We start from the raw sequence: 144179 nt of genomic DNA, 5'->3' as shown, positions 1-144179 counted from the left end.
AGGACGAAACGGGGGACAAGGTGGTTGCTGCATGGAGTTGGAGGCTGAAGTGTAGAAGCTCTGAGGGGTTGAGGTGGCATTAGCATTATAAAAACTTTGAGTCGGGAAAGTACTTGACATACCTTGGACAGCAGGGGTATTGAGCAAAGGTGGCATATAGTTGGGATGGCCGTAGTGGGAAACCATGTTGGATGCTGGTGCTAACCCTTGTTGGAGAGTAGGACCAAGACTTTGCTGTATTTTGTGCAATCCCTTTACATAGTAGCAATCCTTATCTTCATGACCCGATTTTTCGCAGAAGTGACAATAAGAGCGAAGGGGACAGTCCTGTGGAGGGTGTCCTGGAGAGCGGCATGAACTACACCATACCATAGCCTTAGTCTCCTGCTGATACCTGAGCTGTTCTAACTCTCTTTTAAGTTGATCATAAGCCTCTTGATGTGGAGGCTTCTCCTGTCTGAGAGAGAAGGATCTCTCTTCTTGAAGGGCCCGCTGTAACTTTAGGGCTTCCAGTTCCCTTCGTAAAGAAGTCAAGGGGTCTGATGGACTGTCCACGAGTACAGGGGCAGTATCTAGCTGAGGAGAGTCAGTGAACTGCCTTCTTGCTCCCTCTATTCTAGTAGCAGTAGCAACAAAGTCCTCCAGACTGGCTTCAGGACGGAGACTTTCTCTAAGCTTTTGTTGAGAAGTCTTAGGCAGAGCCTTCTCTACCCACTTCTTCACCATGAATTCCCCTGGTTGCTGAGGCACTGGTTGCTGAGGCAGCTTAGCGACCAGGGACTTTGTTCTGGTCATGAGCTCTGCAAATGTCTCCTTGGGCTGGAGCAACAGGTTGGCCAACTCATCTAGAATCTTCTCTTGATAATCCCCTGGTCGGAAAGATTCACAGAATTACTGTCTTAACATGGTCCAAGTAGTAAAGTGGTTTTCAGCAAACTGACTGTACCATTTATCTGCAAGACCATCCAAGGTGGATGGAAAGAGCACCAGGTATGCGTCTTCTCTGTTGACTAACTGTAACTGTGTCCTGTGAAAGTGACAGTGTAGCCTGCTACAAGAGTTAGTTCAGTTGGTCATAGTTAGTCAGGAGTTCACAGTGTCACTGGTGCAAGACAGAGAGTTAGTTCAGTTGGTGACAGTTAGTCAGGAGTTCACATTGGACGAACTATCGCCTGGGTAGTGACACGTGGCAAGTGTTACGTGTGGTGGTCCAGTGGACACCGTGGGCAGATCATTACCACCTCAGTTAGGAGATAGGCTTAGCTGGATTGGGATATCTGCTAGCTGTTGGTGGTTCTTTAGGAGATACATATGAGTGTTGGTTCCAGTCATGGTATGCATTATCATCCACTCTGTATGGTTTAGCGTCAAGTCTCGAGGTTTGAGTCGGGAGCCGAGAGTTCTGCTTGCCACTTGCACTCTCCCTGCACACTGGAGCCTCGACAACCCCTTTGTACCTTGAGTCCTAATCTTGGAGCTGTGTGCTTTGCCAGCCAAAGTTGTATGGTTCTTTGAGCTTGTCGAGTTCCATTGAGTTGAGTCAACAGTTGTGTTTTGAGTCGTATTTCACTTTTGTGTTTGAGTCATGTTCCTATGTGACGTTTCTTTTGTTGGAGTGAGGTTTCATGCATACTGCACTGAGGAGCACCCACTCTAGAGAGCACGACACCTTTTCCTCGCTACAAGTGCTCTCATTTTTGGCACGCCCAGTGGGACCTCAATGGAAATCTCACTCCGTGTAGAGAGCAGAGTCAAGTCGAGGAGCTGCTGGGTTTAGCTCTCTACCTGTCTTGCTCTATTGGGTTCGACTGAGTCAGCTTAGTCTTAGTTCTAGACCTGCTAGTCTAGTCTCTCGTCTTGGTCTAATCTCTCTGGTCCAGGTCCAGCCAAGTGGTCCAGTCACTCGCCCTTGGTCTAGTCTCTCTCGTCCAAGTCCAGCCAAGTGGTCCAGTCTCCCTCGCCTTGGTCTAGTGGCGATTGGACCAATTTTCAGCAAGTTAAAGGTCTTCGTGTCCAACGCTTGGGTGGGATTTTGGTTACTGCATGACACATACAAGGCAGTCAAAAAGAGCGACAAAGCCCATTATTAAGTCCTCTGAAGTATTACTGTAGGACGCGTCAACCTTCGTGCCAAGTAGAATTCCACCAGCACCATTACCCCTACCTTCCCCTGTAGCTACCTCCGGTCCTTCAACCAGTTCTACACCTCCCCAATCACCCCCATCAATAAACCCTTCGTGCCAAGTAGAAGTCCACCGGCGCCATTACCCCTACCTTCCCTTGCAGCTACCTCCGGTCCTTCAACCAGTTCTACACCTCCCCAGTCACCCCCATCAATAAACTTCTCATCCCCTGTGTTACAACAAGCTCCATTGCAAACAGTTCCTGGACATACAACCATGGCGGAGCTCACAAGCATTCTAGGTAAGGTGAATATTAAGTTTCCGACTTTCAAGGGTCTCTCTGCAGAGGATGCTGATGACCATGCTAGGAGTTTTGTTTCTCTCTGCAGAGGTCATGGCCTCAACAAAGAAGATGCCTACTTATTACTCTTTCCATCTACCTTGGATGGCTTAGCAGACAAGTGGTACAGTCAGTTTGCAGAGAACCACTTTGCAACTTGGGCCACTTCACGACAACAGTTTTGTGAAGCTTTCAGACCAAGGGACTTCCAGGAGAAGGTCCTGGATGAGTTGGCAAACCTGATGCTCCAGCCAAATGAGACTTTTGCAGAGCTCATGACCAGAACAAAGTCTCTGGTGGCCAAGCTTACTCAGCAACCGAGTGAATTTATGGTCAAGAAGTGGGTGGAGAAGGTTCTTCCCAAAACATCCCAGCAAAAACTCCGAGAGAGTCTCCGACGTGACACCACTCTGGAGGAGTTTGTCGCGGCTGCTACTAGGATAGAGGGAGCTAGGAAGCTGTTGACCAACTCCTCTCAGGTAGAGACTCCCTCAGTGTTTTTGGAAAGTCCTTTTGATCCGTTAACTTCTTTTCGCAGGGAACTGGAAGCCCTAAATTTATAGCGATCTCTTCAAGAGGAGAGGTCCTTCTCTCTTAGACAGGAGAAGCCTCCACATCACGAGGCATTGGAACAAATCAAGCGCGAGCTAGAAGAGCTCAAGTCTCAGCAAGAGACTAAGGCTATAGTTTGGTGTAGCTCATGCCGCTCTCCAGGGCACCCTCCACATGAATGCCCCCTTCGGGTTTACTGCCACTACTGTGAAAAGTCTGGACATGAGGACAAGGAGTGCTACTACCTCAAGGGATTGCGACAAATACAGTAAATTCTTGGTCCTACTCTTCAACAAGGGACAACACCTGCATCCAACATGGTTTCTCCCTATGGCCATCCGCACCACATGCCACCTTTATTGACAGCCCCTCCTATGCAAGGTATGCAAAGTACTTTTCCCTCTCAAATCTTTTATCATGCGCATGCTCCCTCATCCCTTCAAAGCTTCTATGCCTCTACCTCCAACTCCATGCACCAGGAGCAAGGACCACCTCGCCCTTCGACTCGCCCATTGAATCGGCCTATTTTGTGCTACGGATGCGGGGAATATGGTCATTACGAAAGCAAATGCCCCCTGCCATAAGGGTCCCCTCCTTGCCGTCATTGCCCTGAAATGAAGGATCACTACAGTAAGGATTGCCCTAAACTTTGTGCATCCATGGCTTTGAACCCAAGTCAAGGCCAGAATGAGTTTACCTTTCCCAAGCTAAATTTGATTGCAGTTAGCACCATTCCTCAACCGTCCCCTTCTGCCCATGTGGTTACCCCTCAAGAGAAGCTGCAGTTGGTAGAAGAGCCAGTGGGCGTCCTCACTTAGGCCCAAAGAGCCGCTCTTGGTCTTAGCATTCCAACACGTTCAACTCCCGCACACATTCTCACAACAGTGGATACCTTGCCTTCAGCTGTTGACAAACCATCACCCAGTGACAAGCAAGAATCCAAGTCCTTGCTCTCCGATATTGATGAAGCCTTCTTGGAAGCAGTTTCAGATCTACAGAAGATCAAGGTACCAGAGAAACCACTGGTAGAACAAGAAAAGCTTAAAGCACAGACAGTCTTGAAGAAAACCTTCCTACAAGTGTCCCTCTATGACATGCTGTGGCTAGATGCGAGTTTCAGAAGTGACACCCTTGCAGTTATTCAATCCCTTTACCCCGGAGCAGGTCCTAGTGGCGGGCACCTCCCTGTGCAACCATCAGAGTCCTATATGATATCCCATTCCACTTCTCCCCTCACTGATTATAGAAGCCCTCGTCTCACCGTGTCCGTCTTGGGGCGACACTTCTCAGGAGTGATAGTGGATGATGGATCTGGCATCAACCTGATGCCCGAGTTCACTATAGGTCTACAGCCTACTCGCCCTGCTCCCTTCACAGTTACATTGGCCGACCAGCGGACAGTCTACCCAGTGGGCATACTGGACAATGTGCCTCTGCAGGTACAAGACTTTACTTTTAACTTAGATTTTGTTGTGGTTCGTCTTCCCCAAGTTGAGGGCGGATTTCCCTTGCTCATCGGTAGACCATGACTGCGACACACTAAAGCACTTCATGATTGGGGAAACGATGCCATGTGGATACATACTCCTGGCTCCCCGGTGCAATCCATTCGCCTAGAAGGAGGCATGGATCCCGTCGTGCAATATAGTTCTTTGTCCCTAGAAACCAGCCTTGAATTGGAACAGCCTACTCCACTTGACAGGTCAGACGAGGATCTGTTGGAGTGGTTGGACGCTACCAATTCTATGCCTTGTTATGGAGTCTCAATTCACTCTTTGCCTGAAGGCACACCCTCTTCCAATGATTCCACAGTAATTAAACCTAATGAGCCACCTAAGCCAGCTCAAAGGTTGAAGGTCACAGAGGCTACTCCCCGTGCGCCCTTGGTGGAAGCCTTTGGATTTGGTGAGCCTATGAAGAATCATAGAAGCGGAAAGAAATCTCCTCTACAGGAGTTCAACCCCCCCCAACATCAGCGCCATTGGTGTCTGTTTCTCAGACCAGAACAAAGCTCTCCTCTGTGTCTAGAAACTCCCCTTCACAGAGCTTCCTCAAGACGGCATACAACAAAAAAAATGTGTTGATTCCAAGCTTATGAATTCCCTGCTCATGATATCTCTCTGCTCCTTGATAATACTTTGGAGTGCCATCTCCTGCTACACCCCTCTACCCTCGCTCCCCTCACCCCTCACTACCCCCCTCTCTCCCTCCTCGTCCCTACCATCCCCTCCCCCTCTCCTCGCCCCTCACTACCCCCTACTCGCCCCTCACTACCCCTCCCTCTCTCCTCGCCCCTACCCACCCCCTACCTCCTTCCTCGCCCCTACCCACCCCTAACTCTACCCTCGCCCCTACCCAGGCCCCTTCTCCCCTACCCACCCCCTCAACTCTCCCTCGCCCCTACCCACCCCTAACTCTATCCCCCCCCCTACCCACCCCCTCAACTCTCCCTTGCCCCTAACCACCCCCTACCCTCCCCCCTACACATCCCCTCCCTCCCTCCTCGTCCCTCTCCACCCCTAGTGCTCTCGCCCCTACCTAGTGCCCTAGCCCCTACCCAAACCCCCTCGCCCCTACCCATCCCCTCGTCCATACCTACCCTTCCCCTACCACCCCTTCTCTCTCCCCTCACCCTATTCACACTATCCACCCCCTCAACCCTTCCCTCAACCATCCATGTTCGAAGCAGCTGCTACAAGCGGATTCAAGTCGATTACTCGCTCTACGGTTACACTAGCGTCGTGACTTGGTTCATCTTGGTCAGTCTTCAGTTTCTAACTTTTGGACAACTTACCACATTGAGGTGATGTTATTGCTTCTTCAGCATATCTTGCAAATATCTACATTGCTTCATTGATACCTTCCTTTTAGGAAATCAAAATCTTCTCCAAACATCACCTTCTTCAGTCAAAGTGTTCTGCGTGTTTTCTACTTGTTTCACTGTTCTCTCTAGTTTCAATGTTATCTCTCACCGGGATGGTGAGTGGTCTTGTGGCGGGCAACCTGTAGCAGGGCTACAGTGTCACTAGTGCAGAATAGAGAGTTAGTTCAGTTGGTCACAGTTAGTCAGGAGTTCACAGTGTCACTAGTGCAGGACAGAGAGTTAGTTCAGTTGGTGACAGTTAGTCAGGAGTTCACAATGGACGGACTCTCGCCTGGGTAGTGACACGTGGCAAGTGTTACGGGTGGTGGTCCAGTGGACACCGTTGGCAGATCATTACTATCTCAGTTAGGAGATAGGCTTAGCTGGATTGGGATATCTGCTAGCTGTTGGTGGCTCTTTAGGAGATACATATGAGTGGTTGGTTCCAGTCGTGGTACTCACCATCATCCACTTTGTATGGTTTAGCGTCCAGTCTCGAGTCCTGAGTCGGGAGTTGAGAGTTCTGCACGCCACTTGCACTCTCCCTGCACATTGGAGCCTCGGCAACCCCTTTGTACCTTGAGTCCTATGCTTGAGCTGTGTGTGCTGCCAGCTAGAGTTGTATGGATCTTTGAGCTTGTCGAGTTCCATTGAGTTGAGTCAACAGTTGTGTTTTGAGTCATATTTCACTTTTGTGTTTGAGTCATGTTCCTTTGTGATGTTTCTTCTATTGGAGTGATCAGGCATACTGCACTGAGGAGCATCCACTCTAGAGAGCACGACACCTTTTCCTCGCTACATACTGAGATGTGGAATAGACGCTCTCCCCGCTCTGCAGCCTCGGCTGGATTAAAGCCATGCTGCCAATGATTGAAGAACGCGCGAGCCCCTCGAATGTCTAGGGGCCTCATCGCAATGACCTGGACCGCGCTCTAGGCTGTATTGAACTCAATCTGATAGTGGCCGCGGCCCAGGAGCTGTATGTCCAGGATCTTGCCCACATCGGCAAGAAGGCGGACCTGAAGAAGATCTCTGAGGTTCCCTCTATTGGGATGGGTGCCGACAATCCGGAAGATGGTGGAGTGCACCTGAAGGTGCTCGACCTCTGCAATGAGGCTCGCTTCCTCTTCCAGTGAGAGAGAAAGCCTGATTGGGGGGTCCTCGGGAGTGGGCAACGGGGCTGCAAGTGAGTCCCTCTGGCGGGGTGGGAGGAACCCCCATCAGAGTCTGAAGCTGCAATAGAGGGGGGCGGGGCGGACGTCGTCAAGTGCGAGGCCAATGCTGGTGAAGAAGGCCGAGAGTGGTAGAAGGGAGGGGCGAGTCGGTGAAGCGTGAAAAATCTCCGAAGGGCGGGCGGGCGAGGGTGAGGGAGAAGGGGCGAAGTGAAGAGGAGGAGGGAGGAGGGGCTGACGCGGGGGCGGGGGGGGGTGTGGGGGGACTGGCGCGAGGATGATAGGGGAGATGGCGAGGGCGAAGTACACAGGTGCAGGCAGCTTCAGCGAGCGCGTCCCTAATCCCCCTTTTTGATAGTGAAATCCATACAATGCTTGTTAGCCTGTTGAGGATAAGATTTCTGAGCCTTACGAAGCCGAAGCTTAACACTCTCAGTCACCTCGTCCAAGGTTCGACTCTCAGCATTGGCATTAGGCAGTTGGTTGACCGATTGAGTCAAGAGTGTGTCACAAACTTGGAGTCGTGCTGTCTTTATTTACACACCACAAGTGAAATATACTGAAATAAAGAGAGAGTGAGTGAGAGAAATAGAGTCGACGTAGCAGTGGGTCTGGAAGATGGGCCAGTCCCCCCTTTTCAAAGTATCTTTATTCAGGGAATTCTACACAAGCACACAAATGTAGACAAGGTATCAACACTTCTCGTCTACTCCTGTATCTCAGATCAATTCTCTACAAAGAGAACATCAACGATCTGTGTTCTCTCTCTCCTGTATAACAGACCAATGACACTCTTTGTCCCTCTGAATTCCAATAAGACTTCAATTTGCTCAGAACACTTCACGCACAATGGCTAACTCTCCGTTTCCCTGTAACTTCTGCACAACACTTTCTTTGCCTTGACCTCCAGGATGTGAATTTGTAGTTCTCTCACTGTCTTTGTCTTCTTGTACCTATTCAATCTCTTCTGCTAGGGAGTTGTGTCAGCGCAATATTCTTTGTTGGATGTTCTGTCCACATACTTTTTAACTTTAAGTTTTAGGGTTTTGCTTTTAAAACAACTCATATAAGCTTTCTGATGGTGAAAAGCTAGAAAGAGGTTGTACTCTTGCTTTTGGATCTAGAGAGAGAATAATCATCATTTTCCAGTTCTAGAGAGTGTGTTCATGACACTTTTCTAGAGAGAGACTGTAACCACCCCACATTTGGGTATCAGATGGAAGTTCTCTGCATAAGGGTTCCAAATCCATGTCAATCATTGGATCCTGATGTACAGGTAGAGAGATCATTGTTCATCTTTCCTAAGACCTCTCAACACACCAAGTGTTGGTTTCAACCTGCAAACAACATACAATTCAGCATGCTCACTAACAGACATGTCCAGGCGTCCCCAGATGCATTCACAAACAAAAATACAGATAATCATGCAATGCATGTTCTCCTTGAGACACATCAGTCTCTCAAGGTCTTGGAGCCATCTTCCTTTGTGTGCTTGCACTTCTATCTTTACTTTGCATAAGAAAAGTGGGTTACAGAAGAAACCCTAATTTTACAACATCCCCCCGACTTATAAACAATTGACCTCAACTATTATAAACAGAGTTATATCGTTCTGGAAACTTGCAGTCATTCCCAGTTGATATGCAGTAATCACTAAAACTTGCAGTCATCTTTAGTTGTGCAAATCGACACCGCGCACAGTGAGAAAGAGAAGTTAGAAGTCAATACATAGCACGCACGTGGAGAAAGAGAAGGTAGAGAGCAGAAGTCATTTAGAGAAGCACACCACGCACGGTGAGAGATGAAAATTCCTTAGAGAAGCACACCACGCACGATGAGAGAGAGAAAAGAAGAAGAGAAGTCAGAGATTAGAATATAGCACGCAAGTTGAGAGAGAGAAGGGAGAGAGCATGATTCCTTAAAGAAAAAGAGTGTGAGATAACATTGGGTTGCATGATAAAAGTTGCAAGAATGTTGTTTCTGAGCAAGAAGATTCATTCGGTTATATTCCCTACATGGTTACAAAGAGAAGTTAGAAATCAAAATTTTATTAGAGAAAAGAAATGTGATGGATAACAATTGAGTTGCAAGATAACAACTGGAAAAATAATGTTGAAGGAGTGGTTAAGACGCTGAGAAAGAATCATCTTTTAGCTTAGCATCCAAGGTAAGTTTCTTTCCACGATGAGATAAAGAAATCCTTTCGTTTTGTGCATCCAAAAAATAGCTCTAGTTGTGTAAAACCAAGGCATGCCAAGTAGAAAATCAGAAGCCGGTAACTTGATGATGAGGAAGTTTATTGATCCAGAAAATCCTTGAATCTGAAGAGGTAAAGCACCAAGGCTTCATCAAGCGGCTTTGGAATAGGGGAAGTTTTTTCTTGGCATGCAGCCAAACAAAGAAACATATGATCAGGTGCACAAGGGGGATGAATAAGCGGAGTATCGGTCAATGTAACATGTTCCGGAGTAACAAGTGTCGGCACCCTTGCTTCAATTACATTGTTAGAAATTAAATGAAATGAAATGTTATATTAATGTCTTCAAGAGGAAAAATAACGTATGAGACTGAAAATTACAATCATTTAAGATAAATCACAAAAGGAAACATCCTAGATCCTAAGATTATTCTGAAAAGGAAAGGTAGTGAAGCTGGTAGGTAAATATGATACAAACTCACATTACAAATTGTAGAATGGAGGTATGGTAATGAGGAGGACACACTAATATGTGGACAAAAGTGACGAGTCATCCATAAAATCTCGCATAGGCTATTTCAGCATAGCATCAATCTCCTCCATGGTGCAAAACCAGGGAGACCCGGTCTTGAGCGATCATACCCTATATCCTTAGCTGTGCGCACCACCTATACATAGATCTTCAGGGCTTTGGGTGTGTCTCAAACGACGAAGCTGGACTGCTCGATCAAGCAATATACCCTATTGAGGGGGTTATATGGTACTTATTGAGTGGTGCTAGTGAAGAAATCCCTAAGCTCTCTCTGGGCTAGCGCTTTGTGTGTCAACTTTCTACACCTCAAGATTGTCTTTTTGAATTGGCGTATCTCTAGAAGAAAGAGCCCCAAGAATCTCTGGATTATGTAGTCCATGATGTGAGAAAGTGGTCCAAACCCCTCTTTACAGAGAATAGAATTGTCCTTGGATCTTTAATAAGTAGTGCAATAGGATATGTATTGCTCTCCTATCTGACCAAGCATAGTTGACAAGTACAAAAAGTACAATATGAGACAATACGATAAAATACCGTAGTAAATAGTATTTTGGCTTTTCTCAAAGTACAATACGTTAAAGTACGTCTTTTTGTCTTTAACAAAAACTTTGTGGGTTTTAACACTTGTGTAAGTGTGATGAGGAAAGAGAGAGAGAGAGAGGAAGAAGAGTATTTTAATGTCGTAGGAAACTACCCAAGAGACCTTAAAGATCTATCCGACGAGGAGAGTTGAACTCAAGACCTGTTATTAAGAGGGAAATGAAATGAAATGAAATGTTATATTAAACGTCTTCAAAAGGCCAAAATGACCTATGAGACCAAACTGATACAATCCTTGTGGACCTAGTCCAATGTCTAGGTACAAAAATAAAATGAAATGAAGTAAAGTGAAAGACTAAAACTAAAAGACTAAAAAATCAAACTGAAAATCATCATCTCATCATCTTCCACGCGCGAGGATGCCCGACATCGGGCGTTGTCCGAGAAAGTATTACATCGGTCGCTGAAGAGCTTCGTCAATGTCCGCCTCTATAAATAGTCATACTGCGCGTCTCCCATGTCGTGCTAGAATAGTCCTGATTCTCTGGTGGAGCCTTTATCGATGTCTTGGTCGCCCCCGTAGACGTGGGCGCCTAGCTCTCCCAAGCTTAGTGGCTCTGTCCGCTAATATACCTCTGGTAGTAGTGGGCTCTGAAGTCTGTTTTGAAGCATGCTCATCCAGCTGTTGAGTCCCTGCTCTAAAGAAGTCAGTGATCTCTCTCTGTGAATGTATCCCACTACCTGGTCTCCTCAAGAGACTCTCCTTGTGTCTACGCAGCTCTAGCAAAAAAACAACCCGAGACATCTTTGATCTTGATATCTCCTAATTCTAGCCAATGGTCTAAAGCCCTCTTTGAATAGACAGTGAAAGCGGCGTCATATTCATAGTATACTGGACAATTACAAATGTGATGTAACTCTTATCTTTAGTTCTATATGACACAAGTGGCACATCCTAGCTTCTCCTAGTACTCTGCCTGTCTCAATCTCTAGCTGATGCAATGATGTGCGCATCTGACCAATAGCACATCGAATCCCATAGGATAAATGAGTGTCCATATAGGCCGGTCTGATCACATATCCATCCTCTGTTAGTTGGAGGAGATTCTCTCTATAGAAATCCATCTTCGTGTCCAACTCTTGTACCGACTGTATCCATGTGCTTCTGGTATCTATTTGAATCAAATCCTGACGTGTAAGTCTAGTGGTCTCTGTCCGTGTGAGAGAAAGGGAGGGTGCATCCAAGGAGTACTGGAATGGAGGCAGTCTATTCATGCTGAAGCTATGTGACTGAAACCACGAAGTCATCTACATGTTGTTTTCCCTTGTAGCTCCAGCTGTAGGGATGACTCAAGGGCTAGCTGAGCATATCTGTCTCTAGGAAGGTCCCCTAGATTATGCCTGAAAGAAACTGATCTAGTAAGGGCCTCAACTACGAGAGGGGGGGCAGCTAGCTCTGCTCGAATAATCTCATGTGGCACTGAGGCCTTAGCCCAAATCATCTGAGAAATCATAGAGACCAGAGGCCTCTCCATACATCTCCATCTCTTGCAGTCTACGCATCAATCTAGCTCTAGGCACTGTATCGAAGGCTTTGCCTCACTTCTCATAGCATCTGGACGCAGAGTCTGAGAGTGAGCACCCGCGGGAGTTGTACTTTGCTCAAAGATTAATATAAAAAGAAATACCAAAAGCGACGCCAATCTTTGGGGCCAATCTCTCTTGGCACGGAACTATGCTGAGCCGTGTTGACTCAGTAATTGTGATTATTTTAAGTGAATCTCTATTGTGTATGTCACAAAATGATGACGTGGTAGAACTGCCTGGACATGCACATATCAGATGGTGACGTGGCAAAACAGTATGGACTGCCTACAAAGTGTGCTGACAAGATGATGACGTGGTAGATTCCGTAAAAAAACGTTAATTGTACGGACACTCGTAAATTGCCTATTGGCGTGGCAAATTGTACGGAATTCCGTAATTTGCGCTGATAATTTTTAGAGGTAGATTTTTTACTACATTGTTTTTGAGTTAGAAGCTTTTAAAACTCATTGCTTTTGAGTTTACTGCTTTTGGGGCTCTACTTTTGGCATCTCTTCGTAAGAATTAAAAGAGCCCAAGGGCCTCACTTCTCCGAGCATCCGGACGCAGAGTCTGAGAGCAAAGGACTCGCAGGAAGTTGTAACTTTGATCAGGTATTAATATAAAAATAAATACCGAAAGGGGCCCCAATCTTTTGGGCCAATACCTCTGGGCATGGAACTACGCCAGACCGTGTCAACTCAATTGTGAAATTGAGATAAACTTTTGAAGTATTTGAAGTGATTCTTTCATGTGTCGTGCCAGATTTCTGACTTGGGGTGCCCAAGTTTGTGACAGTGGTATCAGAGCATGGCCGATTTCTCTTCTACCGGGAAATCCGATCCTTCTTCTCGCGACATACATGGATTCAGGCAAGAATCAGACACCTCCCCCTGCCACCTCGAAAACGGGAGGCGGTACAAAAAATTCAAGTGGATTAGCAGACAACGAGTACGGGCCACCTCGGCCTACGTAGTATCAACTCATGGAGATGCAACGTCAACAACAGGTTGATGAGTGCGCAAAGCAAATACTCCAGTTTGCCAAGGATCCACAGTATGCCAAATTTTTTATCCGGCACCCGATGGATGAAGTGCATACTCATTGGCAAAAACCCATTGAATCACCAATAAAACCGGCAATCAAGAAACCTCCTACTCCAAATGATGTTTACTGAAGATGAAGTCGAGGACATTGTCGAAAAACAAGTCAACCAACTATTTGGGTCAAATGAGAAGCAACTGAAGAAACGTAACAAGGAAATTGACTTCACTGGTTACTTGGGCCAAAAAACCTCTTTTGAGAAAGCAAGAAAACAGAAGAAGCGTGTACGCTTCGAAGCATTGTCTAGTTCGTCCTCATCTTCTTGTGACAGCTCGGATAGTTCATCCTTTTCTGACTCGAGTGATGAGGGCAGAAAGGGCTAGAAACGACGAGCGGACTATATGTTTTATTTAAAAAAAGAAAGCACTTTTACAGAGCCAATCAATATGATTTTCTTGACGACAAGGGCAAGAAGGCTAAGGAATTCAAAGAGCGTGGACATGCAGTAAAGTTTGAAACCTTTTCACGTTTTCGAGATGCTCCTAAGGCTTTAGCCTTTATCCAACAGTTTGATATAGCATTTTCTGGAGGCCCCTATACAAAGCACTCAAAGATTATCCTTTTTGAAAGGCAATGCTCGGACATGGCGGTCCAACCTTTTTTATTAAGAAAAGAAGCACCGACAGAGTGACTAAAATTCAAGAAAATTTTTATTTCTTTATGGCTCACTCAAGAAGTACGAACGAGATGTGAGAATCAATTGGAACCACCTTCGGATGATGAGGGGTGATACTTTGGATGATTACTGTGAAAGATTTTTGGATACTTTCTTTCCGACCTCTTCTTTCAAGAAGATCAGTTTTAAGGAGTAGATTGAGCGGTTTTGTTGTGGACTTCCCAAAGAAACTCGAGACTACTGTCTTGAGAAGAAGTCAAAGTCCATTCAACAATTGATGGGACATGCTAAGCGGAGATTCGCTATGCATTCGGGTAACTTGACCTACCCACCATATGTACCTTCGACAAGTCAGAACAGAAACAGACGGCAGACAGATATACGAGCTCGATTGACAGAAGAGCGAAGAGATACACGATTTTGACTGACAGAAGACCAGAAAGATGAATATTTCAAAGCAAGAAAGTGTTTTGAATGTGAACAACAAGGGCATATCCTTGCACAGTGCCCCAACAAGGCACAAGAATAAGGATGACTGACAGAATAGGAATACAGCGTGACGAGGAGATACTCGTTCCAGAACAGATTTTAGATAGAACATTATGGATGAATTAGCATTATTTTGTTGTATGAATTTATGAAATAAGACTTTTTGGAAGAAGATTTTGAATGAAACCAATGTTGTATGGAAGAACCTGTTATTTGTAATCATATAACACGATTATGAATGAGATGATGATGGCTTTGGAGCAGTGCTATCTCCCGGATGAACCTAAAATGAAAGAGAGCGAGAGGATACTCTTTCCGGAACAGATATTGGCTTTCCAAGATAGGAAAGAGAAAGGTAAAGTGAACGGTGGTTCTTAGTTAAGAACCATCCGGCATTGAATGCAAAATGGATGGAGGAGGAGGACCGAGTAGATAGTCCTTAGATTTGGAACTTTACCTCGACGCTTTTGGTGTAGCTGTGGCTATTCCAAGAGTTTACACAGATCAACGGGTTGAATCGGGTGCAGGAGGGACTACACAAGAGGGGAGTTACTCCGCTCCTTTGTCACAGATTACCTAGATGGAATAGAGTCACTGATTTCCCTTTGGGTTTCAGGGGTACTGATGTGCTGACAGTATTCTACTGAATGACTTTATGAGAGAAGTACTTTGATATGGGATCCCCGGAAATGATTACTCGCACACGCCGGTGCTTGAGTGGAATGATTGACCAAATGACTACAGCATTTCGGTCTCAGAATCTATGGACATGATCGCGATATGGGATTAGTTAAATCGACATCCGTGAGATCCAGTGCGGATCTAGATGCAATTGAATACGTCGCTAGGAATCACAGTCCTAGATTCTATGTGATGTGAATGTGAATGTGATGTGACTGTCGTCTTTGTACAAGTACTCGATGTGTGTTTTCTAGTGCGTCGGTACTTAGAGTCAGTGTCTATTGAATTGGTTTATGGCCTCTGTCTGTTTTGCAGGCGTAATCGAGGGCGATTACAATTCTTTCAAGAGGGGGGTATGTCACAAAATGATGACGTGGCAGAACTGCCCGGACACGCACATAACAAATGATGACGTGGCAAAACAGTACGGACTGTCCGCAAAGTGCGTTGACAAGCTGATGACATGGCAGATTCCATAAAAAGTGTTGATTGTACGGACGCTCGTAAATTGCGTTGCTGGCGTGACAGATTGTACGGAATTTTGTAATTTGCGTTGATCCTTTTTAGAGGCAGCTTTCTGACCTGTTTCTTTTGGGATTACATTGTTTTTGAGTTAGAAGCTTTTGGAACTCATTGCTTTTGAGTTTACTTCTTTTGGGGCTTTGCTTTTGGCATCCCTTTATAAGAATAAAAAGAACCCAAGGGCCTCACTTCTCAGAGCATGTGGACGCAGAGTTTGAGAGACCTTTCGGTATTTCTTTATTTTATTAAATCTTGAGCAAAGTACAACTTCCGTGGGTCCTCATCTCTCAGACTCTGCGTCCACATGCTCTATAGTCAATGCACATTCTCCAAGATCCGTCTTTCTTTAGTACCAATAAAACCAGAGAACAATAAGGTGAAGTACTAGGCTGAATGAGACTCTTTTCAAGAAGGTCTTTCACTCGGTTCATCATTTCTTCATTCTGGGCTCGGCTAACACGATAAGGTGTCCGGTCCGTCTGTCTCTAGTACCAATAAAACCAGAGAACAGTAAGGTGAAGTACTATGCTGAATGAGACTCTTTTCAAGAAGGTCTCTCACTCGAAGTACCTCCCTCTGAAGTCGGGCTCTGGTCTCTTTGCATTCCTCATCATACCAGCTATTTTGGGGTGTGCTCCCAGAATTTCATCGCTGCCCAGGCTCAGTGTGTGGGTATGCCTTTGCTGTTGCATCCTGTAGTGTCTCTGTCAATATATAAGTGAGCTCTCCTAGAGGTCTCCCCAGATCCTCTGGGCATAAGCCTCTATAGATACCATCTATATAGAGAGAATTGGTCTCCGAAGTAAGAGTGTATCGGGTATGTGTAGATGTCTATGTCAGTCTAGCTGTGCTGAACTGGAATGAGACGGTAAACGTGAGGAGAGCATGATCTATTGCTACCGCAATAGGCCTGGGCCCGACTGTAAAGTCCTATATAGAGGGTATGAAACTGGGCTGACCCAAAACATAATCCACTGTGCTAGCCCCATGTCTATGAGGAAAACAAGTGAACCCACTTAACGCTGGAAATTTTGGAGGCCATTCAAGATGGCCAGTCCATGTGCAGTCCCCAAATTTGTCAGATATCCCCCATATCTAGTGTGCTCTTTATCCTGCGAAGTGCGAACATGTCACAAACTGTTGAAGTGTCAAAGCCCTGAAGAATGGAGCCAACTTATAGATGTCGGCCGAGGGGCATAAACCCTAAGAAGAACAAGTAATAGAAGAAGAAGTCCTACCAACTTATGGGGACCCCGTCCTATGGGGCCCCAAGTGACATAAAGGATTAAAATAAAGCAGGGCCTGCAGCTGATGATGTGGCAGTTCCGAAAATCACACTGACAGTGCTGACGTGGTAGGCCGTACGGATTTTTGCATTTTGCGTTGGCAGTTGTACGGAATTCTGTGATTTATGTTGGCAGCTTTTTGGCATTGCTTTTGGACCAAAAGCTTTTGAGTTTGAAGGCTTTTCATGATGTAAACTGCTTTTCCTAGGCCAAGGGCCTTTAAATATGTGCTAAGGGATCATTCTCTGGCATGCTTCCTGGAGAAGGTGTAGAGCGAGGAGTTCCGACTTGTACTATGTTGATGCAATATAAAGAAATACCGAAAGGTGCGCCAAGGTTTGGGGTCAATACTCTCTGGGGTGGAATTCCGCCACTCCGTGTCGCGTGTCGTCTCTCTCTCTCTTAGTTGAGTTGTTATTGAAGTGCTAAAAGTATGTTCAATCTGTTCTTTTCTATTGGCACGTGGTACCCTTCTTGTGATAGTGGTGTCAGAGCATCAAGCATGTGCTTTTCTGAAAGCATACGGTCCTACAAAAGAGTGGAGTTTATTTGAGGTATTTTCGGTCTCTGACCCCGGACTTATTAGCCACTCTCACCCTTACTCCATCGCGCATCGAGCGCGCTCCCGTCTTCATCGCTCTATCTCACAGGGCATAAGCCATACAAAACCCAAGACATGGATTCAACAGAATATTTGCAGTTTCTGCTCAATGAACTCCACGACATTCTTTCGTGGCATCCTCAGCAAAATCTTCCGATGCTACAAAGTTTTCAACAATTTTTGAACTACATGTTACTCCCTCCAATGCCCCAGGTAGTACCTCCTCCTCTGGCATCAGAAAGTACAAGAGCTTCCAACTGGCAACCTTCTCAGCTGTCTTTTTTGATCGGGGGAGTTTTCAGGAATATGGTGCATCCATCTAACCCTGATCCAGTGCAACTGCCTTTGCCACCGCCATTGTCCCCACCTCCACCACCACCACCGCCACCGCCACCAGGCTACAATGGTTGGAGCCCATATGGATACCCTTATTATCCATACCCGCGATATGCACCTAACCAACCCAAAGATTTCAAAGATGGCGGATGGCGGCACGACAGTCAAATTTTTCACTTTTTCGGGAGTGAGATCGCAAGAAAGCATTGCAGTTTCTACAGCAATTTGACAACATCTATGCTTTGGGGAACTATACAGAAGAATCCAAGATTTCTCGTGTAGCGGGATTTCTTAAAGATAATGCTATGCAATGGTGGAGTTCAATTGCGACACAACCGCATGCTCCAAGGACCTGGCAAGCTTTCAAGACAAGTTTTGCAAGTAGTTACGTGACTTCTATGTTTGAAGTACGGATTTTGGCAGAGTGGGGCAACTTGAAAATGCTTGCCACCGAATCTATGGACGAATAAAGGTTTTTCGACATGTACCTTCCGGTGTCCTTCTTTAGATCTGTTCCCTTGGAGGCTCAATGCGAGCGATACACCATTGAACTACCATCACCATTGCAGGAATATTGTCTATCCAAGCAAGTCTCTACCATGCAAGAACTTATGGACCATGCCGCGGTCGGCTACAAACTGATGAAGGGAAAGCTAGAGTTTACCACAGAAGAATCTCCGGCCACTAACCACAACTCTCGGCAACAATGAACAAATTCTCAAGAGTCTCGTGAAAATCAACCGCAAAGGCCTCGTTTGATGCCTCAACAACGAGACACCTTACTACAAGAAGGCCGATGCTTTGGATGCTTTCAAACAGGGCATAATCATTCTAGTTGTCCCAAACGAACTAATAGACCGGAGGAGCTGACGCCAGCACCAACGGTCGACAGAACCCCATCGCCACCTCGTGCTAAGAGAGCTATACCCGCTATTGGACTAGTTCCTATATTTATGGCATACGCCTTGAGAGTACAAATGAATTGTTGAGCATATGGCTAAGTCAATGGCTTCAAAGCTCTTATTTTCTTTGACCCCGGAGCTAGAGAACTTCATCCATTCAAAATTCTTAAAGCAGATGCACTTTGATTATGATGCAGAGGGTGGAGAAATCGAAGCTAAGCTAGCCACGGGGAAAACTCAGAAAGTGGTACTGCTCATTGGTGCTCTTCCAATGACTATTCAAGATTATCATGGAAAAACTGATTTCCACATCATGAAGTTGGGCAATTGCAACGTTCTCTTGGGCATGCCTTGGCACGACAAGAATGATGCGACTCTCCAGGTTCGCAACCGAACCATCACCGTGATGCAGAAGGACAAGCCAGTCGTCCTCAAAGTTCGGGTGTCCGAACAAAACCTCGAATGAACTCTCTACTTGTTTTTCTTTACAGCTAGAAAATATTGTTTCAAAATTTGTTTGAAATTTGTTTGAAATGGATGATATCTATTTTGAACTTGTCTTGGAGCCGATTTGAATTATTTGACTCTGGTTTTAATATTGGTTTCAATGATTGGTGATTTTACTCCTGGTGGAGAAGTGAGAAATATTGTTTTGGTATTGTTTGAACCTCGGAACGATGCAGGCCGATGCCTAGGGAGCGTTCCATTGTATGCTAGAAAACCTCCGAACGACGCAGATCAATGCCTGGGGAGCGTTTGGTTGTATGCTTATAAAATAATTGTTGTTGTGACTCCCGGCCCGGACCTGGATGGTTATGCAGGAGGAGTATTAAGAAGTCTGAGTAGTGGTTACTCTCAGCACCTCCAAACGACGCAGATTGCGGTTTGGGGGGCGTTCGATTGTAAAAGGCCTCTATATCTCCCGGCCCGGACTTTTTTAGGTTATGCGGGAGGAGTGATGAGGGAGTCGTTGAATATCTCCCGGCCCGGACCTTGTTAGGTTATGCGGGAGGAGTATTCATGGGTGGCTTTATGTTTCTGTGTCTTGTAAAATGCATATGTGAGCATTTGTGTTGCATTGTGATGTGCCAACCACTGATTATTCCTAATTGGATGAGATTGCCTGGGTATGTAATTTTAGTGCATCAAGACACCCGTGGAAGATCAGTTCGTCTGGGTGTGATGGCTAATTTTACTATGCTGGAATATCAAGACTTTTGATCTGGACGAAAGGAGAAGCCAACTCCCTGATCAAAAGAGCCAAGAGGAGAAGCCAACTCCTTGATCAAAAGAGCCAAAAGGAGAAGCTAACTCCTTAACAAAAAGAGCAGACTGATTGTCCCTCGGAATGAACCTCGGTGTCATGGATGCTTGAGAGTCAGTCGCTGCCTGCATCATCGCCTATGTCATCGCCTACATCATCGGTAGAAGGCTCTAGAAGAATCTAGAAGGATCTAGAAGATTCTAGAAGTTTCTAGAAACATGGAGAAGATTCCGGAAGAATCTAGAAGTTTCTGGAAAGCTCTAGAAAGTTGAAGAAGTTTCTAGAAGAACTAGAAGGATCAAGAAGTTTCTAGAAGCTTGGAGAAGATTCCATAAGAATCTAGAAGTTTTTGGAAAGCTCTAGAAAGTTGAAGAAGGATCCATAAGGTTCTAGAAGAACTAGAAGGATCAAGAAGGTTCTAAAAGATTCTAACCTCCTCAAGAAGAACCTAGAAAGTCCTAACCTCCTCAAGTAACCTCCTCAAGCACTAGTATAAATAGGGTGGGGTCTTGGGCCACAAGCCCCTAAGTCTTGCCAACACTAGTTGTGAGGCTCCTATGAGGAAATCCCTCTTCTAGTTCTTGTCTTATGTTCAAGTCTTGTCCTTGCAATCAATCTTTGTCTTGTACTCAAGTCATGTAATCCAAGTCTTGTATCTAGCTCTCTTAATAAAGTATTAAGTCTTATAATTAATATTAAGCTTATCATCAAGTCCAAGTTCTTGTACATTGTGAGCACCTCCTCTTACTCTCTTCTAGCTCTATACGTGCTCATAACAGTTTGGCAAGACTACCATCTCTTAATCTTCTCAAGCCACCATGGAGCCGACGATGGAAGGTGTCATCAACGCATTGCAAAGCATCCAAGTTCAATTACAAGAGCTTCGCGAGAGTAACGCTCAACTTCAAGCGGGCAACCCCTAATCTTGGGACCGGTGTTGCAAAATCTTCAACGTCAAATTCAAGAGCTTCAAGAGACAAGCACACATCAAGCACAAGCTGCAAGATCTAGCTATTCTCAACAACATAAAAAAGAGCCGAAGGTCAGCATGCCTGAAAAATTTGATGGGACTAGATCAAAGTTTAGAGGTTTTCTCCAACAAGTGCGCCTCTTTATTCGAATGCAACGAGAGCGTTGTCCAGATGATGCCTCTCAAGTAGGCTTTATTGGGACCCTCCTCTCGGGTACGGCTCTCTTGGTTTGCTCCCTTACTTGAAAAAGAATTTCCTCTTCTTCATGACTTTGAAGCTTTTGTGCGGGAGTTCTCTACAACCTTTGGGGATACTGATAGAGCAAGGGTTGCTGAAACCAAACTTAGAAATCTCCGCCAAAGATCAAAACCTGCATCCGTCTATGCATCCGAATTTCAACAGCTCACTTGTGATGTGACTTGGCATGAGGAATATTTCATTAGCCAATTTTGGTGGGGATTAAAGAATGACTTAAAAGATCTTTTATTGACTATGCCAAAGGTTCACACACTAAGCGAGTTCATCTCTCAAGCAATAGAATGTGATAATCGACTATTTGAGAGGAGACAAGAGAGGCGTCTTGGGGCACCATTGCGACCCCAAACAGAAATGACACATAATGGCTACACACCTCAACAGGGCCACGAATCAAGCATTGAGCCCATGCAAATTGATTCAGCACGGTTTCAACCTCTCTCAGCCCAGGAGAAGCAAAGGCGACGCATTAATGGCTTATGTATGTACAGTGGAGAGCAGAGGCACATGGTTCAATAGTGTCCACGGAAGAGAAGGATGGAGGTTCATGGTGCAAGGGACTCAACGTGTTCGGGAAACATGGAGGTCCAACCCCAATAGAGACCGACTGGTTGGACAAAAGACAAGCAAAAAAGGTCTCTTTCTTCCCGCTGATTCCACTTCAAGTTTTATGCTACCAGTCAAGATCCATATGCCGGGTAGGCACATGGATTGTGAAGCATTACTAGATTCAGGCACAACGACGTGCTTCATGGACAAAGAATTTGCAAAAGAACAAGGCATACCACTTGTGGAGAAGTTTAATCCAGCAACTGTAGAAGTCATTGATGGTCGTCCCCTCGCTTCAGGGGATGTCAGGTATGAAACTCGCAGGAGCATGTTTCAAGAATAGCGTTCAATATTATACAAAGCCCAAGCAGTCCAATTGTTATTGTGCTACCGTGGCTTGAATTACATAATCCTAACATCGATTGGAGGGCTCAGAGAATTGAACCACGAAAAGTCCAAAAGAAGAAGGGAAGGCATAATATGCCTATATATCTTGGAGCCAAGGTCTTCATGCGTGCAGCCAAAAAGTATCCAACTTTCCTGATATTTGCAACACCAACCGACACGTCGACAACAAAAATCATGGAGGCATTGCCACGTCAATATCAAGATTACAATGATGTTTTTGAGAAGAAGAATGCAGACCTCTTACCGGAGCATCGACCCTATGATTGTGCTATAGAGCTTTAGGAGGGAACCCAACCCCCTTTTGGCCCAATATACAAGCTATCTCAAGATGAATTGGTAGAATTATGAAAAAATAGTGATGAGAATCTTGCTAAGGGGTTCATACGGCATTCAAAGTCCCCAGCAGGAGCTCCAATACTCTTTGTAAAAAAGAAGGACGGAACTCTCCGGATGTGCGTGGATTATAGGGGCCTAAACAAGATCACCGTCAAGAATCGCTATCCCCTTCTCTTGATCCCAGAGCTTCTTGAGCGCCTTGGCAAGGCAAGAATATTTACAAAAATAGATCTTCGTGGTGCTTACAACCTAGTCAGAATCAAAGAAGGTGACGAATGAAAAACAACCTTTCGGACAAGGTATGGCCACTTTGAATATACCGTCATGCCATTTGGTCTCACAAATGCCCCAGTTGTTTTTCAACATTTAATGAACGATATCTTTCGGGAGTATTTGGATTATTTTGTGGTAATATATTTGGATGATTCCTTGATATTTTCCAAGGATCAAGAAGAGCATGAGCACCATGTACGAGTTAGTGCTTGAAAAGCTTTGTGCACCAGGGTTATATGCAAAGTTGGAGAAGTGCTCTTTTCATCAATCTAAGGTGGAATTTCTTGGTGATGTAATTTTTGAAAAGGGAATCTCCATGGATCCAAAGAAGGTTCAAACCATCCTTGATTGGGATACACCCACCTCAGTAAGAGATGTTCAATGTTTCCTCGGATTTGAAAATTTTTATCGTATCTTTATACAGGGATACTCCAAGGTGGTTACAGCACTCACAAGGTTGACAGGCCATAATAAGTTTGTCTGGGACTCAGAGGCCGTGAAAGCATTTCAGACTGTCAAGCAAGCTTTCACGACCGCACCCATTCTAATTCACGCAGATCCTACAAAGCCTTTCATTCTATAAACAAATGCTTTAGATTTTGTCCTTGGCGCTATTCTATTCCAAGTAGGAGAGGATGGTCGAGTACATCCAGTGGCTTTTCATTCTCGCAAGTTCTCAACTGCAGAAATCAATCATGAAATCCATGACAAAGAGCTCTTAGCAATCATCGACTCCTTTGACACTTGGCATCACCTACTTGAAGGAGCTCCTCATAAGATCACTATCTATATAGATCACAAGAATTTGGAATACTTCATGACATTGCGCGTCTTGAATCGTCGCCAAGCCAGGTGGAGTGGTATCCTATCAAGGTTTGATTTTCTTATCTCTTATAGACCTGGCCGTCAACAAGCTAAGCCAGATGCCTTATCAAGAAGATCCTACCTTGCACCTAGAGAAGGCGACGTAGCATTTGATCAAAAAGAGTCAGTGATTTTGAAACCTGAACAGCTTAAGCTAAATGCCACCATGAGCCAAGATCTTGAAGATTCTACTTTTCTTTCTAAGGTGAAGACACAAATTGCCAAAGACCCACTTGCTCTGAATATTAGACAACAACTACAAGGACAAGAGGTTAATGAGGACTTTCAAGAAATTGATGGACTAATTTACTATAAGGGTCTTCTCTATATTCCGCCAGGACCAACACGCTTGGAGGTACTTCAGTAACGGCATGATCTTCCATCAGCAGGGCATTTTGGGGTTAATAAAACAATTGAGCTTCTCTCTCGTGACTTTTAGTGGCTTCAAATGTGGAAGCTTGTTGAGAAGTATGTAGGCACTTGTGACACTTGCAATAGATCAAAGGCCCCTCGTCATTGTCCTCATGGGTTACTCCATCCCTTGCCCATTCCAACCAAACCATGGTCATCCATCTCCATGGATTTCATTGTAGAGCTACCCTTGTCACAAGGATTTGACTCCATTTTAGTAGTCATGGATCGGTTTACAAAAATGGCACACTTCATTCCAACCACTAAAACCATCACCAGCGAAGGTACAGCCAAACTCTTTCTACAACATATCTATCATTATCACGGATTACCGGATGACATAGTTTCTGATCGAGGCCCACAATTCATCTCTAGCTTTTGGAAAAGCTTATTCAAGCTACTCGGAGTACAAATCAACCTCTCCTCAGCCAATCACCCACAAAGTGATGGACAAACAGAGAGAGTAAATCAAGTTTTGGAACAGTATCTCCGTTGTCCTATCAATTATCACCAGGATAATTGGGTCGAGCTCCTACCGCTAGCAGAATTCTCCTATAATAACAGTTTTCATGCCTCCACCCGTCACACTCCATTCTTTGCTAATTATGATCAACATCTCAAACAGGATATCCACAGACACTATCAAGTCAAGAACCCAGCTGCTATTCATCTTACACAACAATTATCTGCAATTCAAAAAGAGCTTACAATTCATATCTCTGAAGCTAAATCCAAGTATAAGGAAAGTGCAGATCTTCATCACATGCAGCATCCCAAACACAAAGAAGGGGATAAAGTGTGGCTCCTCCGACGTGATCTGCGTTCATCTCGTCCCTGTCAAAAGCTTGATTATCGAAGGCTTGGCCCGTTTAAAATTATCCATCAAGTCAACTCAGTCACCCATCGACTCCGATTGCCCTCATCCATGAAAATCCATCCGATCTTTCATGTCTCAATCCTAGAACCTTGTCACACATCTAAGATCCCAGGAAGAGCCCTACAACCACCTCCTCTGGTTGAGATTCAAGGACATGACGAATGTGAGGTCGAGAAAGTCCTAGATTCTCGAGTTTCGCGTGGCAGGTTACAGTACTTGGTGCATTGGAAAGGCTATGATGTTAGTGAGCGAACCTGGGAACCAACACACAATCTACAGCATGCATCTCTCAAAGTCCAAGAGTTCCATCAACAACATCCATGGAAGCCTAACTCAAGGAACACCATTGCTCCTCATGGAACTCGTCGCTAGAGGAGGGGGTAATGTCATGGATGCTTGAGAGTCAGTCTCTCCCTGCATCATCGCCTATGTCATCGCCTACATCATCGCTAGAAGGCTCTAGAAGGATCTAGAAGATTCTAGAAACATGGAGAAGATTCCTGAAGAATCTAGAAGTTTCTAGAAAGCTCTAGAAAGTTAAAGAAGGATCTAGAAGGTTCTAGAAGAACTAGAAGGATCAAGAAGTTTCTAGAAGCTTGGAGAAGATTTCGGAAGAATCTAGAAGTTTTTGGAAAGCTCTAGAAATTTGAAGAAGGATCCATAAGGTTCTAGAAGAACTAGAAGGATCAAGAAGGTTCTAAAAGATTCTAACCTCCTCAAGAAGAACCTAGAAAGTCATAACCTCCTCAAGTAACCTCCTCAAGCACTAGTATAAATAGGGGTCTTGGGCCACAAGCCCCTCAGTCTTGCCAACACCAGTTGTGAGGCTCCTATGAGGAAATCCCTCTTCTAGTTCTTGTCTTGTGTTCAAGTCGTGTCCTTGCAATCAATCTTTATCTTGTACTCAAGTCATGTAATCCAAGTCTTGTATCTAGCTCTCTTAATAAATTATTAAGTCTTATAATCAATATTAAGCTTATCATCAAGTCCAATTTCTTGTACATTATGAGCGCCTCCTCTTGCTCTCTTCTAGCTCTATACGCGCTCATAACACTCGGAAATTTTTAAGCTAACTTGAGTTGTTTTGCAGATATGCTGTAATCGCAGACGATTACTCTCTTTCAAGAAGTGGGGATGTCACAAACTACTAACGTGTCAAAGACCTGAAGAATGGGAGCCAACTTATAGATGCCAGCCGAGGGGCTTAAACCCTAAGAAGAACAAGTAACAGAAGAAGAAGTCCTACCAAGTTATGGGGACCCCGTCCGATGGGGCCCCAAGTGACATGAAGGATTAAAATAAAGCAGGAGCTGTAGTTGATGATGTGGCAGTTCTCGAAATCACGTTGACAATGTTGGGTGCAGCGGTTATGGGGGGTGGTACCGAGGTGGTGCCATGGCTAGGTACAACGAGAAAGAACGAGAGAGAGAGAGAGAGAGAGAGAGAGAGAGAGAGAGAGAGAGAGAGAGAGAGAGAGAAACTCGACACAGTAGAAAAGAATCACATGCTATATCTTTTGATTAAGAGAGCTTACAATGTATATAAATCCACAAAAAACCATGCAAAACTTGACTTTAACTGATCTTTCTACTGCATACCTATAAGAGGCTTTCCCATGGGCTGACCGACAAGGGCTTGGACCCAACAATCCCCCCCTCAAGCCCGAACTGGACAGACCCTCTCATGATACCTCGAGTTTTTGGTATACTCGGCAACCGTGAGTTTTAGGTTCTCTCACAACCAAGGATTTCTGGTGTATCCATAACCTGGTGCTAGATGAGTAACCCCCCCTTGAACAGATAGGGTGTAGGCCAAAATATTTAGCTACCAAAAATGGAGTTGTTGGTTCACTGCCAAACCTTGGGTTTATGGTGTACCCAGTAACCTCATGAGAAGTAGGACAAAATAGGACTTGAGCAAAAACTGATAATTTGGGGGGTCTTACCACTCATATGTGGCAGTGTCTATAACCCATACAAAATTTGGCATGACAGTGAAATAGCATGACAATAACCGACTACAAGGCTTTTGACAGGAAATATATGATTGTTTTTTACAATAGACTATAGAAAAACCGACATAAAATAGGACAAAACAAATAATGATGATGATAATCGGTTTCGAAAAACCAAACAAGTCGATGTAAATTCATCTCGAAGGAAATCCGTCTTGGTTGTTGTGAGCATCGATGTCTCGTAATTCTTGAACAATGAAAGTTTGCATACATACCAATATGTGTAGGCATAATACCAACATAGCTCCAAAATCTCCGCTTCTTCATGTGCCTCGAGCACAACTCATATGTAAATCGAGAAACAACCCTGAACACATACAAGGCATGTTGGTTTTGCCAATCTCTGAAGTCTTTTTGAATATTTTGCAAATCCTCCTTTGCATCATCCAACTGCAAACTCGTCTTCAAAGAGTCAATGACTCCTTTTCTAAAAAACCTTTCTGCAATGATTGCCTCGGTCCTTGCAGGCTTAGACGGTTTGTCATTCCCTAAACACGATACGACCACCTCACGCTTCACAAAAGGATCCACCTCAGCATAGCCAGTCCTTCCCACTACCATCTTTGCATGCAAGATTGGAATTAAGAGCCTTTGCCAATTGTAAATGCCATGATCATTCATCATGTTATTGAGCTTCATGATATGGATTACATGGACTTCATATTGTACTGCTAAGCTCGCCATTGTGTCGGCTTCACAAAGGGGGTGTGAAAACCCTCTTATTTAAAAAAAGGGTTAATTACGTTGGCCAATTCAAATGCAGTGTGAAATGAAACCCAAGTGACGATTTTGAGTTTACAGAGAGACGAATAGAGCACAGAGCGATGGCGAAACCTTCTTGTAGGCAGGCTTAGAGGCCGAATTGGACGTCGCTCAAGGGTCGGGATTGAATCAGTAAGCCAGGGCGCTCTGTTTGATGGCGTTTGCTTTCGATTTTGCTGCAGGTCGAGATTCGGACTACCCCTCTGCAAGCGGTTGTACCCGCGTTGTGTTGAGTCGAGAGCCGAGGTTTGAGTTAAAGCTCTGATACCAGTTTTTGGGTGCAGCGGTTATGGGGGGTGGTACCGAGGTGGTGACATGGCTAGGTACAGCGAGAAAGAACGAGAGAGAGAGAGAGAGAGAGAGAGAGAGAGAGAGAGAGAGAGAGAGAGAGAGAGAGAGAGAGAGAGAAACTCGACACAGTAGAAAAGAATCACTCTCTATATCTTTTGATTAAGAGAGCTTACAATGTATATAAAGCCACAAAAAACCATACAAAACTTTACTTTAACTGATCTTTCTACTGCATGCCTATAAGAGGCTTTCCCACAGGCTGACCGACAAGGGCTTGGACCCAACAGACAATATTGATGTGGCAGGTCGTACGGATTTTCGTGTTTTGCGCTTGCAGTTGTACGGAATTCCGTGATTTATGCTGGCAGCTTTTTGGCATTGCTTTTGGACCAGAAGCTTAGAGTTTGAAGTCTTTTCATGTAAACTTCTTTTCATAGGCCAAGGGCCTTTAAATATGTGCTAAGGGCTCATTCTCTGGCATGCTTCCTAGAGAAGGTGCAGAGTGTGGAGTTTCGGCTTGTACTGTGTTGATGCAATATAAAGAAATACCGAAAGGGGCGCCAAGGTTTGGGGCCAATACTCTCTGGGGTGGAATTCCGCCACTCTGTATCGCATGTCGTCTCTCTCTCTCTCTCTCTCAGTTGAGTTGTTATTGAAGTGCTAAAAGTCTGTTCAATCTGTTCTTTTTTTTTGGGACGTGGTGCCCGTCTTGTGACAGAACACTTGACCAATCCCATTTCACTGACATCTCAACATCTCCTTTGAAGTATCGTAGAAAGTTGTCTGAGACTGGCCCGTCCTGGCATTAAAGTCTCCCAAAAGAATGACAGCTCCATCGTTAGAGAAATCCCAGATATCCTTGTTCTATATCATGTAGGGTGACTGTCCCTTGGGTGATGCATAATGAGAGGTGTTGGGGAGAAAATAGCATATTGCAATGTAGAGTGGCCTCCCTGTCTCCGCTCTCACTCTGACCCACATATATATGGCCTGTTCATCTCTCCGAACAATACGAATGAGGGATTGAAGCTCCTCCATGAATAGGACTGCCACACCTCATCACTCCCTTCCTCTATGCGTTGATCTCACATCCTGCCTACAAGTAATCTCCCAATGGTAACCCGTCACTCTAGGTAATGTGCCGCCAGAAGTCTAATGCGTTTCCGAGTAAAAAATAATGTCTCTTCCATTAAAGTTGTCCTCAAATGCACCTACATCTAGCTTCATCGATCCATTACAATTCCATGCTGCCATTTTAAGGCTGGTCCCATAGGTCTACTCTCCCTCCCCAGTACAAAGCAATTTTTCCTTTCACCCTCACCGCCTTGATCTCTGGCATCAGTTCTTGCATGTGTGCTACCTGTGCTAGAGTGAGATCATCATCCAAAAATATCCCAGTTTGCTTAGAGTGCTGGTCTCTTCTTCAGGAATTCCTTCCTAGCTTCCACCGTAGGGAAATGTGTAATGAGTGCTCTTTCCTTGGGCCTTCCTTTCTCATCACTTCCCTTCTTGCAAACTAAATACCCATGTGCTTCAAGAGCTCTTGCACCACTTCTTCTACATCTTTGAGACCAGTGGCACGCACATGAAGGGTTCTAGTCTTTCTCTTTTGCTCCTCCCCAATTGTCATATTAATGATAGTGGACGTCGTTGTGGCTTCAGGCATCTTATCTTTTCCTTTCTTTGCGTCTTCGATCCACTTTTGAGCTTTATCAACCTTCTCCTGTGTTTTGAATAGGTGATCCACCCGTGAAGAGGTTGTTCGCGCCTTCTATTCTTCCTCTTCCCGTACAATTTTCACTTGCTCCTTAATGCTTTCGAGCTCCTTTATCATTGAGGATTGATTTTCTCCCTCCTTTGCAAGGGTATTTTTGCAAACTGCGAGGTCTCCCTTATTTTTGCATCCTCTAATCTTTTTTGCATCACACATTTCATTACATTCACTTCTGCCCTCACAATCGTCTGCATTTCAGCCTTCAATGACGTGTAAATCTCGTCACGCTTACTAAGCATCTCTTTGTCTAACTCTTTCCTCATATCTGCATACATAGCTTTTTTGTAAGTCTCCGCATTTGCATACATGTCTTTTTCAATTTCACCCTCAAAAGGCTCAGCTCCGCCTTGATCATCACCTATACCTTCTCATACATTAAGTCATCGTTGACTCTAGACAACTTCTCTGCTGTCATTGAACGTGGAAATAGTGCGCTCTCACGAAACCTCCACCTAAATGTCATTTTCGATTTAGGCGGGGTTTCATAAATATCATCGTCCTCAAGGGTCAGTTGATTGGTCCATCCTTTTAGCTGCACACTATATTGGTTGACAAGAATCACCCTCACGCTTTACATACAATATGCTTTCTATTGAACTCTGTTGAACTGTTACGAAATCCTTTGACCAAATGAGTGTCAGCTTTCTCATACCAAGCACGAGGAGATTGCTTCAACCCATACAAAGCTTTCTTACCTCTGCACACTTTATCCTCTTGTCCTTTCTTGACAAAACCGCGAGGCTGTGTTACATAAAATTCCTCAAATATGTCACCATTCAAGAAAGCAGTAACAATGTCTGACTGATGTACATCCGAACCAAAATGATCTGCCAATGCACATAGAAAATGCATAGTAGTCATACGACAAGTAAGAGAAATTGTCTCTTCATAATCTATGCCTTTTTGTTGTGCATAACCTTTTGCAACAAGTCAAGCCTTATAGCGATCAATCTCACCATCTGGCTTGCGTTCCAATGGGAGCAAAAGTCTCTTCATAATCTATACCTTTTTGTTGTGCATAACCTTTTGCAACAAGTCAAGCCTTATAGCAATCAATCTCACCATCTGGCTTGCATTCCAACTTGTAAACCCACTTAGTACCAATGGCTATTTTGCCAGGAGGCAAATCAGATAAAGTCCATGTGTCATTTTCTAAAAGCGCATCATATTCTGATTGCATGGCAGCCATCCAATTTTTCTAATTTTGTGCTTCATCAAAGATAGAGGTTCCTCAACATCATGTAAGCTAGACACAGCCAAAGCATAACAATCTGATGTATAAGATGCATGCGAGAACCTGAACAAGTACGACCACACAAAGGTGCATCCAATTTACTGTCACACAAAGTATGCACATCCATTTTGGTATACCTCTAGCCTGCTCATTCTCAGCCCTTTCCTCATCAAGTACATCATGTACATCTGCATCAGCAATAGGCTAATCTGTAACATTTTCAGAAACCCCCATAGACTGTATATTTGCCTCATTGGAATTTACATTTGAACTTCCATTACTGAAAAGAGGCAATAAAGTGAACTTACATTATTGTCTCTAGTACATGACAGCAAGGGCTGAACAAAATCTTCCACAAACACAACATCCGGCGAGACCAAGATACGCTTTGTTTGCGGATGATACAACCTGTAACCTTTGCTTTCAGCACTATAACCAACAAAAAATACATTTGACAACCTTATCATCCAATTTCCTGCGCTGAGTTTGTGGCACCAAAGCATATGCCTAACAACCAAAAACACGCATGTGCTCAATAGAAGGCTTTCTATCATGCCATGCTTCATATGGAGTCATAGATTGCAAAGCTTTTGTAGGACACGTGTTTAGTACATAAATGGCACACATGATGGCCTCAAGCCAAAACAAACGAGGTAAAGCTTGAGTCTTGACCATACAGCGTGCCATTTTTGTAAGTGACTTGTTTTTCCTCTCAGCAACACCATTTTGCTGAGACGTATAAGGCACTGTACATTAGTGTTTTATCCCACGACTAGCCAGAAATGCATTAAATTTACGAGACGTATACTCCCCCCCTCGATCGGAACGAACGATGTCCATAGTACATTTCGAGACATTTTCAGCCATAGCCAGAAATTGTTTGAAGCACATAAACACTTCGGACTTAGCTTTAAGCGGATATACCCATGCATGTTTGGAGTAATCATTAATGAAAGTCATGAAGTACAGGTAATTGCCCAAGATGGAGTTTGCATGGGCCCACAAACATCACTATGCATAAGCTGCAACCTGCATGTGGCCTTAATTGAACCATCCTTTGGAAACTTTGAACGCTGCATTTACCCAAAACACAGCCTTCACAAACATATTTGGCAGGTGCTTTAAGAGCTGGCAAAGAAGCAACCATATCAGATTTTTGCAAACGCAGCAAACTGGCAAAATTCAGATGTCCAAAACGTGCATGCCAAAGTTTTGCATCTAAAATAGCCTTAGAATCCACAACTGCGTTTGCAAAATTCTACCCACACTTGTCATAGACAGTGAGCTTATACAGCCCACGGCATAAAATGCCAAATGCAACAATTTCATCACCAAAACTAAGATCATGTATTGTACATCTATCATCCACAAATTTGACTACAAGACCAAGTCTAGCAAGTACAAATATAGCCAATAGATTCTTCTTGATCCCAGGAACATAAAGTGCATCAACAAGTGTGAAAGAACTGCCATTTGCAGCAGTAAGCACAATCTTTCCAACTACCTGAACCGAATAGGAGGCATTACTGGCACAAGTAATTGAATTCCCATGAGGGAAAGACTCAAGAGAGGTGAATAAATCACGACGTGAGGTAATGTGCTTTGTATCACCACTGTCAAAATACCACACATGTGAATCTGTAGCAACTAACATGCATGCATCATGAACAGCAGGATTACAGGTACACTCTGCATTAAAAGCCTATTCTGCATCAACATCTGAGATTTTGTTGAACGAATGTGGGGAGTAATAGTGTGCTTCATAGACAACGCAATCAATGAATGAGCATGCGCATCTTTTACATCCCAAGATTGTTTAGTCGTAGACAAAACAACTCTTAACAACAGCAATCCTTGCAGCAAGACCTGCAACATCCTCAACATTGCTTGTATCCTCAGAACAAAGACGTACATCAATGCCCTACACAATGTTCCAAACGCCCTTTGACATAGAACATGTTGCATCATAGAAGCCCACATAGGGTAATTATCCCCATCCAACCTATGCTCAACAACAAACATCTTGAATACATATGTGTTGTTGTCAGCCATGGTGAATGTTGCACCTGATGTGAGAAATGCTTGAAAAGAGGAGAAACGGAGTGGGAAAAACACGTGCTATATAGCACAAACCGTAGTAGACTGTACGGGACCTGTTATGCAGAAAACGGCACTGACAAAATTTCTGCACAAAATGACGAAATAGCTTGCGCAAAAATGCACTATTAGTGTATTTGCACAATAGAGGTTTAGCAGTATGATTAAGGTTGTTGGAAAATCAATTAGTATCTAGAATGTGCATCACAGATACACATGTCCTTTGAATAGATTCCTTCATAACATATTTTCCCATTAGAAAATAGTACCATCCTTATTTTATCCTTAGCTATATATCCAATGGGTAGCATAAATACAAATAAGTTAAAATAAATAGGCCTTTAAAAAATACACATCTTTCTTTATTTTCTTGAAAATAACTTCCAAATCATAAAATAATTATGAAAACTTACACTTATTAATAACTCACACTTGGGGAGTTAAGATAAATGACAAAAAAGAGGGTTCCCATAAGGAAGCTAGATGGTGCATCTTGGTCACTACCATTTACCTATGTCAAATAAGCTTATTAGAACCATATATATACACAAGTTTGATTTATTTAAGGTAAGATTGTCCTTTTTCTTCTTTTATGATAGTTGGTTCAAAAAACGGCTATCATTTAGTCCCTATCTTAGTTGATGGTGCATTTGTGTACCATCAATTGGCGCGCATTGAAATGACAATAGAGGATAGTTTCACAATGTTTACTCCAAGATTCCTTCGCCTTTTGATCCCTCTTTACCTCCATGGGTTATGCACCTACTGCTCATGATTTCATTGTGTGAAAAGTGCAACAAATAGAAGATGGTTTTCTCTTTGGCTTTATTTGTCTCTAAGTCTCCTAGAAGGATGCAACTTAAATAAGATTTGATTTGGTAGCCATTCACCTTCTTAAAGTGCTCCTTTCCATACAAATCCATCAATTGGTAATATCATCTTGCATAAACTTTCCTTAGATTGAAAGGTCGGTTGTTGTATAGAGTGTTCTTTTATGGTGGGAATGTGAAACTCAATTGGTTGTGAAGCTTGTTACCCATACACCAAGTGAAATGGGCAAGTGTGCAGGATCCTTCTAGGTTGTTATAAATGCCCATAATCCTTCATCTAAAAAACCATCCCATAGCTTTCGCTTCCTCTCACCATCTTTCTAATGATTTTGTTAGCCTTTTCTACCAAACCATTGATTGTGGATAGTAGACAAGGATATGCCTATGATGAATTTTGAGCTCCTCACACACTTCTATTAGTAAGGCCTTTCTAAAGCCTGAACCATTATCAAAGACTATTTCAAGGGTTGTACCAAACTTGTAACATATGTGGTTGTAGAAAAACTTTCTCACTCACTTTTTGTTTACCCATACTACACTTTTTGCTTTTACCATCTGATCATGTAGATGATGGCAACAAGGATATAGAGGTGATTACTTTGTTGTCATTGTCAATTGGCCATAGCATCAATCCCCCAATTTCAAACGATTGCTAGCAACGATTGGTTTTTGAGGTCCACGTTACAACCTTTTGTTGCCATTTACTTGGCAACAACGATAGCTTCTACACCAACGTGGGGTGTCCACATGTATACTTGACCAAACATATCTAGCAAGCAAAATCTTTTTCATTGTTAGCTCATTTGAAACACGATCCTGCAGCCCCCTTTACTTCTTCATGCAACCCCCTTAGCTCATTTGAAAATGATCATCACAATCTTTTTATTTATTAGCTCATTTGAAAAATGATCCTCACAAGCTTCTTCATACAACCCCCTTAGGCTTTTCTAAATTTCATTAGTGCATGGAACTCTTCTATAAACAATTTTCTTACCCTTTTGGTATAAAGATACCTCTAACCATTGACCAAGATAACAAGCTTGCCTTTTTTATGATCCTCCTTCTTTGTGCCATTGAGAATTCTTCTAAAAATTCTCCCTCCAACATATATTTTTACCATAGTTTAGCTAAAATTTTGTGCCTAATTCCAATATATGGCTATGGTACTTAGGTCTCCATAGCCATATATTGTGGTGCTTTCATTGTTGCACCTACAATAATGACTTGTACTTCATCTTGACCTAAGATAGCAAGTTTAGCTAGAAAGTTTGTGTCTTGATTCTCTTTATTAGGGATGTGATAAAGTTACACTTTCTCAAATTGGCCCAAGGGTTTACAAATGATAGTAGCTTTGGACCTTAGCCTCTCCTTCTTCTTTTTAAGAGCCCAAATACCAAGGATTATTGTAGATCATTGAATCTTTTGGGATAAGCACATCTTTAACCCACATCATTAGAACATTGTACTCATCTTCGTTGTTTCTTGTTGATCTTTTTAGAATCACTTGTTCTTTCATTACTACTTCTCCTTTTGGACTTATTAAAACATTAGAAAAAGAATCAGGTCTAGGAGGGCCTGGCAGTTTAAGGGAGTCAAATCTTTAGTATTAAGGAAATAAAGTTTGTATTCAAACATGCAAAAAAAACTAGTTTATTTAAATTCAAAATTTTCCCAAAAACAAAATGTAAAATCTAGCCATTAAAATTATATCATGTAACATATCTACAAAAAGATATTGGTGTATAGATTATAGATCTATATGCTCCCTCCAATCAAATTGTATGCAAGAATTATGGAAGGCCAAAAACCATAAATTTTCCCACCTCCTTTTTATGGGAAAAACGTGCATCTTTTAACCACTCTTACACTTCTTAGCTAGTGATACTTATACTCATCTTGCTACTATGTGGATCTTGTTGTAAGAGTATGGCTACTACTGTTTACATGCCAACACTTGGATTTAGAAAGAAAGGAAAATCCCAACATGGTGGCATCAATGTTGGAAGCTTAAATAAGACCATCCTTATGCCCTTGAAATACTCTTCTAAATCATCAAACCATGAAAACTCATTTTTTTGAGTAAGCTTCTGCAGTGAAGGCAACAAACTCCGAAGCTATCTCAACTTGTTGAGTTAGCTTTTGGAGTGAATTGAACAACTCCAAAGCTAACTCATCTTGTTGAGTCAACTTTTGGAGTGAATGTAACAACTTTGAAGCTAAATGAATGAAACTTGAAGTGTAAAGACCCTAATCTATCGATGCAAGAATCATCAATAGTTTATGGAGAAATCTTGAATACATCATTCATGAACCGTTGTTTTGGAAAGTGACTTATGCATTAGTTATGCCAAAGGCATGACTTGAAATGCATAGCACCCACATGGTGTAATGAATGTGGTCTTCTTTACTTTCCTCTGCAATGTATATTTAAAAATAACTAAAGTAACCATCACAAACATTGTACTTTTCATGCCCCACTACTTCATTTAGGATCTTATATTGGAAAGTAATAGAAAAGTGGTCCACCTTAGTTCTTTCAGTAAGTGGTAGATAGTCCACACACACCCTTCACTTGTCATTCTACTTTGGAGTCACTGCTACTGAGGACGCTCACTTTAAATTTTCCACTAGGTAGATGAAACTTGCACATTGTAGCTTTCTTACTTCCTTCAAAAGTGCCTCCTCTTTTACAAACACCCAACCTTTGTAGCTTTTGAACTTTAGGGTAAATTTTTGTCTTTAGCTCAATTTGAGATTGGACAGCGTCAATTCTTCTCACATCAATTTGGTCTTAGACAAACAAGTTAGGAAATTTTGTAACATTTGCATGTATTTTACCCTTTCATCTTGTGTGAGGGTCTTCGATAGCTTACCCTCTATCATCTCATCATTTTTTCTTTGTGGTTGCTCTTGTTCTTGCATCTGATTGAGAGGTTTGAGTCTAGCACCAATCACTTCTATAGAGGAATCTTCTTCACTTGTGAGATTACTTTCTCTCAGGATGTAGTTGTGAGTTCCTCTTTAGTATCGATTGATGTCAACTCCCCTTGTAGGTCTTCTTGGAATTTCTTTGTTGTGTCGTAGACAATTGTTCTATGGTTATCATTTTTTCACATGTGTCTCTATATCTCCCAATTCTACAAGGCTTGCGTTTGCATTAGCCATGACTGGCCAAGAATAATGGGGCACCCATTCCCCTTGTAAGTCATCACGAAGAAACATAATGGAGTGATGTCTTCTAAGGCCTCTACTTGTGTAATATTCACCAACAACACTCTTCCCTTGACTTTCACCCAAGTGCTTACCGCTCGTACAAATTCCCTTGACTTTCACCCTTGTGCTTACCACTCGTACAAACTCCTTTCTCACTTGTAGACATAGAGCTAAGAATTGAGGCCAATAAATTTTTAGACCCTTACCTTGTATATATTCAATCAGGTTGTATCCCAAGGGATTCACTATGTAGGTATGTACGGTATCACATGAGTATAAGGAAGGGGGGTTTGGAATAGGGGTTGCATAAGTGTATACAATAGGGGTAACCCCCACTTATTTTCCGAAATCTATTGTACATATGGGGGGGAGAGAAAGGAGGCAACCTAAAATTCCAAAATCTCCTCAAACACTACTCACATTTTAAAATATTTGCCCTAAATTCCCAAAATACTCTTTAACTTTTCCAAAATATTCAATCTAGCAAAAAAAGGTCTAGACATTACTTTTGCAGCTTTCAATGAATGATTCTTATTTTCTCAATATAAGTCCTCTATCTCATAATTATTTTCTCGTCTAACTTTAGAGTATAATGGAAATGCAAGCCGATTACCATGTGTTGACAAATGGTGAGTCCACCTTGAAGAGTTTCAAGGAGTGCTCTTTCCCTTAAATTTAAATTTTATCGATGACCACCTAGCCACCTTTAACTTAAACTTTGGCTAACTAAGTCCTCAGGGAATTAATGCCCCACAGCCTTTGAAGTAAAAATCAACTCTCTCTAAGGCATTGAACCCAGGCTGTCAATGCTTGTGTTATTGCTCGACGAGTTAAGCTAAGATTCCAAAACTAGGGAGCAGTTGCCAACTTTTAATTCAAATGTAGACTCCTCATCCTTGGGTGAATACACCTCACCTGTGTTGACACACTTTTCCCCATCTCCCCCCCAAATCGCATCTACCTCTCACCTTAGCAAGCTCTCACTATGAGGTATTAACACTCAAAATGTATGCATGTATGCCATAGATAAGAACGTGTGTGTGGAGCAGCCCATTGTTCCCATCAATGATAGGATTTAATGCATTTCAACCTTCAAAACAACCATCAACCTTGCATAAGAAGGGTTGATTGATGAAGCAACTTTCACTTCTAAGGCTAAGCCAAAAATACCCTTTAACTAAGAGGGATAGATTTTTTTTGGTCCGTCAATAGAAAGGTTGTTCGATAAAACACCCTTCAAAAACCAAATTTACTGAGTTATGCTCGTAAACCGTAGTTTGAATATAATATTGCCAACTTCCAATTAGCCCTTGGTCCATCCGTGCTCCTATTCAGTGTGTGAACACATTAGAGTTAGAAACCCTTGGACCTTTAGTGTTCAGATCCCAAGGTGTAAAAATATTCTTCATAGCAACCCTACATTGTCCAAGGAAAGATTAACAAGGGAAAAGTGGGATCTACTTCTCAATTGATATAAGAAAAAAATTTCAAGCGGGCAGATGTCTTGGAGTACACTTAGATTGTGTTGTTTTTTTTAAAGCTCCTCTTTAAAGAAGATTTATAGGTGCCGAAGGAAAGGAAACTTGGCAATATGAGTCATGGTGTGACAAAATGCAACGAGAAAAAGTTGGGTTGTGCTAAAAGAGGTAAGAGGTCCAATTTATCTTCTTGATCATCATCTTAATGTGAAAATCCATTTGGCATGGTATCAAAAATCAAAGGGAACAAAGAGATACAGACACAATCTTATCGACAATCTATATGTACCTTGGAAGTGGTAATGTAGCATATGATCTCGACGGTGCACCTTTAAGAAACTCTTCATATAACGTGCGTTCAAATGGTATTAAAAAACCCCTTTACTTACATGCTTAAGGTAATAAAACGACCTTAATTTTAAAATTTTGGTAATTAAAAAACCCATTCATTTGAACTCAGGTAGTAACTTACATGTCTGAGATGTTGATGATTACAAGACTGCAAATGACTATGTAAAAAATATTATACTTTTGCACCACTAATTTATCCTAACATGTTTTTAATACTAATAAAGATGAAATAGACCAATGAGATAAAGGAATTTGACATTATTTCTTTTTCAAATAACTATTTTTAGCAAGAAGCTTAGTTTCTTTTCATGGCTTCTGGTAAGGTAATACAAGAATTGGAGGGCTTTGAAGATCCATGGCACTCTTTTCATGATTTATTGATGGCTTTCTAGTGTTCATGACATTGTTGTGATCAATGTATGCAGAATTTCAAATTTAGGGAGAGTGAAAAGCTTTGTCTTGTGTGGTATAAGCCATAGTTTTTTCGATGGCATGTAAACATTGTCTCTTGGAGATTGAGATATTCAAGTGTGTGAAATGAAATGATGTATCAACATTTTAGTCCATTTTATTCTTTTATACTTTCTTAAACAAAACAAGTGACATAAAGCATTACAATTTTATACATTAAAAAGTCCAATTCTTATAAATTTACTTTTTCTCCATATAGTGGCTTAAGTTGTTCTTTTGATTTTGAAAGCCTTGAATCCCTTGTGAGAATCCTATTAAGTAGGAGGCATTTTATTTGACAAGCTTTTAAAAGTAGTGTCAACATGCAGAGGAAACTTTGGCAAATTTTTAAAAAATGACACAATGCCTACAACTGTTGATAGAGATTCAAAACCCGTATTTATATCACATAGGGATGAAGTCAACTATACAAACATCATAGTAAAGGAGGTATATGGTTGTTATAGTATTTTGAAGTAAGGAGTGGGGTCTATATGGTTATATGTAGGTGACATCCCCATAAGTATAAGTGAATCCCCTAGGGGTTGTATAGTTCCATTCCATGACCAAGTGAAAAGTTTTGGAGATTGATCCACATTCTCTTCTTTACTTTGGCTCCTTCCTCCTTACCCTTCTTCGTACCCTCTGTTTGATTTTCATGCACCTTTTCTTTAATGCGATATTGTTTTATCCCATTGTCTCTATGATGGCCCCATTCCTTTGAGATGCATTGACTACTTCTATTACATGCAAGCTAGGGTCAAATTTAGGTGTAATGGTCTCTCCTCCATTGTTGGTAGTGGTGGTGGCCTCAATTCAACCACTAGTACCGTGTTTTTTCATTGCACTAAAAGTGGTTGTCGTGGAGGATGATCCGCGTTCATCTTCACAAAATAGTTTAGGTTTGGCCTTCTCGGCTCACCTCTTGGACAAGGAGAATTATTCATGCCGTCCCAACTTTCCCCACTTGGATCTCTCTAGTACCAGCCTAGGTTTACCCTTTCTTTCCATTCAGTGTTGAGGTGGTCCTCTTGGTCCTACACCTTATACAAAATAACTAGTCAAATTGTTAACTAATTCATTGAGCCTCTCAATTACCTTCGTCGTGACTTTTGAGAGTTCTTGATGATTAGACCTTTGTTTTGAATCTCTTGTTGGGTTGTCTAGATAATTACATCCACAATCTTGTACGCACTTTATTTTACGAAACTTTTGAGTAGCCCTTTGCCCTAATTTAGTAAAAGTTTGCCGTTCACCCACCACCATCTTAGCCTTTAGCACTAGAAATAATCAAATGATGAAGCTTTCTCTTTTTCAAAGCTCAATAGAAGTCCCTAGGCTAAGGAGACTCCTTAACCAAAGATTTCATAAATGCAAAAATTATTGTTTCTATGCATAATAATCATCAAGTCTTTTATTTCAAAATTACAATTTATTGCCACAATATTTAAGTGCTTATGGGACAAAATTGAGTTGAGAATCTTTGCACTACTTGTTGGAAAGTTACCTCTAACATCATCCATCTTTTTCAAATACCACCTCAAACCAAGTGCATGCATCTTTTTTAAGTACCACCTCAAACATACCCAATCTATCTTGGTCTGTACTTGATGATTAATATGCAATGACATGCACTAGTTTTCTAGAAATAATTCAATATTTTCATTAGAATTTCAAAGAAAAAAGGGTATCCAAACATTTAGCGTTGGCTCTTCCCAATGGAAAATGATGACAACAAGGATTAACAGTAGATTCACAACGAATCACCAACAAACGAGGAGGCAAGAAAACACCACTCTAAATTCTTTTCTTGGGCTACACAAGATCCATTAAGGCCACAATTTCTTAAGTCAAAAATTAAAAGGCACCCTATTGATAATCAAGAAGGGTTGGAACTCCTCAAAGCTCAATCTATATATAACAATCTCTAGAGCATTCTGTTAATCCCCATATGTCACAATGTCCCAAGTGATTAAATGGACTTGCTTGACAATACCCAAATCAAGAATAGTTTACAAGTCTTTAGACACATCCAAACTAAAGTCATAACTAATAAAAAGTAGATAAAAGGATTTACAAATGTGTTTATCTCTGCTAGCTTACTTACGAAGACCAAAAATTCTACAAATAACACATTAAAATTATAACTTAGTGCTCACAATGACATGGATTCTTTCCTTTGTTTTTTGAACAAAAGTTTCATACAAAATTTCTTAAAGCATGCACCCTAATTGGTCATGCTAAAGACAAAGCACCCTAAATGGCCATGATAAAGACAAAGCAATCATGCAATAAAAACATACATGTATAGACACAACACAATCATGACCTTACTATATGCAAGGAGTACACACATTTTTATCTTGAAAGCCCTCCTTAATGAGAGCACAAAAACCTGCAACGATCTAGAGTAAGTGACAATAGGAGTGACCTTTAAGCACCTCTCAAGGCTTTTGTGCTAGTCATAGGGCTTGAGTCCTAATACAAAACACAATACGCAAACCTCTAGCAACAACACCATACCCAAACACCACACTCACAATTTGACAAATATAAAAGTATCACCTAATTTTCTTGAGTCACAATCTAGAGAGAGAGAGAGAGAGAGAGAGAGAGAGAGAGAGACTATGTCATCTTGCAATTTCTTATTTTGAGCCAAAAAAACTATCAAAAGTCTTCCCATCCTAAGAAAGCAAATGCAAAGAAAACACCTCATATCCTTAATCCTTGAAGTCTCCTTATTTTTTGTTGAGAGTGGATATATCCTTTAAATAGATTCCCTCGTGTCATATTTTTCCATGGGAAAATAGTACCACCCTTATTTTACCATTATCAATATTTACAATGGTAGCATAAATGTAAGCGAATTAAAATGAATAGGGATAATAAAAAAACTTTTTTATGCAAACTCACACTTATTAATAACACACTTACAATTAAGAAAACATAAAAAAGTTCATCACCAATTTACATATGCCACATAATCTTACTAAAACTATATACGTACACACGCATTCAATTTGATTAGGAATAGGTTTAGGATTTTGGTACTTCTTCTTTCATGATAGCTAAACTAAAAACCAGTTATTAGTATGTATAGGGGTATGAGTATTTTACATGGTTGCATGAAAAAGGGACAAGCTTTATGTCCTTCTTATTGAATTTACTAAAAGAAGAGTAGTAGACTTCCACTATTGACACTTAATACCATTATAGGACCCTTATCTTGTTATATATATATATACTCTTCATTGGATGTACTTTTGGGCATCTACTAAAGCAAATCGAGTAATTAACAAATTTTGCAATAATTGTTTCACAAGATCAAACGATCTTGAGATTGATAGCCTATAACAACTGGGAATGAGTAAGATCTAGCCTAGGCTATTGAACTATTGCTACTAAGATGAATTGGATTGGACAATATGATATCCATTCAAGAAGTAGCTTAGTATACCACTTGTTTGGACCCTATGGCTAGGGTGCTCTCTCTCTCTCTCTCTCTCTCTCTCTCTCTCTCTCTCTCTCACACACACACACACACACACACACACACACACACACACACACACACACACACACACACACATATTCCTTGGATACACCAAGATTGTAATTATCCTTCGATTACTTTGCTAAACATATTTTTGTTATTAAATTTAGTTTCTAATTTTTCTAGTAAAATTAAATAAGCAAGGATTCAAGACTATGAGTGGAGAATACACAATTCAAGGTAGAGCAAATATTATCTTGACAAGGTTTACATTGCAAAGGTTATTGTTTCAACAAGCTACCAAAAATAGCTATAGAACTAGTTATACTCTTCAAGAAGCATACTAAATACAATGAATAACAAATAGTTGATGAACTATGTAAGTGCCATACAAAAGTATGGTGGAGATTTGGCCTTGTCTCTCAAAAAATTATAAGAGACGGAAGATGTGACATGCCTTGTAGTCAATTGTGCAATCCATCCTAGAATATAAGCATAGTGATCAAGAGCAAAAAAACAAACCTAGAAGTCTGGATGAAGTGAGGGTGTGTTTGTCCCTTTGTACATTTTGTCATTGATCAATATGTTGCTATGGCACACAATGAAAGGGGTCAAGGTATGTAGAGAAATGGTAAGATTCATGGAAGCAAAATGAAAAAATATCACACGTTATAATGCAACATTAATCTTCCAAGCGATGTAATAATCACATCGCTTGGAAGATTAATGTGAATATAATCTTCCAAGCGATGAGCACATATCTTCTTGGAAGAAAGGAGATGTTATCGTGCACCACTTTGACATAAGCAACCCTTTTAACTAAATCAATAGGAACCCTATCTTTTCTTAAAAAGATTTGAGGGCATAGTTTTTCTTTTTCTTGGAATGTTGTTTGGCATATTTTAGGTAAATGATAATTTATATTCAAAGTTATATGAGCGAGATGCTTTTGCTTTGATTTTATTTCTTGCATAAAAGATACGCAACATTATTATAGGTTGGTCCAAAATGAGCTATTACACATTGCAAGAGAGATGAATGAACAAATCCATGTCCTAACTGATCTCGATCTTAAAACAATACAAGGATTTAAATGTTTTTGGAGCACTTGCCTCTTATTTTGATTTAAAATAGGGTAATGATTACTCTATAGATGATACTTGTACATCGTATTTTGTTTTTGTTATAAACAAATGGGGTATAATTAGTTTCAATTGGAAAATGTTGATTTTTTCTATTGGCATAGCTATGATTCTTCTCCTATATGGAAGTTAATCAGATTCATATTACATTTTCATATCTCATTTCTCTCTCTTCCTCATAAAAATTCACATTCCTTAGATGCTAGGTGTGATACTTAAATGTGAGTCATTGGGTGAAGGGAACTGTCTAATAAAGTAAATTATTTTTTCAAGAGTACATCTGTGAATCTAAAATGTTGTTGTTGGCCCCACCTATGCCAAGGAAAAGTATGCATAAGTGGTTCAAATTGTATGGTCTTTAACACTATCTTAGATGCCATCTTAAACATCTAGCAAATGACCAATATTAGCGAACTAATTGAACAAAATAACATTCGTATCCATGTGTTTGCTTCGGCACAAGCTATGTTCTATGCATTATTATTGTCAATATACAATACTTTGAATAATTAGCTTATTTATGTGTCAAGCTTACTAGGTAGAAGGCACAAAAGAACCGATGAAAAAGAGGAGTGAGGACCTTAATTCTCTTTTCATTTGATTGCATATTTTCATAATAGTTTTATGCTACTTGTAAAGTGTATTAAATTCAACAAAAAAAAACTCAAAACTGAGTATTTTGATAGCATTTTTTTTGGGTTTGGCATTTGTTGCAAGCAATAAAAAATGCGCAAAACTTCAACATTAACTGACTTCAATTGAAAGTGATTGATACTTTGGTTGGCTAACTTCCAATTACAAAGACCTAGGGCATTAACATAAAATACTTGAAGCACCCTCATACTCAATTTTGTTGAAACCTTTGGTGGATAACATCTTGTAACGCCATTCGAGCCTCTCTCACAAACCACTCATCAAGGGGCATGAAGCTACATTGCACAACATGCATGATTAGTTCTCAATAAACCTTTCTACTACTTTTATGCAAAAAAGATTCAATGCAAAACCCCAACAATGTTGAAAAAGAATTATTGTATAGAGTTTGCTACAATTAAGTGATTTTGAGTTGAAATAATCTTGACAATGAAATTGCATTGACTCCAATCCGAATAAGTGAAAAGAGTTGGAACAAAAATTACCAAGGAAAAAAAGCTAAGCTGCCAATGCACAAATGAAGCGAACAATAGTGATACCACAAGTAGGAGCAAAAGTTTTTGCATAATCAATGCGCTTTTGCCAAGCATGACCATTTGCAACAATCCTTGCCTTGTAGCAATCAATACTACCATTTGGCTTACGCTTCAACTTACTAACCCACTTTGTACCAATGGCCTTCTTGCCAGGAGGCAAGTCACATAAGATCAAGTATTATTCTTCCCAAGTGCATCATATTCATCTTGTATAGCAGCCATCCAATTTTTTGAATTTCGTGCATCAACTTTGAGCTTGAGAGAACCCATAAAGAGTCTAATCCAACATGTTGTACAACTCATCTTGCATAGCTGTCACATGGCCTTTATCTTTTGGGCAAGTAGCTCCATTGCATCTTTGTATGTTGCACACACACTGTGAAAAGGTTTTGTGGGATTCTTGTTGTCTTTACGCTACACTTTGACAGCATAAATTGAGATACATGAGGGTAAGAGAAGGTAGAAACTTGTGTGCAATATAATATTACGGGTCACGAAGGTAACTCCGTATCAGCAACACTTTCACGACATGAAGAGAAGCGGATTGGAGCAAAGATGCAAAGACGAGAAGATTGGGGTAATTGAAGCTATTGACAAACATCAATGTTACTTGGATCCAATAAGAGTAATAGATTCATAGATGATGAGCCTAGGTGAAAAAATTATAGCTAAATGACTTGTTATTGAGCCTGCATGACCTTAGGTCGTTTTAGAAGCCCGTATGTATAAAAGAGTCTTATAACTCGTTTTTAGAGGTCGTTGTTTAAGCTAAACAACATGAATAATACTATGTACTAAAGAGCTTCTGTCTAGAACTCCTTCATGACTTGTCGCATCCATTGTGCTTGTTCGCAAATACGAGTACATAGTGGTAATCGCCTACTTTTGCTCTTCAATTTAACTGTTTTCTTCGTGTGATTTGCATTGGTTGAAGTCACACTCTCTAACGTTGAAACCTATTGTTTGAGTGGTTTAGAGACTAATTTTTGGTGGAGAAAGGTCACAGGGGTATTTGTAAGCTAATGCAAGCTTGCTATGTCAATTTTGACCACCTAAGAAACGATGAATCATGATGTCAAACTTAAATTGATGTTTTTTCAAGTCTAGCATGTTGTATTAGATTAATATAGGAAAAATTACCAAAATACCCCTCTAATTTATGGAAATTTCCAAAATACCCTTGTATCTATTTTGGTTGGATTGTTCAAGATTTTCTAATCTTTATTCCTTTCTTAATATTGAGATTCGTTTTCGAGTGCTTAGCATGTTATTTGTCACAAATTATCTCACAAAAAAAGGCAAACATGTCTAAAAATAATGAAGCAATTCATCTCAAAAGCCTACATAACCAACTCAAATTCTAGTTTTAGCATCTTGTATGATAGACTATTAGTCATCTTATGCAAAGCTACAAAAAAATTTATTTTGGAGAAGTTTACTCTCACAACGGGGTATTTTGGGAAGTTTAAAAAAATTGAAAGACATTTTGGGAATTTATGACAAGATGTTAGGGGTACTTTGGGAATTTTGGAATTTGAGGGGTATTTTGGGAATTTCCACAAATTAGAGGAGTATTTTGGTAATTTTCTCATTAATATATTACTCCCCTTCTATTTTGTCGCATTTGCTCATCGGAAAGCCCAATCTAGTTAGTAAACATATAGACAAGATTGTTTGTTTGTTGGGCTTGATCTATCGTTTCTTCCACACTAATAAACTCCCAAACAAACGATAGGTTTAATAATAGTTGCAATAGCACTCAAAAGTGGAGGGTTCATCGAGGTGTACGTCAACATCCTGCAGCAACCAACCGAGTCAAGAGACAGCCCATCCCTGCCCAAGCCAACCCCGTTCGCCCAAGCGTGAGAGAAAGAGGGCAACGCGGGTCGCGCGTGTGCGCGTACACACACACACACAGATGCCCTCGGACTCTCGAGCGAGGAAGAGAGAGTGGGCGAGGGCGATAAAGAGAGAGTAAGGTCGTTTAACTTTGTGGGAAAACCTTCTATTTTAAAAAATGGAGAGTTTTCTCCCTTACGATTTTACAACTTGAAAAAAAAATTCTTGCTCAACATTGCCTTTGATTCTTTCCAACGAAATTACCTCATGATGTGGGTGCTCTATTTTTTGGCCTGCTAAAGGCCTTAGTGCACTATGGGCAAAGGTCGTTCAATTTTGTTTGCATGACAAGTGTCCCAAGAGGCTCGAAAAGTCTTGAATGAAAAGGAATCATGGTCTTTTAAATACTATTTCCTAAAGTATTCATAGGAGTTTGATCCAATAATGTGAAGTCTTGATAAAGAGCCTTTTGATGTAAGGATTTCATAAAGACTTCTTTCACTAATTTGTTTTATTCTATTTTATGTTTATTAATTTATTTAATTTTTTTTAAGCACTAAAATATTTTTGTTTTAATTTTTAATTTTATTGTTTTTACTTTACTTCTTTCTCATTTTATTTTATTGATGTGCAATGTGCATCTTTCATATTATTTAAGTGGGGCCTTTCATAATTTAAAAACCATTTGTGATTATACATGTATAATAGATAATCTTTGCAACTAATGGCTCCTACAAAATCAAATTCGTTACCTTTTAAGATTCCCTTTCTATTCGAGCTCCTTCCCTCATCACCTCGCCTCCATGCGTGCATGCCCCTGTCCCTACACCCGTCTCTCTCCCACTAAGACCTCCTGCAATAGTCGTGAGACAAGCTATCTCTGTGTGAATTTTGTGGCCCTCATAGGTTCCCTTGCACACGACAGAGTTTGGGTAAAACCTTGGCTCTCAGAGGTTTTTGAATCACATGCGCCTTGTGTTGCCTCCCTCCCCAATCACTTGTGCCTAGCCATCAGCTAGGCGGGCGAGCTCATGATATTCCCAAAGAGGAGAGAGTCTGTCGAGTATGCAGAGAGGAGATGGAGAGTGAGGAGCATTTTGTTTGTAGATGCAGAGCTTATGACGATATTAGAGGCAGATACGAGTCATTATTCAGAAGGCAGCCTACCCTCCTCCAAATCATGCACCCTCGAGATCAGAGACAATTGGGGCGCTACCTATTACAGCTACAGAGGCATAGAGATACACTTCTGCAGCCACATACAGAAAGTGGGGGGGAGACAGTCACAGCTTATAAATTGTTTCCAGAGGACCACATCTCCTCCACTCCTAGATCCACCAAGGGGAGTGACTCTCCAACAGGTTGAGATGAGCCAGGATGACGTCCGCGTGTTACCGGATGCCGAGCCCCACGACTCCACCACAGACAGATGGAGGAGATCCAAACCCGAGAGCATCAAGTTGTTGAGGAGAGACGAGCCTAGATGATGGCTCACCTAGCTTCATTCATCCAAGCAAGCCTTGCTCCCGATCCTCCCATGTACCACATTCTACACCCCCCTATTAGCACAGGATGGAGCTAGCTAGCTTGATTCATCTACATGGTTGTACTACCGTGACATATAGACATGCACAAATCCCCAATACTAGAGCTGCATCCCCCCCCTAGATCCCATCATACACCAAGGTTTTCTCTTTATTTTATGCCAGTTTGGATTGTTTTGTCTTTCCGATAGATGGAAGACATACACAAATGTATACCTGATTCGTCTCATAGGCCGACTTCGGCCTCACATAGACGTTAAAAATATTTTTTTCTTTCTTTCTTTCTTTCTCTCTCTTCCTCGACTGCCACCCACATGCTCTAGGACACTAACACTCATCCAATCACACCCACATACTCCAACTTAGAGCATGTTCCACATGCATTTACACACAAGGAGGGGGTGGGGAAGTTTTCTTTTCCCTTTTGGATGGAGCCCTGTTTTTTCTTTTTTCTTTTTTTGTTTGGGGGGGGGGGGGGGGGGGGGGGGGGGTTTGGTTGTAATCGTAGAAAGGGATGAGAATGGGAGAGCAGGGCTTTGGGAAGAAGGGAAAGGTTCAGAGTCCCCTTCTTTTTTTGCTTGTCAGCCTCAACTCACACAGAATGCCAGCCAAAAAGTAATAAATGATGTCGAAGGTTTTGTAATTCAGGAAAAGAAAAATTTACAATTTCCATGCAAAGAAAGAATACCTCTGGGGATCATAGTCATGCTGAGCATAAATATCTTGGACTGAGCAGATCAAATCAGAAATAATACTCCGAATAGGTTTAGGACAATATTCGCCATCTGACGCAAATTGTACAACAAAATGAAGATCAAAGACCATCTGGCATATAACAAAGTGAAACTATGTTAGGTGATGAATAAAGCCCATATAACTATGCCATATTCATTGGTTGCAAATCAAACCACTTACTTGCACACAACCTTTTGGTTCTAAACAAGCTTTGCAGGCCTCAATGCCAGTCCAAAAGCTCTCCAAGTTCTTCAGCCACAATAACACTCCTTTCAGAATATTCAGCAGGGGTATGGACACCACCTTCTTCCACCCAGTTATTGCTTTTTTCACACATTCTGAGATTCTAGTTAGACTAACATAAAGTTCCTGGAACATGCAATCAATGTGTGAATAAACCAAAGAAGATGAAGGTCATGAGGAGACACTGAAGTCTTCAAATTTTCATATTGAAAATTCAAAGCATAACAGGGTCTCCAACTTTTATGTGTGTAAAACAAGATCCTCCAGCTACATCACTGCCTGAGCTTTCGAGGCGTTCCTAAGTTTGCATTCAAACTGATATCTCAGCACTTCATAACTTTTGATTTTGTTCGTATTACTGCAATTCCTACTGAAGTACAAAGCGCTAGCTCTTTAGCATGTGCTTCAGAAAGAGAGGCCATCGTTAGCCAATACACACAATGTGTTTAGGGCGGGGTCTGGAAGGCTGTTATATAGGCACCTAGCATTTGCCATGGCATTGTTCATGTGTGACACTAGCAGTATTAAGTCTTCTTTACAGGATAGATTAAGGCATCAGGCTTTGAGTGATGCTATACTTGAATTGTCACTCAACCAATGGTTCATCTAAATGATTGACCTTGCTGGCATACTAGGGTCACATTTCACGGCCATGCACGGGCACTACTTTTCGGTCCATCCATCTCACTTCTTGATTCAATCATCTTTGTGAGCATTTTCAGTCGTTTTGATTTTGACTAGAGAGAAGAGAGATAAATCTCAGCCTCCAATCTTTCCGTATTCGGTCTTCCATGGTTAAGTGGGTGTTTGCAAGAGTTGAGCATTCTCCCTTTCTCTCATAAACCATGTAACTTGTATTCTAGCCTCCCATGAATCGCCCCCTCTCCCCCCTACCATAGGACCACATTTTGTTACTATGTACTTTTGTCCTTCCTGATAGATGGAGGACACGCACATGTATATTTGATTTGTCTCGTAAGCCAGCTTCACCCTTTGATAGACATAAAAAGATTTTTCTTTCTTTCCTGATAGATGGAGGACACACACATGTATATTTGATTTGTCTCATAGGCCGACTTCGGCCTCTAATAGATGTAAAAAGATCTCTCTCAATATCTTTTTTTTTTTTCCTCGTAATGTTTGATTTATTGATGGCTGGGCCTTAACACATATATGGTCTATGCGCAATGCTTTTCTTTTTGATTCCCAATCGGGCATAAGAGATCACATCAAGCGTATCCGTGGATTGCTGCTATGGTGGGTTCCTTTGATGGTAGATGGACATGTCGTTAGCAGCGACCAAGCTCTACCATGGCTACATGCTATACGAACAACATGCATGTCTTGAATGTGTGTAGATGGCTCAAAGGGTACATGTCTTTAAGTAGGCCAAGCTACCTACTTTTCTTTGATTTGATTCAATAAATCTCTCTCTCTCTCTCTCTCTCTCTCTCTCTCTCTCTCTCTCTGAGCTTGATACCAAGAGCACAAGGAGTTGGGTACGAAGATGGCTTTCTGTAGAGAGCTTCTCCAACTAACAGAGGATGGATATGTGATCAGACCGGCCTATATGGACACTCATTTATCCTATGGGATGCGATGTGCTATTGGTCAGATGCACACATCATCGCATAAGCTAGAGATTGAGATTGGCAGATTTAGGAGAGTACCAGCAGAGGCCAGGATATGCCAGTTGTGTCATATAGAATCAGAGACAGAGTTACATCACATTTGCCATTGTCCGGTATACTATGAGATACGAGTCTGCTTTCATTGTCTATTCAGAGAGGGCTTTGGACCGTTGGCTGGAGTCATGAGATATCAGGATCAGAGATACCTCGGCTAGTTTTTGCTAGAGCTGCGCAGACACAACGAGAGTCTCTTGAGGAGATCAAGCAGTAGGAGACATTGACAGAGGGAGATCAACGACCTCTTTAGAGCAGAGACTCGACAACTAGACGAGCATGCTTCACAGCAGACTACAAAGCCCAACCATACCAAAGGTATATGAGTTGACAGAGCCATTGAGCTCGAGCAAGCTAGATGCCCACGTCTACGAGGGCGACCACGACATCAACCGAGGCTCCATCAGAGGATCAGGACTATTCTAGCACGAGCCATTGAGCTCGGGCGACCTAGATGCCCACGTCTACGAGGGCAACCAAGACATCGACGGAGGCTCCATCAGAGGATCGGGACTATTCTAGCACGACACGGGAGACACCAGTACGACTATTTACAGAGGCCGACATTGACGAAGCTCTTCAGCAATCGATGCAATACTTTGTAAAACAACGCCCGATGTCGGGCACAGGGTTATCCTCGTACGTCGTACAGCAGCATCCGTACCGTACGGTACATTCCATACGTTGCGTTTGGTACTTGTTCGGGCGTATTTTTCAAAATTCAAGCCGTTAGTCAATTTGACCCGATTTGACCAGCTGCCAACGGTCGCATTTTCAAACGTTTCCGCCTTGGGAGAGTGGGCATTTGGGAGCCTTGGGGCATGTTACATGTGGCATGATGCCATAGTCATAATCTCTCTCTCTCTCTCTCTCTCTCTCTCTCTCTCTCTCTCTCTCTCTCTCTCTCTCTCTCTCTCCAGGCACCCTTGAGGTCTTTGACGCGGGTAGAGATTAATAGACTCATTCGTCAGGATCTGATTCAGTTGGACACAAGGAAGACATGGATAGAGCCGATACAGGAGTTGGGCACAAAGACGGCTTTCTATAGAGAGCATTTTCTCCACCTCACAGGGGATGGGTTTGTGATTCGACCTAGTTATATGGACAGGCATCTTTCTCATGGTGTCCGATGTGCCATTGGCCACATACGCACGTCCTCACATCAGCTCGAGATTGAGACTAGCAGATTCAGAGGGACACCAGCAGATAGCAGGATATGCCGCTTATGCCATCTAGAGCCAGAGACAGAGGTACATTACATATGTCATTGCACAGTGTATTATGAGATACGAGGCCGTTTTCATTGTCTATTCAGAGAAGGTTTCGGGCCACTATCTAGGGTCATGAGTTATGAGGATCAGAGATGTCTTGGGCTATATCTACTTGAGCTACACAAGCATAGAGAAACTTTACTGAGGAGAGCTGAAGAGAGACAACCCCAGAGACAGATCACAGATTTCTTTACACTAGATACTGAACACCCAGAAGAACAGACAGAGGAGCAACCAACAGTGGAGAGGTCTACCCGCACTACTGGCATTCTCATAGACCGTGCATTTGAGCTAGGGAGATCTAGACGACCCCGATGGAGAAGAGGAGCTACACAGTTTCGAAGGAGGCTACAGCAAAGGATTCGAGCCATACTTTTTCGTTGTCCAGAGTGCAGATGAAGATGGATCTCTATGCAGATAGATCTCTACTTCCCTCCCAAATTGTCTACACATTGTATAGCTTAGTTCACACGTTTCACACCTCTCGCCTTTCACACCTATCCGCTTAGTTTAGGATTCCGCAGTATTTATATCTTGTTATCCCTAGTCTAGTTTAGTTTAGTTTAATTTATTTTGTTAATCTGACTTGATATCAGATACACCGCATTGTAACTTCCTGGTCTCATAGGTCACTTTGGCCTTTTGAAGACGTTAATATAACATTTCATTTCATTTCTCTCTTGGTTATGCCATTTCCCTCTTGAATAACAAGTCTTGAGTTCAACTCTCCTCGTCGGATAGATCTTTAAGGTCTCTTGGGATAGTTTCCTACAACGTTAAAACAATCTTCTTCTCAGGTGTGTGTGCGCGCGTGTGCGCTAATAAAAAGAGGAACACGGTATAACCTTTCTATTACCCAAAAGCGTGGTAGATTGGTTATGCCATTTCCCTCTTCAATAACATGTCTTGAGTTCAACTCTCCTCGTCGGATAGATCTTTGAGGTCTCTTGGGATAGTTTCCTACTACGTTAAAACAATCTTCTTCTGACATAGTTCACTCCAATATCGGAGTGAAACAGGGACGCCCATTATCCTCTACTTTCTTTGGTATGTATGTTGATGAGGTCTCTGATTATATTGACAGAGGAGGAGATAGAGGTGCTCAGCTTGCAAGGACATGGATCCCTCTTTTATTGTATGCTGAGGATATCGTGTTGATATCAGACTCACCAGAGGGTATGCAGAGACATTTGGACGCATTACATAGTTTTGCAAGGGATAGTGGATTGTCTGTCAACCTTGGTAAAACCAAGGTCATTGTAGCAGGGCTACAGTGTCACTTCACAGGTAGACAGTTCGACAGTTAGTACAGTTGGTCTAGACTGTTTCACACTGGACGGACCCTCTGGGCTGGAAGTGACACGTGGTAGGGTACCGACAGTGGTCTAGTGGACATCGTGGCCAGGTCACCACATGGCTGACATTTATGAGCCGTTGGTGGCCCTTTATGGAGCTACATATGAGTAGTAGCGGTTAGTCATCGGGATTATCATCTTCTTCACCTTTGGTCCAGCATCGTCAAGGTAGCGGGTCTTACACAGAGCACTGCTTCACCATCCTTGCACATCTGAGCCTCGACACCCCACTTGTACCTGTGAGTTCTGGGCTGGAGCTGAGTGTGCTGCCACGCCAGAGTCTGTACATGGTTCTTTGAGCTAGTCGAGTCCACATGTTCTGGTCCACTGTTGTGTCTCTGTTGTTATCCATTGTTTCTGTGTTTCATTTTGTTTGAGAGAGTTTCCATTTGTTTGAGTGAGATTGTCATGCACATTGCACTGAGGGGCACCCACACTGTAGAGAGCACAACACATTATCCGCGCTACAGGTGCTCTCATTTTGGCGATCACGGTGGGACCTCAACTGAAGTCTCACTCTCTTGAGTGGCTGGTTTCTTCGCTTCGCCTGTGCAGCCTGTTGGTTTGGTCCAGTTTCACCCTTGACAGCTTAATCTAGCTGGTCTAGTCTCTCGCCTTGTTGGTCTAGTCCTCTCTCGCCCTGGTCCACCTAGTCCTCGTCCCTGGTCTAGTCCTTCTCGTCCCTGGTCTAGTCCTTCCTCGTCCTGGTCCAGGCCAGGTGGTCTAGTCACTCATCCTGGTCTAGTAGAATCTAGACCAATGTTCAGCCAAGTGAAGGTTGTCTTGCCCAAGTGAAGGTCTTCTTGCCCAAAGCTTGGTGGGATTGGCGGTTACTGCATGACACATACAAGGTCATTGGAGCTTCAAAGTGCACTACTGAGTCCTCTGAAGTACTACCACGGATGGCGTCAACCCTTGGTGCCCAGTAGAAGCATATTAACCCCATCACCCATACCTACTCATACGGCTACCTCCATTCCTTCGACCGGTTCTACATCCTCCAGGTCACCTTCTCCGGTAAGGCTCTCCCCCATTTTGTTACAGCAAGCTAGTGAGCAACAGACTCAGGAGCAAGAGGCCATGGAGGAGCTCACAAGTGTTCTGGCAAAGGTGAACATCAAGTTCCCTACCTTTAAAGGTCTCTCCACAGAAGATGCAGACGACCATGCTCGGAGGTTTGTCTCTCTTTGCAGAGGTCGTGGCCTCAACAGAGAAGACGCATACCTGGTGCTCTTTCCGTTTGTAGCCTGCTACAGTGTCACTTCACAGGACAGGTAGTTGGACAGTTAGCTACAGTTGGTCTGGTTCACACTGGACGGACCCTTTGGGCTGGGAGTGCCACGTGGCAGGGTACCTATGGTGGTCTGGTGGACATCATGGCCAGGTCACCACCACCACTCAGTTTGGAGATAGACTTAGCTGGCTGGACATTTATGGGCAGTTGGTGGCTCTTATGGTTGTACATATCAGTAGTCGTTTTGGGCAGTTCTATCTTATCTTGCACTTAGTCGTCTAGAGAGAGTCTTACACAGAGCACTGCTTCACCATCCCTGCACATCTGAGCCTCGACATCCCATTTGTACCTGTGAGTCCTGGGCTGGAGCTGAGTGTGCTGCCACGCCTGAGTCTGTACATGGTTCCGTGAGCTAGTCAAGTCCATATGTTCTGGTCCACTGCTGTGTCTCTGTTGTTATCCATTGTTTCGGTGTTTCATTTGTTTGAGAGAGTTTCCATTTGTTGAGTGAGATTGTCACGCACATTGCACTGAGGGGCACCCACACTATAGAGAGCACGACACATTATCCGCGCTACAAGTGCTCTCATTTTGGCGATCACGGTGGGACCTCAACTGAAATCTCACTCTGTGAGGTGCAAATCTTGAAGTTGGTTAGGTTGATCTAGCTTCGCCTGCCTTCTTCGCCGACCTTGCTTTGCAATGTTCCCCTCTCACCTGGTCCATTAGTCCTTGGTCTAGTCCTTTCTCGCCCTGGTCCAACTTATCCTCGTCCCTGGTCTAGACCTCCTCGACCCTGGTCTAGTCCTCCTCGTCCCTGGTCTAGACCTCCTCGACCCTAGTCTAGTCCTCCTCGTCCCTGGTCTCGTCCTTGGTCCAGCCAAGTCTAGTCATTTACTTGGTTGGTTTGGTGGAGTCTAGACCTCTCACAAGTTTCTTGCCCAAACTTGGTTGAACTGGTGGTCACTGCATGACACATACAAGGAGGTCAGTTGAGCGTCAAAGCCCACTACTGAGCCCTCTGAAGTACTATCACAGAAGACGACCTTTGACACCTTGTAGAAACCCTTCAACCTCCTCACCTATACCTCCACATATCACATCACCCATTCCTTCATCAGGTTCCCCATCTTCCCGATCACCTTCTCCAGAAAAGCTCTCACCCATTCCTTCGTCATCAGGTTCCCCATCTTCGCGATCACCTTCTCCAGAAAAGCTCTCTCTTATTCTGCTACAGCAAGCTATTGTGCAACAGACTCAGCAAAGAATCATGGAGCCACTAGCTAGTGTTTTGGCCAAGGTGAACATCAAGTTCCCTACCTTCAAAGGGCTTTCTTCAGAAGATGCTGACGACCATGCAAGAAGATTTGTATCTCTCTGTAGGGGAAGTGGGCTGAACAAAGAAGATGCTTACTTGGTACTATTTCCATCCACCTTGGATGGCCTAGCAGATAAATGGTACAGCAAATTTGCAGAGAACCATTTTGCAACTTGGGCAGCCTTAAGACAGCAATTCTGTGCAGCCTTCAGGCCGGGTGACTACCAGGAGAAGGTGTTGGATAAGTTGGCCAACATGGTGCTCAAGCCTGAGGAGACTTTTGCGGAGCTTATGACTAAAACTAAGTCACTGGTGGCCAAGCTTCCCCAACAACCCGGTGAATTCATGGTTAAAAAGTGGGTGGAGAAGGCGCTTCCCAAAACTTCTCAACAAAAACTCCGAGAGAGTCTCCGACCCAACGCCACTCTCGACGAGTTCATCGCAGCTGCTACTAGAATAGAGGGGGCTAGGAAGCTCTTCAACAACTCTCCTCAAATAGATACTCCCTTTGTGTTCTCTGAAGGTAGTCCTACTGATCCTTTAACTTCTTTACGCAAGGAACTGGAAGCCCTAAAGCTACAACGAGCTCTTCAAGAGGAGAGGTCCTTCTCTCTTAGACAAGAGAAGCCTACACATAATGAGGCATTGGAACAGATTAAGCGCGAGTTAGAAGAGCTCAAGTGTCAGCAAGAGACTAAGGCTATGGTTTGGTGTAGCTCATGCCGCTCTCCAGGGCACCCCCCACAGGAATGCCCCCTTCGGGTTTACTGCCACTTCTGTGAAAAATCTGGACATGAGGATAAGGATTGTTACTACCTCAAGGGATTGCAATAAATACAACAAAATCTTGGTCCTTCTCTCCAACAAGGGCTAGCGCCTGCATCCAACATGGTCTCACCCTACGGCCATCAAAACCCCCTATGCAGCAAGGTATGCACAACAACTTTGCACCCCACAGCTTTTATCATGCCAGTACTCCCTCACTTCCCCAAAGTTTCTACACCTCAGCCTCCAACTCCATGCAGCAACCACCTCGTCCCCTGTTTCGTCCTTCCAATCAGCCCATACTCTGCTACAGATGTGGAGAATATGGGCATTATCAGAGCAAGTGTCCTTTACCCGAGGGGTCCCCACCTTGTCGTCATTGCCCTGATTCGAAGGATCACTACAGTAAGGATTGTCCCAAGCAAAGGGCATCCACGTCTTCAGGCTCGACTCAGAACCAGCTCGAATTCACCTTTCCGAAGATAAATTTGATTACTGTGAACACCGTGCCTCAACCTTCACCTGCTACTCATGTGGTTAAGCCTCTGCAAGTGGAGGAGCCTGCTGGTGTCCTTACTCGGGCACAAAGAGCAGCTCTTGGTCTCAGTCTACCCACAGGTCCACCTCGCCAGTCTCCACTTCCTCAATCTGGTCTACCTGACCCAAAGGACAAGTCCTTCCCAATTGCTCAGAGCAAACCAACTTCCTTGTTATCTGACATTGATGGAGCCTTCTTAGAAGCAATGGCTGACTTGGAACAAATTAAGGTTCCAAAAGGAGCCCAGTTCGAAGGCGCCAAGCCCACAGCAGAAGCCATCTTGAAAAATACTTTTCAGCAGGTGTCACTATACGACATGCTAAAGCTTGACGCGACACTTAGAAGTGACACCCTGTCAGTCATTCAGTCTCTGTACCCGGGGGCTGGGCCTAGTGGCGGGCACCTCCCTGTACAGCCCTCAAAGTCTTACTTGATTTCCTATCCAACTGCTCCACTCACCGATTATAAAAGTCCTCGCCTCACTGTATCTATTCTTGGACAGCAGCTATCCGGCGTCATCGTTGATGGTGGATCTGGAATGAATTTGATGCCCGAATTCACTATGAGGGCCTTAGGTCTACAGCCTACCCGACCTGCTCCTTTCACTGTTACATTGGCTGATCAGAGAACAGTCTACCCAGTGGGCATAGTCGACAAGGTACCTCTGAAGGTACAAGATTTCACTTTTGACTTAGATTTTGTGGTAGTTCATCTTCCCCAGGTAGAGGGAGGTTATCCCTTGCTGATTGGTAGGCCATGGTTGCGACATACGAAAGCACTTCATGACTGGGGAAACGACGCCATGTGGATACATACCCCTGGCTCTCCAATGCAACAAATTCGTCTCAAAGGTGGCATGGATCCAGTCTTTCAACATAGCTCTTTGTCAGTAGAGTCCAACCCTGACTTGGAGCAGCCGGTCCCTCCTGATGGGTCCGATGAAGACCTACTGCAGTGGTTAGAAGCTACATCTTCGATGCCATGCTATGTAGTCTCTCTTCAACCCTTGACAACAGATTCACCCTCTTCCCCTGATCCTACACTTGAAGCCAGTAATCCCAGTCAACCAAGTGCGCCAGAACCATGTGGGCCAGTCTCTGATGACCATCCTTCAGAGGGTCCATTGATTGAAACCATCGGCCTGGGTGAGCCTATAACCCACCATAGAAGGGGGAAAAAGTCTCCCTTGCAAGAGTTGGCCAACACCCCACTTCCCTCCTTAACCTCCATTCCATCTGAATCTCCACCCATGCCGGAGCACTTTCAGGTATCTGAGGACTTACCATTCGCAGAGCTTCCATCAGGATGGTTGCAGGAAGAGTATGCTGATTTCAACATTGATCAAACGCCAGCTCATAATGTCCAGAAGCTCACAGAGGCGGCACAGTCTTCTATCCTTGACGCAGCCTCGCCCACTGCACTGCCTGACCCAGTCAGAGAGGTTAACCTAGGCGGCCCTGACAACCATCAGCCCATCTTGTTAGCCGCTTGGTTATGGGATCATCCCGCTATACTCGACCAGGTAATCTCTTTCATGCACTCTTTCAAGGATGTGTTTGTGTGGTCTTACCACGATTTGGAGGGTATTCCAGCAGAGCTAGGAGTCCACACAATTCCTCTGGTTGAGGGGGCTAAGCCAGTCAAAGGAAGGGCTTACAAACTCAATCCCAAATATGCAGAAGCAGTCAAAATCGAGTTGGAGAAAATGCAAGAAGCAGGTATTATTGTACCAGTAGAGCACTCAGAATAGTTGTCCCCTATGGTTATTGCCCCAAAGAAGCAGTCCAACAAAATTCGAGTTTGCGTCGACTACCGGGCTCTGAATAAGGTCACAATACCAGATGGATTTCCAACCCCTTTCACTGAGAGAGTCCTTGAAGATGTCGCTGGCCATGTACTGTATAGTTTTATGGATGGGTTCAATGGCTACAATCAGTTAGGAATACATCCTGACGACCAAGTCAAAACAGTTTTTATAACTCCCTAGGGTATTTTCATCTATACTAGAATGTCTTTGGGCTTAAAAATGCACCGCCTTCTTTCAATCGCATAGTATATCTCATCTTTTGTCCTCTGCTTACTGATCACCTTCGCATATTCATGGACGATTTTTCCACCTTCTCGGGTGCTCAATGTTCAACCCCAGTAGAAAATCTAAAGGAGCATCTTGCTCAGCTCTCTGCAGTCTTCCTCAGGTGCAGAGAGGCACGTTTGAAGCTCAATCCGAACAAGAGTCATTTCTTGGTCACCGAGGGCACACTGTTGGGCCATGTGGTGTCTGCTCAAGGTTTAGCACCTGGCCCAGAGAAGATAGTGGCCATCTTGAAGTTACCTCCTCCCATAAATCCAAAGGTATTCAGAGCTTTGTGGGTCACACCGGCTATCATCGCAGGTTTATACGTATGTATGCACAAGTGGCTCAACCATTGACCCGGCTTACCAGTGCTGCTATTCCCTTCCAGTGGTCTACACCAGAGGATGAAGCATTTGCATACCTCAAAAAACGCCTCACTGAAGTGCCCATTCTAGTTGCCCCGGATTGGGCCCTACCTTTTCATGTGCATACTCATGCGAGTCTGCTGGCTGTGGGTGCTATGCTGACTCAACCTAGCAAAGAGTTCAACTTGGATCGCCCTGTACATTATGCAAGTCGCCTACTCACCAAAGCAGAGCGCAACTATAGCACCACAGAGAGGGAAGGTTTGGCTATAGTATATGCTCTACACAAATTTCGGCACTATTTGCTAGGGGTCCACTTCACAATTATTACTGATCACCATGCCTTGCGCTATCTGCTTAATAAGCCACAGGTCGCAGGTCGAGTATGGCGGTGGCTCCTCCTATTCCAAGAGTTTGATTTTGAAGTGGTACTCCGTCCTGGTAAGCAACATGTAATGGTTGACCACCTCTCTCGCATTCACACAGGTGAAGAAGCTACCGGAATTGCGGACGACTTTCCCGATAGCAGTCTTTTTAAGATAGATACAACACCGGAATGGTACGGCGAGGTCTTACATTTTCTATCTACTGGGCTGTACCCAGAGAATGCATCTCCACTGCAGAAGAGGAGATTGTTGTTGAAGTCCAGGCCTCTCACTTTGATTGGGAGCCAGCTCTATAAATCGGGACCAGATGGTGTGCTGAAGTGTTGTGTCTGGCCTCATGAGGTGGAGCATATTTTGGAGGATGCCCACATTGGTCCCACTGGTGGCCATTATCCTCGTCACATCACTGCCCAGAAGATTCTACAGAGTGGTCTGTGGTGGCCCTACATTTTTAAGGATGCAATAGCATATTCTAAGGTTTGTGATGTGTGCCAGCGATGTGGGCCGAAGCCGAGTAAGCAATCCAACCGTCCTCTGCAGGTCTCGATGGCGTGGCTACCTTTTGAGAGATGGGGTTTGGACTTTGTGGGACCAATATATCCCTCGGCTCAACCAGGTAATCGCAAATATCTGCTAGTGGCTACAGACTATGCAACAAAGTGGGCAGAGGTACTAGCGACAGTAGATTGCACTAGCAATACAGTGGCCAAATTTTTATATGAAAATATTTTATGCAGATTTGGCTGTCCCTTGGAGATCACCAGTGATAGGGGTAGTCATTTTGTCAATGACATGATCTCAACTTTGCTAGAAAATTACAAGATTTTTCATCGCAAGTCGTGCTCTTATTACCCTAGAGCCAATGGGCAAGCCGAGAGCACCAACAAGGTTCTGATCGCCCTACTTCGGAAAGCATGTCATCTCCATCCAGCATCTTGGGCTCAAGCTGTGCACGGTACCCTTTGGGCATACCGCACATCTTTCAAAGCAACAACTAATCACACGCCTTTTCAACTGGCTTACGGTTTGGAAGCCATAGCTCCTTTTGAGTTCAACTCCGGATCCCCTAGAGTGGGCAGTCTGCGTGCAAGTTCGGGTATGGAATGTGCTTCTATATCTCGTCTCACCTTATTGGAGGAAAGCCGCCTCTTAGCTTCACATGCTCAGCAAGCGGAGCAACTTCGTCGCAAAGCGTGGCATGATCGCCACCTCAGAATGCCGAAAATAACGCAAGGCACACTAGTGCTGCTCTATCAGGCAAATTGTCTCGCCCCAGCCCAGTTAGGATTCACCCCTACCCTCCCCTATTAGCCCCTACTCACCCCATCACCCCCTCGTCCCTACCCTTCCCCTCACTTACCCTCGCCCCTATCCACCCCCTCCCTTCCACTTGACCCTAACCAGCCCCCTATCTATGCCTACCCACCCCTCTCAGCCTCAACATGTTTTTCCCCCATCCCGTAAGTTTTTCCCCAGATGGCTCGATGGTTGCCATCCTGTTGCTGCTGAGAAGGCCTTTCTGTTCTGCCAATAGAGCTTAACCCTACAGCTTAACCCTATTTGCGGTGTTACTCTAGCTTATGGTCATCCCACCTTTCGAGAAGAGTGTTGTTGCAAAAAGTGTGGCAAGGTTCATCTGCAACTGCAAGCATAGACCAGGTCATTTTCCTATCACTATGGTTAGGGCAGATAAAGATGCACTGGAATCAAACTGAGCTTATCTCTTTGCTGGAGAGCATCATTTTTTGCCAATTGGGATTCTTGGATTATGCAATCATACTGAGTCCCGCCTATTAAAAGCTTAAAACGTTTGCAAGCAGTGCAGTTTGTTTAAACTCCACTTTTGGGCCTAGAACCTGCTTCAAGAAAGATGTACAGAACAAAGATGTGCAGATACAGTACCTAATGGTTTTCTTTCACAGGATTCCTCTCACCGGGACGGTGAGCGGTCTTGTGGCGGGCAACCTATAGCAGGGCTACAGTGTCACTTCACAGGTAGACAGTTGGACAGTTAGTACAGTTGGTCTAGGTTGTTTCACACTGGACGGACCCTCTGGGCTGGAAAGTGACACGTGGCAGGGTACCGACGGTGGTCTAGTGGACATCGTCGCCAGGTCACCACATGGCTGACATTTATGAGCCGTTGGTGGCCCTTTATGGCGCTACATATGAGTAGTAGCAGTTGGTCATCGGGATTATCATCTTCTTCACCTTTGGTCCAGCATCGTCAAGGTAGCGGGTCTTACACAGAGCACAGCTTCACCATCCCTGCACATCTGAGCCTCGACACCCCACTTGTACCTGTGAGTTCTGGGCTGGAGCTGAGTGTGCTGCCACGCCAGAGTCTGTACATGGTTCTTTGAGCTAGTCGAGTCCACATGTTCTGGTCCATTGTTGTGTCTCTGTTGTTATCCATTGTTTCTGTGTTTCATTCTGTTTGAAAGAGTTTCCATTTGTTTGAGTGAGATTGTCACGCACATTGCACTGAGGGGGGGCACCCACACTGTAGAGAGCACGACACATTATCCGTGCTACAGTCATGGTATTTAATACCATGCCACAGTGGGTCAGGAGATCAGCACCTACATTCACATATGGTCAGGACAGTATGGAGTTTACTGATGCATACACATATCTTGGGGTGGTCTTTAGTGGACCGAGGTTCACACTGAAAGTGGCAGCAGACACTAGATTGCCTCGTGCCTATGTAGCCCTAGGCGGTTTAGAGAGGATTTGTTCGCAGGTTTATTTCCAGAAACCTCGAACAAAGCTCTGGCTCTTCGACACTTCGGTCGCTTCAATTATGCACTACGTGGTTCAGGCATAGTTACCCGAAACGCGGAACGGGAACGGCGACGGGATCCCCGCGGAACAGGGGAACGGCTAGGGGTCCGGAACGGGAACATCGCGGAACGGGAGGTATAAAAAACACCCAAATAGTGCATTTTTTAGCTCCTTGTGTTTAAATACAAGGAGTATTAGAGTGCTTTGACTCTAATACTCACAAAAAACTCGTTTTGAAGACCATTCAACCTTGCTATGACTAGATGATGAGAGAGAGAGAGAGAGAGACGAGAGAGAGTGAGAGTGAGAGGGAGAGATTTGCGAGAGTGGGAGGGAGAGGAAGAGAGCTTGAAGGCTTGGAGCCTTGAGCCTTGAGAGAGTGAGTCTTGAGAGGGAGAGATCTTGAGAGCGTGAAGAGGGGGAGAGCTTGAGCCTTGAGGATTAGCTTGTGGAGAGAAAGGGGGAGGGGGGTGCATTTTATGAGTCCTTGAGGCCTTGCACACTTTAAAAAGAAGCCCAAACATTTACTTCAATTTTTGCCAAAATTGTTTGTAGCCGTTGGCCGTTCCAGGGGCATTCCGGAACGTTCCGGAACGGCCATTCCAATTTGCACTGGCCACCTGGAATGTCAGACGTTCCGGGACGTTTCGGAACGTTCGGGAAGGGAACTGCCCACCGAAACGCTAGAACGGGGGCTAGGGGGCGTTCCTCGGTAACTCTGGGTTCAGGTTTGGGGACCATCTGTTGACAATGCTGGATGGAGTAATATGGAGAGGCCCTTAATATCTATGATTTCTAGGCTGATTAAAGCCAAGACCTCAGTTCCGCATGACATCATACGAGCAGAGCTGGCTGCCCCACCTATGGAGATTTGAGGCACTTACCAGATCAATATCATTTGTACACAGCTTATGGGACACCACCAGGGACAGATATGCTAGGCTTGCTCTTGAGTCATCCAAACCGCTAGCATTACAGGGAGATACATCATATTGATATGCACAGATGAGCTCATGGTCTCAACGACATGGTTTCAACATGGACAGGCTGCCCCCTTTCCAGTATTCTCTTGATGCACCATCTTTGGCTCTTACATGGATGGAGATTACTAGACTCATTCGGCAGGATCTTATCCAACTTGATACCAGGAGGACATGGATAGAGCCATCACATGAGTTGGGTACGAAGAGGGCTTTCTATAGAGAGTATCTTCTCCAACTCACGGCAAATGGATTTGTCACACGGCCCAGCTACATGGACACACATCTATCTCACGGGTTACGATGTGCCATAGGCCAGATACGCACATCTTCACACCAGCTTGGGATTGAGACAAGTAGGTTCAGAGGCATATTAGCAGACAGGAGGATATGTCAATTATGCCATGCAAAGCCACAGACAGAGTTTCACTTCATATTTCACTGCACAATCTACTATGAGATTCGGGGACGCTTTCACTATTTATTCAGAGATGGTTTTGACTCGCTAGATAGAGTCATGAGATATCAGGATCAGAGATGTCTCGGATTATTTCTACTTGAGATACAGAGACATAGAGACTCTCTATTGAGAGGGCATAGACAGAGATAGTCCCAGAGACGCATCTTAGATTTCTTCAGTCCGAGTACCACAAAGGTTGAGGGGCCACGACCACCACAGAGCTCGGTTCCCACCCATGCACACACCTGTGGTACTCTCATTGATCGAGCCATAGAGTTGGGGAGATCGAGACGATCACGAATGAGGAGGGGAGCCACGCAGCACCGACGGAGATTGCGGCAGAGGATCCACAGGATTCTAGCACGACACCAAGAGTGTCGATCAAGATAGGTTCATGCTACTGCTATATTGTATCATGGTGACACTTATCCCCACTTTGTACCTATGTGGCATTATACCATTGCTCAGCTTACCAGACACCCATAGGAGTTGGTAGCACTCATATCTCAGTTTTTAGTTTGTAGTTTTCTTTAATTGTACCCAGACTTGGTACTAGACTCACCATTGTAATCAGTTTGGTCTCATAGGTCATTTTGGCCTTTTGAAGACGTTAATATAACATTTCATTTCATTTCATTTTTCTCTCTCTCTCTCTCTCTCTCTCTCTCTCTCTCTCTCTCTCTCTCTCTCTCTCTCTCTCTCTCTCTCTCTCTCTCTCTCTCTCTCTCTCTCTCTCTCTCTCTCTCTCTCAATCTGGCCTCGATGCATCCCGTTATAAATAACGAGATGGTGTCTGCTTCCCAAACTCTAGAAGGTGTCTACCATATCCTGTGGTATCCTAGCCTGTGTCGTCTGAAGATCTACCGATCCCCATCTCCTCCGGGTCAAGAGTCCTCATAATATCAAGCTGCTCCATGTCATATATCTCACACTGTCTGGTCTGGGTGCGGCCGTTGAAGTCCCCCATGAGGAAGACTTCTCCGAGTGTGGAGTAATGTAGGATATCCTCCGATAGAGACGCGTATGGGGAGTCACTATCTCTGACCAGTCTTGCACCCTCCTGACCCACGTATCTAGATCCACGTGGAGCAAAATAGCAAATGGCTAGATAAATCCATCTCTGATGTGATATCTCCAGACGTACCCATAGATATCTGGCCTCCTCATCCCTGCTCATGATCCTCACCTTTGGCATGATTATGCAGAGCGCCTCTACCAGATACCAGGGCAGCCACCTATACCCACACCACAGAGACAACGACCGATTATAGCATCATTCTTTACATCACATATGGTGAGCAGAGCCATCTCACACCTCCGGCATGGACGAGCCAGAGATCAGTCTGGATTAATAGCCAGAGACCTCCGACTCACACGAGCAGGCTCACGCTTCAGCAGGCCGACACCCGGAGAGCGCGTCGGTGACCACGAGTCCCAGGCTATCTGAGACGGCGACCACATCACGACGAGGTATTGAGGATACGGGCACTCCATTAGCACCACCTAGAGATGAGGTATGCATCTACGCATTGGACCACTAGGCTACAAGAGGCTCTTCGACCACCCTCCCCTATGTATGACATTCTCCACCCACCCCCTATAGTATGCTTTTAGCTGGACATTCCCCACCATCATGTGGCCTTGTGTTATACTGTGTAGTCATTTTCTCTTGTGCCAGAGCTACACACACGTGCCTATACTGCTATGCTGCACACACAGGGTAGCCACTATCCGCGGAGTCGGAGCTACCACCCATTCTCATACTCATTCACAGTAGGCACAGTCGGTTTATTCTTTCTTTTCTCTCATTTTTACCGACACCCAGATCACCACTTTTGTGTATGATTTGGTCTCATAGGCCAACTTTGGCCTTTAGTAGACGTAAATAAAGCTTTCTTTCTTCTCTCTCTCTCTCTCTCTCTCTCTCTCTCTCTCTCTCTCTCTCTCTCTCTCTCTCTCTCTCTAAGTCTCAGCATGGGACTAGAGGATTAGGAGGTGTAGCAATTCTTTTCAGAGAGGAGCTCCAGCCACTAGTGCACATAGTTCGGAGAGATGATTAGGCCAGATACAAGTGGGTGAGGCTGAGGGCAGAGACTGGACGTTTCTTGTACATCGGCACATGCTATTTTCCTCCCAGCACTTCAGTATATGCTTCACCCAGAGGACACTCTCCTTACTCTGTACTTCATGATGATATTTGGGAGTTCTCCAAGGATGGAGACACCATACTGTTGGGGGATTTCAATGCCCGTACAGGCAGTTCACAGACGGTTTTCTATGACACCTCAGAGGAGATGCTCAGAGAGCTAGAGCCAGAGGAGATGGGGCTTGAGAGATGCTCACACGACAGAGAGCATACAGAGTATGGGAGATACCTCAGAGAGATGACGACTACTCACAGTTCAGCCATACTGAATGGCTTACCAACCTTCCCATCATCTACAGGTTTTACTTGTTTTCCACACAGACATGGGGCCAATACTATAGACTATGTTCTGACACATCCGAGCTATATCTCTCACATTCAGGATTTTATAGTGGGGCCCATGCCTGTTGGGATAGCAGTAGATCATGCATTTTGGACATTATCAGTCTCCTTTAAGTAGAATACATCTCAAGCCTCACTGGGTGGTAGGCATCCACGCTATACTTTTACACCAGAGACTGACTCGGTCTATGCTCAGGAGATACGTAGACTTTTATACACATCAGAGCCAGTATACACGGTGGAGGAGATTACATCTATTCTGACAGTGACATTACATGGGGCAGCGACAGAGGTATACCCACACACTCAGCCTGGTCAGAGACGTCGTTCTCGGCACATGCCTCAGAACAGCTGGTATGATGAGGAGTGTCGATAGAGGAGAGATCAAATCCAGCAGGAGCTTGCATTGGGAGTGATCACCTATAGACAGTCTCGTATTGCTACACGACGACTAGTACGACGGAAGAATCGAGCTTTCTTGGTCCAGATGGAGCAGGATTTATATCAGCTCTTCCTTAGTAGAGATTCAAGAGAGGCTTGGCATCTATTCCATGAGCAGTCTCCCCCACCAGTGATTACTTCTACGGAGATATGGGGGCAGTATGCAGCATCATTATATATTGTACCTGGACAGCCACCACTACCAGATCCACCACAGCCATGTCCGGCTACGAGCACCTTCTTTACCACTGAGATGGTAAAGGAGGCCATTGACAGGATAAAAACCAGATGAGCACAAGATCATGAGGGTTTGGTAGCAGAGCACATTATACATGCTAGGGACTTGTTGGCAGAGATGCTTGCATGGTTGTTCAACTGTGTCATGTGCGAGGGCTTAGTTGAGTCTTGCAGATTGTCTACTATTGTACCTATCTTCAAGACAGGAGACCCCACAGTGCCGGGGAATTACAGTACTATCATGGTAGGAAACACATTGACAAGGTTGTATGCATCCATCCTTGAGCATAGGCTGAGCAGTTGGGCTGAGACTATGGGCATACGGGCACCTGGACAGGCTGGTTTCAGGAGAGGTTTCTCCACACTGGATCATGTCTTTACACTCAGAGCTATCATTGAGGAGGGTCGGGCACATGGTAGACGGATTTATTGCAGCTTTGTGGACTTCCGCAAAGCTTTTGACACAGTAACAAGGGCCAGATTGATGCGTCGACTTATGGAATTGGGGGTACCCACAGTGCTGATATGGGGGATTATGGCATTGTACAATTCAGTGATGGGTCATGTACGCACCCCAGAGGGGATATCTGACATAGTTCACTCCACTATCGGAGTGAAACAGCGATGCCCATTGTCCTCTACTTTATTTGGTATGTATGTGGATGAGGTCTCTGATTATATTGACAGAGGAGGAGATAGAGGTGCTCAGCTTGCAGGGACATGGATCCCTCTTTTATTGTATGCTGACGATATCGTATTGATGTCAGACTCACTAGAGGGTATGCAGAGACATTTGGACGCATTGCATACTTTTGCAGGGGATAGTGGATTGTCTGTCAACCTTGGTAAAACCAAGGTCATGGTATTTAATACCACGCCACAGTTGGTCACGAGATCAGCACCTAGATTCACATATGGTCAGGACAGTATGGAGTACACTGATGCATACACATACCTTGGGGTGGTCTTTAGTTGACCGAGGTTCACACTGAAGGTGGCAACCCTAGGCGGTTTAGAGACAATTTGTTCGCAGGTTCAGTTCCAGGAACCTCGAACAAAGCTCTGGCTCTTCGACACTTTGGTTGCTTCAGTTATGCACTACGGGTTCAGGTTTGGGGACCATCTGTTGACAGTCCTGCATGGAGTAATATGGACAGGCCCTTGGTATCTATGATTTCTAGGCTGATTAGAGCCAAGGCCTCAGTTCCACATGACATCATACAAGCGGAGCTGGCTGCCCCACCTATGGAGATTGAGGCACTTACCAGATCAATATCATTTGTACATAGCTTATGGGACACCACCAGGGACAGATATGCTAGTCTTGCTCTTGAGTCATCCAGACAGTTGGCATTACAGGGACATACATCATGTTGGTATGCACAGATGAGCTCATGGTTTCAGAGGCATGGTTTCAGCATGGACAGGCTGCCCCCTTTCCAATATTCTCTTGATGCACCATGTTTGGCTCTTACACGGATGGAGATTACTAGACTCATTCGGCAGGATCTTATCCAGCTTGATATTAGGAGGACATGGATAGAGCCATCACGGGAGTTGGGTACGAAGAGGCTTTCTATAGAGAGCATCTTCTCCAACTCACGACAAACGGATTTGTCACACGGCCCAGCTACATGGACACACATCTATCTCATGGGTTACGATGTGCCATAGGCCAGATACGCACATCTTCACACCATCTTGGGATTGAGATAGGCAATTTCAGAGGCATACCAGTAGACAGTAGGATATGTCAGTTATGCTATGCAGAGCCAGAGACAGAGTTTCACTACATATGTCACTGCACAGTCTTCTATGAGATACGGGGACGCTTTCACTGTTTATTTAGAGATGGTTTTGACTCGCTAGATAGAGTCATGGGATATCAGGATCAGAGATGTCTCAGATCATTTCTACTTGAGATATAGAGACATAGAGACTCTATATTGAGAGGGCATAGACAGAGACAGTCCTAGAGATGCATCTTAGATTTCTTCAATCCGAGTACCACAGAGGCAAAGAGGCCACCACCACCACAAGGCTCGGTTCCCACCCATACACACACCAGTGGTGCTCTCATTGACCGAACTAGAGAGTTGGGGAGATCGAGACGACCACGACTGAGGAGGGGAGCCACGCAGCATGGATGGAGATTGCGGCAGAGGATCCACAGGATTCTAGCACGACACCCAGAGTGTCGATCAAGATAGACCTCATGCTATTGCTATATTGTATCATGGTGACACTTATCCCCATTTTGTACCTTTGTGGCATTATACCATTGCTCAGCTTACCAGCCACCCATAGGAGTCGGTAGCACTCCTATCTCAGTTTCTAGCTTGTAGTTTTCTTTGTTTGTACCCAGACTTGGTACTAGACTCACCATTGTAATCAGTTTGGTCTCATAGGTCATTTTGGCCTTTTGTAGACGTTAATATATCATTTCATTTCATTTCTCTCTCACTATTGAGAGTTCATAGACAGAAACAGTCCCAGAGACGCATCTCAGATTTCTTCAGTCCAAGTAACACAGAGGCAGAGGGGCCACCACCACCACAAAGCTCGGTTCCCACCCATACACACACCAACGGTACTCTCATTGACCGAGCTATAGAGTTGGGGAGATGGAGACGACCAAGACTGAGGAGAGAAGCCACGCAACACCGACGGAGATTGCGGCAGAGGATCCACAGATTCTAGCACGACACCCAGAGTGTCGATCAGGATAGGCTTCATGCTATTGCTATATTGTATCATGGTGACACTTATCCCCACTTTGTACCTTTGTGTCATTATACCATTGCTCAACTTACCAACCACCCATAGGAGTCGGTAGCACTCCTATCTCAGTTTCTAATTTGTAGTTTTCTTTGTTTGTACCTAGACTTGGTACTAGACTCAGCATTGTAATCAGTTTGGTCTCATAGGTCATTTTGGCCTTTTGTAGACTTTAATATATCATTTCATTTCACTTCTCTCTCTCTCTCTCTCTCTCTCTCTCTCTCTCTCTCTCTCTCTCTCTCTCTATATATATATATATATATATATATATATATATATATATATATATATATATATCACCCAAGTGTGGTAGATTGTTTATGCCATTTCCCTCTCGAATAACACGTCTTGAGTTCAACTCTCCTCGTCGGATAGATCTTTAAGGTCTCTTGGGATAGTTTCCTACGACGTTAAAATACTCTTCTTCTTCTTCTCTCTCTCTCTCTCCCCCCTACATCTTCCTTTGAGCTTTAACCTACCTCTCCCTCCATCATCCATGGGCCATGGCAAATCATACATGCTCTCTCTCTCTCTCTCTCTCTCTCTCTCTCTCTCTCTCTCTCTCTCTCTCTCTCTCTCTCTCTCTCTCTCTCTCTCTCTCTCTCTCTCTCTCTCCTATTTCTCCCTCTCCCCCTAAAATCTATATAATGGTTTCCCACCCTCTCTTCTTCTCCATCAACTAACCACATCCCCTATCTCCCTCAAGCTCTCTCCATCACTCTCAAGCTCTCTCCATCATTCATCAAGCTCTCTACATCACTCTCAAGCTCTCTCCATCATTCATCAAGCTCTCCATAATGCCGCCCGCTCTTCATCAACCTTCACCAAGCATTGCTGATACTTTGAAAGGGTGAGGAGTAAGCAAAATGTGTGCCGTAGGTATTGCAAATATTGTGCCAAGACCATGACCTCAAGTGCCAGACCTTCTTATCATCCACTTGACCAAGATAGGAGGGCAAGCGGGCCCATGTTCGATTATCCCCGATGATATCTTTGAAGAGTGCAAAGCAAAGTATCTCCCCTTGAAGACATGCAAGGGGGTTGCAAAGGCATCGGAGGAGGTGGTGCCGCCCGACCACGATGTCTCGATTTTGAAGAGCAAGAGTTGTCATGGTGAGCCACCTCCAAAGCAATCTACTGTTGTACAAGCGGTGGGTGGAACTTCTGGTCCATTGTCTTTCCTCAAAGAGAGGCAATGGGAAGCGGATATAGGGATTGCACGCACCATCATTGAGTGCAATATCTCTTTCCATATTCTTCGTACCGACCGTTGGAAACGCATGGTGAAGGCTATTGTGAGGGGTGGATCGGAATGTCATACCATGACATGCGCACCAAGAAACTTGATGAAGAGAGGGCGCGAATCGACAAGTCTCTTGACCCCGCCCGTGCGTGCTGGATGGGAAAAGTATGGATGCTCTATTCTCTCCAATGGATGAAGTGTCTGCAAGAAGAGGGGCATCATTAATATCCTTGTCTCATGCCCTCTTGGCACCTACTTCTTGCGAGCGGTTGATGCGGGAGCAGGAAAGAAGATCACGGGTGCCTTCATATACCGACGCATCCGTCAAGCCATAATCGAGGTAAAATTTCATGTTTCTACTTTCAAGTCTCTACTATCTTTATGTCTTTTGCCTTTTGCATGTGTAGCAAGCTATAGTGTCACTTTCACGGACACACAGTTAGTAAAGTTGGTCTAGGCTGGTTCACACTGGATGGACTCTCTGGGCTGGGCAGTGACACGTGGCAGCAAAGATACGGACTGGTCTAGTGGACATCGTGGCCAGGTCACCATATGGCTGACATTTATGAGCCGTTGGTGTCTCTTTATGGTGGTACATATGAGTAGTAGCGGTTGGTCATCGGGATTATCTTCTTCACCTTTGGTCCAGCATCGTCGTCGAGAGCAGTGAGTCTATACACAGAGCACACCCTCCCTGCACATCGGAGCCTCGACACCCCCATTGTACCTGTGAGTCCTAGGTTGGAGCTGAGTGTGCTCCCACGCCAGAGTCTGTATCAGTCTTTGAGATAGTCGAGTCATATGTTTTGGTCTGCTGTTGTGTCTTTGTGAGCTCTGTGGATGTCTATTGTTTCCTTTCTTTTTAGTCTGTTTGAGTGAGATTGTCACGCACATTGCACTGAGGACCACCCACTGTAGAGAGCACGACACAGTATCCGCGCTACAGGTGCTCTTATTTTGGCGATCACGGTGGGATCTCAACTGAAATCTCACTCTGTGAGGTGCAAATCTTGAAGCTAGTTGGATCTATCTAGCTTCGCCTAGCTTCGCCGACCTTGCCTTGCACTGTTCTCCCCTCGCCTAGTCCAACTGGTGTAGTCCTCTCTCGCCCTAGTCATCTCTCGCCTTGGTCCAACCTGTCCTCGTCCCTGGTCTAGACCTCCTTGACCCTGGTCTAGTCCTCCTCATCCCTGGTCCAGGCTGGTCTAGTCACTTGCTTGGTCTAGTAGAGTCTAGACCAGTCTTCAGCCAGTTCAAGGTTTTCTTGCCCAAAGCTTGGTTGGTTTGGTGGTCGATGCATGACCCATACAAGGCGGTCGATCGAGCGTCAAAGCGCACTCCTGAGTCCTCTAAAGTACTACAACAGAAGACGACCCTTGGAACCTGTTAGAAGTCCATCAACCTCATCAACCATACCTCCACATACGACATCACCCATTCCTCCCTCCGGTTCCACATCTTCCAGATCACCTTCTCCAGTAAAGCTCTCTCCTATTCTGCTTCAGCAGGCTACTGAGCAACATGCTCAGCAAGGGGCCATGGAGCCGTTGGCTAGCGTTTTGGCTAAGGTAAACATCAAGTTCCCTACATTCAAAGGACTCTCTTCAAAAGATGCTGACGACCATGCAAGGAGGTTTGTATCTCTCTGTAGGGGTCGTGGTCTTATCAGGGAAGATGCTTATTTGGTACTCTTTCCATCCACCTTGGATGGCTTAGCAGACAAATGGTACAGCCAGTTTGCAGAGAACCATTTTGCAACTTGGGCAACCTTAAGACAACAGTTCTGTGCAGCTTTCAAGCCAGGTGACTACCGGGAGAAGGTGTTGGAGGAGTTGGCCAACATGGTGCTCCAGCCAGAGGAGACTTTTGAAGAACTTATGACGAAAACCAAGTCTCTGGTTGCCAAGCTTCCCCAGCAACCAGGTGAATTTATGGTTAAGAAGTGGGTAGAGAAGGCGCTTCCCAAAACTTCTCAGCAAAAACTACGAGAGAGTCTCCCACCCGACGCCACTCTCGAGGAGTTCATCGCAGCTGCTACGAGGATAGAGGGGGCTAGGAAGCTGTTCACCAACCCCCCTCACATAGATGGGACTTTCGCACTTTCCTTTTCTCCATATGTAGATCAGTGCAAGCAACGTCATTCAAGTAATCACAGACAATGCCTCCAATTGTGCTTCCATGGCCAAAAAGCTAGAGGCGGAGTTTCCGTCCATAGTATGGACTCCATGTGCATCTCATTGCCTTGACCTTCTCATGGAGGACATTGGAAACCTACCTTGGGTGAAGGACATTCTAACCCAAGCCCTCTCAATTGTCAACTTCGTCAACAAAAACCTGAGAGTACTTGCGATATATTGTACTTACTCCAACTTGGAGTTGAAGAAGCCTTCCGGAACATGCTTGGCCACTATGTGGCTCCTCCTTGAGCGCCTCTATGATGTGCAAACCAACTTGCAAAAGACAATGGTCTCGGATGAATTCAAAGCATGGATGGAAGGAGAGACACAACCGGCCCAACAAGATGCAAAAGCCATCCAACAGCTTTGCTTCAAGGAGGATTTTTGGCAAGCCGTCAAGGGTCTTGTCATTGTGGTCTTACCATTGTACAAGGTGCTTCGGATGACCGACATGGAAGGGGCTACCATAGGTCTCCTTTTCCACTTCATGGAGGAGGCTTACAAAGAGATTGAGAGGTCCACCATTCTCGATGTGTTCATAATTTTTCCATGCCAAATTGCTGACTCCATTTACCTTCTTGCATGTTGTAAATGAAAAATAGGTCAATGTAGATGAATGCAAGCTTTCCATTGAGACTCTTAAGAGTCTCAACAACGAGCGCGATCCAGAGGAGGAGCAAATATTTCTAGACCTCTACTTGGAGTTGGAGGATATTGATCGCCATGTCTCTCGCACATGGTCCCACAAGAAGGTGGTTGTGTGAGCTTCAACAAGACCAAGTAGAGGAGCTTCGACTCGGGTTGCTCATGGGAGTGGTAGAGCATCAGCACAAACACCCAGGACCTATGTGCGGCGAGGCTCAGGTAGTGGATCTACTATGGCGGCCACCACTTTGGAGAATGTGCCCATTTCTAGGCCTACGGATCCTAGAGAGCCAGAGTTTGATGATGAGGGCAACATCCTTAGTGAGGGAGATTATGGTCTTGCATCTAGTGCATCTGATTCATGTAGTGATGAGGATGATGCCAATACCTCAAGCTCAAGCTCAAGCTCAAACTCGGACCACAACTCCGGTGATGAGAGCGATATGAGCACTTAGGACACTCTCTTTATGCTTTAGAGTCCCATAAGGCCATGAGTTGTCACTACTTTTTGATACTTAGTACTACTTTTTGTCACTTGTATCTCTCTACTTATGTAATGGCAAATGCAATCAATGATCATGATTCTTCTTTTCCGAACTATCACGTTGTAACTTTTGACTCTTGAGTTTGAGAACTTCTTGGTTTAGTCTCTCCTGTAACTTGTAAGCTCTAAAGATGTATGATTTATTTTTTTTTGCATCGTATGTTACGTCAACGTGCATCTAATTTTTTTAGTTCAATTAGTATTGCACGTCTTCGTACGTGTACCTATCGTACGTGTCAACTATGGTCCGGCATTGACGATGGTGATGATGTTTTTAGTTTTTCACTTTACTCCATTTTTATTTTTGTATCTTGGCATTGGATTAGATCCACCAAGATTGTATCAGTTTGGTCTCATTAGTCATTTTGGCCTTTTGAAGACGTTTAATATAAAATTTCATTTCATTTAATCTCTCTCTCTCTCTCTCTCTCTCTCTCTCTCTCTCTCTCTCTCTCCCGCCCCCCTAGTGCAGCCGTTTTTTGACCTAATAGACAACAGTTCACTCTTTTGACCATAACTTCTTCATCCCAACTCCGATTTGGGTGATCTATAGCCTCAATCAAAGAGCACAACGCCCTCTACGCATTGATATAAAGACAAATATTTTCGGAGTTATGGAAGTCGTTTCTGTAGCAGCAATTCTAAGTGAACAGGTTCAGGAAAGTTGACTCTCATCTCTTATTTACATACAATGTCTTCCAGCACTTGCAAGGGTTCTTCTTCTTCAATAAGGTCCACAACCATTGTGGGAAATGATCCAAAATCTCGTAAGTGTGGAGATAGCAACACAACCACCCAACCAATGACATCGGAAACCATGATCATGGCATACTTGGTACCGTTGCAAGAGACTGTAAACAAACAAGGCGAAGACTTACGGGCACTTGCAATGGAGAATAGCACACTAAGGGTACTTGTGGTCGAGAATGAGAATCTCAAGAGGACACTTGAGATGCAAAAAACACGTTTAATGCAACTTGAAGAGGAAGTAAAGGAATGTAAATGCTCTCTTGTGGACTTGAATGCTTTGAAGGAGCGCATGAGCAAAGTAGAGCATAACCATGTATTGAAAGAGGAGAATTTTGACACCATGAGCCGGGATGAATGCGACATGAAAAATGTATGCACAAACAAGTCTTCGGCTGATGTATGTGGTAAAAATGTGGTTCCTAATTCTTCACTCATGCAAGCTATGGTTCAAACAAAGAATGTTGAGAATGTGGATGTGAAGGAGTTGAAGGAACGGGAGCGACGTTCCAAGAACATTGTTATAGAGACACCTCCTTCTCTTGCCATAGTTATCGAAGATTTCTTCAGAACCCACTTTGGTATGTCCAGAGTTACGGTATATGGAGCACATAGAGTGGGTAAGCAAGGAGCTCCTCGCTCGGAAGAACGGCAATTGTATGCACCATGCTGGATGAGACCAGACAAAAGATTATCCTTGATAATAGTTGAATCTATTTGAGGGATACAAAATGTTTTGTATGTGAAGATTGCACTATTAAGCAACAAAATATGCGTCGCAATCCATATGAGGAAGCAAGGCATATGAGGAAAAGAAAAAGAAAAACAAGGAAATCTCTCACGAAGAAAATGTGCCCAAGGAGGAGGCAAGTCCCTCGAGCAAATAGGGATGTATGACCTATGAGACCGAGTTACAATTGAAAATATGCTTTTGGAATTATAATGGATACCCATTGAATGCGGGGGTTGGCAAAGATAGATATGTCCCTAGAGATAGATATGTCCACCTAGCACTTGAGTCCTCTCGACAATTAGCTATGCAGAGAGATACAGCATGCTGGCATGGGGAGATGACATCATGGTTTCAAGTACATGGGTTCAAAATGAACAGATTGCCCCCCTTCCAATACTCATTGGATGCACCCTCTGTGACTCTTACACAGTCTGAGATCACCAGTCCGCCAGGTGCTAACTCAGCTAGATACCAAGAGGACTTGGATACAATCGACAAAGGAGATGGGCATAAAGATGGCTTTCTATAGAGAGCATCTTCTCCAGCTTACTGAGGATGGTTTTGTGACGAGGCCCAGATACATAGACACCCACTTACCTCATGGGATACCATGTGCTATTGGCCAGATACACACATCTTCACGCCAGCTTCGGGTCGAGACTGGTAGATACAGCGGAGTACCACCACAGGCCAGAACATGTTCCCTATGTCAAATGGAGCCTGAGACGATGGCACTACACATGCCACTACCAGTTTACTATGAGATACAAAGCTGCTTTCACTGCATGTTCAGAGAGGACTTTGGACCACTTTCTAGAGTCATGGGGTATGAGGACTAGAGATGTCTAGGACTGATTTCGCTCGAGCTGCATAGACACACAGAGAGCCTGATAGGAGTCTTTAGAACAGACACTACGCAGCCGGAGTAGCAACTACCACAACAAAGCTCACATTCTCCTCACACGAGAGGGACGTTGATCGATCGAGCGACCGAGCTAGGGAGATCCAGACGCTCACGACTGCGGAGGACTACACAGCACCGACGAAGGATGTATCAGAGGATTCGGATCACTTTGGCCTGACATGCACGACGCCCAGTCATACTACTGACCATGGAGGAGTTCGATGAGATCCGCCAGCAACCGATGATGGATCTGAAGTCGCGGAGCGGAGCGTGGGTCGACTCTCTCACACACACACAGTGAGCTTACACAGTACAGTACGCAGAGAACTATTAGAAGGGTTATCTCCCAATACCTTAGTATTCACAAAGTATATGTGAGTATATACAAAGAGTTAGAGGTAAGTGAGTTAGGCGGGCGGCCGGCCATATCCGCATAAGAGGCCACTTGGGCTTTAATCCCAACAACCTCCCACTTAAAGTCCAATGTGGCACTTTAAGTAACTGTAAATCTATGAACATAAATGTACAAAGATTTACATGGCTGCCATCTATCCAATGCCCAATAACTCACGACAATGCACAAAGCCCTCTCCTGGAAGTCCCTTTGTGAGTAGATCAGCAGGATTGTCCTTGGTGTGGATCTTCAGCAGTTGTATCTGCTTGTCTTCAAGTACTTCCCTAATGAAGTGATATTTGACATCAATATGCTTAGTCTTCGAATGGAACACTGGATTCTTTGCCAATTGTATAGCACTTTGACTATCACAATATAACTCTGGCATATCTACTTTGATTCCCAAGTCTGCAACCAATCTACCAAGCCAAATAGCTTCTTTGCATGCCTCATTTGCTGCAACATACTCAGCTTCTGTAGTAGACTGCGTAACACAATCTTGTAATCGAGATCGCCATGATATGGCACCTCCAGCCAATGTAAAGACATAGCCTGATGTAGATCTCCTCTTATCCAAGTCTCCTGCATAATCTGAGTCAGTGTATCCTCTGACACTCAAATCCTGACTACCATAGCATATGCGCATACTCTTTGTATGTTTTAAGTATCTCATGATACCTTTCACTGCCTCCCAATGTTTCTTGCCGGGATTTGACATATATCTGCTAACCACTCCCACTACAAATGCAATATCCGGACGTGTAGCAATCATTGCATACATCAAACTACCCACTGCAGACGCATATGGAATCTTATCCATTTCAGCCTTTTCTTCCTCAGACACAGGACAATCTTGTTTGCTAAGTTTCACATATGGTGGCAATGGAACACTCAATGCCTTTCCCTTCTCCATATTGAAACGTTGCAAAACCTTGTCAATATACTCTGTTTGAGATAACCAAATCAACTTCTTTGATCTGTCTCTCTCAATGCGCATACCAAGTATATGACTTGCCTCACCCATGTCTTTCATGTCAAACGATTTTGCCATCTTTGACTTCAAAGCTGAAATTTCTTCCAAGTGTTTGCCAGCAATCAACATGTCATCCACATACAAAATAAGGATCAGCCAACTGCCATCCTTAGCCTTCTTTGTATATAGACAGTGATCGAACTCACTACGTTTGTAGCCTTAAGAAAGCATAAACTGGTGGAACTTATGGTACCATGCCCTCGGTGATTGTTTTAAGCCATAAAGACTCTTTAACAACTGGCATACCAAATGTTCCATGCCTTTCTCAACAAACCCTTCTTGCTGCTGCATGTAAATTTCCACATCTAAATCAACATGCAAGAACGCTGTCTTGACATCCATTTGGTGCAACACCAAATCCAATATAGCAACCAATGCAAGAAAGCATCTCAATGTAGTCATCTTGACCACTGGAGAGAAGACTTCATCAAAGTCAATGCCTTGTTCTTGCTTAAGCCCTTGGCAACAAGCCTTGCTTTGTACTTTGGCTGACTATCATGAGCGGTGATCTTATACCTGTAAACCCATTTACAAGGTAGAGCCTTTTTGCCCTGTGGTAATTTAACCAACTTCCATGTCTGGTTTTTATGCAGAGCTGTCATCTCTGACTGCATGGCCAACTGCCATTTTTTCGAGTCAACCACTTGTAATGCTTCCTTGTAACAAGATGGTTCTCCGCAATCTGTGAGCATGACATAATTTAGAGATGGCACATAACGATCAGGTGGTTTGGAGACACGCTCAGAACGTCTCACCACAACTGATTCTGCCTCTCTAGCCACTATAGGCTGTTCCTGAGCCTGACCATGCTGTCTTGATGTGCTAGCACTAGGTCCATCTTCCTTGAAGACAACTCTTCTGATCTCCTCTGTCTTCTCTAGCTTAGCGTGAAACTTGGCTTCATTGAAATGCACATCATTGCTACGAATAAGCTTTCTGGACTCAGGATCCCAAAGCCGGTAACCCATCTCGCCCGATTCTCCGTAGCCAAGAAATATACACTTCTTGCTCTTTGGTTCTAACTTATTTCTGAACTCCTTAGGAATATGGCTATAAGCTTCACAACCAAAGACTCTGAGATGCTTATACGAAGGTGCCTTGCCTGTCCATAGCATCTCGGCCACTGCACTCTTATCCAGAACCCTACTAGGAGACCTGTTGATCAAATGGACTACTGTAGCCACTGCTTCCGCCCAAAATCCATCAGGCAACTCAGCATTTGACAACATGCTTCTGACCTTCTCTTGTATGGTCCTATTCATACGTTCTGCAACCCCATTCTGTGAAGGATTATATGATGCAGTAAGTTCCCGCTTAATCCCTTTTGCTTCACAAAAGTCTTGAAAAGCTTTGGAAACGTACTCTCCACCATTGTCAGTTCTCAAGCACTTCAGCTTCTGACCACTTTGATTCTCCACCAGCTGCAAAAATGTCTTAAAGACCTTGAGCACCTCATCCTTGTGCTTCAAGAAGTAAACCCATACTTTGCGAGAATAGTCATCTATGAATGTACAACAGTACGCTGCTCCCCCTAGTGACAAACTAGGCATTGGTCCGCATAGATCACTGTGTACAAGAGCTAACCGTTCGTCCCTACGATTCCTCTTTGATCTGTGCGGTTCCTGTGTTTGCTTACCATAAACACAATGCTCACAAAACTCGAAATCTTGAAATGAAAAGCCAGGCAAATAACCATAATGAGAAAGTATTTCCATTCCTCTTTTTGACATATGTCCCAACCTACGATGCCACAGTGACACACTTGGCTGCTCAATCACATTAATTACATGGTTTTTAACCTCTGAAACATGTAAAGTGTACAGAGTTCCTGACTTGCTGCCATGTGCTACAGTCATCGAACCTTTGGAGATCTTCCAAGCGCTGTTCCCAAAAACTGTCACATAACCCGCATCATCCAACTTCCCTGTACTAATCAAGCTTTTTCGGATTGCTGGAACATGTCTGACATTCTTGAGCCATAAAGAAGAGCCATTCTGAAACTTCAACTGCACATCTCCCACTCCAAGTATGTCACAAACCTGCTCATTGCCAAGTCTGACATAATCTTTAGTAGCCACATATGATGTAAACCACTCTTTGTGCGGAGAAACATGTAAAGATGCCCCTGAGTCGATAATCCAATCACTCATAGCATGTCCATCCTCTGCAATCAAGAAAACAGAATCAAGATTGCTTGTAAGGAAGATGTCACCAGCTGCTATACTAGAATCACTGTCTGAACCAGATCCTGTGACATTCACCTCTTCAATCTTCATTGAACTCTTCTTTTCATCTTGCTCAGAACTCTTTGTTTTTCCTTTTTCTTGTTTCCACTTCGTACAGTCTCGCTTCATGTGACCCTTCTTGCCACAATGGTAGCATTCTATGTTATCCTTTGACTTCGAATCACGAGACTTACTTCGGTTTTGTGCCTTCTTACCCTTCTTCTCTTTAAACTGTTGTCTCCCTCGAACGACCAAAGCACTATTGCCTTTGCCTTTGTCAATGTTCTTCTTGTTCACTTCCTCTGTGAGCAAGCTGCCTTCTACATTGGCACTTGTAAGACCTTCTGGCGCGACAGAATTACTTAACGCTGTACGAAAAGTATCCCAACTGTCTGGCAAAGTGATTAAGAGAAACATAGCCTTCACTGAATCTGGAAAGACTATCTCCTGTGCTGTTAACTGGCTGAAAATTGTGTGAAATTCATTCAGATGATTTGACATGGCTGTCCCTTCCTTCATCTTCAAATCCACCAATTTCTTGAGCCAGTAAATCTGAGAAGCAGCACTTTGTTTCTCGTACATACCACATAGCTTTTGCCATACGCCATACGCTGTAGTCTCTTCTGCTACGTTGAAGTAAACATTTTCTGCCAGTGTCAACATGATTGTGGAACAAGCTAACTCGTCAAGCTCTTCCCACTCATCTTCAGCCATACCTTCTGGTCTCTCCCCTTTGAGCTTCAGTGGCTTCACTTGTTTTTTCTGCACCAAAACCTGCCAAATCTGCTTCTTCCAGAATGGAAAGTTTGTGCCATCCAGCTTCTTTATGTTGTAAAGAGTCTCACTTTGAGAAGATGCCATATCTACCAAACTGCTTACTTCTGAGAAAAATCCGGCAGAGTTTCCCTTGTAAACTGGCCTCTGTACACAGTAAACAAGCTGTAATCAACAAGCTGAACACCTCTCCTCAGGAACTGTCAATATTTTGAAAATTTTTGACAGAGTCTCCCCTGTAAACTGAGCTCTGGGAACCAAAAGATAGCTCAAAAAACAATCATAAATAGCTGACCAGTGATAAATCTAAAAAATCTCTGTAATATGCTGTCCTGTAAGCATACACTGTCTCCTCTCTGGGCGATGACAGAACCTGTATCTGTCTCAAGACTGAACCCTGAACAATGCCTCAACGGCCTGACGCATAAGATGCAATCCAGTGTCTACACAAAGTCATATATCCTAAGGGATAAAAGTCGCCGAAGAGGATGCGTGTAGAGGGGAACTCCAGCAACCTAATCCACCTCACATTGGGTAACCTAGCCCCCAGTGCTTGGCTTCAAAAAACCTCACACACGACCCTCTCAGATGGCTCAGCAAACTGCCCAGAACTAGCATACATCCTATAATAGACCAATCACTGTCCTATGACCGCTGCGACGGTCTGTCTGCTAGCGTGACTCACAACTAGCAGACCCACAATCACAGTACATCAATCTGCAATACATGCCAGTGGTGTCTAACCGTCGTATGGCCACACCTCCCCTGGAACCTGGCAAGCACAAGAAGTAGCAATGCAGACTACAATATATATATCTGATGATATATATGTGTACCTGGTCTATAGATGATGCTTTGAAGACTAATAAGTGATGTATGTCGATGCCGATATTGATGTCGACCACCTCCTGCTTGCCAATCTACACAAGACGGATTTCTTTGCGGCTGAAATCTATCTTCTGCTGTAGTGCTCAAAATGAAATTCTGAGGGCATAAACGGCTTCGAAAGGGGGGTAAAACCTTAGGTCACCTATTGGAAACGCTCCCGGAACGCCGAGTGTGAATTTTCGAACTCCGGATCCAGAATCTGCCGGAAAAGTGCACGCGCGCGCGATTGCGCAAAACCGCACTGAACCAAGGCTCCGATACCAATTGAAGTCGCGGAGCGGAGCGTGGGTCGACTCTCTCACACACACACAGTGAGCTTACACAGTACAGTACGCAGAGAACTATAAGAAGGGTTATCTCCCAATACCTTAGTATTCACAAAGTATATGTGAGTATATACAAAGAGTTAGAGGTAAGTGAGTTAGGCGGGCGGCCGGCCATATCCGCATAAGAGGCCACTTGGGCTTTAATCCCAACAAGATCTCCTCTGATTTAGCTCTTTTTGAGAATACACCCACATTGTGTTGTATCAGTCCTCATTCACTACTTTCATCCCCCCTACTCATATCCTACACAATTCCAGCTAGCTGCTTAGTGCGCATCTAGCAGTTTAGGATTCTATAGTACCCATTTTTTCAATATCTCTTTTATTTTTGGCACTCAGACATTGTATCAGATTCACCACTTTATAACTTTTTTGGTCGCATAAGTCATTTTGGTCTTTTGAAGGCATTAATATAACATTTCATTACTCTCTCTCTCTCTCTCTCTCTCTCTCTCTCTCTCTCTCTCTCTCTCTCTCTCTCTCTCTTAGAGTTTTCCATGTCTTTGGGGCTTCTCCATTGCCACGAAGGCTAGCCCACCATTGACGAGCTGATTTTTGGAAGTACATAGCTACATGGCGTAGCTTGGCGTACTCTATGAAGCCCTCGTCCCCAAAGGCCGCATCAAATTGTTGGATGAAGGCCAACACTTTGTTGGTAGCACCAAAGGTGCCATCATAGGTGAGAAAAGAGATACTCTTTCCTCCCTCCTTGAACTTCTTTAGCTTTTGTGACCTTCGCCATGCAGGAAATGATTTGCGATGTCCTCCCCTCTTGTATTCTCTAGGAGAATAGCCATAACTTTCATCGGAAGAGGAGGAAGGTGAAGAAGAAGGAGAAGAGGGTGACCTCTTCCTAGCCCTTTTCTTCCTTTGTTTCCTCTCTTGCCTTTCAGAGTGATGAGGAGAAGGACTATAGGTTGCTCTTTTCCTCTTGGGAGGAGTAGGCGATCGTCTAGACCGCCGTCTTCGTGGAGCCACCTCTTCAGAAGAACTTAGACTTTCATTGCTTTCTTTCTCTTTGGATTCCTCCTCTCGAATGGGAGAGAGTCTTCTTTTGGGGGTCTCTTCAAGAGGCCTCCTAAGCTCTCTCTCCTCTGGGAGAGGAAGGGAAATTCCATAAGCACGAAGTTGTTGAGTAACTTCGGCTTGCAAAGCAGGGTTGCCCATAGCTTGCTGCAACCTAGCTACGAGATAATTCACAAACATGGGAGCATAATCATTAGCACCTTCATGTGCAAAATCAAAGCTATCAATGTTCATTCTACTCTCTTGATTATTGTCAGCCATGTTAACAAAATTTATGTTTATACTTAGTGTATGCTTTGGCAATACAAAACCTTAGTTGCTACTCCTCTTAGCCTTTGAAAATCGGCTCTTAAGTATCTACACCCACGGCTCAAAGTGGTTAATTATAGAGAGTAGAGGAGTAGGTCTAACATAGCAGAGTTGCCAAGGGCTAGCTCCTTTCGGACTTCTTATGGCTCAATAATGGTAAAGCCGTAGGCAAGTCTAAAATGACTCCATTATTAAGTCCAAAGCTCCCGAGGTGTGCACCATCCCCCACATAGTGGGCTTAACAAAACCGATATTAGATCCCAGTTCCACTTACTCTATTATAAGTAACAACATCAACCATTTATAGGCTACTTAAGGACCTCTCTTCTTAAGCAAGAAAAGATAAACCAAATGCTCTGATACCAATGTAATGGAATTTGCCTATTCAATTTGAGAGTAGCGGAATTTAATGAGAGTACTTTCAAGAAATGATTTTGTGAGCATAGCGGGTTGACATAATCGAAGATAGCAACATAATCATAGCAATTACTTAACTTGGCATAGACAATACTTTTGCAAGAGAGAGAATTTAGAGAACATGACAACAGTTGAGGACCGGATTTATGTGGAGCCGGTCCCCCCTCCAATAGGCATTTGTATTATGATTTCTCCCATAAAGAGAGACTTGTTACGATACATTCTTTGTGTTCCTTGTGACCTAGGTGAAGCAATGAAGATGGAAAGCTTCATGCATCACCATCATAGCATAACCTAAACTTGAAGAAAGCTTTAACTATACCAAGCCTCAGTCCCAAGACCTCAAACACCTTCGAAGGTGGAGAGAGCTAGCAGGAAATGAGGGTAGGGAAGAGGAAGAAGAAACATTTCATACGAGAAAGAGCTAGTTCCTCACTTATCATAACTCTTGTGCTAGCATACATAATAGCATAGTAATGAAGAAGAAATAGATGGCAAGCTCAAGCATTAAAGCATGGCTCTTGGATGGATTTGCACTCCACAGCCAAGAGTGTTGGTGTAGGCTCTCAACCTCTACTTGCTTGGAGAAAGAGAGGGAGCTCTTGCACTTTGCATAGTACACAATGAGAGTGTTTGTGAGTGTGTGGGTGAGTATACCTCCTAAGCACCCCCCTAGCTTGCTTGGGTCGACCCCCCCTTGTAGCTCATGCTTGAAGCTCATTGGACCCCTCCAGGCCTAGCCAATCACAAGCAGGAGCCATTACAAGCAACAGGGATAGCCTTGGGACAAGTGTCCCCCTTTCCCCTTTGAGAGAGAGGACTTGATAAATGCAAAATCAATTAATTAAATATCCTTTATTATCATTGGACCCCTTGGGTGGCCAACCAATAGGTTTCAGGCACACCATGAGAGTAACATGAGGAGGAACTTGACAAGTGTCCTTGCTGCCTCTTCAAGCTGGGGCTTCCCTTGTGTGTGTGTGTGTGTGTGTGTGTGTGTGTGTGTGTGTGTGTGTGTGTGTGTGCGCGCGCGCTCTCTCATCCCCCCCCCCGCCTTGTAGGCTCGCCCCCCTCCTTGTAGGGATCTTTTTGACTTTGGATGAGCAAGCCCCTTAGTCATCAAGCATGACTAAGCACTTGAAGTAGGGGGTGTTCCCACAAGCATCTCAGGCAAGCTTCTCAAGGCACCTCAAGCACCTTAATCATGCACCAAGTCAAGCACCTCAAGCATGCAGCTAGTCAAGCACCTCAAGCATGACAAGCACCTTAAGCAGGACAAGCACGACAAGCACATCGAGTTTGGGCCGGGTTCCCACCTCAAGCTCAGCCCTAGCTTACCTAAGGTCAAAGGACTTTTACACACATTATTGGAGGTCTTCAATGAAGCTAACCCTAAGGTCTTATGCTCCATTGGTTAGCCTTGCTCTTGATAGACCATCTCCCATTTGGGTCCCTTTACTATTGGCCCCGTGTTGAGATAGATCTATAAGCACATATCTATATCTTAACACTTGTTCCCGTTTATTCTCCCACATTAAGTGATCAATTTAATATAAGAAAATCATTTGGGTTGGTTAGATATTAGATTTTATGACATTATCTCTCTCTTGAAATCATAGTCGTCCTCGACTATGAGGTAGAAGAGATAAAGCCTTAGTCATTAGTCAATCGTACTTAGCGGGTAGAGGATCTCTTTTTTACCCTACGACATCTTTCCAAGATGGATGACTAATCCATTTGGTGCTTAGGAGACATATCTGCCGCAAGCATGTCTGCTCTTTAGTCCATTTCATTCTCCCAAAGTAGAGTGACAAATTCTACTTGGTGTTTGAAAGACGTCGTCATCACAAACATGATTCTAAGCATGCATACTAGTTAAATTTGTGCACAATTAAAAAGAGGACTACTCTTATAAGACAAAAACATGAGTCATTTAAAAGAAATTTGTACATTTGCTTACTCTAATGTAGCATTGTAAACATTGACAAGGTTCATACTATCCTTAAGTTGTACTCCTTGCATCCATCTAGCATCTTCAAAAGGATAATTTTTGAACTTAATAAGATACCGTCGGATTATCTTACCATGTCGTAGTACCTTGTCTTCATGCCGAAGGACAGCTTCGGGTTGTAGCACCTCTTCTTGGTCTTCAACTTCGGGAGGGTCTTCAACAATCGGTTCAGTTGGTGGCTCTCCTTTGTAGGGCTTAAGTAGGCTTACATGAAAGGCATTGTGTATAAGCCAATGGTTGGGAAACTTGAGTTGATAAGCCGTCTCATTGATGGGCTTCAAGATTTGGAAAGGACCATAGTATCTTTTTGCTAGTTTAGCATAATACTTTTGATGGCCCGTAGGATTTTTGCCCGTCGTTTACCTTAATCGAGCCTTAGGAAACTTGAGTAAGACCCAATCATTTTCTTTGAACATTAAGGCTCTTCTGTGCTTATCAGCAACAGCTTTTTGTCTTTGTCGAGAGATGGCTATAGCCTCCCTAATCTTTTGAAAAGATTCTTGTAGGTCACGGCTATACTCATTGGCGGCGAAGATCTTCCCATGTACTTTGAGTAGCAAGGGACTTTTAGGTCTTCCCTCTATGATCTCGAAAGGTGCTTTCTCCGTAGAAGTATGAACAGTATTATTGTAGGCATACTCTACTAGAGGTAAATACTTTTCCCATTGTGAGCGTTGATCTACTTCGATAACATAAGTCTTGAGTAGATCGAGTATCGTAAGATTGGCTGTCTCACTTTGGCCATCCGTTTGTGGGTGATAGGCCGAGGAGAAATTCAATCTTGTTCCTAGATTTTCAAAGAGACCTTTCCAGAAATTACTGGTCATTCTAGGATCTCTATCTGACACGATGGATGTGGGTAATCCATGGTGCTTGAAAATCTGAGATATGAAGAGAGTTGCCATTTGATGTGCCTTAATAGTCTTTTTGACAGGAATAAAATGTGCTTGCTTGCTAAACCTGTCGACTATTGTCCATATTCCTGTATTCCCATGGATAGGCTTGGGTAATCCAAAGATGAAATCCATGGATATACTCTCCCATGGTGAATTTGGAATAGGCAATGGCTGGAGTAATCCAGGTTGCTTCCCTCTATCATACTTGGTCTTTTGGCATACTACACATTTTGAAACATACTCTTGTATGTCCACTTTCATGGTAGGCCAATAGAAATACGTCTCTACTCCTCGGAGAGTAGGTTGAATACCTCTATGCCCTGCATATGGAGGAGCATGGGATTCATACATAACCTTCTCACGAAGGGAATGGATAACACATAGCCTATTGCCGTGGAGAAGATAACCATCCTGCAAGGTGAATGGTTCCTCTTTCTTCCCCAAAGCAAGGGCTGACATTATATCTCTAAAGTCAGGGTCAGTAGCATACTCATCTATCATAGAGGATAGATCATTGTGAGTAGCTATAGACACCGCATTAACTTTTGGTCGTCGTGAAAGTGCATCGGCAACTTGATTGTACTTACCAGCTATGTGAGCAATATGGAAATTAAATTGCGAAAGAAAATTTGCCCACCTCATTTGTTTGTCGGAAAGCTTGGTTTGCGTCATGAAATACTTGAGACTTTGGTGGTCGGTTCGTAGGATAAATGGAGTCCCCAATAGGTAGTGCTTCCATGTGTTTAGGGCATGTAGAACAGCTAAAAGCTCTTTCTCATAAATGCCCAAGACTCGTTCATCACTATTTAGCCTTCGGTTCTCATATGCTATGGCATGCCCTTCTTGAAGCAAAACCGCTCCAAGGAAATCACCACACGCATCACATTGGACCTCAAATGGCTTTGAGAGATCCGGAAGCACGAGGACTGGTTGGGAAGTAAGCTTCTCTTTGAGTTTTTCAAAAGTATTTTGCTCCTTAGCAGTCCATACAAACTTAACGTTCTTCTTTGTTAAGTCGTGTAGTGGTCCTGCTACTTGAGAGAATTTTGCTATTAAGCGTCTATAGTATGCACACATACCAATAAAGCTTCTTAGCTCATGTAGATTCCTTGGGTTAGGCCATGATTTTATTACCTCTAACTTTGATGGATCCATACGAATACCATCGTGAGAGATAATATGACCTAGATATTGAATCTCTCGAAGGAAGAATTCACTTTTCTTTTGGTTGAGAAAAAGTTTGTTCTTCCTCAAGGCTTGAAAAATCACTTGGAGATGTTGCTTATGTTCCTCCAAAGACTTGGAGTAGATGTGTTGGGGTATAAAGCCCAATGTGGTCGCCCAGGTAAGTGGGCGGGCCGCCAGGTATGTACACATATTCTTTTGTAAAAACCTAATAAGAACTCACTATGCTCTACACATTACAGTAGAGCGAGTTCACCATATCGTCGTGCTCTTCTTCTCGCACTCTCTCTCGCATCGCACTTCCGCTCGTACTCCTTCAATTGGTATCAGAGCAGATCGAGGCTCGGGGCAGCACTGCAGGAGGCTAGAGTCACCAGCTCAGATTGGAGTGAAATTTGACAAGCGAAGACACGGCCCCAAATCTCGTGGGAAAGCCCAAGGGGCTTGGTGTTGTCAGAATTTCATTCTGAGGTCATCTCGGCCACCGTTCGGCTTCAACAAAGGTCTGCGCAGGCCATTTTCGACTACGTGGTCTCGACGGGTGCAGATCCGACTCTGCAAATTTGGGATTTTCGGCCTACGACTGCAGGTGCTGAGGATATCGACACTCCCAGAGTGTTGATTTGTGGCTGTCTACACATCGAAGGACGGCTCACAGTTCTTGGAGGCGTGTCACATACGACACGGGCGCATCTACACACAGACTGTAGGCGATATCCACTAGTTCATCAAGTAGCTTGTGTTTGCTGCTTGATATTCCAAATTTCATCCTGACATTGCAGGTACTTCCACATGGGATGTATTGTCAGAGATGATGTATGTCTGTTGACGGTTTGCTGGCTGTGAGTCACGCAGCAAACAACCGCCGCAGCGGTTACAGCATACAGTGGGAAATTTGTGTATGTATGACTTTGTGGGAAGTCTATGTACTGTCAGATTTACTGCAGCCTTTGTTGAGGGTCGAGTGAGGTTTTATTGAGCTAGGGGATTCTCGAATGTTGAGATCCTTTCCGTGATACAGGTCTTGGAGCGATCCCTCGAACACCCTTAGATAGGCAGCTAGGATGTATTGACTGTGAGTTAGACAGTTGGGATTGCATCTTTGCTTTACTGCCGTTGAGGCATTGTCGCAGTCTATGCTTACAGGACAGTGAATGGACAGTGAGAGACAGTACAGGTGCAGGACAGGTTTACCCGCAGCTTACAATGTCAGAGAGACAGTGTTTTGTGAGCTGTTTTTGGTCTGTTTTTTGAGTACATCAAAGCCATTTTACAAAGGAGACTCTGCCAAAATTTATGCAGAATCTGAAGCTTTCTTGGTTCATTTGACAGGTTGATATTGGTTCAGAGGTCAATTTACAGGGGAAACTCTGCCGAATTTTTCCCAAGAAAGTAAACCACTGTGAAGGGTAGCTATGGCTGGATCACAGGACACTGCTCTTTACAATATCAAGAAGCTGGATGGAACCAATTTCCCATTGTGGAAGAAGCACATTTGGCACGTGTTGGTACAAAAGAAGCAGATAAAACCTATAAAGCTCAAGGGGATAAAACCAGAAGATATGGACGAAGATGAATGGAGCGAAATGGATGAATTGGCACTTTCTACCATTATGCTGACTTTGGCAGAAAGCGTTTACTTCAATGTAGCAGACGAGATGTCGGCTTATCAAGCATGGTTAAAGCTGAGTGATCTTTATAAGAAGCAGAGTGCAGCTTCACAGGTATACTGGCCTAAGAAGCTTATTGACTTGAAGATGAAAGAAGGAACACCTATGTCCAATCATCTGAATGAATTCAACACAATCTATAGTCAGTTGTCAGCTCAAGGTGTCAAGTTTGATGAACCTATTAGAGCTATGTTCCTGTTGATCACATTGCCGGAAAGTTGGGACACTTTTCGCACAGCTTTGAGTAATTCTGCACCTCCAGATGGTTTGAACATAGCAGGTATAGAAGGAAGTCTACTTACTGAAGAAACCAATAGAAAGACAATGGACAAAGGCAAAGGAACAGCCTTAGTTGTCAGGGGAAGGACCAAAGAAAAGTACAAAGGTGGAAAGAGGAATCATTCTCGTAGCAAGTCCCGCAGTGCTAAAGGCAAGAGTGACATAGAATGCTACCATTGTGGCAAGAAGGGTCACATGAAAAGAGATTGCAGAGAATGGAAAGCAGAAAAATGCAAAGAGAAAGCTGAAGACCATGGTGAGAAGAACAAGTCCTCAGTGAAGATTCAAGCAATAAATGTGACAAACATTGTTGCAGAGGATGACAATCTAGTGTCAGGAGACATCTACTTCTTGAAGAATACAATGGACTCAGCTCTTCTTACAGCATCTGATGGAAATGCACTGAGTGACTGGATTATAGACTCAGGGGCATCACTTCATGTGTCTCCAAACAAGGAGTGGTTTACTTCTTATGTGACCACTAAAGATCATGTTCGGCTAGGCAATGGGCAGACATGTGAGATCTTAGGTGTTGGAGATGTTCAATTGAAGTTTCAGAATGGCTCTTCTTTCACGTTGAAGAATGTGAGACATGTTCCCGCAATTACAAAGAGCTTGATCAGCACAGGTTTACTTGATGATGCTGGCTACGTCACCACTTTTGGACAGAACATGTGGAAGATATCCAAGGGTTCTATGACAGTAGCACATGGAGTAAAGTCTGGAGGACTTTACATGATTTATGTATCAAATGTCTCTAAAAATGTAATCAATGTAACCGAGCAGCCGAACGTTTCTTTGTGGCATAGCCGGTTAGGACATATGTCCAAGAAGGGAATGGAAATCTTGTCTCGTTCTGGTTATTTGCCTGGCTTTTCATTTAATGATTTTGAATTCTATGAACATTGTCTGTATGGTAAGCAAACACAGCAGCCACATAAGCATAGAAGCAGTAGAAGAGATACACAGTTGGCACTTGTTCATAGTGATTTGTGTGGACCTATGCCTAACCTATCTCTAGGGGGAGCTTCTTACTTTATGACATTTATAGATGATTACTCGAGGAAAGTATGGGTTTACTTTCTCAAGCACAAGGATGAAGCGTTTAGTGTTTTCAAAACGTTTGTGACACTTGTGGAGAATCAGAGTGGCAAGAAGCTTAAATGCTTACGCACTGACAATGGTGGAGAGTATGTTTCAAAGGCCTTTCAGGACTTTTGTGAGTCAAAAGGTATAAAACGTGAACTTACTGCTCCTTACAATCCTCCTCAAAATGGTGTTGCTGAGAGGATGAATAGGACCATACAAGAGAAGGTCAGAAGTATGTTGTCTAATGCACAGCTGCCAAATGGGTTTTGGGTTGAAGCTGTATCAACAACTGTTCATCTTGTAAATAGATCTCCTAACAAGGTTTTGCAGAAGGATTCAGTACCAGAGATGGTATGCTCAGGCAAAATGCCCTCATACAAGCATCTCAGAGTCTTTGGCTATGAGGCATTGAGTAGCGTTAAATGGTAACCTTGCATTTGAACTACATTTCTACTCAAATGTATATATTTTTTATCAAAGTTTTAACATAGTGTTCATTCTCTCTTTCCGTAATAGCCTTTTTCTATACAAACACCTTACCCTTCTTAGATCTTTATGCATTCACATCATATTTCTCTCTTCATGCTAAATGTAAATAGTAAACTTAATTCTACTCTCCTAGTTTTTTTACTGCATATTCTTTTAACTAATTACCTTTACTAATTTAAATAGCTATCTACATCTCATAATTTATGGGCACTTATCTTACCCATCTTCTCTCAAGGGTAGGGTTAACCTTGTAGGCCTTCCCTTTCCCACCACTATGTGACCCAACTCTTGGATCATTTACTTGTGTTGGTCAACAAATCTTAAATATAATGTATATCCCCAATAAATCAAACTTCATTGGAGCCTACCTCATTTGTTTAAGGTGGATTCTCTTTTGAAAAAGCATGCTACACCTTGGATGCATGCTAAAGGGCCCCCTACAAGGAGACTTGGTTCAAAAGGTGTTTTGGATGCATCTTGAACGCCTTAGCTCGTGGGTATACTTGAGGAACACTCCAAAATCAGTTTAAACACTTTGAGAAGGTCAACTTTGCCTTTTACAGCACCCAATTCTGAGTTACAGACTGAAAGTTATGGTGAAAACAAGGTGCTGCGGACACTGTTACTGCAGGTCAAAGTTACAATCAGGCAAACCACAAAGGTGAAAAGTTTTCTTGACTTCTCCAACATTCTAAAATACCAATGGAGAGTTAAAAACCACTTGCATGTGGAGGGGTCGGCTCAAGATGCTTCTAGAGACACAACAAACAAGATGGGAACACTCTGCAGGAGCCACTGGAGGGACATCATGGTGGGGCCCACATACATTATCAACCCTTATGGAGACTCCACGACTTAAAAGGCTATTTTTAATGAAAAAATAAGTCCCTTATTTGCATAATTGAAGGAATGGTCAAAAGGGAACCTAACTATGGTTAATTACCTACCCTAGTCAAGTTTAACCTAACCCAAGGTCTTGTACAACTATAAAAAGACCCTTTGGCAAGCACAAAAATACACACACCTACTCCATTGCTGCAAATAAGCTCCTCTAAGGTTAGGGAAGCCCTAATCTCTCTCTCCTCTTGTCTCCCTATCCATTTCCTAAGCTCGCTATCATAAGCGGCACCATAGAGAGAGCATCAATATGCTATTGCTACCATTCTCTTGCTCTTACCATACTCATCCCTAAATAAGGATTGTAGATTCTATATGAGAGCAAGAATATCAAGTTCAATGATCTATCTCATGGTTTGATCAACAAATTGTTGCAATTGGGGTGTCGTCGTCACACTTTTGCTCTAAACGCATGTAAAATTGGTAAGCATATCTTGGCAGCTATCATATTTTGTGCTCATTGGGTTGCTTGTTTGTTCAGAAAGTTTTTGTGCACCATGGTGTCTATTTGCTTGGCTTCTCTCCTTATATTGTGTGTAAGTAAGTCTTGGGGCTGCATAGATGGAGAAGAGCTCTCTATGCATGCCGCCTTATGTGTGTAAGTAGTCTCTTCTTTTGGGAAAGGAAAGGAGTTGTCAAGTATTTGTGCATTATGGTGTTTTGAGTTTTGAGGTTTTGTGCTTGCTTTTCTTAGAAGTATATGAGCACTAATATGGTGAAGGTCAATCTTTACATGTGAGTTTGTGCAGTGTTCAAAGGGATTGCTTAAGGAGTGTGTGTTGAATGGTTGAAGGACATTTTGTGTTGAAGCACATAAGGAAGGTGTGTGTGTGTGTGTGTGTGTGTGTGTGTGTGTGTGTGTGTGTGTTTTTTATATGGTTTGTTTTGGTTTCTTTCTTTCTCCATAAAAGAGAGTGGTGCCCCTAAGAAATATGCGTGTGTAGGGTCTCACGGAGTGGTTGTCTGGTGGGAGCCTTGAGTTGAGCCCCATCTCAAAAAATCCGCTCTCAGCATATACTCACGTTCCAAAGGAATTTAGGAACAAACTTGAGCCAAAGAGTAGAAAGTGCATCTTTCTAAGCTATGGTAATTCTGGTGAGATGGGGTACAGACTTTGGGATCCCGAATCCAGAAAGGTTGTCCGCAGCAATGATGTTCACTTTAATGAATCCAAATATCATTTTAAACCAGAGCGGGTTGAGGAGATTAGAAGAGTTGTCTTCCAAGAAGATGGACCTGCACGTGCAAGACAAAATGTCAGGGCTCAAGAGGAGCAAGGACAGGATAGAGTGGAACCACAGGTTGTGGCTGAGCCTGAGCCACCTATTGTGCGTAGATCTGGACGTGTCACGCGACCTCCTGATAGGTTTGTTCCATCTATGAATTATGTCATGTTGACTGATTGCAATGAGCCTTCATGTTACAAGGAAGCAAGGCAAATGAAGGACTCCGGGAATTGGCAATTGGCCATGCAGTCAGAGATGACAGCTCTGCATAAAAACCATACATGGAAGCTAGTTAAATTACCACGGGGCAAAAAGGATCTACCTTGTAAATGGGTTTACAGGTATAAGATCACCGCTCATGATAGTCAGCCAAAGTACAAAGCAAGGCTTGTTGCCAAGGGCTTTAAGCAAGAACAAGGCATTGACTTTGATGAAGTCTTCTCTCCGGTGGTCAAGATGACTACATTGAGATGCTTTCTTGCATTGGTTGCCATATTAGATTTGGTGTTGCACCAAATGGATGTCAAGACAGCGTTCTTGCATAGTGATTTAGATGTGGAAATTTACATGCAGCAGCAGAAGGGTTTGTTGAGAAAGGCAAGGAAGATTGGGTATGCCAGTTGTTAAAGAGTCTTTATGGCTTAAAACAATCACCGAGGGCATGGTACCATAAATTCCACAAGTTTATGCTTTCTCAAGGCTACAAACGTAGTGAGTTCGATCACTGTCTATATACAAAGAAGGCTAAGGATGGCAGTTGGCTGATCCTTATTTTGTATGTGGATGACATGTTGATTGCTGGCAAGCACTTGGAAGAAATTTCAGCTTTGAAGTCAAAGATGGCAAAATCGTTTGACATGAAAGACATGGGTGAGGCAAGTCATATACTTGGTATGCGCATTGAGAGAGACAGATCAAAGAAGTTGATTTGGTTATCTCAAACAAAGTATATTGACAAGGTTTTGCAACGTTTCAATATGGAGAAGGGATTGAGTGTTCCATTGCCACCATATGTGAAACTTAGCAAACAAGATTGTCCTGTGTCTGAGGAAGAACAGGCTGAAATGGATAAAATTCCATATGCGTCTGCAGTGGGTAGTTTGATGTATGCAATGATTGCTACTCGCCCAGACATTGCATTTGCAGTGGGAGTAGTAAGTCGATATATGTCCAACCCAGGCAAGAAACATTGGGAGGCAGTGAAAGGAATATTGAGATACCTGAAAGCTACAAAGAGTATGCGTATATGCTATGGGAGTCAGGAGCTAAGTGTAAAGGGTTTTACAGACTCAGATTATGCAGGTGACTTAGACAACCGAAGGTCTACGTCAGGGTATGTCTTTACATTGGCTGGTGGAGCAGTATCATGGCGTTCTAGATTACAAGATTGTGTTACTTCGTCTACTACAGAGGCTGAATATGTTGCAGCATCAGAGGCATGCAAAGAATCAATTTGGCTTAATCGACTAGTAACAGATTTGGGAATCAAAGAAGAGATGCCTGTGTTATATTGTGATAGTCAAAGTGCTATACAATTGGCTCGCAATCCAGTTTATCACTCAAAGACAAAGCATGTGGATGTGAAGTATCATTTCATCAGGAAAATGCTCGAGGATAAGCAACTTCAGCTTGTCAAAGTTCACACCACAGAAAATCCTGTTGATCTACTTACAAAAGGACTTCCCTCAGAGAGCTTTGCGCATTTTCGCAAGCAGTTAGGTGTAGGGTAGTACATCACTTCTTTACATCTCTTGTATAGTAGCTTGTATAGTAGCTTCTCTCACACTTAAAGTACCACATTGGGCTTTATGTGGGAGGTTGTTGGGGTATAAAGCCCAATGTGGTCGCCCAGGTAAGTGGGCGGGCCGCCAAGTATGTACACATATTCTTTTGTAAAAACCTAATAAGAACTCACTATGCTCTACACATTACAGTAGAGCGAGTTCACCATATCGTCGTGCTCTTCTTCTCGCACTCTCTCTCGCGTCGCGCTTCCGCTCGTACTCCTTCGAGATGATGATATCATCAAAGAACACTCCAGTGAATTTACGATATGGTCTAAAAATTTTCTCCATGAGACGATTGAAAGTAGCTGGTGTATTAGTCAAGCCAAAAGGCATGACTAGATATTCATAAAGACCAAATGTTGTGCGAAACGCGGTCTTTAGGATATCTTCATCCACTATCCTTATTTGATGATAGCCACTCTTAAGGTCAATCCTACTAAAGTAGGTAGAGCCTTGTAGCTTATCAAACAGATCTTCTACCCGAGGCACGGGAAATCTGTTTTTGATAGTGATATGGTTTAGTGCTCGATAGTCCACACACATACGGTATGTACCATCTTTCTTTACTGGAGAACAAAAGGGAGAGGAACTAGGCCTCACCATCCCTTTGTCTACCAATTCCTGTACTTGCCTCATAATCTCCTCTTGTTGAGCTTGTGAGACTCGATAAGGAGGTTTGTTAGGCGGTGAGCTTCCTGGAAGGAGCTCAATACGATGGTCATCATCCCCTCGTTTTGGAGGTAGGTCCATAGGGATATCATCGATGAACACATCTTGGAAGCCTTTTAGAAAAGTAGACAAGTCTAACTCTTCTTGATTCCTATCATTTTCATTTGATGAAACATTATTAGCTTTTAGAGACTCTTTGACATAAATCATGTACGCAGAAACTGAGCTCTTCATTGATTTATCAAAAGAAAGAGGATTTACAAGTGGAATAGTGCGACCACGCTCACTAGCATCTATATACATGTTCTTTCCCATGTAGGTGAAGTAAATTCTCCTTTCAGAGAACTTCATGTTGGCAGCCATGTGATCAAACCATGGTGTCCCTAGGATAACATCCTGATGTTGGAGAGGAGAGATGAAGAAGTCTTCTTTGTCGACATAGCTTTGGACATGAAGCCTCAACTTCCCAATCAAGGGAGTAACGGAGGCTTGTTGTCCCTTGAAAGCTGCATCAGCTGTTACTATATCTCCCATCTCAAAAGCTTGAATGCCCAACTTAGTGGCCAACTCTATTGATATGAAGTTGAGAGTAGAGCCTGGGTCAAACAAGATGAAGGCATCATGCTCTCTTACCTTTCCCCACGCATAGGAAAGTGATGATCCTTTGCAATGAGCATCCTCTTTTGGAGCTTCGATGGTGGAAGCCCTAAGAGTCTCATTGCGAGTATTCTTCTTGGGGCAAGAACGATAGCCATGTCCTTGCTCCCCACACTTGAAACACTTATGGTCCTTGCGAAAAGCTTCAAGCTCTTCAGGAGAGAGTTTGTTTTTACCTTTGTAAACTCCCTTCTCCTTGGACCGATTGTTGTTGTTGTTATTGTTGTTGTTGGAAGTGCCTTGGGAATTATTTTGAGCATTGGATTTCCCCTTTGCATCATTTTTATCTTTGTTTTCCATGGGCTTGACATTACGTCTAGCCCCTTGATGGAAATTGATGCGTGAAGCAACCATGGTGTGGTGGATTACTTCGGTAATAGTACCGGACCGTTGAGAGTTGATGTATTCGGCCATCTCTTCAGGTAATCCCGCACAGAATTGCTGTCTTTGCTCGGCAAAGTCTATCTTTTGAAAGACAGTAGCTTTGAGATGTAAATCCCAAAACTTGTCTACATACTTGTTGATAGACTCATGAGAGAGAAGCTTCAAGCAGCGCCATTCGGTAAGAACTTTATCTTTAGTATCACTTGGAAGAAATTGCTTCATGATGGAAACTCGTAGAGTTTTCCGTGTCTTTGGGGCTTCTCCATTGCCACGAAGCCTAGCCCACCATTGACGAGCTGATTTTTGGAAGTACATAGCTACATGGCGTAGCTTGGAGTACTCTGTGAAGCCCTCGTCCCCAAAGTCCGTATCAAATTGTTGGATGAAGGCCAACACTTTGTTGGTAGCACCAAAGGTGCCATCATAGGTGAGAAAAGAGATACTCTTTCCTCCCTCCTTGAACTTCTTTAGCTTTTGTGACCTTCGCCATGCAGGAAATGATTTGCGATGTCCTCCCCTCTTGTATTCTCTAGGAGAATAGCCATAACTTTCATCGGAAGATGAGGAAGGTGAAGAACAAGGAGAAGAGGGTGACCTCTTCCTAGCCCTTTTCTTCCTTTGTTTCCTCTCTTGCCTTTCAGAGTGATGAGGAGAAGGACTATGGGTTGCTCTTTTCCTCTTGGGAGGAGTAGGCGATCGTCTAGACTGCCGTCTTTGTGGAGCCACATCTTAAGAAGAACTTAGACTGTCATTGCTTTCTTTCTCTTTGGATTCCTCCTCTCGAATGGGAGAGAGTCTTCTTTTGGGGGTCTCTTTAAGAGGCCTCCTAAGCTCTCTCCCCTTTGGGAGAGGAAGGGAAATTCCATAAGCACGAAGTTGTTGAGTAACTTCGGCTTGCAAAACAGGGTTGCCCATAGCTTGTTGCAACCTAGTGACGAGATAATTCACAAACATGGGAGCATCATCATTAGCACCTTCATGTGCAAAATCAAAGCTATCAATGTTCATTCTACTCTCTTGATTATTGTCAGCCATGTTAACAAAATTTATGTTTATACTTACTGTATGCTTTGGCAATACAAAACCTTAGTTGCTACTCCTCTTAGCCTTTGAAAATCGGCTCTTAAGTATCTACACCCACGGCTCAAAGTGGTTAATTATAGAGAGTAGAGGAGTAGGTCTAACATAGCAGAGTTGCCAAGGGCTAGCTCCTTTCGGACTTCTTATGGCTCAATAATGGTAAAGCCGTAGGCAAGTCTAAAATGACTCCATTATTAAGTCCAAAGCTCCCGAGGTGTGCACCATCCCCCACATAGTGGGCTTAACAAAACCGATATTAGATCCCAGTTCCACTTACTCTATTATAAGTAACAACATCAACCATTTATAGGCTACTTAAGGACCTCTCTTCTTAAGCAAGAAAAGATAAACCAAATGCTCTGATACCAATGTAATGGAATTTGCCTATTCAATTTGAGAGTAGCGGAATTTAATGAGAGTACTTTCAAGAAATGATTTTGTGAGCATAGCGGGTTGACATAATTGAAGATAGCAACATAATCATAGCAATTACTTAACTTGGCATAGACAATACTTTTGCAAGAGAGAGAATTTAGAGAACATGACAACAGTTGAGGACCGGATTTATGTGGAGCCGGTCCCCCCTCCAATAGGCATTTGTATTATGATTTCTCCCATAAAGAGAGACTTGTTACGATACATTCTTTGTGTTCCTTGTGACCTAGGTGAAGCAATGAAGATGGAAAGCTTCATGCATCACCATCATAGCATAACCTAAACTTGAAGAAAGCTTTAACTATACCAAGCCTCAGTCCCAAGACCTCAAACACCTTCGAAGGTGGAGAGAGCTAGCAGGAAATGAGGGTAGGGAAAAGGAAGAAGAAACATTTCATACGAGAAAGAGCTAGTTCCTCACTTATCATAACTCTTGTGCTAGCATACATAATAGCATAGTAATGAAGAAGAAATAGATGGCAAGCTCAAGCATTAAAGCATGGCTCTTGGATGGATTTGCACTCCACAGCCAAGAGTGTTGGTGTAGGCTCTCAACCTCTACTTGCTTGGAGAAAGAGAGGGAGCTCTTGCACTTTGCATAGTACACAATGAGAGTGTTTGTGAGTGTGTGGGTGAGTATACCTCCTAAGCACCCCCCTAGCTTGCTTGGGTCGACCCCCCCTTGTAGCTCATGCTTGAAGCTCATTGGACCCCTCCAGGCCTAGCCAATCACAAGCAGGAGCCATTACAAGCAACAGGGATAGCCTTGGGACAAGTGTCCCCCTTTCCCCTTTGAGAGAGAGGACTTGATAAATGCAAAATCAATTAATTAAATATCCTTTATTATCATTGGACCCCTTGGGTGGCCAACCAATAGGTTTCAGGCACACCATGAGGGTAACATGAGGAGGAACTTGACAAGTGTCCTTGCTACCTCTTCAAGCTGGGGCTTCCCTTGTGTGTGTGTGTGTGTGTGTGTGTGCGCGCGCGCGCGCACGCGCGCGCGCGCTCTCTCATCCCCCCCCGCCTTGTAGGCTCGCCCCCCTCCTTGTAGGGATCTTTTTGACTTTGGATGAGCAAGCCCCTTAGTCATCAAGCATGACTAAGCACTTGAAGTAGGGGGTGTTCCCACAAGCATCTCAGGCAAGCTTCTCAAGGCACCTCAAGCACCTTAATCATGCACCAAGTCAAGCACCTGAAGCATGCAACCAGTCAAGCACCTCAAGCATCTTAATCAAGCACCTCAAGCATGACAAGCACCTCAAGCAGGACAAGCACCTCAAGCACCTCGAGTTTGGGCCGGGTTCCCACCTCAAGCTCAGCCCTAGCTTACCTAAGGTCAAAGGACTTTTACACACATTATTGGAGGTGTTCAATGAAGCTAACCCTAAGGTCTTATGCTCCATTGGTTAGCCTTGCTCTTGATAGACCATCTCCCATTTGGGCCCCTTTACTATTGGCCCCGTGTTGAGATAGATCTATAAGCACATATCTATATCTTAACACTTGTTCCCGTTTATTCTCCCACATTAAGTGATCAATTTAATATGAGAAAATCATTTGGGTTGGTTAGATATTAGATTTTATGACATAGAATATTGGTTAAGCTGGCAGACTGGCCACAGTAGGGATCCGAAGGAGGGAAAATAGTGAAGCAAAGGGGGGGCCATCTGCAAAATAGCAATGTGCAACAATGGGCTTTAAAGACACTAAGGTTCAGCCCATTAAGACTTCCAAAATGCTAAGGTTCCAAAATTCAAAGGTTGTGTCCAATGGTCAAAGCTTAGTTAAATTGGATGCTTACTGTGTGTACCAAAAAAGTCTTCACAACTCCTACTCAGGAGGGGACGAGCCTTGCAAGTAGGGGATGAGAGAGAAACACACACACACACACACTCACAAACTTCCTTTACACAAAGGGAAAGAGGGACACATGTCAGCTCCCTAGCCCAGATGCCCACAAGGTGTACTCAAATCCTATTGGATGGCCAAGGAGGTAGACCAATGAGAATTAGGCTAAAGTAAATCTAGTTTAATTAATTTAAAAACACTTAATAAAAGAACCAATAAGAATTAAGCTCTCTAGAAGACTATTGGACAGTCTCCCAAGGGGTCCAATGAGCATTCAGCAGCCCAATGGCTTGCGTGATTCCTATTGGCCAGGAGACAAAGGGGTCCAATGAGAGTTTAGTTGCATTAATTAATTACCTAAAGCTCTCACAAAAGGGGAAAGGGGACACATGTCAAAAGGCTATCACTTATGCTGCTTAAATTTCATTGGCTAAGCCTAGCCCATATGGGCCAATGGGATGCCTGCATGAGTAAAATGAAAGAGGGGTCGACCAAGAGAGAGAGGGGGCTGAATTTGTTAAGTTTTTTATCACACACACACACACACAAGCTCATTTGTGAAGCAAGAAGACTCTCTCTCTCCTTCTCAAGCTTTAATGGAAAGCTTATCACCTACTCCAAGCTTGGAGAAGGGAGGCCTACACCAACTCCTCTTGGCTTTGTGATGCAAATCCAACCAAGAGCCAAGCTTCAATGCATGCTCATCTCCTCTACCATGCTAATTACTAAGCTATGCTATGCTAATATGAGTGATTATGTGAGGAGATGTACATCTTTCTCGTAAGACTACTCCTTCCTCTCAATCTACTCTCATACCCCGCTAGCTCTCACCATCTTCGAAGGTGTGTGAGGTCTTGGGTCTGAGACCGTGAGGGAATTAATGTTATGTTTGAAAGTGTTTGCTAGTGCTTGAAGCTTCCATCTTCAGTGCACTAGCTTATTATTGAACGAAAACGAAGAATTGTATTGTAAAATGTCTCCCTTGATGGGGGAAACCTATAATACAAAGCCTTTTGGAGGGGGAACCGGCTCCATATAAATCCGGTCCTCAACTGTTGTCAATAGCTTAATTTCTCTCTCTTTTGAAGTATTGTTCATGCCTATCTAACTAGGTGTTATGCTTTTTGTTGGTCTCTCTCCATCCAAGCACTCTTTCTATGCTCATTAGGAATCTATTCTAATGAAATGCTCACTATGTCTATGCTATTTTCCGCTACACACAAGTTACTAGGCCATTAAATGTTACATTGGTATCAGAGCACAAGGTTTCTCTTTTCTTGCTCAAGAAGGGAGGTCCTCAAGCTAGCTATAAATGGTTGTTATCATTAATTGCAAATGAGTAAGTAGAATAAGGATTTTTCGGACTTGCAATGCGCCTGCCTTCGTGCAGATCACGGGGCATCACCGTCAAGAGCTATGGTCTTAATAGTGGATTCCTACGGGGCTTGCCTACGGCTTAACCACTATTGAGCTATTAGAAGCTTGACATGAGCCGGTGTTGTTTTGATGTTGAAGAACCCTCTCTTCTATTCCTTGCAATTAATGGTATTCGAGCCACGATTACAGTAGCTTGAGTGCTTTTTCTAAAGGGGTAAAGAGGAGCAGCACTAAGGCTTCAAGTGTGACAGTACACCTAAAAATATTACACCTAAAAAATTGTTGGAATGGCTGACAATAGGAAAGAGAGTGAAATTAATGTTGATAACTTTGATTTTGCTAATGAGCAGGCTACTAATGATGCCCCTATGCTTGTTAACTACCTTGTTTCTAGGCTTCAACAAGCCATGGGTAATCCATCCCTCCGAAAATGAAGTGCAACGACAGCTTTGTGCTCATGGGATTCTCCAAGCTCCCCACCATGACGAGAGAGCACCTAGGAAGCCTCCTTGTAAGACTTCCAAAAGAGGCCTCTCCGATTCGGGAAGAAGAAGAGGATACATACGAAGGGCTCAAAAATTTGCTCATTGATGACACATCTCCTTCTTAAAGGAGAACTCAAGAGCCCTCACCGAAGGAACGAGAAAGAAGTGAGTCTCCTGCCACCTCTACGGAGATGGCTCCACGAAGACGGCAGGCTAAACGCTCTCCATCACCACCTAAACGGAGAAGACCATCGCACACTTCTCCACACCATAATTCAAAGAGGGATGACAAAAAGCAAGAGAAGAAAAAGGCAAGAAAGAGGACACCCTCTTCCCCATCTTCTTCATCCTCTTCCTCTTATGCAAGTGATGGTGCAGACAAAGAAGATCAAGGCAAGAAAAAGGCGAGAAAGAGCTCATCCTCTTCTCCATCTTTCTCAAATTATACGTCTACTGAAGAAAGCGATGGTGCAACTTTTGAACCATCAAAAAGAAGAGGCCATAGAAAATCCTATGCCGCATAGAAGAGATCGTTCAAGCTCAAGAAGTTCAAAGAGGGAGGAAAGAGCATATCTTTCCTTACCTACGATGGCACCTTTGGTGCTACGGACAAAGTTTTGGCTTTCATCCAACAATTCGATGCGGCGTTTGGAGATGAGGGCTTCACGGAGTTCTCTAAGCTACGCCATGTAGCTATGCACTTTCAAAAGTCCGCCAGGCAATGGTGGTCTAGTCTACGGGCCAACAGTGAAGCTCCACGAACATGGAAAGCTTTAAGAGCTTCCATTATGAAGCAGTTTTTGTCCACCGATGCCAAAGACAAAGTACTCACCGAATGGCGAAGCTTGAAGCTCTCTCCCTACAAATCCATTCACAAATATGTAGAAAGGTTTTGGGACTTATATCTCAGAGCCACTGTCTTCAAAAAGATGGATTTTGAAGAGCAAAAACAACAATTGCGGACTTAAGTGAAGAAATGGCGGAGTATGTCAACTCCCAAAGGCCACGCACTATATCTGCGGTTATACACCATACTATGGTGGCTTCTCGAATCTATTTCCAAACAGGGGCTAAGAGAAATCCTAAGCCCACGGAAAACAAGGGTTCCAATGAGCCTAAGGGGAAGGACAATGTCCAAAAGTCTCCTAAGGGCAATTCCAGTAACCACAAAGCTAAGGAGAAGGGAGTTTACAAAGGCAAAAACAAACTCTCTCCTGAAGAGCTTGAGCGTTATCACAAGGATAACCGTTGTTTCAAGTGCGGCGAGCAAGGGCATGCGTACCGCGCTTGTCCCCAAAAGAACAACCGCCATGAGCCTCCTAGAGCTACCTTGGTCGAAATCCAAGAGAAGGAAACTCACCACAAAGGATCTCCTCTATGCCATGCTTGGGGAAAGGTAAGAGAACATAATGCTTTTATTCTCTTTGACCCTGGTTCTACTCACAATTTCATATCCACAAAGTTGGCCACCAAGCTAGGCATACAAGCTTACGAGATGGGAGATGTCCTACCCGCAGATGGTGCTTTCACGGGGCAAGAAGCTTCAGTCACTCCCTTAATCGGGAAATTGAGGCTCCATGTCCAAAGCTATGTGGACAAAGAGGACTTCTTTATCTCTCCTCTCAAGCACGAGGATGTAATCCTAGGGGCAACCATGGTTTGATCGCATGGCTGCCAATGTTAAATTCCCTGAAACAAAAATCTACTTTAGGTTCAGGGAAAAAAGATATGTACATAGATGCTAAGAAGTTGGGTAACACCGTACCATTGTACATACGCAAGCTTTCAATAAGTCAATAAAGAGCTCTATTTCCGTGTACATAATTTTTGTTAAAGATTCTCAAAATGAACCTAATGCTTTAAAGAAAATATAAACAATCACAAGGAATTAGAGTTATCCAATTTTCTCAAGGGGTTTCAAGATGTTTTTATTGTGACAACATCCCTTGTGAACTCCTAAACGAGGCAATGATGACCATGCAATTTAACTTCTTCCAGGAAGTTCACCGCCTAATAAACCTCCTTATGGAGTCAACAAGAGGAGATTATGCGGCAAGTGCATGAGTTAGTTGAGAAGGGCATGGTTAAGCCTAGCCCATCTCCATTTTGCTCACCCATGTTATTAGTGCAAAAGAAAAACGGCACATATCGTATGTGTGTCGACTATAGAGCACTAAATAGGATCACTATCAAAAATAGGTTTCCTGTTCCACGGGTAGAAGACCTATTTGATAAGCTACAAGGGTCCACCTACTTCAGTAGGATTGACCTAAAAAGTGGCTATCATCAAATAAGGATAGTTGATCAAGACATTGTAAAGACTGCATTTCGCACTACGTTTGGTCTTTACGAATACATTGTCATGCCTTTTGGCTTGACCAATGCACCAGCCACATTCAACCGCTTGATGGAGAAGCTATTCAGGCCTCACCAAATCTTTACTGGAGTGTTCTTTGATGATATTATCATCTACTCTAATTCATTAGACGAACACAAGCAACACCTCCAGGTAATATTTCAAGTCTTAAGAGAGAATAAATTTTATGTTAACCAAAAGAAAAGTGAGTTTTTCTTACAAGAGATTCAGTATTTAGGTCACATTATCTCTCAAGATGGCATCCAAATGGATCCATCAAAACTAGAGGTAATAAAAGGATGGCCTAAACCAAGGAATCTTCATGAACTAAGAAGCTTTATAGGTATGTGTGCATACTATAGACGCTTCATAGAAAAGTTCTCACAAATCGCGGGACCATTACATGACCTAAAAAAAAAAAAGTTAGGTATACATGGTCTGCCAAAGAGAACAATGCTTTCGAAAAGCTTAAAGAAAAGCTTATCTCTCAACCTGTGCTTACACTGCCGGATCTCTCAAAGCTCCAATGTGACGCTTGTGGTGACTGTCTTATAGCTGTTTTGCTCCAAGAAGGGCACGCCATAGCCTATGAAAGTCGAAGACTCGACCTTGTTGAGCAAGCTCTAGGCATATATGTTTCATTCTACGGACGGATCACCAAAGCCTTAAGTACTTCATGACGCAGACCAAGCTCTCTGACAAACAAATGAGGTGGGCAAATTTCCTTTCGCAATTTCATTTTCATATTGCTCACATTGCTGGCAAGCATAATCGAGTAGCCGATGCACTCTCAAGAGGACCGAGAGTGAATGCGGTTTCCATAACAACTCACAATGATCTATCTTCTATGATAGATGAGTATGCTATTGATCCCGATTTTAGAGATGTGATTTCAGCCCTTACACTAGGGAAGAAAGAGGACCCATTTACCTGACAAGATGGTTATCTTCTCTATGGCAATAGACTATGCATTACTAACTCACTACGTGAGAAAGTAATGTATGAATCTGCGGGGTATTTTCCTAGGAGATGACTTTACATTGGCACAAGTGGCACACATGCAAGAGTTGATGCCAGAGATCAGGGCAGCAAGAGAAAAGGGGAAAATCGCCTTTTATAGAGGAGGGAAAGTAGTGGTTCTGGAAAAGCGCTCATCATGACGGTGCGAGACCTATGGGGCGACGCTCCGGATAGCGGCGTGGAATTGTAATGGATCATATAGGCTAGATGTAGGTGCCTTTGAAGACAGCTTTAGGGACAGAGACATAGTTTTCTACTCAGAGACACACCAGATACCGGGACAGCTTATGCCACATGTGAAGGGGTATTTATGGGAAACAACTGGTCGACCATACGAGATCTCTACGAGGTAGCCGGAGTTCAGGAGGAGTAGCAGTCTTATTTAAAGAGGAGCTGAAACCACTACTATAGATTATCAAGAAAGATGAACAAGCAAGGTATATGTGGGTGAGAATGAGAGCCGAGACAAGTAGATTTCTATATATCGCTATATGCTACTTCCCTCCAAGTACATCAGTCTACTCCTCACCTAAAGGACAGTCCCCTTTCTCCATATTGAATAATGACATATGGGAGTTCTCTAGAGATGGAGACATCGTTCTATTAGGAGACTTTAATGCCAGAACGGCCAACTCTCAAGCAGTATTCTATGATACTTCTGAGGAACTGCTCAGAGAAGTGGATTTATCACAAGAGGGGCTTACTAGAAACTCACAGGATAAAGAACACACTGAATATGGGAGACATCTCATGGAGATGGAAACTACACATGGTTTGGCCATACTTAATGGTATAGAGAATTTCCCTTTATCTGGGGGATTCACATGCTTCCCGCACAGGCATGGGGCCAGTACAGTGGATTATGTCATGACTTCACCAAGCTTTATTTCTAGTATCGAGGACTTTAAGGTGGGACCCAGACCAGTTGGGATTGTAGTGGATCATGCTCTCTTGACCTTATCAATCTCCTTCCAATACAATGCCTCTCAAGTACAAAGGAAGAAGACACACACAAGATATACTTTCACGCCAGAGACTGATTCAGTCTATGTGGAAAAGATCTATAATAGGATGTGGGCAGCCGAGCCAGTATATACTGTAGAGGAGATTACTTCTCAGCTAACAGAGATACTACATGGAGCAGCACAAGAGGCATACCCACATACTCAGCCTAATCAGAAGAGAGGATCTCGGAACATGCCTCAAAACAGTTGGTACGACGAGGAATGCAGAGAGACGAGAACCCAGGTCCAGAAAGAGCTTACACTTGGGATCATCACATATAAGCAGTCTTGGATTGCTCTTCGGCGTATAGTACGTCGCAAGAAAAGGGCATTTTTAGCCAAACTGGAGAAGGATTTATATCATCTCTTCTTGAGTCAGGACTCACATGAGGCCTGGCGTTTATTTCACGAGCACTCATCGCCTCCGACAATTACTTCTCCCGAGATTTGGGGTCAGTATGTAACATCATTATATATGGTATCTGGACAGCCTCCATTACCAAATCCGCTAGAGCCATGCCCTGCTACTAGTACTTTCTTTACTACGGAATTGGTGAAAAAAGCCATTGACAAGATGAAGACAAGAAGAGCATATGATCATGAGGGTTTAGTAGCAGAACAGCTGATCCATGCAAGGGATCTACTTTCAGAAGTCCTTGCTCGTCTGTTTAATCGGGTAATGTGTGAAGGATTACATGAATCTTGGAAATTATCTACTATCGTACCTATTTTCAAGTCAGGGGATCCTATGATACCCGGGAACTACCGTACCATTATGGTGGGTCACACACTGACCCAACTGTACACATCCATTCTGGAACAAAAATTGAGTAGATGGGCAGAGAATGAAGGCATAAGGGCAACAGGACAAGCTGGATTCAGGAGGGGTTATTCCACTTTAGATCATATTCTTACGCTCAGAGCCATTATTGAGGAAGGAAGAGCAAGCGGGAAAAGGATGTATTGTTGCTTTGTGGATTTTCGGAAAGCTTTTGATACAGTACCAAGGGCCAGATTGATGCGTAGAATGCAAGAGTTAGGGGTCCCCAAAGAGATTATCTGGGGGATCATGGCCTTATATGGGTCAGTAATTAGTTATGTACGTACTCCAGAAGGGGATTCCGACATTGTTCATTCCACCGTTGGAGTAAAGCAGGGATGCCCACTGTCCCCTACTTTATTTGGTATGTATATAGATGAGGTATCAGATTACATTGATAGAGAGGGTGACAGAGGTGCTCAACTTGCAGGGTCATGGATCCCTTTGTTGTTGTATGTAGATGATATTGTATTGATAGCAGAATCACCAGATGGAATGCAGAGGCAGTTAGATGCATTACATAAATTTGCGGAGGACAGCGGACTGTCGGTAAATTTGGGTAAAACCAAAGTTATGGTGTTTAACACCACACCGCAGTGGGTTAGAAGATCGGCACCTACATTTGCATATGGCCAGGATACAGTAGAGTACACAGATGCATACACATACCTTGGTGTGGTATTTACAGGACCAAAGTTTACTCTTAAGAAAGCAGCGGATGCTAGATTGTCCAGAGCCTCTGCGGCCTTGGGAGGGTTGGAGAGAATGTGTTCACAAGTGCAGTTTCAAGAACCACAAACAAAACTTTGGCTCTTTGATACTGTGGTGGCTTCGGCTATGCTTTATGGGGTCCAGATTTGGGGACCATCTGTGGATCAGGATAATTGGAAGTCAATGGAGAGACCTTTGGTATCTATGATTTCCCGAATGATTAGAGCCAAGGCCTCCATACCACACGCGATTACCCGAGCGGAACTAGCTGCCCCTCCGATAGAAATTGAAGCTCTTACCAGATCAGCGTCCTTTATACATGGTTTGTGGGATACAAATAATTGCCGATATACTAGATTGGCCCTCGAATCCTCTCGACAATTAGCAATGAAAGGAGATACATCATGCCGGTATGCGCAACTGTCCTCGTGGTTTTAGAGACACGGGTTCAGTATGGAAAGATTAGCCCCCTTCCAATACTCTCTTGAGGCTCCATCACTGGCAATCACACGAACGGAGATTAATAAAATCATCCGCCAGGATCTTATACAGTTGGACACTAAGAGGACATGGGTAGACCCTACACAAGAATTGGGCACGAAGATGGCCGACTACAAAGAAAACTTCCTACAGCTATCTGAAGATGGTTTTGTGATTCGCCCGAGCTACATGGATACCCACCTGTCTCATGGTTTGAGATGTGCTATTGGTCAGATTCATACATCCTCACACCAGCTGGAAATTGAATTTGGCAGATTTAGGGGAATCCCACCTGAGAGCAGAATTTGCAAGTTATGCGGAATGGAGCCGGAGATAGAATTACACTACATATGCCATTGCACCGTATACTATGAGATACGTGGGCGTTTCCATTGCCTATTTAAAGAAGGCTTGGACCTCTAGATAGAGTCATGCAATACCAGGATCAAAGATGCTTAGGCCTGTACCTACTGGAACTACATCGGCACAGGGATAATCTAATGAGAAGACAAAGAGCACTACAGCCTCAGAGGCAGATCACAGATTTCTTCGGATCGAGAGAAGCAGGAATGGAAGGAGAAGCAAGAGGCCAGCAGCGAGCACAAAGGAGTACCCACATTCATACCAAAGGCACCCTCATTGACAGGGCGATTGAGCTTAGGAAATCGAGACGACCACGACCGAGATGCAGAAGCACACTTCACCGGAGGAGACTACAACAAAGGATTAGAAGCATTCTAGCCAGACACCCAGAATGCTCCTAAGAAGTTTATTTAATACTTTGTATTTAGTTTTTTCACATTTATTTTCACACTTTCACACTTTTCACACAAAGTACTTTAGTACTAAGGTACCCAGACATTGTAACAGATTCACCACTTTTGTATCAGTTCAGTCTCATAGGTCATCCTGGCCTTTTGAAGACGTTAATATAACATTTCATTTCATTTCTCTCTCTCTCTCTCTCAGTACATGCAGCAGTACATGCCACATCACCTACAGGTAGCGATCGGCCAACTCCGAGTCTCATCACACCAGCTTGAGATTGAGCGGGGCAGAGCCAGAGGCATACCACGAGCGAACCGGACTTGCCCAGTGTGTCAAACAGAGGTGGAGACGGAGGAGCACTTCATGCTACGATGCCCAGCTTACTCAGAGCTTAGACAAAGATTTGGGATTGAGGGCACTCTCCAGACATGCATGAGGAGGAGAGACCAGACTCATGTGGGCCATTTCATCGCAGGAGCACTCCACATACGTGAGGAGTCTACACGACCACGACCACATGACACTGGAGGTGTTCAGCAGACGATCACTCAGTTTTTCCAGAGAATGACTTCAAGGGATCCCACACCGCCGACGACGACTGCGCTGACACTCGAGCAGGCAGAGGCACAGCGAGCACGACGCCGACCCCGGGAGTCAGGATACCGACGGCCCCGTCTATACCAGCAGGATATATTGAGGATCCGTACACTTCATGAGCAGCAGGTAGAGAGGGCCCGCTCCACCACACATTGGAGCACCCACTTACATCGGGTTTTTCAGCCCCTCCCCCCCATGTACCACTTTTTATACCCATCACCCATTACACACTACTAGCCATCTTTGATACGGGTATGCCCTCACACTTTTACTTTCACTCAGCACGAGGTAGTCATTTTCTGTTGTGACAGAGCTACATCCACAACCATATATTCATATGGTCAGTATCTGCGGTGCCAGAGCCATATATACCCATACCACCACACATTACCATCATACCACCACACTGCACATCCCGCTTCTAGATTACCTTTCATTTCAGCATTTTATTTTCAGTATTTTCTTTTCCGGACACGCGGACTACCACTAGATGTACATTGATTTGTCTCATAGGCAGACTTCTGCCTTTAGAAGACGTAAATAAAGCTTTCTTTCTTTCTTTCTTTCTCTCTCTCTCCACTTCTAGTTCTTTTCTAGTTCTTTTGTACCCAGACATGGTATTAGATTCACTATTTTGTAACTGATTGGTCTCATAGGTCATTTTGGCCTTTTGAAGACGTTAATATAACATTTCATTTCATTTCTCTCTCCTAACTTTCTGGTCTCATAGGTCACTTTGGCCTTTTGAAGACGTTAATATAACATTTCATTTTCTCCACACAAGGTATAAGAGCCTAGTTAGGTGCTAGGACATCAGAAGAGAACGTAAAAGCCAACAAAATAGTAGTGGAATGGTATTTCAAAATGCAACAGAAAAAACTGAGCAGCTTACACATAAAGATTCAATTTTTTTTAAATACAGAGTGGAAGATTAAACAGCCTCAATGTGCCTTGTGTTTGACCAGCAAGAGCTTCAAACCTCAAAAAATGCAGAAGGCCTCCACTTCTCATTTTCAAGAATCCTTTTCTCGTGGCTGCATTCTAGGTTTGTGTAAACATCGGAAGTCAGCATAAAAGACGACTCGCGTAAGAACTTTTCTTTTTGAAGGTTTGAAAAAGAGTTTTGGACTCTTGTGAGATCCTGCTGCAAATAAGGCCTGTAGAGCATTATGTAATGAGCAAAAGTGCCATTCTTCAACAGGAGCTCTTTATCATTAAGAATCTCCTGAAGAACTGTGTGTGTCGCACAAGGGAAACGATCTTTAGCCAGGACCGTTGCATTCACTAGAATGGCTACTTGCTGTTCTAAACTATTCGCATTCTGCAGCAAATGAACTTGTGTTGTCTTGCTCTTCAGAGCGTATGGACTTAATGACCTTAGCAACAACTGAATGTAGAATCTGAAAAGTGATACCAGATTATTCAGAATAACACCTTCCAAGTGTAGCCTTGATAAAAATGCACTGTCTGAAGCAAAGTCCTGCATTTTATCACAAAGGAGGGTTATTATTTAACTAAAAGCCTGGTAAAACATACTTCCGTAATTTGATAGAACAGATCCAGTAAAAGACACTTCATCTCAACTTCCATACTCACCCTTAAGCGTAGGAGGACCGACATCCACCCATCCCCCACCCCCCCAAAAAGAAACGCAAAAAAAGGTACAAAGGACACCCTATTCATCCTCTCTGTGAGTACTATTGTGCAACCTAGAGCTTACCTAGCATTCATTTACCCTAGGAATGGGATTTTGTCTTAGTGAGTGACTGAATGGCACTTTCGGCCATCATCTTGAATCTTGGAGATATGTATTAGCTTGTGATCACCTAAAGAAAAATCATGAAGGCTGTCTTAATTGATTGGGACAATCTTTATGTTGCAGTTGCACAGAGGAGAATATCAAGCGGCTGACTTTAGAGTCCTCTCCCCATGACCAACATTCAAAGGAAGAGTTTTGATTGACTACCTTGAACTTCCCCTCATGTATCATTTTCTACACCCATGGCCCAATCCACCAGTATACTACGACATGCCAGCTACCATGTATCATAGCAGAATACTTGAACTAATATAAACAGAAAAAAATGTTGATCTTTTTTATGCTTGTATAAATCCAGTCACTTGTAACTCCATGAGATCAAGTTTGTTTAAATTGGTTGATTGATTAACACTAGTTTGGTAACCTAATAGGACATAAAAGTGTCCTTTCAAGGTTTTGAAAAAAAATCAAATACTCCTATCATATGTATGTGTTTATAGAAGTCCTTACTTCAGCTCAAAGCTAACAGTCATTGTCCTCAAAGTTCGCAGTAATTTTTGGTGTTGAATCACAAAACCTTAGGTACTCTGTAATCTCTGTTCCTTTAGCCCTAAACCACTGTTCCTGATGAAACCCATTTTTGAGGATAGGTGTCAAACGAGGCAGATCCCAGATTAAATAGGAGGTCATGTTACACGATGCAGTTTTGTATGCAGGACAAGATCCAGACTCGTAGGACTCAGGATAGGCCTTGAAGATGCTGCCCTCCAATGAAAGAGCCCATAGGGAGAGTTAGTGGTGGTTAATAGATACATAGCCTATACCCTTCTTACTTTTAGGAGGTCTGAGGAGGCCAGACGTTGGAGCATCACATGGCCTAAGACCACGCCTGAAAAAAGACCACACCGTGGGGAGTACAGACGTAGGAGACTTGCCAGGAAGGCTTTGTCATAGGGAGTAGAGCCGTAGGAGACTTAACAAAAGGGCTTTGTAACACAGGTACAGCCAGGGTCGACGAGTCAAGAGAGGCAACTTCCCAGCTCATCCAAAGTAGGTGACAAGACTTGTAGGATTACCTTTCACCTGTCATTTAAACTCCCAGTTAGAGGCAACGGTCAAAGTCGAGGTCCAATTGTCAAAGCCTAGGCAACACGATGATTATAGCCCAGCTACAGTGCTGGCAGTCAATGGAGGGTCAGCTTGTCGTGGCCAGAGTGCAGAGTGGACAAGAGTGCCTAGTCTAGACCATTAAACTTCGCGGACGTACTTAGGGCAGTTTCGCACGGCCCCCGCCACTTGTCAGCTATCTTGGCTCAACATACGCATCAATGGTGGATGAGCTGCCTGTTCTTGTCCAAAAGCACTTACCCTCCATGGTCCGGAAAAATTAATGAGAAAGAACACTCCATGGTTAAAATATTTATCCATAGATTTGAGTCCCGTTCTTCAATCTCCTGATTACACTTGCATTATCCTCTTGAAGCCCTCCTGACAAGAGGTGGCCATGACACAGTAGACCAGCCAGTTGTATTCTCCTCTTGAAACCCTCCTGACAAGAGGTGGCCATGAAAAAGTAGACCAGCTACCCAACAGATAACGACAATGTCAAATACCGCTCTCACATGAGTGATGCTCCTGAATCATCAAAACATCAATGCATCCACCAACCAGGTATCTTTGTAGTTTCTGCCTCAATCCTCATGCGAAACTTGAGAAAACCAAGGTAGCAGCAAACCGGGCAATCTTCGCAAGGGGCTTGAGTGGCAACAAATTGCATGTTCAAGCACTGTGAAAAAACCAAACAATCTTTGAAAGGGCTCAGGCAGCGACAAATTATATGTCCAAGCCTTGTGAGAAAGAGCTCACATGCCTTACTATGCCTCTGCCTCTGACCAAGAGTCCTCATACAGAGCAAGAAGAGTGGGCGGAGGAAGGAAGTGGGGTGAAGTCTACGGCTCAAAGCTTGGATGGAGGTGGGGCCACTATGCAGTCTAGGCACTTTCAAACATGCTGACTGCTCCTGCCTTGCATCAAATGGCCAAAACTATTCCTTGTAGGAACCCACCGATGAGCGGGGTGCTGGTCTTGTTTGCATCAACTCTGTCTATGGGTGGGCTCCCAACCTCAATCATCAATCTGTCGAACTGTAACAGTCTGCACAACCAATGACGAAGAAGATGTGCCCATTGAAGTAGCTGTTTGTGGCCGGGACCGCTATCTTGGTAGTGCTTGTGGATGCTGAAGTGGACATTTTTTTTGGTGAGGAAAAACCTTCAGTTGATGCCCATCTGTTGACAAAAGAAACACTGTTTTGGCAGCCCTGGGTGCTTTATTTGCTGCCTGATCCAAGGAACCCATGGATCCTCGTTAAGCCCCTCTCTAGGCTCTCATATGTCTCTGTGAGTGGGAAATGTCTGGACTGAGAAATGAAATGAAATGCTCTATTAACCTTTGCAATAAGGGCACTCTCATTGGTGTTTGGATCTATACTACCTTCAAGCTTGATTGGTCTACGCCTTGAGTAGAGATCCACATAGCATCATTTTCCCAGTCGTTTGGAGCCTTGGTGTGCCTAGCTAAGGTCGGCTAATCTAGAGAGGGAAGCCATCTCCACATCAGGAAGGCGCACTGCCACAAAATCTAGCTAAAAAGTGAATCTTCGACCTGCAAGGGAACTTACTCAACAATGCCCATGGGATACATTTCCCTCTGGTTTACAAGTATGACTATGAACGGAACGGGCCATGTAGGCTACAAACCAAGGCCAGCATTGTGATTCCGGTATGAGATGATGCCAGAGCCTCCATACACAATTACTCCAGTAAATTTGTTCCCAAAAACAGACTGTGAGGCAAGGGCTTCCATAATCAGTGAGAGGTGTGAATGGATAGGTAATCAATCATGACAATGAAAAGTGCAATGGAAGTTCCTGCCACAAAGACTTGGTCCCGGGTAGGAAGATTGTATGAAAACGGGAAATTGTGATCAAGGTGAAGTGTATCATTGTTGAATGTGTATTTGACAATATTTTCAATAGTAGGCTTGGCAGCCCTTTGCATGTGGTCTTAGCTGATGTAGATCTGCCGCATCCTCTAGGAAGGCACCAACCACCTCATGCTAAAGGGGAGGCGGCTACTTTATTGCTAGTTGTTGGCTGGGGACCTTTAGTGTCAGGTTTGTATCTTGGATGATCGTAACATAGGGCCGACCTCTGAACTCTTGTGAGGGCTACATGATGCTCTTCTTGTTGTGGGAGGATACCCTTGGGTGACAACACACGAGGAGAGGATGGAGACTGAGGCTTGGAGTCGACAGCTATCGAGTTAATTGGGAAGGTGAAGTCAGCTTGGTTAGAAGTAGAGGCTTGCTGCTTCCGGCAGCCCTTCGTGTAATGGTCTTTTGATTCAAGGCAATGGTGACAAGGAGGTGAGCCTTGTGGAAGGTGGCACTTTCTTTGGTAATTCCTATACTTCAACATTCTGGGTGACTGCAGCTATATAGAAACTTTGTGGTGCCATGTGTGGGCTAGCATTGCAGCAATTGAGAGCATTTATAGCGTTTTTTCATGGCATCATTTCAGAGGGGTCTTAAAGAGTCTTCTAGCCTCTTCTATCCTTGGGGTTATAGCAGTAAAATCATCAAGAGTTGAGTTTGATTTGAGGGACTCCTGAAGCCTCTATCGAGACACCTTGGGGAGAGCCTTCTCAACTCATTTCTTCACAACAAAGTCTCTAGGATGCTGCGGCAATTTGGCCACCAAGGCTTTGGGCCTAGTCATCAGTTCAGCAAAGGTCTCATCAGGTTGTAGTGTGAGGTTTTCCAGCTCATTTAGAGCATTTTCTTGGCAATCTCCAGGGAAAAAAAGCAGCACAAAAAGCGCTCTTCAATGTGCCCCAGTCTACCAAATGGTGTCTGTGAATTGGCTATACCACTTATCTGCAAGGCTATCCAATGTCGAAGGACATAGTACTAAGTATGAATCTTCTCAGTTCATGCCCCTACTTTTGCATAAACAGATGAACCTCCTCACATGGTCATCAATATCTTCTGTTCAAAGCCCCTTGAAGGTTGAAAATGTGATATTGACTTAGTGCTCACTAGTCTGTATTGCAATGTGATTACTCAAACTATGTCAAAGAGCAAACTGAAACAGTAGAAAACACACAAACTAGAGATAGAGATGACAAGAGACACAGGAACTGCTCAATTAAGCGTCGATATCCTGAAGGCCCAAGTTGCTAACAATGCACTCAGCTCTAGACGACAGACTGGTCACTGTGCTACTTGGATACAAAAGGGGTGCCGAGGCTAGATAGTGTATAGCAGGCTGTTGTGTGACTCTAGACTCTAGACTCAACGACATGCACCAATGGCCACGGCAATGTCACATGAACATTCGTTTCGTCCCCTTGAAATGATGAAACGCTCGCAACTTTTTGAAACAGGGGAACGAAAAGCATTTCTCAGGTTCAAAAAAAACAAGGTCTAATTCTTAGACATACATATTTTATCACCTCTGTGGCCATGGATTAAAGATGTATCCACATACATAGACTCCTAAATGTTTTGTTTGGTGAGCAGATGACCAGTAATCTGTGTGGCTGATGAGTGATCAACTAGGTGCTAGGCCACGTTGATGGCTTGGCTATCATTCGCTCACCCCCCACCAACGTGTTCATCCAAATGTACTTAGGTCAACATTACAAGGGCGCATCTGCACGAGCGTAGTTGGACTCCAGCCTGCTGAGGGAAACCCCAATCAATTAGCAAGACAAGACAGTCAAATCTGAAGTATACACTTTGCATCATGCAGAACTTAACATAGGCAGCAGGCATCAAAAATTACGTCTCAAGCTAACGTCAGTGTGTTTACCATTGCTAGCATATCAAGATGATAAGCACTAGAAGTCAACTTCTCAGGATTTTCAAAAAAAATCATCTTTTTATTACCACTGGAGCGGCATAAACGTTTTCGAGATATGTTTCTGGAAGCTATTTCTTCAAACTTAGGATCAACTTCAAGCAACCAGTAATCGGCAGCAGTCAAATATAACACCTTTTCTTGTATGTGCTCAAGACACCTTTGCAGCACAGAGAGTACCGTTGGGCGAAGAGTCCTGGTTAAAAATGGGCACAATGCTAGCCCATGGGACTCCACCAACAAACAGTGGCCATGGGCAATCCTTAAACATTCAACTATAGACTTAAGCCCAAGGGTAACTAACAGAACATGCTTTTCCAATAGGAATACAAAGTCTTCAGTTTTTTTGTGGACCCAGAGAACCAACTTGGAGGTGAATTCTGTATCAGCTCCAAAGATAGCAAATGTACTCTGAACTGCATCAACAATTCCTGAAAACACGCATTGTGAAAGGCCTGCAGTGTAGAGTCCACCAAAAAGCGTCCCACTTGGATGCAAGTCATTGACCCTTGCCTTGATTCGTTTATGATACAGGTCAAGTAGCAAATCGTGTCCCATGACAGCCTCTCCAAGCTGCTTCAGTGCAGCTATTGCAGCATGGACTTCAGCACCATGTACAGATATCTTCTTGGTAGTACCAACAAGTTGGCTGACAAGATCAGAACGCCTTTGAACAAGGTCTATTTGAAATTCCTTGACCATCTTTGTGAAAGTATCTTTACGGCGGGCTTCGCAAACAAGACCTTCCCCTTGCTGCAAAGCCTTTACAGCATTGCTTGTTTTTCGTTCGATAAGAAAAGTGTCAAGCTGATCTAATGTTGTCAAAAATCCTTTTTGGAATGAATATTCGTCGATATCATCAGAGAGGTTTGACTTTCCCGCTTCAAGGCCATCCGAGACTGGAATACATTTTATCAAACTATGTACAACTGCAGATTTTGACAAAAGAAGGCTCTGCATGGATGTCAAGCATCCTTCAAGCCCTGCTATTTTCTGCAAGGTCCTGGGCAATCCATCAATCACAGATATTTGCTTATAACCATATTTGAGAACAAAAAGTTGCAATCTCTATTCGTCTAGTAGCCCCAGCATGCACTAAGTGGGAAAAGGAAACTTACATAATATATTACTCTGTTGTTTAAGCAAAAAGATATAACCACAGAAACTTGACTAAACGGCCATTTTTGCAAGCAATAACTGTTGAAAGACCAACGTTTGGGGAAAATGCAATCATCCAAAACCACAACAATATTCCAAATTTGCTGTCAGCTTTAGTTGGGTTTCAATTTGATTCTTGTCTCAATATACAAGCTTTTACCTGTTTTCTTTCGGCAAGATAATAATTTATTTTATCGAATAAATTGTGCAGACCCCACGGTAAAAATACAAAATATTTGGACGACAAAGGTGTAACCCCCAAAGTTACAACAAATCAGTCACTACATTCTCTTTTGGCAACGTAAATATCTTCTTTGTGCTTCTCCTCCTAGATTACTCTACAACATATCTTTGCTTCTCTGCCTGAATGATGCACTTGCTCTGAGAAGAGGTCGAAGGGTGATGGTAAAAGTGGATATAGAAGTCACCTTGGCGATTAGTAGAGGGACCAGAGAGAATCTCTCACGGCACACAGAGCTTGCTTGCTGCTGTCGCCATGACCGGAGTGACAAACTGTTTTTCCTTGGTGACAGACATCGGAGGCACCCGTTAAGCAACAACCATCACCTCCAAGTCCTCTTCAGCTTCCTCTTCTGCTGCAGATTGTGTCATCTTTCACATTCGCCTCAGATGCCTTATAGCCTTTGTCGTCCGTATCACTATCATCGGAGGACTTGCTCACCAGACTCCTCATCTCCCAACCTTGATCCCTTTGACGATCCTCCTGACACGATCTCAGAATTTTACAAGAGGTGGCAAAAGGTTGCCAACCCTCTCTCAAATCGGCAATGAAAGTGAAAGCAAAGCCGAAGTCTAATACGAAGTCCTCTCTCTCGACATTAAAGGAAATTGATTGAACCATGGAGCATAAACAAACCATGGTTTTCTCTCTAAAAACGCCGCCACACCTCGCAAAGTCTGCAAGCTTTAACGCTCAGCTCTCGTTTTTTTTTTTTTAATTATTTACCTTGTTACCTCAAATCAATGGATGCCAAGTGGCATGCCTCCTCTTGCTCCGTTCCAGAAATCGGTATTAGATAATCAAAGTAATCAATGAAATTGTGAAGAACAGGCACTCTCACAAAGGACGGAAAGCCGAGCCTTTTCGTAGCTATCTTGGCTAGCAAAAAGTGTCTAAAAGTCGTCCTCAAAGTGATCTACCGGATGCTTATTTGTTCTCTGTAGAAACGGTGCCGAAATGGTCCAAAGACATGGTAGCTTTGATGACCATAGCATAGTTTAACACCGACATTCCTATTCTACTAAACCCTAAGATAATTGAACATTGGCAATGTATCAATTACTTACAAGACAATATTCACGGAACCATGAACCGCCGACAGGTTCACATTGAGGACGAGTCCAACCAATTCTTCTTCTTCTAGTTCCAATTTCAGAAAGAAGTTGAGAAAACAAAAGCCCCCGCAAAGAAATTCAAGAAAGCATCACAAGAAATTGAGTCGTTCAAATACAGAGACTCCATCTTCTCATGATGACTCTTACACTTCGAAACAACTTAAAAAGAAAAATCATCCGATTCAAGCACCGAAGTATGACAATTTGGAGCAGAGAAAGGGTAAGAAAGGATTTAAGAATGATGGTCAATGCATAAAGTTTGACACTTTTTCGGGCCACAAGGATACACATAGAGCCAGTTCACATGAGAGTGAGGTTGGCAACTAGTTGCCAACCTGCAACTTGCCATGCCAAGTTTCCATGGAGATCTAGCAACACATTAGAGAGAAGAGAGAGTGTTCCTTTTTAAGACAATTGGAGCGAAAAGGTCCGTGAGAGAGAGGAGAGAAAGAGTCAAAAAGGTTTGGTCTTTTCTAAATTCTAAGGGGCTCACTTTTTCAAATTTTGTCCTTTAGTGTGGTTTCCTTTGTGCTCCAACCCCTTGAAGTAGAGCCCAATTGCAACTTGTTGGCAACATATTGCCCTCTTTTTTTTGGAAACCATTCATGGGAACTTAAAAAGTTTGCAACATGTTCCAAACCTAGTGCTCATGTGAACTGGCTCATAAGGGCTTGTCCTTTGTTCAGTAGTTTGACACCGCTTTCTCAGGAGGCAAATTTATAGAGGCTTCCAAAGTTAGAAAGCACCTTCACTTTTGAAAGGCAACGCATAGACGTGGTGGTCAACACTTTTGCTGGACGGCAAGGCTCCACAACAATGGATGAAGTTCAAACGTTTGTTTGCATCCATCTCGTTGGAACAACAATATGAAGCCAATGTTTTGAGAGCATGGAACCACCTTCGCATGAAGGAAGACTACACCATGTCTACGTACAAGCAAAGATTTTGGGACACTTTCTTGCCAGTTTTTTTTGTCCGGAAGGTGTCTCTGAAGGAACAAATGGAGAGATACTCTTGCGCTCTTCACAAGGAAATTCAATGTTATTGTTTAAAATAGAAAACAGCTAGCATCCAACGACTTATAGGTCATGCTATGAACAGTTTTATCATGTTATTTGGTTCTTTAACTTATGCTACAGACGAGCCGGTGCCCAAAGCTACAAAGAAGGATTCTTCCAAGGGGGGGGAAATGGGTGAAAAGATTGTTCACAAGAAGAAATCCACAACCCTCTGCAGTTGTTTGCCAAATAGAGGCCAGAATAATACAAACAGGGAAACTGCTACGGGTGAGGTGAAGAGGGACTCATTCTTGCTAACTATCCCAAGAAAGAGGAGAAAACCGAGGACAAATTGGAAACTTCGAAGGTGGCTGAGGACAAAGCAAAGAAAGGAAAGACAAAAGCAAGACTTGTACCGGATTTCATGGGGACACTTGTAGACTACAAGGATGAGAGTACGGAGCTCTGCAGTGAGGCAAAGTACGAGATCAGGAAGCCCCAATCCTCTTTGACAGTGGAGCCAAGGTGCCATCTCTGGTGAAATAAGAATTAAGCCTCAGGAGATGGCAACTCGCTTGGGAATTAAGCCTGAGGAGATCGGGACCACAAATGAACGCAGTGTTAACGGAGCCAAGGCATGAAGTCGTCGTAACGGCTGTCTTTGGCAAACTTTGGTTGCATTGCCAAGGTTACTTGGCGCATAAGGACTTCCACATCATTTTTTTGGAAATGTATCCTTGGGGATGACATGGCACCACACGAACGGTGCGGTAGTGGACTATTGGGCTAGGAAAATTCCGTTGAAGAATAGTAAGAGTGCAAATGTGATTTAATTAAAAGGTGAGTCACTCCCACTTGTATTGGCTGCGACCATTTCCAAATTAATGAAATTGAGTGTTTTTGTTTACTCGATCTCTTCGAACAACTTTGAAGAAACTAAGAACTCAAATTTGTCAGAGTTAAGAGTCAAGGCAACAAATTTTCTTCATGCTCAAGCCCATTGTTTCTCAAAGGATTTTCTTGGCGAATTACCTCTTGAAAGGCCAGAACAGCATACCATTCATTCGATCCCAAGAGGTACAAATTATAGGATTCTACTTCTTTTAGTAGCTTTGATTTCAAAAGTAGCTATCCTCACATCACGATCGCTCCAGAAAATGTATACAAGACCACGTTCAAAACATCCTTTGGATTGTACGAGTATTTGGTGATGCCTTTGGTCTCACAAAGGCTCCTCCAACGTTCAATATGAACAGACTCTTTCGAGAGTTTGTGGGCATATTGTTTGGTGACGTGGTACCCCTAGGGGGTTAGAGCCACTGAAATCTTCCAACTTATGGACAAGCCGGCCGAGAAAGCAGAAGACCTTAAATCTGATGATGTGGATGCCGTATAGACTGCCCGCGAATTGTGAAACCTGCTGATGTGGCAATTGTATAGATTTTCGCAAAACCTGTACAACTGCCAGACTATAGCCAGAGAGATTTTGAATTGTGTAGCTTCTCAAGTGCGTTGCTTTTGAGACCAGGGGCCTTTAAGTATGTACCTAGGGCTCTCTCTCCCAGGCATTTCACATTCAATAGAAGCAGAGCACATTTCCTACAGCAATACAAAACGAATACAAAAAGGGGCCACGGTTTCGGGGCCAGTGCTCACTAAGAGTGGAACTCCGCCACTCCATGTCTCTCACATGGATCTTCTCTCAAAGACGGATCACAGACTTCTGTAGAGCGGACACTGGGCAGCAGGAGGAGCAGCTACCACAACAGAGCTCACATTCTCCTCACACCAAAGGCATTGATCGGTCGAGCGACCGAGCTAGGGAGATCCAGACGCCCACGACTGCGGAGGACTACACAGAATCGACAAAGGCTGCATGAGAGGATTTGGATCACTTTGGCCCGACATGCACGACGCCCAGTCAGACTACTGACCATGGAGGAGATTGATGAGATCCGCCAACGACCGATGATGGATCTCCTATGATTTAGCTCTTTTGACGATTGTACACCCTGCTCATCTTGTATCTGCCTTTGTATCAGCTCTCACCCATTATATCCCCACACACACACCCACATTGTGTTGTATTAGTCCCCCAGTCACTACTTTCACACCCCTATTCATATCCTATGATTTAGCTCTTTTGACGATTATACACCCTGCTCATCTTGTATCAGCTCTCACCCATTATATTCCCACACACACACCCACATTGTGTTGTATTAGTCCCCCAGTCACTACTTTCACACCCCTACTCATATCCTACACAGTTCAAGCTACCTGCTTAGTTCACATCTAGCAATTAAGATTTTAGTTTTTCACTTTACTTCATTTTATTTTTGTACCCAGACATTGTATTAGATCCACCAAGATCATATCAGTTTGGTCTCATAGCTCATTTTGGCCTTTTGAAGACGTTTAATATAACATTTCATTTCTTTCTCAAGAGAGCGCAGATGGAGAGGGAAATGAAGGAGTGGAAAACAGAGATGGAAGGATGGTGGAAGGAGAAGGCCAACCTCCTTCAGATGGTCTTCAATGAAGGTGCACAGTGGAAGAAGGAGAAAGAGAGCCTTAACGCAAAAATACAGACACTCAAAGAAGAAGTCTCAGCCCTCAAACAGGAGAACCCAAACGCCGAGATACGGGCACTCAAAAAAGAAGTCTCAGCCCTTAAACACGAGCTTGCTGATAGAGTAAGCAATGGACTAGAGGAAGGCGAATTTCAACCCTCGGTAATAGATGAAATCAAGGAAATCAAGGAACAGGTAAGGATGATCAAAGAGGAAGAGAAACTGAGCGTGGCAAAGACATCTTCATGGGCGGAGATGATAACAAGGACACAAAAAAAGGCAGACGAGGCCGAAAAATGGATTGAGGTCGCCAAGAAAGGGAAAGGTCAAGAAACTCCTTGTACACCGACGCTTATCAACATGACTCTCGAAGAGGAACAAAGAAGGCGGATGAGAGCATTGCATGTGAGAGTGACCGGTCTCAAGGACATAAACAATGTGGAGAAAGAGGTCACAAGCCTTACATCCATGATGGGGATGGAGAAGCCTTTGCACACAAAGGCGTGGAGGGTAGGTAAGAAAAGTGATGGCACGGGAGAGTCTTCAAAGAGGAGAGCTCTCATACTACGCTTCCCCTCGTTGGAAGAGAAGAAGGAATTCTTGAGGAAGAGGCCTACTCTCAAAAAGACAGGTATTTTCCTCGGTGATGACCTGACTCTCTCACAGCTCGCACATATGAGAGAGGTAATGCCAGAGATTACAGCGGCAAGGGACAAGGGAAAGATAGCCTTCTACAGAGATGGACGGGTGGTGATTTTAGAGCGGCGTACTGCATGACGGTGCGAGACCTATGGGACCACACTGAAGATGGCTACCTGGAATTGTAATGGGTCTATGAGGTTGGACGTGGGTGCATTTGAGGACAGTTTCAAAGACAAGGATATTGTATTCTTCTCAGAGACTCATCAGGCCCCTGGACAAGTAATGCCACATGTGGTGGGATACAGATGGGAAATAGCTCACAGGACAAATGCCAGATCTGAGCATGGGAGTAGAGGTTCAGGAGGAGTAGCAGTGCTATTCAGAGAGGAACTACAACCATTACTGCATATTGTACGAAGAGATGATCATGCTAGATATATGTGGGTGAGACTAAAAGCTGACACAGGTCGATACCTATATATTGCCATATGTTACTTTCCTCCCAGTACATCAATGTATGCCGCATCCAGAGGGCAGTCGCCTTTCTCTATCCTAGATGATGACATTTGGGAGTTTTCTATGGATGGTGATATCATTCTCCTAGGGGACTTCAATGCCCGAACCGGCAACTTGCAGACGGACTTCTACGACACTTCGGATGAGATGCTTAGAGAGCTGGATGTGGGTGAGTTGGGACTTGACAGATGCTCAGATGACAGAGAGCAGACGGAGTATGGGAGATACCTCATGGAAATGACGACTACACATGGATTAGCCATACCTAATGGCTTACAGCGATTTCCTGGAGCAGCAATAGGTTTCACATGCTTTCCACATAGACATGGGGCCAGTACAGTGGATTATGTTATGACACAACCGAGCTTTGTCCCTTGCATTCAGGATTTCACAATGGGAGCCAGGCCGGTGGGCATAGCAGTAGACCATGCTCTCTTGACATTATCCGTTAAATTTCAGTATAGTACAACCCAGACATCGGGAGGCAAGTCACACACCCGCTATACATTTACACCAGAGACTGGTTTCGTTTATTCAGAGAAGATCTGGGACTGTCTATTGGAAGGCACAGCTGGCACAAATGGTACAGGCCTCTCAGTGGAGGAGTGCACCACTCTACTGACTGAGACACTGCATGGGGCTGCATCAGTGGCATACCCACACACTCAGCCGGGCAAGAGACGACATTCTGGGAGCATGCCCCAAAATAGTTGGTATGATGAGGAGTGCAGAGAGATGAGAGCCCAACTTCAGAGGGATCTTCTTTTAGGAGTCATCACTTACAGACAGTCTCAGATTGCTTTCCGACGCCTTGTGCGACGGAAGAAGCGAGCTTACCTAGCTTAGATGAAGCGAGACTTATATCAGATGTTGACTTATTGAGTAGGGACTCAGGAGAGGCATGGCGACTCTTCCATGAGCACTCCCCTCCCCCAGTGATTACTTCACCTGATGTGTGGGGCCAATATGCGACATCATTATATACGGTTCCTGGACAGGAACCCCTTCCAGATCCTACCAAGCCTTGCCCAGCTACGAGCACTTTCTTTACACCTGAGATGGTACAAAGGGCCATCGACAGGATGAAGACCGGGAAGGCATATGATCATGACGGTCTAGTAGCGGAGCACTTTATACATGCCAAGGATATGCTGATGGAGGTTCTCGCAGTGTTGTTCAATCGTGCCATGTGTGAGGGAATACTTGAGACTTGGAGGTTGTCTAATATTGTGCCCATCTTCAAGGCTGGTGACCCTACAGAGCCTGGGAACTACCGCACTATTATGGTGGACACACATTGGCACGGTTGTATGCATCTATTTTGGAGCAACACTTGAGTAATTGGGCAGAGGGCGAGGGTGTACGAGCAAAGGGTCAAGCCGGCTTCAGGAGGGGTTTCTCCACTCTTGATCATATTCTGACACTCAGGGCCATCATTGAGGAGGGCAGAGCACATGGGAGACGGATCTATTGTAGCTTTGTAGATTTTCGCAAAGCATTTGACATGGTACCAAGAGCTCGATTGATGCGCAGGCTACAAGAGACGGGGGTGCCCATAGAGGTGATTTGGGGGATTATGGCTTTGTACAGATCAGTGATGGGACATGTATGCACTCCGGAAGGGGTATCTGATTTAGTTCACTCTACTATTGGAGTGAAACAGGGCTGCCCATTGTCTCCTACTCTATTTGGTATGTATGTTGATGAGGTGTTTGATTACATTGACAGAGAGGGTGACAGAGGTGCACAGCTGGAAGGGACGTGGATCCCATTGTTGCTATATGCTGATAATATTGTGCTGATATCTGACTCACCAGAAGGTATGCAACGACAGTTGGATGCACTACGCAGTTTTGCAGAGGATAGTGGATTGTGTGTAAACCTAGGTAAAGCCAAGGTTATGGTGTTTAACACCACACTGCAATGGGTCAGGAGATCAGTACCTACTTTCAAATATGGTCAGGAGATTGTGGAGTATACAGATGCATATACTTACCTGGGGGTAGTCTTTACTGGGCCGAGATTTTCCTTGAGAAGAGCAGCAGAGACTAGACTAACTAGAGCTGGTGCGGCTCTAGGAGGAATGGAGAGTATGTGTTCGCAGGTTCAGTTCCAGGAACCTAGGACAAAGTTATGGCTCTTTGATACTTTGGTTGCCTCTACTATGTTATATGGGGTGCAGGTTTGGGGACCTTCTGTAGGCCAGGATGGTTGGAGGCGTATGGAGAAGCCCCTGGTATCTATGATCTCTCGGCTGATTAGAGCCGAGGCTTCCGTACCGCATGATATCATTCGAGCGGAATTAGCTACCCCCCCTATGGAGATTGAGGCGCTTACTAGATCAGTCTCCTTTGTACACAGTCTGTGGGATACTACCAAAGATAGATATGCAAGGGTGGCTCTAGAGTCCTCCAGACAATTAGCTCTTAATGGGGATACATCATGCTGGTATGCACAGATGGCATCATGGTTTCAGACACATGGTTTCACCATGGACAGGTTGCCTCCTTTTCAATACTCTCTACAGGCACCCTTGAGGTCTTTGACACGGGTAGAGATTAATAGACTCATTCGTCAGGATCTGATCCAGCTGGACAAGGAGGACATAGATAGAGCGATACAGGAGTTAGGCACAAAGATGGCTTTCTATAGAGAGCATCTTCTCCACCTCACGAGGGATGGGTTTGTGATTTGACCTAGCTATATGGACACGCAACTTTCTCATGGTTTGCGGTGTGCCATTGGCCAGATACGCACGTCCTCACATCAGCTCGAGATTGAGACTGGAATATTCAGAGGGACACCAGCAAATAGCAGGATATGCCGCTTATGGCATCTAGAGTCAGAGACAGAGGTACATTACATATGTCATTGCACAGTGTACTATGAGATACGAGGCCGTTTTCATTGTCTATTCAGAGAAGGTTTTGGGCCTCTATCTAGGGTCATGAGTTATGAGGATCAGAGATGTCTTGGGCTATATCTACTTGAGCTACACATGCATAGAGAAACTTTACGGAGGAGAGCTGAAGAGAGACAACCCCAGCGACAGATCACAGATTTCTTTACACTAGAAATTATACACCCAGAAGAAGAGACAGAGGAGCAACCAACAGTGGAGAGGTATGCCCGCACTACCGGCATTCTCATAGACCGAGCATTGGAGTTAGGGAGATCTCGACGACCCCGATGGAGAAGAGGAGCTACACAGTTTCGAAGGAGGCTACAGCAAAGGATTCGAGCCATACTTTTTCGTTGTCCAGAGTGCAGATGAAGATGGATCTCTATGAAGATGGATCTCTACTTCCCTCCCACATTGTATAGCTTAGTTCACACATTTCACGCCTTTCATCTTTCACACCTATTAACTTAGTTTAGGATTCCGCAGTATTTTATATCTTGTTATCCTAGTTTAATTTATTTTGTTAATCTGACTTTGTATTAGATACACCGCATTATAACTTTTTGGTCTCATAGGTCACTTTGGCCTTAATATAACATTTCATTTCGTTTCATTTCTCTCTCTCTCTCTCTCTCTCTCTCTCTCTCTCTCTCTCTCTCTCTCTCTCTCTCTCTCTCTCTCTCTCTCTCTCTCTCTCTCTCTCTATGAAGATGTAGAGTGCAAATGAAGATGGATCTCTATGAAGACGGATCTCTACTTCCCTACCATTATTGTCTACACATTGTACTGCTTAGTTCACACATTTCACACCTTTCACCTTTCACACCTATCAGCTTAGTTTAGGATTCCGCAGTATTTATATTTTGTTATCCTAGTTTAATTTATTTTGTTAATCTAACTTTGTATCAGATACACCGCATTGCAACTTTTTGGTCTCATTGGTCACTTTGGCCTTTTGAAAACGTTAATATAACATTTCATTTCTCTCTCTCTCTCTCTCTCTCTCTCTCTCTCTCTCTCTCTCTCTCTCTCTCTCTCTCTCTCTCTCTCTCTCTCTCTCTCTCTCTCTCTCTCTCTCTCTCTCTCTCTCTCTCTCTACATCTTCGGCCTCACGGGGTGGTAGACATCCACGCTGTATTTTTACACCAAAGACTGACTCAGTCTATGCAGAGGAGATACGTAGACTTTTATGTACATCATAGCCATTATACACAATGGAGGAGATCACATCTATGCTGACAATGACATTACATGGGGCAGCGACAGAGGCATGCCCACACTGTCAACCTGGTCAAAGACGTCGTTCTGGGCACATGCCTCAAAACAGCTGGTATGATGAGGAGTGTCTACAGAGGAGAGATCAGATCCAACGGGAGCTTGCATTGGGAGTGATCACATATAGACAGTCTCGTATTGCTACACAACGACTAGTACGACGGAAGAATCGAGCTTTCTTGGTCCAGATGGAGCAGGATTTATATCAGCTCTTCCTTAGTAGAGATTCAAGAGAGGCTTGGCGTCTATTCCATGAGCAGTCTCCCCCACCAGTGATTACTTCTACGGAGATATAAGGGCAGTATGCAGCCTCATTATACATTGTACCTGGACAACCACCACTACCAGATCCACCACAGCCATGTCCGGCTACGAGCACCTTCATTACCACTGAGATGGTAAAGGAGGCCATTGACAGGATGAAAACCAAACGAGCACAGGATCATCAGGGTTTGGTAGCAGAGAACATTATACATGCTGGGGACTTGTTGGCAGAGATGCTTGCACGATTGTTCAACCATGTCATGTGCGAGGGCTTTCCTGAGTCTTGGAGATTGTCTACTATTGTACCTATCTTCAAGACAGGAGACCCCACAGTGCCGGGGAATTACCGTACTATCATGGTAGGACACACATTGCCACGGTTGTAAGCATCCATCCTTGAGCATAGGCTGAGCAGTTGGGTAGAGATTATGGGCATATGGGCACTTGGACAAGCTGGTTTCAGGAGGGGTTTCTCAACACTAGATCATGTCTTTACACTCAGAGCTATCATTGAGGAGGGTCGAGCACATGGTATACACTTCCGCAAAGCTTTTGACACAATACCGAGGGCCAGATTGATGCGCCAACTTATGGAATTGGGGGTACCCACAGAACTGATATGGGGGATTATAGCATTGTACAGTTTAGTGATGGGTCATGTACGCACACCAGAGGGGATATCTGACATAGTTCACTCCACTATTTGAGTGAAACAGGGATGCCCATTGTCCTCTACTTTATTTGGATTATATTGACAGAGGAGGAGATAGAGGTGCTCAGATTCCAGGGACATGGATCCCTCTTTTATTGTATGCTGACGATATCATGTTGATATCAGACTCACCAATGGGTATGCAGAGACATTTGGATGCATTGCATAGTTTTGCAGGGGATAGTGGATTGTCTGTCAACCTTGGTAAAACCAAGGTCATGGTATTTAATACCACGCCGCAATGGGTCAGGAGATCAGCACCTACATTCACATATGGTCAGGACAGTATGCAGTACACTAATGCATACACGTATCTTGGGGTGGTCTTTAGTGGACCAAGGTTCACACTAAAAATAGCAGCAGACACTAGATTGGCTCGTGCCTATGCAGCCCTAGGCGGTTTAGAGAGGATTTGTTCGCAGGTTCAGTTCCAGGAACCTCGAACAAAGCTCTAGCTCTTCGACACTTTGGTTGCTCCAGTTATGCACTACGGGGTTCAGGTTTGGGAACCATCTGTGGACAGTATTGGATGGAGTAATATGGAGAGGCCCTTGGTATCTATAATTTCTACGTTGATTAGAGCCAAGACCGCAGTTCCATATGACATCATACGAGCGGAGCTGGCTGCCCACCTATGGAGATTAAGGCACTTACCAGATCACTATCATTTGTACACAGCTTATGGGACACCACTAGGGACAGATATGCTAGGCTTGCTCTTGAGTCATCCAGACCGCTGGCATTACAGGGAGATACATCATGTTGGTATGCACATATGAGCTCATGGTTTCAGAGGCATGGTTTCAGCATGGACAGGCTGCCCCCTTTCCAGTATTCTTTTGATGCACCATCTTTGGCTCTTACATGGATGGAGATTACTAGACTCATTCGCCAGGATCTTATCCAACTTGATAGCAGGAGGACATGGATAGAACCATCACGGGAGTTGGGTACGAAGAGGGCTTTCTATAGAGAGCATCTTCTCCAACTCACGACAACCGGATTTGTCACAAGGCCCAGCTACATGGACACACATCTATCTCATGGGTTACGATGTGCCATAGGCCAGATACGCACATCTTCACATCAGCTTGGGTATGAGACAGGCAGATACAGAGGCATACCAGCAGACAGGAGGATATGTCAGTTATGCCATGCAGAGCCAAAGACGGAGTTTCACTTCATATGTCACTGCACAGTCTACTATGAGATTCGGGGACGCTTTCACTGTTTATTTAGAGATGGTTTTGACTCGTTAGATAGAATCATGAGATATCAGGATCAGATATTTCTTGGATTATTTCTACTTGAGATACAGAGACACAGAGACTCACTATTGAGAGTGCATAGACAGAAACAGTCCCAGAGACGCATCTCAGATTTCTTCAATCCGAGTACCACAGAGGCAAAGGGGCCACCACCACCACAAAGCTCGGTTCCCACCCATACACACACCAACGGTACTCTCATTGACCGAGCTATAGTGTTGGGGAGATCAAGACGACCAAGATTGAGGAGGGGAGCCACGCAACACCGACGGAGATTGCGGCAGAGGATCCACAGAATTCTAGCACTACACCCAGAGTGTCGATCAGGATAGGCTTCATGCTAGTGCTATATTGTATCAGCATGACACTTATCCCCACTTTGTACCTTTGTGGCATTATACCATTGCGCACCTTACCAGCCACCCATAGGAGTGCTACGGACTCCTATCTCAGTTTCTAATTTGTAGTTTTCTTTGTTTGTACCCAGACTTCGTACTAGACTCACCATTGTAATCAGTTTGGTCTCATAGGTCATGTTGGCCTTTTGTAGACATTAATATATCATTTCATTTCATTTCATCTCTCTCTCTCTCTCTCTCTCTCTCTCTCTCTCTCTCTCTCTCTCTCTCTCTCTCTCTCTCTCTCTCTCTCTCTCTCTCTCTCTCTCACACACACACACTTGTCTCATGGGGTACGATGTGCTATTGGCCAGATACGCACATCTTCACACCAGCTGCGGATCGAGACTGGGAGATACAGCGGAGTACCAGCAGAGGCTAGGACATGCCCCCTATGTGACATAGGGCCTGAGACAGAGTTGCACTACACATGCCACTGCCCCGTCTACTACGAGATACGAGGCCGCTTCCACTGCTTGTTCAGAGAGGGCTTTGGACCACTCTCCAGAGTCATGCGGTACGAGGATCAAAGATGCTTGGGTTTGTTTTTGCTCGAGTTGCGCAGACACAGAGAGAGCCTAATGAGAGGAGAGGCTAGCCAGCATCAGAGACAGATCACAGACTTCTTTAGAGCAGACACTGGACACCCGGAGGAGTTACTACCACAGCAGAGCTCGCCGCCTCACGCCAGAGGCACACTGATCGACCAGGCGACAGAGCTGGGGAGATCCAGACGCCCGCGACTACGGAGGACTACACAGCACCGACGGAGGCTGCATCAGAGGATTCGGATCACTTTGGCCCGACATGCACGACGCCCGGTCAGAGTACTGACCATGGAAGAGATTGATGAGATCCGCCAGCGACCGATGCTGGATCTCTTGTGATTTTAGCTATCCCAGCTAGCTGATTAGTTCACACCTTAGAGTTTAGGATTCCATAGTAGTCATTTAGTCATTTTGTCATATTGCCATTGTCATTTTCATTTCATTTTGTTACTTTTGTTACTCGGACTTTGTATCAGATCCACCACATTGTAACTTTTAGGTCTCATAGGTCACTTTGGCCTTTTGAAGACGTTAATATAACATTTCATTTCATTTCTCTCTCTCTCTCTCTCTCTCTCTCTCTCTCTCTCTCTCTCTCTCTCTCTATATATATATATATATATATATATATATATATATATATATATATATATATATATATATATATATATATATATACACACACACATATACACACACACACACATATACATATATATATACACGCACGCGCACACACACACACACACACACACATATACATATATATATACACGCACGCGCACACACACACACACACACAACAATACAAAACAAATATCAAAAGGGGCCACGGTTTTGGGGCCAATGCTCTCTAGGAGTGGAACTCCTCCACTCCATGTCCCCCACTTTTACATATGGTCGAGTGACTGTGAAGTATGCATATACATACACTTATCTTGTGCGGTTTTCAGTGGTCCAGTTTTTTTCCTCAGGCGTGCAACAGATACATGATTGACCAGACCCTATGCAACATTGGGGAGATTTGAGAGGATATGCTTGCGAGTTCAGTTCCAGGAACCTCAGACAAAGCTTTGGCTCTTTGACAATCTGGTCACTTCCGCCATGCTGTACGGAGTAGAGATATGGGGCCCCTCAATTGATCATCATAGCAGAGCTGACAGTACTGATGAATGGAGATGTACGGAGAAGCCCTTCGTGTCTATGATTTCTTGGAAATAGACCACTAGAGAGTCCTTTTGCAGGAGATGGACAAGTGGTAGCCAAGCAGTCAGAGTGGCCTCAACCCTACCTAGCATAAGTTATAACACCCACAAGAGTCTTCATAGTCAATCTCATCCCTTTGAGATATTTTGATCTTGTATATATGTTGGATTCATATCCTAGTGTTTATCAGTTGTAACCATCATCTTTTATCGTCTAGTCAGCTATCCAAACTCTTGAGTCCACTCAGTCAGCACATACTTAGCACAATTTCCCTGCACTATCTAGCATTGAGACCCTTTGTCCGAGTCACAGTTCTTGATGTCGAGCTAAGCATGATGCCAGCCAGTCTCTTGTACTTGGTTCGTTGCAATTATAAAGGTTAAGTTCTGTGACACTGTCTCTATTGTGTGTTGCTTTTATTGCTATGGTCTATTATCTTTATCAATCTGTTTCAATTTTGTTGATTGTTGTCACCACAGTGTGATACTTTGACACACTGTCGGAGGATACCCATATCACGCACAGCGCGCCATGTACTGATTTTTTTATTACACCTTTGGCAGCAGAGAAACCATTCCCATGTTCTCTATTTTCTAGGTTTAATTTGGCTAGAAACTAGTCAACACAAATTCATATCTTGCATGGTGGCTCACCAAATGTGAAGTTCACTTCTTCGGTGACGCATGAAATGACAAGACACAATGATGATGGCTTTATGGAAATGAAAACTCTTTCGCGAAAGATGTTATTACTATGATCTTTGCTCTCTTCCAATTGATGGGTCTTTGGTATGATTGGACCATACAATACACTCTTAACAAATGCAAGGAACAGGCTCTTCTTGGTTGCATGATATCCATTCTGCAAGTCTTAGGTCATCAAATACCCAACGAGGGTTTGTATCAGTCTTATGAGTACCCCCTGTGCCCTACATCTTGTAACCCTCTTCTTTGAGTTTAGGTAATCAATGCAAAAAGAGTTCATAAATTAGAAATGTCTAAACTTATAGTACAAGGAAAGGTATGAAAATACAAAGGAAAACAAAAATCATAACAAATTGTATCAGAAAGCGATAAGAGAAGCATAAAGTGATAATATAGCAATGAATGGGACATATAAACTCAATCAATTGACTATCTTCTTGTAAATTATTTGTTAAGTGTGCACACCTTATAAGAGCATGATAATTTGATAAAACATTCAGGCGTATTTCTTCTGTTGACAACTTTTTGAGCTTCAATAGATCCAAATGCAAAGCTTGAACACCCTAAAAAATCTCAATCTCTCTCTCTCTCTCTCTCTCTCTCTCTCTCTCTCTCTCTCTCTCTCTTGCGCGGTTGTTTAACCGTGTCATGTCTGAGGGACTACCCGAGTCTTGGAGAATATCTACTATTGTACCTCTCTTCAAGGCAGGGGACCCCACGGTGCCAAGGAACTACCGTACTATTATGATAGGGCACACATTGGCACGGTTGTATGCATCCATTCTTGAACAGCAGCTGAGTAAATGGGCAGAAAATGAGGGCATCCGAGCAGCAAGACAGGCTGGATTTAGGAGGGGTTTCTCCACTTTGGACCATATTCTTACACTCAGAGCCATTATTGAGGAGGGTCGGGCACATGGAAGACGGATGTATTGTTACTTTGTGGACTTCCGCAAAGCATTTGACATAGTGCCGAGGGCCAGATTGATGCGTAGGCTACTGAAGTTGGGAGTACCCACACAAAACCATATGGGGGATCATGGCTTTATACGGCTCAGTGACTGGCCAGGTACGCACTCTTGAGGGGATTTCTGACATTGTTCATTCCACTATTGGAGTGATACAGGGGTGTCCTTTGTCCCCTACACTTTTTGGTATGTATGTAGATGAGGTCTCTAACTACATTGACAAAGAGGGCGACAGAGGCGCTCAGCTAACAGGGACATGGATCCCTTTATTATTATATGCTGATGATATTGTGTTGATATCAAAGTCAGCAGAGGGCATGCAGAGACAGTTGGATGCATTGCACAGCTTTGCAGAGGATAGTGGATTGTCTGTGAACCTTGGTAAAACCAAGGTTATGGTGTTTAACACCACACCAGAGTGGGTCAAGAGATCGGCACCTACACTCGTTTATGGTCTGGATACTGTGGAGTACACAGATGAATATACATGCCTGGGGGTGGTATTCACAGGACCGACGTTTACTCTGAGGAGAGCAGCAGAGACTAGACTGTCCAGAGCCTATGCGGCATTGGGAGGGCTAGAGAGGATGTGTTCGCAGGTTCAATTTCAAGAACCATGAACAAAGCTATGGCTCTTTGATACTTTGGTTGCTTCAGCTATGCTTTATGGGGTCCAAGTTTGGGGACCATCTGTAAATCATGACAGTTGGAGGAGCATGGAGAGACCCTTGGTAGTTATGATATCCCCGATGATTAGAGCCAAGGCCTCCGTACCGCATGCGATTATTCGAGCGGAGGTAGCCGCCCCTCCTATAGAGATTGAGGCTCTTACCAGATCAGTGTCCTTTATGCACAATCTATGGGATACGCATAGAGGCAGATATACTAGATTGGCTCTTGAGTCCTCTAGACAGTTAGCGATGCAGGGAGACGCATTATGTTGGTATGCGCAGATGACCTCATGGTTTCAGAGGCATGGTTTCAACATGGATAGATTGCCTCCTTTTCAGTATTCCTTGGATGCACCCTCCCTGCCAGTCACACGAACGGAGATCATTAGACTCATTCGTCAGGATCTTATACAGTTGGACACCAGGAGGACATGGGTAGAGCCGATGCAGGAGTTGGGCACGAAGATGGCTTTCTACAAAGAGAATCTTCTCCAACTTTCGGGAAATGGGTTTGTGATTCGTCCGAGCTACATGGACACTCATTTGTCTCATGGTCTACGATGTGCTATTGGTCAGATTCGCACATCCTCACACCAGCTGGAGATTGAGACAGGTAGATTCAGAGGGATACCACCGGAGTCTAGGATATGCCAACTATGCGATAGAGAGCCAGAGACAGAGCTACACTACATATGCCACTGCACTATGTATTATGAGATACGAGGGCGCTTCCATTGCTTATTCAGGGAGGGTTTTGGACCCCTAGATAGAGTCATGAGGTATCAGGATCAGAGATGCCTTGGCTTATATCTACTTGAGCTACACCGACATAGAGATAGTCTGCTGAGGAGACATGGAGTACGACAGCCACAGAGACAGATCACAAACTTCTTTGGATCGAGGGAGCCAGGAGACCAACCACCAGCACAGGGTTGTACCCACATTCATACCAGAGGCACCCTCACTGACAGGGCGACTGAGCTCGGGAGATCGAGACGACCACGACCAAGACACATGAGCACACTTCATCGACGGAGACTCCAGCAGAGGATCAGAGGCATTCTAGCACGACACTTAGAGTGTCATTGAGGGCCTACTCTACATTCTCACATTTCACATTTCACATTTCACACTTCATTTTCAGTTTTCATTTTTTACATTCAGCACTTTTTGTACTTGTACTTCAGACATTGTATTAGATTCACCACTTTGTATTTGATGGTCTCATAGGTCATTTTGGCCTTTTGAAGACGTTAATATATCATTTCATTCTCTCTCTCTCTCTCTCTCTCTCTCTCTCTCTCTCTCTCTCTCTCTCTCTCTCTCTCTCTCTCTCTCTCTCTCTCTCGATTGATTAGAGCCAAGGCCTCCGTACCTCACGCGATCATTCGAGCAGAGCTAGCTGCCCCCCCCATGGAGATTGAGGCGCTTACCAGATCAGTGTCCTTTGTGCACAGCCTATGGGATACTACTAGAGACAGATATGCTAGATTGGCCCTTGAGTCTTCCAGACAGTTAGCTCTACAGGGGGACACTTCATGCTGGTATGCACAGATGACTTCATGGTTTCAGACGCATGGCTTCACCATGGACAGGTTGCCCCCTTTCCAGTATTCTCTTCAGGCACCCTCGCTGTCTCTTACACGGGTGGAGATCACTAGACTCATTCGTCAGGACCTGATCCAGCTCGACACCAGGAGGACATGGATAGAGCCGCCTCAGGAGTTGAGCACGAAGATGGCTTTCTATAGAGAGCATCTTCTCCACCTCACAGGAGATGGGTTTGTGATTCGACCCAGCTACATGGACACACATATGTCTCATGGTTTGCGTTGTGCCATTGGTCAGATACGCACATCCTCACATCAGCTCGAGATTGAGACCGGTAGATTCAGAGGGATACCAGCAGACAACAGGATATGCCGATTATGCCAGAGAGAGCCAGAGACAGAGTTGCACTACATATGTCATTGCACAGTGTTCTATGAGATACGGGGGCGTTTCCACTGCTTATTCAGAGAGGGTTTCGGTCCTCTATCTAGGGTCATGAGTTATGAGGATCAGAGATGTCTTGGACTATATCTACTTGAGTTACACAGGTATAGAGACACTTTACTGGGGAGAGCTAGAGAGAGGCAGTCCCAGAGACACATTACAGATTTCTTTTCACTAGATATGGGACAGCCAAAGGAGCAACCACCACTGCAGAGCTCGTCCCACACTCATTCGACCACTACTGGCACTCTCATCGACCGAGCATTGGAGCTACAGAGATACAGACGACCGCGACTGAGGAGAGGAGCTACACAGCATCGACGGAGACTACAACAGAAGATTCGAGCCATACTCTCTCGACATCCAGAGTGCAGATGAGGATGGATCCTCACCATTTCTTCCATCTTTGTTTCACACACTGTTACATCCAGTTTACCGGGTACCTATTGTATCAGCTGCTACACCCACGTAGTTTTAGATTGTAGTAGTAGTAGTAGTATTTTGTTCCACTTCTAGTTCTTTTCTAGTTCTTTTGTACCCAGACATGGTATTAGATTCACTATTTTGTAACTGATTGGTCTCATAGGTCATTTTGGCCTTTTGAAGACGTTAATATAACATTTCATTTCATTTCTCTCTCTCTCTCTCTCTCTCTCTCTCTCTCTCTCTCTCTCTCTCTCTCTCTCTCTCTCTCTCTCTCTCTCTCTCTCTCTCTCGGTCTCCCTCCATTGGGCTACCCATTGACCCCCTTCCACATGGCCTCTCCAGTGGCTATAGCCCGCCTCCTTCTCAACATGAAGTTCTCGATTACCAACAAGCGGATATCAACACTTGAAGTTGAAGTGAAGGAGTGAAAGAAAGAGATGGAGGCAACCTTTCTTCAAAAGATGGAGGAATGGAAAGAGGAAAAGAAGAACCTATGCAAAAGGATTTCTCGTGTCGTAGAGCAAGCGGCTTCACAAGAAGCCACAATCTGGACTCTCCAAGGTGAACTTCTTGCAACAAAAAGTGGGCGGCTCGAAGAAGGCAAAATTCAGCCATCCATGATGGAAGAATTGAATACCATGAGAAGAAATACGAGTTATCAAGGAAGATGAGGAGAAGAATTCATGGGCCACAGTCATCTCCGCAACACAAAAGAAAGTAGAAGAGGCCGAAAAATGGATTGAGGTCACCAAGAAAGGGAAAGGTAAGGAAGCTCCTTGTACACCCACTCTTATAAACATGACCCTCGAAGAGGAACAAAGGAGGAGGATGCGGGCTCTACATGTGAGGGTGACCGGCCTCAAGGACAAACAATGTGGAAAAAGAGGTCACAATCCTCACATCTATGATGGGGGTGGACAAGCCTTCACACACAAAGGCATGGAGAGTGGGCAAGAAGAGTGGTGGCTCGGGAGAATCTTCAAAAGAGAGAGCTCTCATACTACCCTTCCCCTCCTTGGAAGAGGAGAAGAAATTTCTGAAAAAGAGGCCTACTCTCAAGAAGACGGGTATTTTCCTCGGTGATGATCTCACTCTCGCAGCTTGCGCATATGAGAGAGGTAATGCCAGAGATTACGGCGGCAAGGGAGAAGGGAAAGACGGCCTTTTACAGAGATGGTCGGGTGGTGATTGTAGAGCGGCACTCTACATGACGGTGTGAGACCTATGGAACCACACTGAAGATGGCTACTTGAATTGTAATGGATCTATGAGGTTGGATGTTGGTGCCTTTGAGGACAGTTTCAGAGAGAGGGACATTGTTTTCTTCTCAAAGACTCATCAGGCCCCGGGACAGCTTATGCCACATGTAGTAGGATACAGATGGGAGACAACCCACAAGACAGTCGCGAGATCTGAGCATGGGAGTAGTGGTTCAGGAGAAGTAGCAGTGCTATTTAGGGAGGAGTTACAGCCACTACTACATATTGTACGGAGAGATGATCATGCTAGGTACATGTGGGTGAGGTTGAGAGCTGACACAGGCCGATTTCTATACATTGCCATATGTTACTTCCCACATAGTATGTCAGTATATGCTCACCCAGAGGACAATCGCCTTTCTCTATACTAGATGATGATATATGGGAGTTTTCTAGGGATGGTGATATCATCCTCCTAGGGGACTTCAATGCCTGAACGGGCAACTCTCAGACAATCTTGTACGACACTTCAGATGAAATGCTTAGAGAGCTGGATGTGGGTGACTTGGGGCTTGACAGATGCTCACATGGTAGAGAGCAGACGGAGTATGGGAGATACCTCACGGAGATGACTACCACACATGGGTTAGCCATACTTAATGGCTTACAGCGACTCCTAGCCTCTCTTAGTGCGTAGCAAAGAAATCCTTGCTCATCCTATCTACTTTGGATATCCGATGAGATACACAGCATGATGGGAGAACTCAGATCTCACCTCCTGAATAGAGCAAAGCTCTAATACCAGCTCTACATGTCTGCCAGCGGAATATGTGTCTAAGGGTGCTCCTACAAGATCCTTTGAGCCGAGCTCAGAGGTATATGAAGCAATTTCTCCCTACATCAAAGCTCTTTACGAGTAATTGAGGCAATCTCTACAAACATTGCTAGAAATGCACGAGGCAAACAGGGCTACTGGAGATCGAAAGCTATGAGCATTCACAGACCAAATCCTCTACATCTCTTGTGAGAACCTCATCAAAAAGCACTCTATCTAGAATGGAGCATCCCCTCCAAGAGGTATCGGGATTATGTGCACATTAAGACTGGAAAGCCATCAGAAAGAACAGTGCCACCACAAATAGGGATGGAACCACCGAGGGACGCAGCCCATGCATCTACATAGAATCTGTCCAACGTCTCTAGTAGACAGCTCTCCTATCTGCTGGTACCCCAAGAGAATCTTAGAGAATTAGGCTGGCGACCAAAGGATGGAATGTGCCAAGCATCCAATGCATGTATAGCTCTCCCACGCATTCTACTCGTGCAAAGCTATGGAAGACAAAACTGGAGGGGTGAAGGCCCACCAATCACCTATAGACTCAATGTTGTTGGAGTGACCTCCAAAAACCCAAATGCCCACACTAGGCAATGCATGTGACAGCTTTGTCCAAAAAGTACCCCGTTCCCATGGATGATCACATATCTGTATGGAAACATAAATGGCTTCCCAGCAACAAAAGTACCATGGTGTCACGGAGGATGCAACATATTGTGGACAAACAGAGATGCATACACAGCTGCAAGACATGTCTCCTAGAGCAAGCTCCCAAAAGGGGTGAGATCCCGTATACATAAGATTGCAGAATGGTTTGGCCACCTTATGCTCCTGAACCAATACATGACAACTACATGTCTGCAAATCCTTCCTTAGCAGATGAATTGATGGAACCCATACAGATACAGGAACCGAAATCCAGTGCATTGATCCACTCGACAAAAGAAAGATGAGCTGAGATGGCTGAATGCTTCTCCAAATCTGGTTGAACCATCACACCATGTTGTCTGATCGCTTTTAGCATTTTCAATGCCCATATGAACATTAAAATGGTATGGAACATGAATTTCCTCTTCATGGACCCATACTGTGCTGGGTGGGATGACTTGGGCAGAGATGCGATGCAAGTGATAAGCAATGAGTTTAGTGGAGATTTTCAAAAGACCTCCCTTGAAAGAAATAGGTGATTCTTGCTTGAAGTTCCAGACAGAAAGAACCTTGATAAACAGCTAAATAATCCCAATTTCTGGGGAGATTAGGATATTACCAAACCCACTAACCTCTCGACAAACCCTCACTCAGAGAGGAAGTCACTGGAAATTCCATTCCATGCCAGGAATTTTTGAGCAGGCGATGCAAGCCGGCCCCTCTCTCTCTCTCTCTCTCTCTCTCTCTCTCTCTCTCTCTCTCTCTCTCTCTCTGTGTGTGTGTGTGTGTGTGTGTGTGTGTGTGTGTGTCTTTGCGGAGCGGCAGTACCTTCTCATTCAGAGAAATGCAATGGGAGCGTATGAAACGATGGCAATCGAAATGCTGAGCTTGGAACGTGGACAGTGGCAGGTTGCCCGCCATGGGGGAGCCGCGCATCACATTACGTTCACATCTCTTTTCAAATCAAAATGAGGGAAGAGAGAGAGCGTTTCAAAATTTGAACTTGGCTTGTGAAAAATGTAGTAAAAACACTACAAAGAGAGAAGAAGAAGAAGAAAAGAAGAAAAGAGAGGTGTTTGAACGTGGCATTTGGAATGGTTGGGTTTTTGTTTTGCTTATAACTGGGTCCCACAGCGTGCATACAGCGCTTGTGGCGCATACATTGTGTTGCATGTATATAGTCCCCCACACACAACACTGTTAGTAGCGCAGAGGGAATGTGTTGTAGCCCCTGTAAAGTCTAGGAGATTTTCTCAAACTTGCAACGCATGGAGCGCTTGGCCCGATTGCTTTTGTCTTTTTTTACAGACTGCTCCCATTGAAAGCCCTCGATTAAGGTTTTTCCCTGTCTCGTCACAAGCAGTTGTCGGTGTCACCTGGAGTCTATACTTTTGAAGAGCTACAAGCACCCGTAGTTTATGGGTGTGTGACGGCAATTACAAGCTTTTTGCAATGCTTAAGAGTGATGCGTGGTATGCATTGTTAGCATCTAGTGTGACGCAGCTCTTATCTCTCTATATACTAAACGGCTCATTGCCAAAAAACTATTGGGAGCTCACTGTTTGCCGCATCTCTCTCTCTCTCTCTCTCTCTCTCTCTCTCTCTCTCTCTCTCTCTCTCTCTCTCTCTCTCTCTCTCTCTCTCTCTCTCTCAAAGGATGGTTCACGCACTCGTATTATGAATGTGTGTTAGTGTGTGAGTGTGGGTGCGTGTAAAATTGTGATTGCAATATTTGGGATGGCTAGGTTGTATACTTTGCCTCTCAGAACCTTCTTATCAAATATCTTATTAAAAATGACGATTTAGATGCTCATCAATATGGTTCATCCGCACAATGCGGTACATAATCACATTTGGCAAAAGTGGAAGGTTGGCTTCCCTTGGATTCTACCCTAAGTGAAGATCGTTGAGGATTGGTTAGTTTATTGAAAATATCATGTACAAAATCTTTTACATATGGAAATTTTGACTATATCATCATAGAAGACAAGGAGAAAGGGAACACGATTTTTTTTTCTAGTGATGTCAGATTGAATCACCAATGGGAAACCTCAAAACAAGGAAAACCCATAGAAAATATTGCAAGCAGCAAATCCAAAACAGTCAAAGTAGAGCTCGTAATGATTAAAGGCGAGCTCATCCAAGTCATAGGCAACTTGAAAGACTGTCAAAGAGATGTTTTGAAGAAGGAAACATACTCTACTTGAATCTGTTGAAACATGATTAAATTACGTGCTCTCCACATTGTCCATAACACCTAGATTCTAACACTGTCAAAAAAGGATGCATGTAGCCAACGTAATGGCAGAACAACTCCAAAAATCCAAAAAAATCGACCAAAATATGTGTGCGAAGAGCTGTAGAGATGCAATCCACAAACTATTGCATGCGAGAACAAGACCACAATAAACTGTTGCGTACGAGAACAAGACCACAATAAATGTGAAATATTCTCAATGCCTGCACAACAACGAACACATCGCGAAGATGCCAATCTTCTTGGAGCGCAAAAATTTGCTAGTTGGGAGAACCCCAACGATGCATCTCAACGTAAATAATCCCTCCTTTAGAGGTAGCTTAGCATGCCACACTTTCATAACTTTACTCTGCCACCATGTAGCACCCTTATTCATATTCCATACCTTATTACAATGTTCTTGTATCCAGGAAGATGACTACAAATGACAATACACCTTCTTTGCAGATATTGGAGTGGATCGAAGAACCAACATAATGACAATCACATATTCGATTCTTCACAACCAGCAGCGGAATGGGAGATACTGAGTCTATCAGATCCTTAATGGTGTTCCACATGCGCCTATAGTGCATCCCAAGCCCAAAAGTAAGAGCGACCTATCTAAACGAGAGCACCCATCCATCAGTGTCTATCACATCTGTTATCCTGTCAATACCTTTCTGGGAGAGAAAATAAGCATGTCTAGGAGAGCGTTCAACAAGAGTCTGATCAAAAACTTGACTCAAATGCAAACTTCCCAATCAAAGTAAATTGCCATAGGCGTCATCTCTACCGTGCCACAACAATTCCTGTGTGACTAATTTCCAATCAACTACAAGGATTGGAAGCAAGGGGGAATCCAGGTATTGTAGCTTCAAATTTACCAAAAACCACATCCCAG

General features: G+C 43.8%; 3 protein-coding genes across 6 annotated transcripts; 2 read left to right on the top strand and 1 right to left on the bottom strand.

Moving 5' to 3' along the window:
• Positions 1-44378: 44378 nt before the first annotated feature.
• On the bottom strand, positions 44379-142008 carry LOC147437573 (exocyst complex component EXO84A-like). Of its 4 annotated transcripts, XM_086487093.1 has the most exons (8): positions 141868-142002; positions 134763-134860; positions 117730-118780; positions 112512-112577; positions 112077-112418; positions 49266-49454; positions 49039-49175; positions 44379-44706 (listed from the first exon to the last, which is right to left on the bottom strand). In XM_086487093.1, exons 1-8 carry the CDS (start codon positions 141973-141975, stop codon positions 44622-44624), a joined length of 2076 nt encoding a protein of 691 aa, XP_086343219.1. In that variant the 5' UTR covers positions 141976-142002; the 3' UTR covers positions 44379-44621. The 4 variants fall into 4 exon arrangements, with proteins under 4 accessions (XP_086343219.1, XP_086343220.1, XP_086343218.1 ...); XM_086487094.1 differs by having other exon boundaries at positions 49266-49334; positions 112077-112577; positions 141868-142006; XM_086487092.1 differs by having other exon boundaries at positions 112077-112577.
• LOC147437575 (uncharacterized) lies at positions 110705-111334 on the top strand. Its single transcript, XM_086485898.1, has one exon. It carries the CDS (start codon positions 110705-110707, stop codon positions 111332-111334), a length of 630 nt encoding a protein of 209 aa, XP_086342024.1.
• LOC147437574 (uncharacterized) lies at positions 124932-125909 on the top strand. Its single transcript, XM_086485970.1, has 2 exons — positions 124932-124948; positions 125035-125909. The coding sequence occupies exons 1-2, from the start codon at positions 124932-124934 to the stop codon at positions 125864-125866; spliced, it is 849 nt and encodes a 282-aa protein (XP_086342096.1). The 3' UTR covers positions 125867-125909.
• Positions 142009-144179: the final 2171 nt, after the last annotated feature.

The sequence above is a fragment of the Adiantum capillus-veneris genome, chromosome 17 (genome assembly GCF_014529385.1).
Source record: "Adiantum capillus-veneris isolate H3 chromosome 17, ASM1452938v2, whole genome shotgun sequence".
In the NCBI taxonomy this organism is placed as follows: domain Eukaryota; kingdom Viridiplantae; phylum Streptophyta; class Polypodiopsida; order Polypodiales; family Pteridaceae; genus Adiantum; species Adiantum capillus-veneris.
The sequence above is the reverse complement of the archived record's forward strand: the minus strand, read 5'-3'. Positions and strand labels throughout refer to the sequence as shown.

Bases quoted from the DNA above. Each gene is read 5' to 3' on its own strand.
- LOC147437575 (XM_086485898.1), top strand. From the start codon at position 110,705: ATGCAGCAGTACATGCCACATCACCTACAGGTAGCGATCGGCCAACTC.
- LOC147437573 (XM_086487092.1), bottom strand. From the start codon at position 141,975: ATGCGCGGCTCCCCCATGGCGGGCAACCTGCCACTGTCCACGTTCCAA. The intron at 112,578-117,729 runs GTAAACACACTG...GATAAAATGCAG, and splicing joins ATCTTGATATGCTAGCAATG to GACTTTGCTTCAGACAGTGC. The intron at 49,455-112,076 runs GTTTGAAGCTCT...TGCATGTTCCAG, and splicing joins GGCCTTCTGCATTTTTTGAG to GAACTTTATGTTAGTCTAAC.